The sequence below is a fragment of the Canis aureus genome, chromosome 2, assembly GCF_053574225.1.
Source record: "Canis aureus isolate CA01 chromosome 2, VMU_Caureus_v.1.0, whole genome shotgun sequence".
Lineage (NCBI taxonomy): Eukaryota > Metazoa > Chordata > Mammalia > Carnivora > Canidae > Canis > Canis aureus.
Window position 1 is genome coordinate 69,543,435 of NC_135612.1, and position 144,179 is coordinate 69,687,613.

A 144,179-nucleotide genomic window follows, 5' to 3' on the forward strand; every position below is an offset into this window, starting at 1 on the left:
GCCACATGCCCTGTAGTAATGGGGAAGGGAATATAATACAGCCATGGAGTGCAGGGCAGAGAATAGCTATTTGCTGACCATGGTCAAGTCTATCACACCATTTACCCAGGATGTCTACGTTGTGCGACAAATCACTACAAAACCTAATGGCTTAAAATCATAATACATTGTTATGTCCTATGTTTCTGTGGATTGATTGGGCTACTCTATCTACTCTGTGAGGTCTCTCATGCAATCATCTCTGATGGTGGCTGTGCCTAGACATCATCTGAAGGTGTCTTCACTCACAGGTTTGTCCCTGCTCAGGGATGGCTGGACATTTCTCTTCTTCTACAAGTCTATTCATCGGGTAGCTTGAGTTTCCTTACAGCATGGTGTTCTTTCCTTTCTCTTTTTTAATTGAAGTATAGTTGACACACAATGTTACATGAATTTCAGGTGTACAACATAGTGTTCAACAAGCCTATATGTTATGCTACATTCACAATGTGCCGCTGTCCTGTCACCCTAACACTGTTACAATACCATTGGCAATATTCCCTGTGCTTTACCTCTCATCCCCAAGACTTATTTATTTCACCACTGGAAGTCTGTTATTTCTTACTCTGCTTGACCTTTTTCTCCCAACCCCCACCTCTTCCCCTCTGATAACCACCAGTTTGTTTTCTGTAGTAATGAGTCACCTGAGCTGTTCTTTGTTTGTTCTTTGGTTTTTTAGATTCCCCATGTAAGTGAAGTCACATGGTATTTGTCTATTTGTCTTTCTCTGTCTGACTTACTCCACTTAGTATAATTACCTCTAGGTCTACCTGCAGCATGGTGATCTTAAGATAACCAGACCCCTTGGGGCACCCGGTGGTGTAGTTGTTTAAGCATCCTACTCTTGGTTTCAGTTCAAGTAGTGATCTCAGGATTGTGAGATCAAGCCCCATGTCTTTGGACTCTACATTCAGTGTGGAGTCTGCTTGAGAGTCTCTCTCTCTCTCTCTCTCTCTCCCCCTCTGCCCTCCTCCTCATGCTTGCTCCCTCTAAAATTAAATAGAGAAATCTAAAAAAAAAAAAAAAAAAAAGATAACCAGACTCCTTATATGGTGACTAGCTTCCCCTCAAACAAGCCTTCCAACAAATAGGTAGTGGAAGCTTCTATCTTTAGTAGCCAAGGTCTGGAAAGTGGAACAGTGGCATAACCACTGTATTCTGTAAGTTAAACCATATCCTGCTCCAATTCATGGGAAAGAGATTTCTTAGTGAGAGAAGAATCAAAGAATTAGTGGCCATCTTTCCTAGCTTTGCAATGTGACTATAGCTACATGAAGCTGCAATAGACCATTTACCCCTCCTGGAAAGTCTAGCCATGCCTTTGAGTATCAGCTTGTTTCCCTGGTGATCCAAATTCCCAGTAACTAAGAAATAGGTCTTTCATACATTTGTATCTGTTCTATAGAGTCCAGCAGAGGACCTCATCACTCTACACCCCCAGGAAATACAGAATGAGCTCAATCAAATTCCCTAATACAAAGAGAACAAATCCTAGCAGAAGTAGAACTTGAGATTAGTCAGGAACCCTACATCCCCCAATGGAGGCCTCTTTTTCTTCATCTGTCCTGTGAGGTAATCCTGATTTTGCCATAGGTTAGGTTTTAAGGGGGAAAAAAGAAACTTTAGTGCAATATAGAATTGAATCCGTATAGTGGAATGCTGTTCAGCCAATACAAATAATGTTTTGAAATTATTTAATAGCATGCAAAAATGTTTCTGATGCATCTCTGTGTGAAAAAGTACAGACAGCAGAATAGTAGATACTATGCGTTAAAAGCATTTATTTCTTGGTTGTCGAATTGGGCTTAATTCTAAGATGGTTATCTTACCACAGGAGTTATTTATGTAGAGTACCATGGATAATGAAGCTAGGGAAAATAAAAACTCTATGGGAATAGACACTTTCCAATTCTACGATGTAACGCTATTCAGCCATTGAAAGTAGTGCTTTAAAACCACTTGAAGGTATGACAGTATGTTTGCCTTCTATTTGGGAATGATAAAAAAGCAGATTACAAAATAAAACATACTCTAATTAAAAGCGGTTGACTCTGATGGTAAGATTGGAGCTGATGTGTGTGTGCGCGTGCTTTTATATATTTTCCACATTTTGTATAAATAAGATTATTTATTTTTTTGTCAGAAAATAATGCTAAGTATTACTTTAAAGAATGCAAAGGAGGCTGAGGAATCCAAAATTAGATGCTACTTGAAATATCCCAGTATACATAGTGGGCTATACGTAATTCCCTTTTAAATTATCAAACATCACTACTTCATGTTTTCATTTTTAGTGCTATCTTATCATTGTCCTAAGGAATACTGTTCATTAACTGTAACACTGTAATGTCTGGGGGAAAAAAGACGTAATTGGAACATTTCACACGATTCAAATTTTGGCCACTAGTGCAAAAAGCCACACCCAGTGCTGACCCATACACCTCACAGAGAGGAAGAAATGAGCTGGAGAGAAGCTCCTTCTACTTTGTCAAATGTAAGGCAGTAAATTCCCCAGTGGCCACACAGACTTCCAAACCTTCTGCATCAGCAGACCCTGTAGCCTGACAGATGAAGTTCAGTGCAAAATATCCCAGCCTAGGAGCTCCTCTACATGATTTGCGAACATCTGTCTCAACACAACCGAGGCCCCTCAGCTGCATCTGCAGACTCCAGAGCCAACAGTGGGAGGGCTGGCCCTGTCCAGGTTTGCAGAGCTTCGCTTGTTACATTCTGAGGAGTCCCAGAATCGGGCAGGTAATTTTAGTTCTTGGCTAGTTTGTAGCTCTTGGAATTCTTCTCAGGCTCTGACCAGCAGGGAGAAGTCATGTGATGACTCCACTTGCAAGCCTAAGGTGGCAGTGAGGCAGCCAGCGCTTCTCATTGAAGGGAGCCCCAGACAAGCCAGGGAATGTCTGCTTTTCTGATCTGAGGACCCAACAAACAGCATTTCCTTATCTAGCTTGAGTTCTAAACCCATTGCGAGAGAAACAAGCCTTAAGTCAGAGAACAAAAAATGGCCTTTATTACAGGTAAGGATCCTCTTGGGGAATGCGATTGTATCTGACCCAGAATGAGCTAGCCTCACCCAGAAGTCACAGGTCATTCTGAGCCAGGACACCTTCCCCAGAGCAGGGCAGAAGCTGCTGCAGCCCTGGGAGGACACTGAGGAACCCATTCTCCCTGCAGGTACTCACTCCGAGAGGGAATGGGGAGGAAGGGTGGAAACTCACAGGCTGCCTCAGGAAAGGGAGGACCAGGCCCTACCTTCTAGGCTTCCCCACTGGAGGAAAAGCAGGTGCTCAGCAGGTGGCCTCTGACCAGGGGAAAACAAGAGTTGTGCTGGGCTGGATGCACTTCGCTGCTCCCTCAGCAGTGAAATTATGCCATTCTTCTTGATTAGGAGGGGCCAGAGAGGTCAGAGAGGGGCCAGAGCATAGACTCATGGCCCTTTCTGTCTATGGATTAGGCTATAGGTAGGGGCAGAGGAAGTACTCTTGTGCCCCAAAACTCAGGATGACTTGAGTGAGAATCAGGAAGGCACAGTTCTTTTTTTTTTTTTTTTAATATTTTATTTACCTATTGATGAGAGACACAGAAAGAGGCAGAGACACAGGCAGAGGGAGGAGAAGCAGGCTCCAAGCAGGAGCCCAATGCGGAACTAGATTCTGAAATTCTGGGATTATGTCCTGAGCCAAAGGCAGACACTCAACCGCGGAGCCACTCAGGTGGCCCAGGAAGGCACAGTTCTAATACGTGGACAGGCCTCAGCTTCCTCATCTGTCATTGGCTTCTACACTGATGGAGCTAGACACTGCATTAAACCTAACTGGAGTCAAAGTCAATGGGAGAAAGACAATTATCACATGGTTTCACCCATATGCGGAGTACAAGAAATAGTGCAAGGGATCATAAGGGAAGGAGGGAAAACTGAATGGGGAAAAAATCAGAGATGGGGACAAACCATGAGAGACTCTTAACTCTGGGAAACAAACTGAGGGCTGCTGAAGGGTAGGTAGGTGAGAGGATGGGGTAACTGGGTGATGGGCATGAAGTAGAGCATGTGATGGGATGAGCACTGAGTGTTATACATAACTGCTGAATTATTGAAAACAACACCTGAAACTAATGCTGCATATATCTTGGCAAATTGAATTTAAATTAAAAAAAAAAGGCTGAAGTGAAAAGATGAGTCAAGTCCAGTCTTTCACCTTGAAGCACCAGGGCAGAGATGGCCAGGTAAACACTACAGTCTCTAAAATCTCTTTAATCTTCTACAATTCTAAATTTTATAAGACAGCCATCAGAGGGTGGAAGAGCAGTTCCAAGTCAAGGAAAAGGTGAAGATGCTCCTAAAATCTCTGGCCAAAGAGACAGGTTTTTAGCCTTTGGATAGAAGCTTCAGACTTGGATGTAGAACTCTCAAATACTGCCTTTTGAAGGCAGCAGCAACGTCAAGGGCGTGCAGAGACTGCACCTGTTCACAAAACTGAAAACCTGGGCAAAGAGAAAAGGTGTGGGAGTTGAGGGAAGGAGAGGGGGCAGGGAGCAGGAGCAGAAGCTACTGTTTCTGAGAAGCATGTTGTTCCTGACACAGGGAACTCTTTCCATTCAAGTTGCCAAATGGATTGATGTATAATTCATGACACCACTCATAATAAGACTTTGTACAAAATCCCGTAAAGTCCTCCTCTGATTGCAAAGTCTCAACTAGAGGTGGGTTGCAAGCACCCGTACACCCTGACCGACCTTGCTTTCAGAGCTTCTTCCCTTGCAATCTGTGAGCCAGTTGAACCACATTTCTTTCCCTCTCCAGGACAAGCAACCTGCTATCTTTCTTCTGTATGTGCCAAAACTTGTCTCTGCCAAGAACCCTTCCCTCTGCCGCTCCCCTGCTCCCTACACTGTTTTTCAGTTGGTTTATTCCATCTTGCTTTACAGATAAGCTTAGATGTCACTTCTTCTGAGAAGCATCCTTGCAAATGAACGAGCCTGATGACCTCCTCTGCGCTCCCTCACATCCTGTCCAGGTGCTCACATGCTCCCTGTGTGTGTGTCTTTCACCAGCTTATAAGCTCTGGGAGGATGGGGCATGTCTGCTCCATCCATCGCCACACCTCAGATCCTGAACAAAAGGATGTATCAACGCTTATTTAGTGCTTCACATCTGTGTTAGGCATTTTACTTAGCCATTAAAATCAGGCTGGAATTGAGGAGAGTTGGAAGAGACATAATTAGCCCCATTTCACCAATGAGCAAACTGAGAGTCAGAGAGTGTAAGTGGCAGGTGTGAGTTCACTGTTGGAGAAACGGAGCAAGAACTATAATGGAATCTTCTGGGCTTTCCAGTTTTTCATGGTATCCACTTTTGGGGAGAGAAAGAAAAAGATTACATCCAATGGTCCCATGATCACCTTACCTGATAAAAAATACATTCACTCAGGTTCAAACTCCCTTTGCAATCGTTGGTTTTAAAGGGAATAAATTCATATAAAATAAAACTAATTATATATGTATGTGTGTACATATGTATGTATATATGTATGTAAACATAAAATGTACAAGTGACTTTGAGCTTTTCCAACCGATAAAGTCCTGTAACTATATCAGGAAATAATACTCCGTTTCACCATGATCTCCTGCTGAGATTTCACCCTGGTGTTCTGCACATACTAACCCATTGGCCAGATTCACCTTTAAGTGCTTCCTATGAAATAAAAAATTGAAAAAAAAATATTTAAAAAAAAAGGGATCCCTGGGTGGCGCAGCGGTTTGGCGCCTGCCTTTGACCCAGGGCGCGATCCTGGAGACCCGGGATCGAGTCCCACGTCGGGCTCCCGGTGCATGGAGCCTGCTTCTCCCTCGGCCTGTGTCTCTGCCTCTCTCTTTCTCTCTCTGTGACTATCATAAATAAATAAAAAAATGAAAAAAAATATTTAAGTGCTTCCTATGGATTTTTTTATGTGTTGTTTATTGTTGGTATAGATTTAAATCCATTTTAAATTACAACTTCCTATCACTTGATGATGTAAAAGTAGTGTCCAAAGGTATATTTCAAAATATTGAATTATCCTAAATTCCATTGTCCTCATTTGCTAGAAGGAATGATGGCATACACGTGTGCCAAGTTCTGTGCCAGGTTCTTAAGAAACACAATTTTATTTAGACCCTACAACTGCCCTTCCTTGTAAAGGTTATTACCACTATGGCACAGAAAAAGAAATTAAGAATGTGGGAGATTAAACTTGCCCCAGGTCCTGCAGACTGAAATTCAGTACCAACTTGTCTGACATTCAAATCCATGCCCTTTCTATGTCTTTTCTGGAATCGAGCATGCAGGCTTGACTGTACTTCTTCTGTGATCCAGAAGAGCACGTAGATTCCCAGGAAGTAAGATAATAGGGAAAGAAAATTGCTCAGAGACTAAGAAGAGGTGGAGTTTAATTCCCAGAGCTGAACTGTCCCAGTGAAGTGACCTTGAGAGAGTTAACTACTCTTCCTGTGCAATGAGGCTGTTAGAGGAGAATTGCCTCCAAATCAAAATTGATTGGGTGTCACCTGGGTTCTAAGCCACACAACCTTAGATGACTCTTTCCTCATGTCTGGGTTTCCATGTCCACATGTGCACCATGGGAATGTGGAGCCCGGTGATCTCCAAACTATCTTGCCACCACAAATTCCATCAGTTCGAGCCCATAGCAACATACCTTTTTATAATAATTATTATTAATTATTAATTTGCTTCTCTCCACTGAGTTTAAATTTGACCTTCCTTATATATCCCTTCTATACATCCACCAGGCCACCAATTAATGAAGCAGTGAATCTTTTTCCATCCTTCAAAATAAACACAAGCATGTGACAAACCTGTTTACAGGCATTCAATCTGTTTGCTGGGCCACATTTTGAAAAATGTACTCTTCTTAAATTCCTGTTTATGAACACAGACACATACAGATGTGTCTTTCTCAAGCAGCAGGAGGTGTTGTTCATGGCCAACCTTTTTTGTAGCTGTCACCATGATGGCCTGTAAGAAACAGATGGGCTGATGGAGGGTACAAAATTGAACATTTTGTTTTCACTTTTTCAGTTAAAGGGGAAAAGCATCATTTAGGCCATCCTGTTGAGCTATATAGATCTTTTCCTGGTTGGTTTTCTGGTTGTAACAAGTATTGATGTTAAGGAAAGGAAGAGAGAGAGAAATGAGCAAGAGGAGGCTGAGAGCCAATGAGGAACATTTCCACTGAGCACTTGTGCCTTAGAGAGATCATAAAGTTTTAGTGTCTAATTCTCAACATTTTAAGTTTGGAAACTAGGTTTCCCCAGGTGATCAAATTCAAGAAGATAGGCTATTTCTAACCAAATACATAAGACCTTAGTAAAAATAGTGTTTTTGTCTACATATTTATTAATGCCTAGATGTGCTATGGATTCTAACAGGAAGTGGATATACAATGCTTAACAGGATGTACTCTTTGAACCCAAAAAGTTTGTAGGTTCATGAGGGGCACAGACAAGTAAATAGAAATACACAATGTAATGTGATGCATGCACATGCCTAGAAACAAGCAAGAAAGAGCCATGAGGAGTTCATTATGGCTAGAGTCTAGCATACACACTTAAATAATAAAATTATGTACAATAGTAGCCATTTAGGAAGGCAACAGATAGGATCCTGCTCACCTCTGTGTCCCTAACCCCTAGCAAGTGGCTGAAAATGGTGGAATCAGTGAGTTGGCTTGATGAAGGAGTTATATCTAAATTCTGCCTTCCTAAGATCATCTCCTACTCTCCCTGTGGACTTGCCCATTTTTCTCCTTTTCTCAGTAAATCTTTGGAGGATATCCATGGTTAGTTAACGTCCTTCTCCATTAGAGTGGATTTTCACATGAGAATTCTCGCTCAGAGCATGACTTTACTTCTAAACCCAGGAAACACGGACAGCCACCTGGTGTAGGGCTTTCTAGAATCTTACTGTAACTCCAATCTAAGATGTATAGAAACTAAAATTAATGTGTATATCTATCTATGTGCCAGAAGCCCTCATAGTGCATGTTTTATTCTTTCTTCTTTCATTTTTTCCTCCTTTGAGTACATATGTTTGAGGCTTGATCTAGCCCTTTATGTTAAAAAATATACCAGCTTTTATCCTATGTTGTTTTTCTGATTGATAAACTGTATTTGAAGATGAAGCCTCCCCCTCTGCTCCAAAGAACAAACATGGTGACTTTTTTGTGTTGTTGTTGGCTTCGGAGTGTGGCCCTCTCTTTCATCTCTTGACAAATCTCCACCATCTTTTTCTCTTCTCAATAGGTGAGAGGAGAGATTCTTACAGAGGGTCCCCATGGGGATCTGGAGGAGGCCAAACTTCACAAAGAGATCCAGAGCTCTGTGGGTTTAAAAGGGGAAGGACAGGAAGGCAAGCTCACATTTTTTTCCAGCCCTATTTTGTGTGCTAGAAATCATGCTAAGTTAAGCATTACCTGATCAATCCACCCAACAACCCCACAAAGTCAGTACTTTTGTTCCAGGCTTACCCCTGCAATAACTGAATCTGAACAGGTTTGGGTAACAGTCGAATGCCATGGCGAGGGCAGGGGGGCAGAGGGGGATTTGCACCAGGTAGCTCTCAAGCACCATTTCTGATCCCCTCTTGTTTCCACCACGGCCTCAGCGACCAGTCATACAGCAAGACAAACCAGCTTTCACATGGTGCAGATGGATAGTATCTCTATTGGGCCTAGAGCTGGGCATTTTGGTCTAGCCCAGACTTCTCTATGGTCTTGGGTGTCCTGCCTATGCAGCCTGGGTATGAGGCTATATAGCTAATCTTCAATGAGAGGCATGTCACCAGTGTATAAATGGGTTTTCCTTCTCCTTCTCCAAGTGGACAGTGTCAAGGATTATTTATTGTGCCTTCCTGGGAATCATGGTAGCACAATGATTTCCATGTTGGGAAAAGGTGGATCTGTAATCTGTAGGATGTCTTTCTACAGACAATAGTGTACATCCATCGTCTACAGTTGGCCTCACAACTGTAAGTCAATAGGTTGTTTTTCTTCCTGTCTTAGATACACAAATGCTAACAACTTTACCATTTTGATTCAGGAAAATACTTTTTCTTTGATTGATAAAAACATAAAATTTAAACAAGAGAGTTTGATTAATGTATTTCAATCCAATAAGCATTTGCTTTCATATGCAAAGTTCTGGGGCATAATAGCTGGAAGAATCACTACCATAACCCCACATGCAAAAACGACTTAAAATCTAGTTGCCTGCAAACATGTCACCTAATTTAACCCTGACACCTGCCTCAAGAGTTAGCCAATCAAAGTGTCATGTACATTGTGAAAAGAGAAAAATTGATGTGTACGGCAGGTGGAATTCAAATGGATAGATCCAGTCTGATATTTCCAGTGCTGCTCCAGACATCTAAAATGTTTAATTCTCCTGACAAACCGACTCTATAGTTGTTTTTACTATGCCCATTTTGTGGAAGAGAGAACTGAGTCTTGGTGAGATTCAAGGATTTGTCCAAGGTCACAGAACTAGAATAATCCCAGACTATCAGACTCTAATTGTAAGTGACTTTTTATGACAGTGGATGTCATCAAAATGATGAATCAAAATGGAAACAAAGAAAGCTGCCAGAGTCATCCACATGTTACTCAAAAGCCTAGCCTCTTTGTAAACAAAGGCCATCAGCCTCCTGCCCCACACCGGTCCTTCCCACTGTGGACAGACTGTCAGCCCTCTCCTTGCGGTACCCAGTATATTAAAACCTAGCTTATTGACATCACTGGAATCTGGCAGGCATTTATTCATCACTCAGTATCAATTCTGTTCTCTTTCTAAACAGCACAGAATCATTTTTAATATGAAAATATTGTATAATTCATAACAATTGGAAGGAGATGTCATCCTTTGCAGAACACTTTGCCTCTGCCTACTCTGGAAGGCAGAGAGATTATGGCAAGGTCAAAAGACCTCTTGTCTCGTGTCCATGGCCATCACTTAACCTCTGTGAGCTCCGGTTTCCTCCACAGGACAATGGAGATCCAGGACATTACACTGATACCTGGGGAAAGTGGCTTTGCCTCCCAGATGATCCTGAAAGTTCCCCCCAAGGTAAGATTTCTGTAGAGAAAGAGGAGGGAGATGGGGACTCTCACAGATATGTTCAACTCACTTAATAATGTGACCCAGCAACTCCTCTTCATGCCCAGCTGTTTGGGTAAGTTAAGGATCCAGGGCTGAGACCATGCATGTTTCCAGCAACTGCACAGAGCTCCCAGTGGCAGGAAAGTGCAAAGCTCCAGCTCAGTAACAATACTGTATTAGTCTTCTTAGCTGCCATAACAAAGCCCCTCAGACCAGATGGTTTAAACAACAGAAATGTGTTTCCTCACAGTTCTGGAGGCTGGGAATCTGAGATCAGGGTGTGAGCAGGGTTGGTTCCTTCTGAGGTCTCTCTCATTGGCACTAGATTGCCATCTCCCTGTGTCCTCACGTGATCATCCCTCTGTGCATTTCTGCGTCTTAACCCCCTTCTCTTATGAGGACAGGAGTCAGATGGAATCAGGGCCCGCCTGAATGACCTCATTTTACCTTAAGTACCTCTTGAAAGTCCCCATCTCCAAATACAGTCACATTCTGGGGTACTTCAGTATATGAATTTTTCAGGAGACGCAATTCAGTCCATAACAGATAGCGGACTACGTGACCTTGGAGGATTAACTTCCTGAGTCTTCATTTCTTCATCTGTAAAATGGCAATGAGATACTCATGAAGATTAGAAATAATATATTTGAGTAGACTTCTTTCTGTATAACTCAGGGTAGGCTAACTGATGGAACAATGCTGAGGTTCAGTGGATTAACACATTAAAAGTTTATTTCTCACTCATTTTCGAGGAGGAGAGGCTCTCCTGCAAGCAGTAACTCTGGAATTCAGGCTTTTATCCACGTCTTGTGACAGCTCTACCTTCAGGCAGTGGCCTCCAAGATGGCCCCAGAAGTGGATCAGAGCATGGGAATGTACCATGGAGCATTCCTCAAGGAAGCATTGGAAGCATTGACCCAAACTGGTTCATTCTCCTTGAGTCAAGGAGGCTGGAAAGAAAGTCCTTGAGAGTCCTCTTTCCAGCAACAAGTCTGCATTGTATAAAGGAGAACAGATATTTGGTAGCCAATAGATATCTGCATCAGCTGAGGCCTTCACAGGAAACAACGGATGGCCCATTCAGAATGGGTAATGCACAGAGCAGTTAGAAAAGAAACACTGTATAAAGAGGTAGGCAGGTTTTAAGAAAAGGACAAGGTCATGGACAATAGAGGGGGGAGAAATTGCCACCACTCTTATGCTTGAAGGACCAGAGAACAAGCGGATCTCAGGATTTCGAGGGAAGGGCAACAGGGTGGAGCTACTGTCTGACAAAAATAGGAGTTTCTGATCAAGGCAGCACAAGGTGGGGAAGCCAAGTGAAAGATACTGAAGCTAGGCCTCACTCCATGCAGACTCACACGACGCTTCATGCTGACCGAGCTGCCAAGAGGGCTCTATGTGCAGGGTGGCCTCAGGGCCCTGGGCAGATGGACACAAACGTGAAGCAGAGAGAAAGGGGGTAATAGGAGAAATGCATCACAGCATAAATGCTATCTTCTTAAAACAGAAAATAAAGTTAGACTGGAGGATTTTGAAGGCCTTCTGAGGCAGCTCGGTTAGTTTTAATTTTTTTTAATTTTTGTTTTTTTAATTTTTTTTTATACTCCTGCTACACTCTCCCTTATGGAAAGGCCAGGAGGCAGGCAGGTGAACAAAAGTATTGTCCTTCGTGGCACTGGTACCAAGTACCTGCTGGCTGGCACATGTTATTAGAGGACTCCAGGAGGCAAGGAGCTTCCCCATGGTTCATGAAATACTTCAGGTGAAGCATTATTATGGCCAATGCACAGAGGCTTCCATGGGCCCCAGATGGTCCCAACTGCACCCAGCACCAAAGTGCTTCCCAAGCAATTGAAAACTTCAACCCTGATGAGAGCAAGGAAGAGAACTCTTACAAAGCCACAGAATCCCCAAATGTTCCCAACACCTGTAGCCAGAAGGACTCAACAAAATTCCTAGCATATAGATAACTTGCTTTCAACTAGAATGCATTAGACACACATCCTTCAAACATTTGATACGTAAATATCTTTTCACCTCATAGTTTTTTCAAATAAGGAAGTAGAGGAGGTAAGAAGTTAAATCATCCCTTCTTAAGTTTCTGAGGTAGTTAGTGACAGAGCCAGGGTCCTCGTGTCCTAATGCAAGGACTTTGGTTTACTCTGTACATGCCCAACCCAACACACACACACACACCCACACACACATCCATATATACCCTCTATTACTCACACACGCCCACGTGGATGCTTACACACAGTGACCTCCAGCTGTCCAAAAGGTCACTTCCACCTAGTAACAGAGCAGTATCTAGTGCAGTTCCTGGTATACAGGGAGTGCTTAAAAATGCATTCTTTCCTTCATTACCTCCATGTACACATCTAGAGCTGAGCCCTCACAAATATATGCACATTCATGCACATGTGTACTTGGAGGCATGTGTGCTTGCATGTTCACATGCACAGGGACCTCCATCTGTGGAGGAATTACAGTCCCTTCCTGCTTCCTATCAAAGCCACATCCACCTGACAGCAGAGCAGGAGAGCAGAATGGAGGGTTATTGGCCTCTTCTTGCTTTAGGGTAAGGAGCAGGGAGGTGGGCCACGTATGCAGAGCCTCTATCTCTCTGTCTTTCTCTCTCTCTCTCTCTCTCTCTCTCTTTCTCTCTCCATTTTCCAGCAGGGAAACCTTACTTACCTCACTAGATTTTCTTGATGTTGTCAAAGCCTTCCCACCAGGTGAGGTGTCCAAGTCTGGAATCTAGAAGTCCATGCTCCCCAATTCTGAGGCCTAATCATGTGTTCTTACTGGGTGAACCCCATATATTAATATCCCTAGATCAGCCTCTGAACCAAGACTAACTAGTAAATAGATTTGGATATACCCGCCAACTCTGTGAAACTGGGGAGAAGCCAGGCTGGGAGGAGAACCCAAAGGCCCAGCTTCCTTGGAGGGTAACAGAGGGATGTGCCCTTTCTCTCTCTCTGCTTTTCTCACAACCCTCTCACCAGGTGGAATCAAGAAGACAGAAGGAGATTTAGGAAAAGAAGGAAACAATGCAAAGTCAGCAGCTGTCATCTTGGGGAATGCTGCAGTCCACGCAGAATATTGACGTGCATCTAGAGACCCTGGTTGGACTACAGTCAGATGTGTGATGTCTCTGTGTCCATCTTCAAGATGAGGAAGCCCCAGGTCAGAAAACCAGAACATCTTGCTTAAGGTTCCATAACAGGATCACACTCTGAACCTCAAGATTGAACTGAGCTTTCAGTGATTAGTTCTGCTCCTCCTTTTACTGCACAGTGACCGCATTCTCAATGTACCAGCCCCCTGTAGAAAGGAATGAGGGCCCTCAGCTATTGACAGAGCGTGGATAAGGACCACTGCTAGGGATTCGCTTCTTTAAAATCCAAATTGTCATTTCTTTGATGAGGAATTGGCCTGACAAAAATATATGTGCACCCTTTTGCTACTGTTGAGGGGAAAAGAAATTACAACAATTAAAGTGTCATGGATCAAATCTGACAGGAATGGTGACAAGAGTTACTTTTAGCTGCAAATGAAGAACACATGTAATTAAAAGTAAAGTAAGATCGATAAAGGTTACACAAACCCCAGCTGTAAGAGAGGCTCTGGTATTAAAAAAAGCAATTAGTAAATGAGCAAGCATGTTAATAAGGCAAATATTTATTTTTAGAAGATCCTGGACTTGATACACCTCAAGGTCAAAAGGATCCACGGTTGATTATGGAATAGAACCATGGACAAATGCATCCAGGGAGACAGCAGCATTTCTTCAACTAGTATCTAAAATCTGGATATAATAAGGTACAAATGGGCTCAAGCACAAAGAAAAATACAACAATTATGATGATAATATTAGTAATGATACTTGCATCCTTCTTTGTAATATGTAAAGCACCTTCACAGAAGAAGCCAGACCCAGCTCCCCCTTTGGGCTCCTCCCTCTTCCCACCTGGTCAGTAAATAATTATTTACTCTTCATGCCCTGCACTCTTTTTTTTTTTTTTTTCTTTTTTTTTTTTTTATTGGTGTTCAATTTACTAACATACGGAATAACACCCAGTGCCCGTCACCCATTCACTCCCACCCCCCGCCCTCCTCCCCTTCCACCACCCCCAGTTCGTTTCCCGGAGTTAGCAGTCTTTACATTCTGTCTCCCTTTCTGATATTTCCCACACATTTCTTCTCCCTTCCCTTATTTTCCCTTTCACTATTATTTATATTCCCCAAATGAATGAGAACATATAATGTTTGTCCTTCTCCGACTGACTTACTTCACTCAGCATAATACCCTCCAGTTCCATCCACGTTGAAGCAAATGGTGGGTATTTGTCATTTCTAATAGCTGAGTAATATTCCATTGTATACATAAACCACATCTTCTTTATCCATTCATCTTTCGTTGGACACCGAGGCTCCTTCCACAGTTTGGCTATCGTGGCCATTGCTGCTAGAAACATCGGGGTGCAGGTGTCCCGGCGTTTCATTGCATTTGTATCTTTGGGGTAAATCCCCAACAGTGCAATTGCTGGGTCGTAGGGCAGGTATATTTTTAACTGTTTGAGGAACCTCCACACAGTTTTCCAGAGTGGCTGCACCAGTTCACATTCCCACCAACAGTGTAGGAGGGTTCCCTTTTCTCCGCATCCTCTCCAACATTTGTTGTTTCCTGCCTTGTTAATTTTCCCCATTCTCACTGGTGTGAGGTGGTATCTCATTGTAGTTTTGATTTGTATTTCCCTGATGGCAAGTGATGCAGAGCATTTTCTCATATGCATGTTGGCCATGTCTATGTCTTCCTCTGTGAGATTTCTGTTCATGTCTTTTGCCCATTTCATGATTGGATTGTTTGTTTCTTTGGTGTTGAGTTTAATAAGTTCTTTATAGATCTTGGAAACTAGCCCTTTATCTGATATGTCATTTGCAAATATCTTCTCCCATTCTGTAGGTTGTCTTTGAGTTTTGTTGACTGTATCCTTTGCTGTGCAAAAGCTTCTTATCTTGATGAAGTCCCAATAGTTCATTTTTGCTTTTGTTTCTTTTGCCTTTGTGGATGTATCTTGCAAGAAGTTACTATGGCCGAGTTCAAAAAGGGTGTTGCCTGTGTTCTTCTCTAGGATTTTGATGGAATCTTGTCTCACATTTAGATCTTTCATCCATTTTGAGTTTATCTTTGTGTATGGTGAAAGAGAGTGGTCTAGTTTCATTCTTCTGCATGTGGATGTCCAATTTTCCCAGCACCATTTATTGAAGAGACTGTCTTTCTTCCAATGGATAGTCTTTCCTCCTTTATCGAATATTAGTTGCCCATAAAGTTCAGGGTCCACTTCTGGATTCTCTATTCTGTTCCACTGATCTATGTGTCTGTTTTTGTGCCAGTACCACACTGTCTTGATGACCACAGCTTTGTAGTACAACCTGAAATCTGGCATTGTGATGCCCCCAGATATGGTTTTCTTTTTTAAAATTCCCCTGGCTATTCGGGGTCTTTTCTGATTCCACACAAATCTTAAAATAATTTGTTCTAACTCTCTGAAGAAAGTCCATGGTATTTTGATAGGGATTGCATTAAACGTGTATATTGCCCTGGCTAACATTGACATTTTCACAATATTAATTCTGCCAATCCATGAGCATGGAATATTTTTCCATCTCTTTGTGTCTTCCTCAATTTCTTTCAGAAGTGTTCTATAGTTTTGAGGGTATAGATCCTTTACATCTTTGGTGAGGTTTATTCCTAGGTATCTTATGCTTTTGGGTGCAATTGTAAATGGGATTGACTCCTTAATTTCTCTTTCTTCAGTCTCATTGTTAGTGTATAGAAATGCCACTGACTTCTGGGCATTGATTTTGTATCCTGCCACGCTACCGAATTGCTGTATGAGTTCTAGCAATCTTGGGGTGGAGACTTTTGGGTTTTCTATGTAGAGTATCATGTCATCGGCGAAGAGAGAGAGTTTGACTTCTTCTTTGCCAATTTGAATGCCTTTAATGTCTTTTTGTTGTCTGATTGCTGAGGCTAGGACTTCCAGTACTATGTTGAATAGCAGTGGTGAGAGTGGACATCCCTGTCTTGTTCCTGATCTTAGGGGAAAGGCTCCCAGTGCTTCCCCATTGAGAATGATATTTGCTGTGGGCTTTTCATAGATGGCTTTTAAGATGTCGAGGAATGTTCCCTCTATCCCTACACTCTGAAGAGTTTTAATCAGGAATGGATGCTGTATTTTGTCAAATGCTTTCTCTGCATCCAATGAGAGGATCATATGGTTCTTGTTTTTTCTCTTGCTGATATGATGAATCACATTGATTGTTTTACGGGTGTTGAACCAGCCTTGTGTCCCAGGGATAAATCCTACTTGGTCATGGTGAATAATTTTCTTAATGTACTGTTGGATCCTATTGGCCAGTATCTTGTTGAGAATTTTTGCATCCATGTTCATCAGGGATATTGGTCTGTAATTCTCCTTTTTGGCGGGGTCTTTGTCTGGCTTTGGAATTAAGGTGATGCTGGCTTCATAGAACGAATTTGGAAGTACTCCATCTCTTTCTATCTTTCCAAACAGCTTTAGGAGAATAGGTATGATTTCTTCTTTAAACGTTTGATAAAATTCTCCTGGGAAGCCATCTGGCCCTGGACTCTTGTGTCTTGGGAGGTTTTTGATGACTGCTTCAATTTCCTCCCTGGTTATTGGCCTGTTCAGGTTTTCTATTTCTTCCTGTTCCAGTTTTGGTAGTTTGTGGCTTTCCAGGAATGCATCCATTTCTTCTAGATTGCCTAATTTATTGGCGTATAGCTGTTCATAATATGTTTTTAAAATCGTTTGTATTTCCTTGGTGTTGGTAGTGATCTCTCCTTTCTCATTCATGATTTTATTAATTTGAGTCTTCTCTCTCTTCTTTTTAATAAGGCTGGCTAATGGTTTATCTATCTTATTAATTCTTTCAAAGAACCAACTCCTGGTTCTGTTGATCTGTTCCACAGTTCTTCTGGTCTCGATTTCGTTGAGTTCTGCTCGAATCTTTATTAACTCCCTTCTTCTCTTGGGTGTAGGATCTATTTGCTGTTTTTTCTCTAGCTCCTTTATGTGTAAGGTTAGCTTTTGTATTTGAGTTCTTTCCAGTTTTTGAATGGATGCTTGTATTGCGATGTATTTCCCCCTTAGGACTGCTTTTGCTGCATCCCAAAGATTTTGAACGGTTGTATCTTCATTCTCATTAGTTTCCATGAATCTTTTTAATTCTTCCTTAATTTCCTGGTTGACCCTTTTATCTTTTAGCAGGATGGTCCTTAACCTCCATGTGTTTGAGGTCCTTCCAAACTTCTTGTTGTGATTTAGTTCTAATTTCAGGGCATTATGGTCCGAGAATATGCAGGGGACAATCCCAGTCTTTTGGTATCGGTTCAGACCCGATTTGTGACCCAATATGTGGTCTATTCTGGAGAAAGTTCCATGTGCGCTTGAGAAGAATGTGTATTCAGTTGAGTTTGGATGTAAAGTTCTGTAGATATCTGTGAAATCCATCTGGTCCAGTGTATCATTTAAAGCTCTCGTTTCTTTGGAGATGTTTTGCTTAGAAGACCTATCGAGTATAGAAAGAGCTAGATTGAAGTCACCAAGTATAAGTGTATTATTATCTAAGTATTTCTTCACTTTGGTTAATAATTGATTTATATATTTGGCAGCTCCCACATTCGGAGCATATATATTGAGGATTGTTAAGTCCTCTTGTTGAATAGATCCTTTAAGTATGATATAGTGTCCCTCTTCATCTCTCACTACAGTCTTTGGGGTAAATTTTAGTTTATCTGATATAAGGATGGCTACCCCTGCTTTCTTTTGAGGACCATTCGAATGGTAAATGGTTCTCCAACCTTTTATTTTCAGGCTGTAGGTGTCCTTCTGTCTAAAATGAGTCTCTTGTAGACAGCAAATAGATGGGTCCTGCTTTTTTATCCAGTCTGAAACCCTGCGCCTTTTGATGGGGTCATTAAGCCCGTTCACATTCAGAGTTACTATTGAGAGATATGAGTTTAGTGTCATCATTGTATCTATTCAGTCTTTGTTTTTGTGGACTGTTCCACTGAACTTCTTCTTAAAGGGGAATTTTAAGAGGCCCCCTTAAAATTTCTTGCAGAGCTGGTTTGGAGGTCACATATTCTTTTAGTTGCTGCCTGTCTTGGAAGCTCTTTATCTCTCCTTCCATTTTGAATGAGAGCCTTGCTGGATAAAGTATTCTTGGTTGCATGTTCTTCTCATTTAGGACCCTGAATATATCCTGCCAGCCCTTTCTGGCCTGCCAGGTCTCTGTGGAGAGGTCTGCTGTTACCCTAATACTCCTCCCCATAAAAGTCAGGGATTTCTTGTCTCTTGCTGCTTTAAGGATCTTCTCCTTATCTTTGGAATTTGCAAGCTTCACAATTAAATGTCGAGGTGTTGAACGGTTTTTATTGATTTTAGGGGGGGATCTCTCTATTTCCTGGATCTGAATGCCTGTTTCCCTTCCCAGATTAGGAAAGTTTTCAGCTAGAATTTGTTCAAATACATATTCTGGCCCTCTGTCCCTTTCGGCGCCCTCGGGAACCCCAATTAAACGTAGGTTTTTCTTCCTCAGGCTGTCGTTTATTTCCCTTAATCTATCTTCATGGTCTTTTAATTGTTTGTCTCTTTTTTCCTCAGTTTCCCTCTTTGCTATCAACTTGTCTTCTAGGTCACTCACTCGTTCTTCCACCTCGTTAACCCTCGTCGTTAGGACTTCTAGTTTGGATTGCATCTCATTCAATTGATTTTTAATTTCTGCCTGATTAGCTCTAAATTCTGCAGTCATGAAGTCTCTTGAGTCCTTTATACTTTTTTCTAGAGCCACCAGTAGCTGTATAATAGTGCTTCTGAATTGGCTTTCTGACATTGAATTGTAATCCAGATTTTGTAACTCTGTGGGAGAGAGGACTGTTTCTGATTCTTTCTTTTGAGGTGAGGTTTTCCTTCTAGTCATTTTGCTCAGTGCAGAGTGGCCAAAAGCAAGTTGTATTGGGAAAAAGAGAAAAAGAGAGGAGAGAAAGAAGGAAAGAAAAGAGAAAGAGAAAAAAAAAGGGAAGAAAAAGAAAAAAAAAACGAAAAAAAAAAAAAAAGAAGAAGAAAAGAGAAAGAAAAAGAAAGGAGAAAAAAAGGGGGTGGGGGAAGGAAACAAATCAAAAAGCAAAACAAAACAAAAACAAAAACAAACAAACAAAAAAAGAACCACCGGGGAGTATCTTCTGATTCTGTGTTTTTAAGTCCCTTGGCTTCTCCTGGAAGTTGTCCGTCTAGCTGGTGTTCTGGGGGAGGGGCCTGCTGTGCTGATTTTCAGGTGTTAGCAGTTGGGGGAGCTGCTGTGCCCCTGCCTGGTGCAGGGCTCAGTGGGGGTTGTTTGCCCCGTGAGGCCGCAGGAGGAACAGCCCCAGTGGCGGGGCAGCTCTGGAAACCTGGATTCAGCTCCGGCAGGAACTCCGTCTGTAGGGCCTGGAGGCTCCGGGGCGGGGCCGCTGATCTGCTCAACTGGGTATGCCCTGCACTCTTGATGAATGGGGGAGTTGGGGTACCTCATGGGGGAAGGTGGACTTTATATAAACAATATGTTAAACAAGATGTTTCTCAGATTCTGATAAGAAAATAATCAAATGAATTAATAGCAGTGAGTTAGGGGCAGCTGTGGGGATGTTCAGGAGAGCTTCTCTGAGGGGCCACACTTAAACTCACAGAGTCACTTGTGGGAAGATCGTGGGTGTGTTGGTTTCCTTGGATTGCTGTTATGAAGTACCACAAATGAGGTGGTTTAAGCCATAGACACTTAGAGCCTCATAGTTCTTGAGGCTAGAAGGCTGAATCAAGGTGTTGGCAGCGGTTATGGTCTGAATGCTTGTGTCCCCTTAGATCCATAGGTTGCAACCTAACCCCCAGTGTGTTGGCATTAGGAGGTGAGTCTTTCGAGAAGTAATTAGATCATGCAAGGGGAGCCTCCATGAATGGGATTAGCGCCCTTGTAGAGACCTTTCTTATTCTTTCAGAAAGCTCTTTAGCTTTTTTTCTGCCATGTTGCAGAGACCAGTAAGCAGTCTACAGCCTGAACAAGGGTCATACCAGTACCCAGCCATGCTGGTACCCTATCACATACTTTCAGAACTGTGAGAAATAAACCTCTATTTTTCATAAACCACTCAGTCACTAGTCCTTTATTACAACATCCCAAACTGACTAAGATAGCAGGATTGGTTCCTTCTGCAAGCTGTGAGAGAGAATCTGTTTCATGCCTTTCTCTTGGCTTCTAGGAGCCCCAAGAGCTCCTTGATTTGCAGATGGTCATCTTTTCCCTGTGTCTTCACATTGTCTTCCTTCTCTACTTGTCTGTCTCCATTGTCCAAATTTCCCTTTTTTGTAATGATACCAGTCATGTTGTACCCATCCTAATGAGCTCATCTTAACCTGATCATCTACAAAGATCCTATTTCCAAATAAGGTGCTTCTTTCACAGGTACTGGGGGTTACAACTTTAACATCCCGAGAGAAGATAATTTAACCATAACAATGGGTAATACTTAGTGTTGAAATAGAGGAGATGCCAAGTGCAAAGGTCCTGAGGCAAGTGCAGAGCCCCTGTTTCCAGACATATATCTCTTTGGAACAACAATCTATACCATATGTTCATCCAAATGATAATGTATTTTATACAGAGGACTAAAAATGCCAAAGAAGATCAGAGATTTGCTTCAAGACCACTTACTCTATGACTGTGGACAAGTCTTTTTGCTACTCTGAAACTTCCTCTCACTTCCTAGAAAAATATTAACACCTCCCTTCTAGTGATGGAAAGAGTAATGCATATGGAAGTGTTTGTTCAATGATAGAAAATGTTAAAGAATATCATTTTTAATAACTCCAAATAGAAATTAATTCCAACCCCATCGAACAATTGGTTCATATTAAAGATTGAGGATAGTAGAGTTTGTTTTGTATGAAACATAGGTTTCAGCTCTGCTGCCTAAGGAGTCATCTCTGGTAGTGCCTGGTAGTGCCTAGAAACACTTGCCTCCTGGGGTGCCTGGTTGGCTCATCCAGTTAAGTGTCTGACTCTTGGTTTCAGCTAAAGTCATGATGTCATTGGTTGTGAGATTAAGCCCATTATCAGGTTCCACACTCAGCAAGGAGTCTGCTTGAGATTCTTTCCTTCTGCCCCTCCAACCCATCACCCCATGGACTCTCTCTCTCTCTCTCTCTCTCTCAAATAAATAAATAAATAAATCTTTTAAAAAAAGGAATGTTTTCTGAGCATGGGCACTTGATTCTTGCTGCTCTTATTTATTGGGACTTTAAAGCCCTGTTAGACAGACAACATGATGGAATAAGAACTTGGACTCTGGTACTGGATGGCCCAGGTTTGAATCTTTTAAGCACCTACTTACTGGTTGACCCTGGTGGAGTCACTTCACCTCTGTCTACATCACAGCATTCCTGTTTCAAAAAGTACAAGGGGATAATCATGAAACCTACCTCATAGAGTTGTCAGGTGAATTATTTCAGTGTTTCAAGGCACACTGAAGAGAAGTTATAGCAAGTTAATAGCTCAATGGGAAAAGAAAAACAGGCAGTTGAAGAGCTGCATGGTTTTATCACCTTCATACAGGTGAAGAACTCAAGACTCAGATGTGCTCACAATCACACACTCAGCTATGCTAAGAGCTAGATTCTAAGTCAACTCTTGCAGGTCTTTAAAGTCAATCTTCTCAAAGGTTGTGCACCCCACTGCAGCTCCCAAGTGGAGGGTCTGGGACGGTCCACATGACCATGGAGTTGTTCAACGTGTCTTTAAGAAGTGCTTCCTCTCATAAATATAAATTCCCTAAAATATTTTATTAGACCATTCCAGATGATATATTATGGAATTGTGCTGGCCAGTAAAGAATCTCTGGACACACGGATTGAGAACTTAAATGTAGCTAGTTTGAATTGAGGTGTGCTCTTAGGTGTAAAATATACATCCAATTTTGAAGATTTAGTAGGAAAAATAATATAAAATATCTCATTCATAATTTTTATATTTATTACATGCTATAATGATAATATTTTGTATATATCTAATAAACCATTATTAAATTATTTTCACCTATTTCTTTATACATTTTATGCAGCTACTAGAAAATTTTAGATCACATATGTGGCTCAAATTTGTAGCTTGCATTGTACTTCTTTTGGATAATACTGTAGAGCAATTGTCTTTACTCTCATTCTTTGGTCTTTGAAAGAGTATGACTTCATACAGCTAATACACAAAGTCTTGCCCCAATTTGGTCTCCATTCCACTCCCTATCTGTGCTATGTAAAAGCTACCTCAGTCCTATGGCACCATTTATTTCCTGATATGAGCCATATCACTGAACATACCTCCCTACTTCACTCACACTTGCTGTAGCTTGACTAACTTTTCTAACCTTCTTCACTCCTGGAAATCTTAAATACCCTCTAAAATCATGTGAAATGCTGTTCCCTTCATGAAGATTTCTGCTGGTTCCTAAACTGTAAGAATCTTCTACAACCAGACCACCTGACTTATTCTTCTCTTATCACAAACCCTCTTTACACCATCCCTCCTGTCCTAGTTATCCATTAGCATATAGGTCTTACAATTGAATTACAGTGGACAACTTAAATATTGGAAGCATTTATCCAACAAATATGTATTGAGCCTTGAGCATGTCCAAGGCATTAAATTGGTTCTAGGATTTCATTAAATAAGTAGAAAAATAATAAACTTCTTTTATTCTCTCTCTCCTTCTCTCTGATGCAAAGATGGAGTTAGAAGTGCAAGAAACTTACTAGGTGAAATGCCTGAGAAAGACAGAGAGAGAGAGATCAGGAGTACATAGGAAGAGCCTATCACGATGCAGATTGGTCTAACACCTAGAAAGGAGACAGACATGGATAGAAAAAGCCTCAAACTACATAGCAGTTTTGTGAAAGTCTCAACCAGGACAGTGAGGCATCTCTGAGCCAAAGTCACCCATTGAAAGAGCCATGCATCATCGAGCAGGAATCCTGCCATGCTCTGTCATTGGCCATGAGCAACTCCGTGGAAGAATGGCCTTACCTGGGGTGGCTCTAAAGATGCAACCCTTAGGATAAAGGTCAGTCACCTTTGCTTCCTTCGGCAGATTCCTTGAAAGAGATTCTGAGCAGGGCACCTCTATGTCCCCCATGGTATCTATCTATCTATCTATCTATCTATCTATCTATCTATCTATCATCTATCTATCACTGTTTTTAATAAAGGTTTCTAGTGGCCTAAAATATGACATATGGAACATAGTACCAAGGTTAAGTCTGGGCTTTGGAGACATACAGACATGGGTTCGAATCTCCAGCATGTCATCTATTAGCTGTATGATCTTGAGAAAATAAACTCATTTCTCTAAACTTCAGTCTTCATCTGTAAAACATCTCGTTGATGGTTGTTTGTTTTCTCAACCATCTCTTTGGGTGTTATATAAAATAATAAAATACATATAAATCATAGAGCCTAAAACATATTGCGTTTAATTAGTATTGGTAATAATAGTTGTGGTGGTTAGTGGTGTCACTGTTGTATGGTTGTTAGTAGTCTGAAGTATCAGAATGTAAATTTTAAAAATCCATCAAAGAGAATGGGAATAAATTTCAAATACACCAATGATATGAGTAAACCTAATGCTTTCTGGCAGCCCTGCTTGAACAGGAAATACTAGCTGTTATTTAGTTCTGAATCTCTAAAAAGGAAACATGTCTTTCCGCATTGCGAACAAAGCTGTTCTTAGTACTAAAATCTACACATTTTCACAGGGGACTTTTTAGGGACAAGGTCTTATTCATCTCGTATTTCCATCAAACCACACTGATGCACCCCCAGAGTCTGCGCTCAGGAAAGCTGGTTAGGTTGATCTGAGAAATATGGATAAAATTCTGGCCAAGTATCAGTACTAATACCTTTCTGAAAGAGAAGAAAATTAGAGCAGTTAGGACTTTTATCTGCCAGATCATGAATTCTCTGGAGACCTCTGGAGCTCACTGAGATCCACAGCTCAGGCAAGAGGAAAGGAAATGAAGATGGGACCCACAGGCATCTGTGTTCCCTCCTAGTTCTCTAACTTTTCTATGGATTCTTGGGAACATGTGCAGTCTCTCTGAGTCTCAATTTCTCTATGTGTTGAATGTAGAAAATTATACCTTAACATAGTGTTGGAGAGATTAGGCATTTACAGGAAAATCATTATTTATATATATAAAATAATTCTATATCAAAATTGTCTTAGTTTAGCATTATTTCAGAAACTATCAACAGGGATTTGAGGGCAATAAGTTAATTTGGAAAATGAAGCAGGAAACAAGAGGGTAAGAGGGTGCTGTGGGGTTGACTTGTGTCCCTCCCCTAATTTTTTGGAGTCTTAACTCCCAGGACCTCAAATGTGACCTTATGTGGAGACAGGGTCTACACAGAGTTGATTGTGTTAATATGAGGTCATTAGGATGAGCTCTAATACAGTATGACTGGTATCCTTAGAAGAAACAAAGATCAGGCCCAGCAGACTGAGGGTAGGCACATGAAGAAGACGGCCTTCTACAAGACAAATAGGCCACAGGAGAAACCAAGCCAGAGAGATTGCTCAGGCCAGAGCAATACAAAATTTTCAGAGCAAAGGGACCTGTGCATGCCTAGGGCACATGATCAGGACAGCAATGGCATCTGCTGTCAAAATGCTTAGCAAACAATAGTTACACAATACATGAAGGCAGCACCAATTAACTCAGCATGCATATACCACCCCCAGGCCATGTTCAAGGCTCTGGGGCTACCCAGGTGAGCCAGGCAGACCAGAGTTGGACACCATTCAGCATGGCATGTGGGTGGGAGTGAGAGAGGGCTGAGAAAGGCAGACAGGGAGCACGTAACAAATGAAAACCTCAGAGCCTGATCCTTGTGATGCAGAAAGGAAGCAGGACTTGTGTGAAAAAGATAGGAGCTTTGGAGCTCTGTCAAAAATAATTCCTTACACAGAAGGAGAGTGTCTTAATTTACCCAAAGACTCAGAATTTGGGGACACCCTGAGCCTGGGGCACACCGAAATTTACTTCTGTGCGAGCAGAATGTGGAAGAACAGCAGCCTGAAGAACTATGGGGAAACATCCAAGTTAACTTTTTAAAGGTCAGGCAAGTATACTTGGAGGGGAGTGGCTTTTAGTGGGCACTAAATCCTCTCCTGCTGTTCTGATGTGTCTCAAACTTCTAGAGGCATAAAGAGTGTGCTAAGAAAGGAATGAATCCCTAGAAGTCATCACTAAAGGAATTAGGTAGTCACCAGGTATGTATTTAAATACTTTCTAAGGATTTCAAGCTAACTATCCAGAGGTGGTTCCCTGACCCCACAGGGCTACAATATAGCAAAATACTTCTCCACCAGGGGAGATTTTTGTCCCTGGGAGACATGTGGCAATATCTAGAAACATTGTCATTTGTCACAAGTAAGGCTTGTGGATAGAGGTCAAGCATGTTGCTGACTATCCTACGGTACACAGGAGCAGCACCCCCACGGTAAAGAATGATGTGACCCAGAACATCAGCAGTCCTCAGGTTGAATCCTTCAGGAAAACCAGCAATACTGGGCTTTAACATGTCAACTGCAATATTTAAGCTCATCTTTTCTGATGTGTGTCCTCTCAGTACCCAACACAAAGCCACAACGTAGTGGATGCTAAGCTGCTAAAGAAACATCAGTTATCACGTGATAAATGCTGACCACTAAGCAGTATCATATAGAAGGAGAAGAGGACTTGGAGGAAGATGCCCTGGTTTTTAATTATTTAACTTACTATCCATGTGACCTAGGCCCATGGCATGGCCACTCTGACCCTCAGTTTTCTTATCTGTCAAAATAGGTTGGGTATAAACGTGTGACAGAGAGACAGCAGCATAGGACATAGAGTAAATACTTAATGAATATTCTTTCTCCCAATCTTTCCCCCATAACCCCCAGGTACTCATAAGCCCCAGCTCTTAGGCCACTATTTGACCACTTCTAATTTTTAATAAATTGACTAGTAGGCTTTTCTGATACCTTAGTACACATCTTGCTAGCAGGGGCACAAAATAAATCAAGATAAAGCAAAGATGCTCAAAGACGGTTCAGAGCTCCGAGGGCTTGATGCCAAGATGCTCAGTGTGGTACCTGGGCAAGGTGCGGGGGGTGCCACTGGCTGCTCTGGTGGGCACTGCCTCTAAACTGGCTCATCTTGAGGCAAAATCAGTGCTGAGCACTATTTTTGCTTTTTGCCGCTTTTCATAGGAGCAAAAATTTTCTCCTGATTTCTTTTGGTTAAGGAAACAGGTATTAAATGTAGGTCTCTCCTAAAAAGGAAATGGCATAGTACAAAATTTCAAGGGAGACTACCTGTGCTTTATTTTTTAGCACTTTTTAAATTCTTATCAATAAGTCTTTCTTTGGAAGGAAGACAGTAAATGGAGGAGATCATGACATGAAAAGTTGTGCTTCACAAATGATAAAAATAAGCCTTCCTAAAAGAGGTCTCTTTTTTCTCATCCCTATAGGTTTATTCTTCCATTTGTCAGATCAGTGGGCTAGCTAATTGGAAACTACAGACAACAGAATTTCAGTGAGTGTACTGAAGTCCCACCACCTCGATTATATACCATTCACAGCGATAACAATGCATTGAGTTGGGGTGTGCTCTGCACCCTGCTCATCGTGCTTTGTTTTTTCCATCCTCAAACCAAATTCACAAAATGATTACTATTATTCTTCCCAGTTTATAGGTGAGAAAATGGTGTTCAGGGATGTTAAGTAACTTGTCTGAGCCCACTCAGAAGGAGCCAGAACAATGTGATCTCAAATTTCACATATTCACACATGTTAACTTATCCAATGTTCATTAAAAATGCATATAAACAACTAGGAAGCATTTGCTTTTTTTTTTTTTTTCCCTCAGTTTTTCAAATAAAGAACTGAAGGCTCATGACATCATCATTCCAAAATGGCAGTCTTGGGATCCCTGGGTGGCTCAGTGGTTTAGCACCTGCCTTTGGCTCAGGGCGCAATCCTGGAGCCTCGGGATCGAGTCCCGTGTCAGGCTCCCGGCATGGAGCCTGCCTCTCCCTCTGCCTGTGTCTGCCTCTCTCTATGTCTATCATAAATAAATAAAATATTTAAAAAAACAAAACAAAACTAAATGGCAGTCTTATAAGGGGGTCAAGATGAGCTAATTGGATGTTCCTATCACCATCTAGAGATAGGAAATTTGGATCTGAGACCCAGTCTTGCTTTGGGAAAGCTGCTTCACATTTTGAGTCTTAAATTCTTCTTTTATAAAAAGCACACTAATTGATGTGAGGGGACATATTTCAACAGTTTACATCAGTGTTCTCTTTTGAACTTCAGAACTTGCTAACGTAGCTGTAGAATGGACTATTAGCTAAAACAGTTTCCTGTTCCTTCTTCAGATTTTAAATTCCTTAAGTCTGGGGACTGCCTGGTATTTTTCATTATGTAATCTGGATACAGTCAGTGGTTGACACATAATGGGATTTCTATAAATGTCTGTTGGCTAAAAGAGTATCCAATAAACATTTAGAAAAGAATGCCCTCATCCTGCATAGCACATGAGCTATTATAGAAATTTAGTATCATTTTCTGTTCCATTTTAATCAATCAAATAAATGGCCACTATTGCATAAGATGTCAATACAATTATTTAAATCAAAATCATTCTTGAACATGACTTCACACTTAATGCAGAAGGAAGAATTAGCAATATACCCACAGACAATGATGGTTTACTGGTTGCAAACTATTCCAGGCACTGACTTAATTCAGTGTCCAGGTATAAAATCCTGTGGCTAGAAATTCACTTATTACTTTGAGCTGAACCTCCAGCGAACTTTAAACTTAGATAGCCTACTGCTTATTTGGAATTTCCATCTGATTATCTAATAGACATTTTTAATTTAATATTTCCAAAACTAAGATTCCAATCTTTTCCTTGAAATCTGCTCCTCCCATGAGTGACCCCATCTCAATAAATGACAACTCCATTCATTAAGTTCCTCAGGTCAAGAACCTGGGAATTATCCATAACTGTTCTCTTCCGATTAATATTACCCACATCCAATTTATCGCTATTCCTTTGGACTCTACTTCGAAAATTACCTGTAGCCCCATCATTTCTCTTGTCCTGCATGACTACCATCAGTGCGAGTCATTATCTTGCCTCTCTCACTCTGTAAAAATAGCCCTAACTGTTCTCTCTTCTTTGACCTTTGCTCACCCATAGTTTAAAAATCTGTTTTTGTCTCTCCTCTCTTCCAGTTTCTCATATTTCAAAATCTTACCCTTAATCTTCTCCTGCCTCAGTGGACTTCATGCCATTCTTCATACACACATTCTCAGGGCCTTAATTTTACTCTTTCCCCAGCCTGAGATGTATGTCTTGTCTACTCTGAGATCCTACTGCCTAAAACAGTGTGAGGCACCTTAAAGGAACTTGGTCAATAAATGTTGAGTAAATGAAGTATATACTATGTAGATTCGTTTTGAAAAATATCCTCTATGACCATTCTTCATTCATTCAACAAAGTATCTGGGAGCTGCTATGTGTCTGACATTGGGACGAAATTGTAAAGGTGATGGCAAAGATCCTACACTCTGAGCCTGTGTATTTCTCAGAGCACTAGGCATTATGCACATTTAAATGAACTAATAAATTATTAAATAAGTGAACATCCTGTATAATATTGAGATAGGGAATGGAGGCCCTTCTGATAATGTATTCAGTAAGCAAGCAGAAAACTGAATCATGGGAAATAAGCAGTCATGTGAAGAGTGGCCATCAGTCTGTCATGGAGGAACAACATGCACAAAGCCCTGGAGTAGGAAGAAATTTTATAATATTCTTTATTTTATTTTATTTTTTAGAGTGAGAGGGAGAGAGAAGGAGGGAGGGATAGAGGGAGAGAGAGAGAATCTTAAGCAGACTCCACACATAGTGGAAGCCCAACACAAGCTCAATCTCATGACCCACTGACTGAGCCACCCAGGTGCCCCAATTTTGTAATATCCTTAAAAGTGATAAAAGATTAATATGACTAACTATAGTGAATGAAGGATAGAATTGTGGGAGATGGTATTTAAAAAATAAAGTGGGGATGAAATCATATCCATATGGCACTTGGACTTTATTCTATATCAAATGAGAAGTTATCTACACAGAGAGGGGTGTAATTGGAATAACTTTTTTTAAACTATTACTTTTGCTGCTATGCAAGACAGTAGAGGGGAAACAGACAAATATGGAACCGGGGAGAGGCTATTGCAAAAATGGAAGAAAGATAGTGTATTGGTTTCTGATGGCTGCTATAATAAAGTATCACCAACCCAGTAGTTTAAACAACAAAAATGTGTTGTTTCATGGTTTTGGAGGCTAGAAATCTGAGATCAAAGTGTCAGCAAGATTGGTCACCTCTGTGAGAGAGAATCTATCCCATGTCTCTTCCCTAGCTTTTGATGGTCACTAGCAACCTGTTGCATGCCTCGGCTTGTAGATGTATCACCTGCTTTCTACCTCCCATATGTTTGTCTGTCTCTAAATGTCCTCTTTTTTTTTTTTAAAGACAAAGTCCTATTGGATTAAGGCCCACCCTAATGACTCATTTTAGCTTAATCACCTTTGAAAGACTCTATCTCCAAATAAAGTACATTTGAGGTACTGGAAGTTAGGGCTTCAACATATGAATTTTGGGGAGACCCATGTTAACCCGGAATAGAGGAGATGGTGGAGTTGATGAGGAGATACCAGTGCATTGATTGACCAGTGAGGAATAAGGAGGAGTAGACCTGAATCCAGTATTTAATAACTGGTTTGCAAACTATGCAGTTACTGGAAAAGTAAGAGTAAGGTAGAAGCAGGTGTTCTTTTTTTTTGAGGAAGTGTGGTTTGAAATGACTTTCAGATGTCTAAATAGAGATATCATATAGACAATAGGACATACGAGTCTAGGGATGAGAGAAGTAGTGAGTGGAGATGTAAACTTGCATTCAGCAAATAGAGATAGCTTGTGAAGCCTCAGAATTTTGAGATTACCTGGGGATGGAAGATTGAGAAGGAAAGAGGCCCAAGCTCATGCCTGGAGGCACTACAGACTTTAAGAGGTAGGAAATAAAAGGAGCCTGCATAGGAGAGCCATAAGGAGCAGTCGGTGTTATGGGAAGAAAGCCAATTCTCTTGCTCATATTACAGGAGCAAAGACAGGAAAGAGCTTCTAGAAGGGCAGAGTAGTATGCTGCATCAGTTACCACTGAGAGGGGAACAAGATAAGGAAAGGGTCTGTAAAGCATGGCAATGCAAAGGTTGTAGAGTGACTCCGACGAAAGTGCCTTCAGTCTAGTGATGGGGCAGAGGCCAGCTGGAAGATGCTGGATGGGTGTACATGGAAGAAAGCGATAGTGAAGAGGTCATCGGAAGAGGAAAATTGAGGTCAAGCCTGGATCTTTTTTTAAGGATCTTGTATTCCGATGGGAATAAGCTACTCTAGAAGGAAAATACAAGAAAGCTAGAGCAAAGGTGACTCTGAAGCAATTATGACCACCTTCTAATACAGATGAGAACACAAGGCTCTATGACATCAGGAAAATCCTTACAGGTCACACAACCAGCAAGTGACAGAGGCAGATTTCAAACCAGGACCTGACTGGCTCCAACACCACTACTGTTTCCTTAACAACAGGCAGTCCCTCTGAAGTGAGGTAATGCCCATCTAATATCATGTTATTACTTTATTTTCTGCAGGAAAATTGTCACCCTATTCTTTTTACAGATTTCCTTTTGAGTTTGGGAAATGTCTGAATTCAAAAACTTGAACCACTCTAAACAATTATACTCTTTCATAGATGCTTGCATTGAATGTTGCAAGTAAAAATAAATAATTATGAAGTTTGGACTCTTTAGGAAATAAATGTTAGAATATGGACTGAGCTTACAGAAAGAATTAGAGCTTTCAAATGAAATATGAACTGAGATCTCATACATGCTTCTGTTTGGAAAGAACAGGTGGGGATCTCTTTCTATGAAGAGAAAAGAAAAAGATCTTGACAAAAAAAATGCTTTACAGGAGAGAAATGGAACATAATTAATGGTCACAGATTAAGAATTAGAGTTTAAAAGGAAAACTAATGTTTGCTGTGTTTTCTTCCCTCCAAATAACTTCTAACAATAATATGGCTTTGAGAAACCTCAGATGCAGAAGAAAAACAAAAATAACAGCTTTTCTCTAGTTATAAATAAAAATGAATGCTTGGATGACAATTGCTGATAACAGTTAATTAAGGACAAACAAAATTAATTTGTACTCACATTCAAGAGTATGTACTACTCTAACCTTTGTTTTAACTTGGATATAATCTTTCTCGAGAAGAAAAAGCACAAATTAATTAATATGAACTGTTTTTCCAATAAAGTTTAACATTTCAATTTAAGAGAACTAATAAGTACAATTGTCTTTCTAGTGCAGATTTTCTCATTTTTCTTCTTTTGTAGAAGCTTCCAAATCTTCCCTCAGCTTTTGAAAACTAGAACTACATTTCCCTGGAGGCAGCTAAACAAAATTTTAGACCAGAGTCTAACCTTGACTTTGTAAAATCATTTTAATAACAAAAATTTTACAAGAAGTCAATATAAGTATCTCTCTATTCACATAAACAAGTTCTTTCAAGGAAATACCAATTGTATGTCAATTTAAAAAGTGATTCAAACTGTACCTCTCATCCAAAGGGAATTAACTCCTCTCCTTAGAAATGTTGGCGTTCATTTTTTGGCTCTGTTAGTCCTGAATAGTTCAATAAATGCTGAGCTTCAGTGTAATGTTTGCAAATAGAAGAAAAATTGCCCCAACTCTGTCTACCCTACCAGAATAGTTTGAGAATTTAATCAGATAATAATAGATATAGATAAAGGAACACTTTTAATAGATTGCTAATAGTATCATACCCCTGTGCTTGTCTGTAGAACTGTCCATTAAAAGTCAGAGACAATTGGTTTGTATTGACTGCGTAGAGGTCATATTTTATGGGCTTTTCTCTTGTGAAAGTGTTTACATTAGGAAAGTCATCTTGGGCTTGCTGGTGATTGTAGAGCACTCCAGCTGTTCCACTCATTAGGAAGATGGCTTCATTATGAAAACAATAATTTAGGGATGAATATATTTAAAATACTAAAGTAAATGAGAGTTTTATTCTCAGAAAACTATTTTCAGTAACACTATTTGGGGGTCCTTACTTCTAGAAACCAGGGCAATGGAAAGCACAAGCATCAGAAGGCACTTCCTTGATTTGGCACAAAATGGTACCTTGAAACAATACAAAAACCATTTGTAGCTTTGATCAGTTTGCAGAGGACATAAGTTGATGGTCACTCCTTTCCTGAGGACAAGAAATGAGAGGCCGCTTCACTGAGCCGAGTTTAAATATTCCCTTTCTGACAACAAAGCTGTTGGCCAGCTACAGCGACAAGCATTTGGTATGGTTTTCCATAATTCTGATGAAAGGCCACCATATCCATAAGTTGTGGAAGTGCCAGATTTTGTGAGACTTCTGTCTTAGTTTATTCAGGATACTCTATAACAAAATACCCACTGGGTAGCTTATAAACAACAGAAATTTATTTATCACAGTTCTGGAAGCTGTAAGTCTGAGGTCAGGATGCTGGCATGGTCAGGTGAGGGCCCTCTTCTAGCTTTTAGACTTCTCCTCGTATCCTCGCATGGCAGAAGGGACTAGGAGATTCTCTGGGGAGTCTTTTGAAAGAGCATTATCCCATTCATAACAGCTCCGCCCTCATGATCTAAATGTTTCCCAAACATCCCATCTCCTAATACTATCACACTGGGAGTTAAAATTTCAACATACATAATCTAGGGAGACATATTCAAACCACAACTACTTCCAATGCTTGCACCAAGAGTTCTACAGAACATTCACTCTTACAGTTCCATATGTATTTTTGTTCTTAGTCTGAAGACTTTTGCTTTCCTTTTGCAAATAACTAATCATAATTCTTCTTTTTTATATGCTCTGCAATTATAAGTTAGGGAAATTATCCCCTTTGCTTCAAATTGTAGAAACAAAAATCATACCCAGCATTTGTGACATAGCATTCTTTTTTTTTTAATTTAAATTCAATGAGCCAATTTATAGTACCTCATTAGTTTCAGATGTAGTTTAAATAATTTAAAATTTAAATAATTTAAAAGTTGTGTTTAACACTCAATGCTCATCACATTCCATGCCCTCCTTAATGCCCCATCACCCAATAAACCCAACCCCTTGCCTCCCTCCCTTCCAGCAACCCTCAATTTCCTAGAGTTAGGAGTCTCTCATGGTTTTTTGCCCTCTCTGATGACTTCTCATTCAGTTTTCTCTCCCTTCCCTATGGTCCTCTGCCCTGTTCTTTATATTTCACGTATGAGTGAAACAATATGATAATTATCTTTCTCTGATTGACTTATTTTGCTTAGCATAATATCCTCCAATTCCATCTCATTGATGTAAATAGTACGTAGTCATTGAATGAGCTTGGAATGTAGAGGCTTTTCTGCTTACTATAAAACATTCCTCATTGTAGAGCTCTCTCAACCACACCACCGTGTGGCTAAGCCCCATCTGTCCTCCCAAGACTGTTCCATCTAGATTCCCTGGATTTATTCAGAACTATCTTGCTGCATATGTCAACCATCCAATGACTTACTCACATGCTTTGTTAGAGCCAAATATCCTCAGTTCTGTGTCTTAACTTATTTTGTGTGTTTTAATTTCAGTTTATTGTGGTAAGAAAACTTAGCATAAGATCTTTCTTCTCAAAGGGTTTCCAAGTGTAAGATATAATATAGGGACAAGGTTGGACAAGTAGACCTCCAGATCTTGCCTCACAGAAATGTCATGCCCATTGATTAATAATCTCCAATTTCCCTCCCCCTAGCCCCCAGGGACACCATTCCACTCTTTGATGCTATACATTTGACTACGGTAGATACTTCATATGAGTGTAATCGTACATTATTTGTCTTTCTGAAACCAGCTGTTTTCACATAACATGATGTCATCAAGGTTCATCCACAGTGCTGCAACTGCACCTCACTTTAGAGGGTTCAGAGGACAGGTTTGTCTTCTCCCTACATCTCTGGTTCTGTAACTGAAGATTTGTTTTCCTTCTTATATAAACTATGTCCAACTTGTTTCCCTTCTCAAAGAGCAAATGTGACTCATTAATTTATAATCGACTTTCTTTTGAATTTTATTTTAGATTTATAAAAAAAATTGTGAAGATTGTAGAGAGTTCCCATATACTCCACACCTGATTTCCCCTATGGTTACCATCTTACATTAGTACATTTGTCAAAAGCAATGAACCTGTATCATTATATTATTAACTAAAATTTATACTTTCTTAGTTTTTATCAAATGTCCTTTTTCTATCCCAGGATCCCATCTAGGATACCATATTGTTCCAATTAGTTTAGTTTTTAAATAAACAAACATGGGACGCCTGGGTGGCTCAGCGGTTAAGCATCTGCCTTCACCTCAGGGTGTGATCCCAGGGTTCTGAGATTGAGGCCCACATCGGGCTCCCTGTGTAAAGCCTGCTATGTCTCTGCCTCTGTCTCTGTCTCTGCCTCTCTCTCTCTCTGTAGGTCTCTCATGAATAAATAAATACAATTTTAAAAAAATGCACAAACAACAAAATTATTATATATTTCTTGATATAGTTTCTCAGAAACTCCAAAGTACTCTCAAGAAAAAAAAAGGGGGGGGGGGTAAAAAAAAGCCCACAAAGTTTCAGAAAACCAAAACTGTAACTTTCATGAAATTATAAATCAGAGAGTGGCTTTTAATAGCATTCTCTCTAGTTATCTATTTTACTAGTGATGACACAAGGGCCCAGAAAGCAGGTGAGTTCTTACCCAGGTTTCACTGCATGTTGATGATGGAATTGGGACTGAAGCACTTGATAGATATTTTTGAGCATTCACCATTGGTTCTGGCAAATTTCTGACCTCAGAAGTCTGGCCATACCTAAAGTAGAAGACAGGAAGTTTCCACCTGACCTTCTTGCAGCTAGGATTGGAGCATGTGACCTGGTTTCTTTGGGTTAGACTTGCGTTTGGAAATAAACAACATGAGGAGGTGATATCTGGAGACAGAGCCAGTTATTCCTTCAGACAGGGTGACAGTGGGACCTTTGGCATCTACTCCGCAAGTGCCCTGGGTAAGAGTCAGGTTTGTCTTAGAGAAGCCCTCATGGTGTGATTATATACACTGTGTCTGGTCCTACAGCACCAAGGCCCACTCTCTGACCATCCTTGGGGTACATGGTATTACCTCATATCTCTTAATACATTTCTTCTCTGTATGAGTAATGAAGAGATTATAGTGTTTAAAATAGGAATTCTGACCAATAAAATTGAAATTATCAGACACTTCTTTCATGATCAATTTTGTTTATTTCTACTATGTAATTCATCTCCCAAAGTTTGATTTGTAGCAAAGTGGTGATACTTCTGTGTATTAATGCCTTCCTTTCATTCCTCTTACACTTAAATGAAAAACATAGGAAAAAGGAAAAATGTGTCGGTGCTTATAGTCATTTGTTAAGACTGCCACAACAAAGTAGCACAAACTGAGTGGCTTAAAAACAGAAACTTATTACCTCAGAGTTCTGGAATCTAGATGTCCCAGATCAAAGTCTTGGAGAGCTTGATTCCTTTTGAGGGTTGTGAGAGAGAATTTTTCGAAGCCCCTCATCATTTCTAGCACTTTTCTGGCAATCCTTGTTATTTCTTGGCTTGTAGAAGCATTACTCTGACTTCTGCTTTCTTCATCACATGACATTCTCCCTGTGTGCCTATCTGTGTCAGATTTGCCCTTTTATTTAAGATACCAGCCATATTGGATTAAAGCCTACTCTAATGACCTCACTTCACCCTGATTACCCCATAAAGACCCTCTCTCCAAATAAGGTTACAATCTAAAGTACTGGAGGTTAGACTTCGACAAAGGAATTTAGGGGACACACAGTCCAGCCCTCCTGACTAGATGATCAGCTTACTGAAGCTAACTCACACAGGGTCATAAGCACTACTGGGGCACTAGGACTAGGACTCTGAGGGCACTGGTAACTAGGTAACTAGGTGGTGGTATAGTCTGTAGCTCAATCTATGAATTTCCTGTCAAGAAACCAGGGTCTAGATCAGGCTTTAGGCAGGGGGATCTCTACAGGTGATAATAACGTCATAGGCTTTCATATCTTCCCAGAGAGAAACTGATTACATTTCCTCCTTCCTTCCTTGGTCCTCCTGCTCTGCACAAAATCAATCACCAAGCCTGTCAACACCACCTCTTCACTATCACCTGGCCATTCTCTTCTTTCAAATCCCTACTGCATGGCCATATTGCACACCCTCATTTGTTATTTAAACGGTGACAATAACTTTATTTTATTCAAGTATCTGTAAGGCTGCATTTTTGTTTAACCTGCTTTTGCATTTAAATCTTTGCTTATTTGAAATTTATTTTGAGTAAGAAATAAAGATGTGATCCCAATTAATTTTTCCCCTCTAATGTCTTGCCAATTGTCCCAATACAATTTATTGAATAATCCATATTTCAATACTGATTTCAGTGCTGTCTTGGCCAAAGATTAACTTTCTAGTGTTTTTGGCTCTAATTTGGATTCTCTTTCATTCATCATTTTGCCATTTTCTATATTGATTCCTGTTTTAGAGAAGATTTATGATATATATTTATGACATTAAAGCTATTTTTTATTACTCCCCATTTCAGAGTTATCTTTCCTATTGAATATTTATAAGATAAACTTTAGAATAATTATGTCAATTCAAAAAAATCACTGGGATTTTTAGATTGAGGATGGGCTAAACTTTATGATACTGAGTGCCCCTCATTGCAACTCAGGTAAGCTTCTTCACTTACTCATCCTCTCATTTTCCACTAAGTAGGTTCTTTTGGGTATCATCAGAAAAAAATACTATGTATTTTTATTAAGTGTACTTATATTTGTTTGATGCTATTGCAGTTATGAATGGAATTTTTTTATTCTATTTTCATTTTGTTTTTCTTAAGAGAAAACTATTTAGTTTTGTATTTTTATTTATATCTGTCAAGATTACTGAACTTATTGTATGCACTGGTGACTCAAGAGGTCTTGTAAGGTTTTCCAGAAATGCCATCATATCATCTTCATGACATTATTGTTTTCTACTTCTGTCAAAGTTTGACCTCAAAAAACAGAAAACATAAAAGATCAGAGAGGGTGATCACATAAAAACAAAAGTTAAAATCTGAAATTTAATAAATAATTTCATCAGCTTTATACTAAGAGCTAACACAACAAAAAAGACAGCTATGTCAATAGAGAAATAAGCAAAAAATATATAAATATTAATTTATAATTATTTATTTTATTATAACTTATAGATTATAAATTTATAAATTATATTTATACATTATAAATTAGTTATAAATTTGTTAATTTATTATTATTAATATATAAATATATAAGAATATATAAATATCTAATTCCCCAAACATGAATGACAAATAGGAAACCTATAAAAAAACATTAAGCCCTAATTAAAGGAAAAATTCAGCAATAAAATGAGATATTTTGCAGCTTATAATGTTGATGAAGATTAGAAGTATCAGCATCAGTGACTATGGTGTTAAGGGAAAGAGGCACTTTCATTCAATGCTATAGGAAATAGAAACTGGTATAGCAAATTTGGAAAAGAATTTAACAATAAGACTCAAAATTTATATCCTATATCTCTTTAACTCAGATTGCCTTTGCAGTTAATTTTTCCCTACATGTTCTCAGGAAAGTCTAGAGGGATGCTGGGTGGCTCAATCCATTGAGCATCCAGCTTTTGATTTCAGCTCAGGTCATGATCTCAGGGTCATGAGATCAAGACCTGAGTCGGGCTCTGTGCTGAGTGTGGAGCCTACTTAAGATTTTCTCTTTCCCTCTCCCTCTCCTCTTCTACCTCTCCTTGTACTCTCTTTCTCTCTAAAAAAATAATAAAAATTAATGAAAGTATACAATAACACATGCTCTATGGATATTCAACACAGCATTTTTTATAACAGCAAAAAGCTAATGTCCATCCATAAGGGATTGGTTAAATGAATGATAGTACATGTGTGTAACGGAATACTCTATAGCCACTTAAATAATAGCAAAGAGCTATATTTATGCACATATAAAAACATTCAGAACATTTTACATGGCAATAAAGTAGCATGTGTATTATAATCCCATTTCTTTAAAGTTATTTTTATATTTATATACTGTCTTAATCTGTTTGGGCTGTAGAATAGAAAACCATAAACCAAGTGGCTTATTAAACTACCAACATTATTTCTTACAGTTCTGGAGGCTGGAAAGCCCAAAATTATGGTGCTGGCAGATTTGGCATCTGCCGAGAACCCTCTACCTAGCTGGCCAACTTTTCCTATAACTTCCCATTGTGGAAGGGGTAAGAGCCCTTTTTCAGACTACCTTGATAAGGGCACTAATCACATCTTAATATCATCACCTTGAGGGATGGGTTCCAACATATGAATTTAGGGGACAGAGGACAAAAATATTCAGACCATAGCATATACTTGCATACGTTTCCAAAACTGTCACCTATTTAAAATCAATGTAATGCCTTTTCACTAGGACACTATTCAAACTCTGATAGTGTCCCATGACCTACTTATCTGCTGCCCTGATCTAATCTGGTTTTTCTTTTCCTCTACAATCTTAAATCATAGCATGGTCCTTTCCTCATTTTGCCCAGACACACTGGTGCCTCTGGATCCCCCAAGTTCTGTCTCACTCAATGTCTATGTCTGCTTCTTCCTCTATGCAGCCTTCATGTCTCAGTTGAAATATTCTTTATCGAAGCCTCCTTTTCCTGCTCTCTGGAAACCTCCCCAGTCCATATCAGCACACACTGTTTCCTCTTCTCATGGCATTTGTTACAGCCTTCAATTGTTTATGCGTTGAGCTGTTTTCCTGTTTATTATCCACCTCAGTCACTATACTGGAAACACAATGAAACCAACGACCATAAAATTTCTCATTCATCACTGCCTGACACTGTTAAATGATCAATAAATATTTTAAAATGAATGAATACACATGAAGAGATTTCTATATTAGTCTCTGAAATGTTAACGATGTTTATCTCTGGTTATTGGGATTTAGATTATTTTAAAACTTCTTCATATACTTCTTATGCATTTCTGCACTGATAATACAATAATTGTATTTCTAATTATAAAAATCTCTTTTCATTTATTTACTCATCTATACATATCAATGTGCGTATATGAATGTATATATATAGAGTGTATGTTTATGTGCATGTGTCTAGTTATTAAGCTTGCATCTTGGGGTGCCTGGTAGCTCAGTCCATTAAGCATCTGCCCTCGGCTCAGGTCATGATCCTGGGGTCCTGAGATTGAGTCCCACATCAGGCTCCCTGATCAGTGGGAAGTCTGCTTCTCCCTCTCCCTACTTCTGCTCTCTCTCTCTCAAATAAATAAAATATTTTTTTAAAGCATGCATCTGATCAATACTTCTCTATAGCCTGATTCACTATCACTTAACAGAATACATTTTAAACACTTTAGTGTGATATCCAACTCTTTTACAAAACTGCTTCAAGGTCCCATTTAAATCTATTTTTTTCTAGATTAATTCATCCTGACAGCTCACTCTGGGCTTCAACCACAATGCAAAGCATCCCTGCCTTGGATGACACATGGCACTCATATCTCTCTGAGCTTGTACATGATCTGTCTTCCTAAAGAACACTCATCTCTATGCTCTCTGCTTGATAAACTCTCAGATTAGTCCTAGCAGTAGGGTGGCAGTGGCCTCTGTAAAAATGTAGTTCCTAGGTTTCTGGAGACTGGATTCTACCTCCAGAATGTGAACTCTCTAAGGCCGGGAACTTTGTCTTATTCAACTTTGATTCTGTAGCCCAGGTGATGTCTATCGTAGGAATTGTTTTTGAATTATGTTGCAAGCAAATTTTACAAAGAGAATATTCTAGGTACTATTTTTTATAATAATTAGTTCCCAAAGTATCAAAATAACAACAATCATTTTATCATCTGTCACTGCTTCTCTGAGTTGGAAATAAGAAGGGCTCAGCTGGGCAATATTTGGCTCAGGGATGCTCATGCGTTTGTGCAGTCAGATAGCAGGTGGAAGTAGAATGGGGGGACTGGACCTAGCAGCTGAATGGTCATCTTTATCTCCCCATGTAATCTGCAGGTCTCTCTGTATCCTTTCTCCACGTAGATAATGGTAGTCATATGCCATTATACCACTATCTGGTATATTTGCTGATAGTTTGGGTTTCCTTATAGCATGGTGACTCCAAAGTAGAATGACTGTTCACACATCAGCTTCAGGTTCCAAGAGCAAATGTCCCAGCTAACAACAGTGCATGCTTCCTTGCATTCAACAATCTAGCCCCAGAAGTCATCCCTGCTGCTGCTTCTTGATCAAGAGTGAAGAGTGAGCCGCAAAGGCCAGCCAAGACTCTGGAGGAGGGGACATGGATCTCACTTGCCAGTGAGATGACTATCAAAAAATTAGAGAAGATGTTTTCAAGTCACTGCACAGATTTTTATAACTGGTACCTGCATCCCCTGCAAAGACCTTTACTTACAGTCCCAATAAAGGATCAAAGGATCTGGGTATTTCACAGGCTGAAATTATTAACACTTAATGCAAGAACTACATTCTCAGCTTAAAGAGAATGCATTCTTATTGTTTTTTTTTCCAGCCTGTTTAGACTGAAACAAACACAAGTTAAAAAAAAAAAAAAAAAAAAAAAAAAAAAAAAAAAAAAAACACCTGGAAGTGACAAAAAGTGCAGCTTTGATGTTTATAATTTACAACCGATGTAGAAGTTGCCAATTTCTGCTTTTATCTGTAGTTGTGCTCCTTCCTTGGATGCACTGAAATCAAAGAGTTCTGTTGGTTAAAGAGTCTCTCTTTGAATCTGGAAGATGCTACTCAGGTAGATGTATTGAGGCTTAGCTCCAAATTCACATCATAGATCTTACAAAAGGAAGGAATTTTAGAGCTCTCAGAAGCCAAGTGTGTTCACAGGCTCATTTCTCCATTCCTTATACTGGAGACAGGGTTCAAGCAGCCTGGTGGAGAGCAAGTCTGGAGAGGTAGCCAAATTTGAAGGTTCAGAATGGCAAAGGGGACCTGAACATCAGAGAAATGATTAGGAGCATTAAATTCTGCTAAGGGATGAAACAAATCACATCACTGCATTAAAAAAAATACATGTATAGATTTATAGATTTGCTTTTTGGAGGGTCATCATATGGAAGTGGGATTCAACAACCAAATATTTTCTAGCCTCTTATTTGTGTGAGGCCCTCAACCTGGCTCAGGTTGCCTACAAAGAGCATACTCTGGCTGGTTGGAGAGCTACTGCCTTTTCTGGGAGTGAGGTTGAGCATTAGGAATGGGAGTTCAGCTGAAACCTTAGGAGTGTTGAGTCTATCAGGAGGAGGGCTGGTGAGGGCTATGGAGCGTGCAGCCCATGCCCCATGCATGAATCCATGCATGTATGCAAACTGACTTTGCACTAAGAGGGGCCATGGGAGATAGGGCTGCACAACAGTAGAGATCTCGTCTATGCCAAATCAAACTGTGCTGTCTGAAATTGGAATAATCATCTCCCAATACCTTCAGTTCTACCATTCAGATGCTGTACCATAAGTATTAAATGAAGTATTTCCTATTATTTTATTTTCTTCAAGTAAAAGCATTTACTAAACTTATAACTCAGTGAGGTATATTTTTTCATCTTTACAAAGCCCCTCCCCCAAATATCAATAAATCAAAAACTGATAAAATAAGCATTTATTATATCTAAGGTCGGCTTCACATGGGGGAGTTAGAGTAACAAAAATCAGTACTGTGTTTGGAAGACCTACTGTGTGCCAGGAATGATGCACAATATCAATTAATCTTCAGAAATGTTTGCATTATGCATTATTTTTCAAATTTTATGTTGAAAAAACTGACCTTGAGAGGTTAGTCCATTTCTCTGAGGTTATCACATTATGGATAGTGCTCCTGGGATTTAAACATAGGCCTATTGTGACTTCCATGTGCTTGTTCTATGATAACACACCATTTATAGTTTTTGAAAACTGACCAAATAAGTGGGTTTAAATCATATGCAAAGAAGGATATAAGTAAATGGATGATGTTTTCTTTCTTCTAACTTTTTTTTTTTCATTTAAACAATGGCATCCTGGTTGACCCTTTTATCTTTTAGCAGGGTGGTCCTTAACCTCCACGTGTTTGAGGTCCTTCCAAACTTCTTGTTGATACGGAAAGAGTATCCAGGTTTGAGTTCTGTCTATTCACTGACACTGTGTCCTTTGTCAAGTCACTCATTTTGCCTTGTTGAGCTTATTTCTTCATCCTAATTATGGAAGTTAATAACTTCCTCTCTGCTCATACCTTGAGATTATTATGAAATTAAGATAAAACACTGTATAGGAAAGTATGTGGAAAACTGATGACTCTAGATATCTCTCAATTGAAATACTGCCCTTGTTAGTCATTTAAACATCTGCTGGATCTATTTCTGGCCCATAGACCCCTTTAGGGGTTTGGTTTTCAAGAGATGCATTGTTCATTGTAGATGGAAAGGTGTGTGGAGAGATACTATGTGTTGCCATTCCCACAAACATGAGCCATTACGAGAGCTGGTTTTCCTTTGGGTCTTTTCCAACCTTGATATTCTTTGAGATCCCTGGAGGGTGCCCTGCCATATGTCCTGGGTGCTGTAGTGACTCACCATGGATCCAGGCCTCCATGCACAGATTTAAATGTGGTGAACCTGCCAAGAGACGGAGAAGATCACATAGCCATTTTTAGTTCTCGTGACTTGAAAAGCATATTTATTCATTTATCATTCATGTATTTGTTCATTGATATGGTAAACGTTTATTGAGTACTTGAGAACTGGGTACACAAATGAAAGAAAAAAAATTCAAGAAAGAAGGTAAACGAGGTCCAATTCCCAGCTGGGATACAGTCTCCAGTATACTACAGGAGACAGATATGTGAACAAAAACATGTGTAAAACAACACCATGACATTGATAGGCACTCTTGAAACTACTACACTACTTCATGAAGGTTGAAGTAACCAGGCTGAGTTTGGGTCTTACTTGCTGAAGAGAATCCAGCCTAGAAGTAAGTACCTTGAGTTTCATATAAAATAAAAGTCAGGAGCCCAGTTTTGGACATTAGGGGTGAATGAAACAAATAATCCACAAATATGGGAACACAAGGACAAGCAATACAAACCAAGGGATCTGACCATTGCTGTGAATGGCCCTGAAGCCCTGGTAACCAATAACCAGTGACCAATGAGTTGAGAGTGATCTGTGCTAATCTAAAGGTTTGGAGCCAGATATATACAAAATGGAAACTAAACAAGAAGCAGCATTTGTGCTGGACCTTTACAGCTCTTATAACTGCTCATGACTGCAGTTGTATGATGGAGATCGCACACAGGAGATTCTTACACTCCAAGCAAGCAACCAACGTATCACAGAAAGTAATTAAAGTTGGAGACGTGTCCTCCAGTATTCATTGGCCCTTGTCTATTTCTGAGCCAATCTGGCTTTTTGATCACATCAAAGAGAAGAAAACTTTTTTTAATTTTTTTTTTTTTTTTTTACTTTTTGTTTGCTGGGAAGCCTAGGGTCATAAAGACAAGAAGACTGGGTTCACTAGGATATTAACTTTAAAAGCTGCACTCAGGGGTGCCTGGGTGGCTCAGTGGTTAAGTGTCTTGCTCTTGATTTTGGCTCAGGTCATGAGCTTAGGGTAATGAGATCAAGTCCAGCATCAGACTCTATACTGGGCATTGAGCCTGCTTGAGATTCTCTTTCCCCCATCCCTCTCCTTTCACCCCTCCTGCTTCTCATGCTGTCTCTCAAATCAATAAATAAGCAAATAAATACAAAAGATGCATCCAGGTACCTAGTCAGAGATAGGAGATAAGGCAGATTGATCCATAGTGTTGGCCTAGATCTGGGACACCAAGCCAGACTAACCAAAACAGGAAAATACAGGAGAATATAAAGGTATAGTTTCAGTTCTTAGAACAAATGGCAATAATTTTAATAATAATTTTAAAGACAGAAGTTGGAATTATCAACTAATTCTTTTCAAATAGATAATATTAAAAGTACAGAGAGTGAAGGAGCTTGAGTTCATCCTGGCTGGTTGGGGTGATATCATGAAGAAGTCCCAAAATGTACCTGAATGCCATTCGAAGACACAGGGCCTCTATGTGGTTCCTCCCATTTTAAACGCACCTGAGAGCAGGTGTCTGGAGGGTGAGGTCTAGGAAAAGGTGGCCACTATGTGTAAGCCCTAGAAGGGCATGAGAAGAAAAAGAAAAAAAAAAGTCTGCCAGAGATCAAAGAACCACCAGAGACTTCACAGAGAATGTTGCAGAATCTCTGGGACCATCTGGAAAAGGAAACACCTGCTTCTGAGTAGTACCTGGAAGACGCCTGTGATTCCACCCATGTAGCAGAGTCAAGCAGTCTGCTTCTAGCATTTCTGAGATAGGCACCCTGGCCCTACTCTCTCACCTGCAGCTTTAAGCAAGCCATTTAGGGACACCCCCAGTCTTGGGTTTTAATCTATAAAATAAGAACAATGGACTCTTTCCTGCAAGAATGTGAAGATGATTAAAGACAGTATGTGGAAAGACTTATCTAGTAAGTTCTGGGTTCCTGAAAATCACTGATTTTCTCTTCCCTGTGACTTTTTTTTTTTTTTTCAGTATCATGAGTAATAAAAGTTGCGGGCAGTGGAGAACACATTGCTGAGAATCTTCACTGTTTTCCCAGGAACAGGGGGTGCAGCTTCAAGCCCAGAAAGTGTGATGCCTTCACTCCAGGTCTGCCTGGATGCATCAACTCTGACCTGGCCTCTAGGGGCCCCTGGAATTCTCGGTGGCCCTGAGGGTGATTCACGCCGGCACCAGACAGGGGCAGATCCTGGCTGCTCCTCATATAAATATAATGATTTGTATAAATATCTTTTCTATCAAAGTATTACAAGAATGTGGGATTTCATTTGCATACCCCTGATGATCTCATTATACACTATTTTATCTCCCCTTTTCTATCTGTCCCTAGTTAATTGGGTCCTATGGTATTAAGTTGCCTGAAAAGGCAGTTTCTACTCCTGAATTTCAGATTTTGGCTTACAAGAAAGTTGGTGCAGATAAAGTGATGTTATATGTAGATAGTAAGTAGGAGCCTTCCTAGAGGCCTTATCTCCTTCCTAAATATCTTTTAAGTCAACCTTTTTTAGTTTTATCTGCCTATGCATGGCGCTCCAATCCGGGCAGTGCACCTAATGCCACCGCCTCTCCTCATTAAGTTGATTGAATTTCAACCTCCCCATCAAGATGCTCTGTCCCAGTGAACATTTGGCCTCGTTGCCTTTTTATTTCCGGCTGTCACTTGGAAAAACAGTAACCTCCTATCTGCCTTTCTCATTTTGCACAATCAGCAGAATGAGCCAGGTACTTCCTGTGTGCAGAAGACTCACCACCAACCTTCCGCCTGGGCTGCCTGCACAGCTGGCCAACTTCAGTGGGTGGCCGGCAGGGGATCCAGCCTGGGAGCGTGCGGGCCGAGAAGTCTCAGTCATGGAAAGGAACGTCATCCCCAGTGAATGAGCTCCTGCTCAGACAAGAAGCTCAGCAGAAGAGGCCATGTGGGAGATGAGAGATGAGAGCAGAATGTGGAGAAATAAAAGGGAAAGAAAGCGAAGAGCATGTAGTTTCTCCTGGGCCTACGTACCTGTCTGACTCCTGAAAGATAGGCTTATTCTCAATTCTAGAAATATTTACCATCTTTTTTTTTATCTCTCTCTCATAAACTGCTATGTCAAAAATCTTGCAAGAATTCAGGCACACCTGTCCCTTCCCTCAAGGACCTTCTCTTGAGATAGAATAGGTCCCCCCTTTTCTCTGTCCTGTCACCATTATCACTCACACTTACCTATCAGTGGTCAGCTTGGGGGACCCTCTCTTCATCTGTAGCCATACACACACACTTATACTTAGCTTGCTCCTAACAAATGCCACATTGTCCACATACCTGTCTTTTCTACCTAAAGTCAGATTCTCTAGTTTATTCATCTCTGCTTATTTGATGCAAGACTTTGGTGGAAAGAGGACAGACCCACCAGTGCAGTGGACAGTCCAACAAAGACCATGGTGTTTGTAGATTTTCTTACAAAGGGTTCCAACCAGGTTATTCTAGTGACATCAATGCTACCAGTCATCCCTCAGGGTCCTTGGAGAGCCTGACACGATTCCTAACAGGTTGTCGATTTTAAACACAGTTTTGTTGACAACATGTCATATTTAAACAAACAAGTGAGTAAATGAACAGGTGAACAAAGAATGAATGAGCACTTTTCACCAACTTTCCTGCTTTGCCATTTAACTTGTCAAAAGAGGACATAGGACAATACTTTTGATAAAGCACCAGTTGGAAAACATTGGCATAAATTAGTAAAAGTCTGCAAATGTGAGTTTCTCCAAGTAACATAAATAAGATGAAAAAAGAAAAATCTCAGATATTGGATTATGGTATATGCTTAGGTTAAGTCATTTCTATGTCATACCAAATGTGTGCTTGAAAATCCTTTCTATATCCTAATGAAGATTTTTTTGATATTTGAACTTGACAGATCAATTTGTGACCCTTCCCCCATCAATGCATGGCTCGATCATTGCATTTATTATCTTGAGTTTGTAATTAGCAAGGATGATGCTTCAGAACAACATGTGCATGTGGGGAGCGGGAACCTTGGTTCATGTTATGTAAAAAAAAAAAGTAGTAATAAAGAAAACAGGGATGACTTTGCTCAAAAAGTTTGCTGGTACATTTACAGTCATTGGTATCCATAGGGCACTGATGGGTACATCACTCCAATTATTAGATAAAGGTCTCTATCTCAGAGCAATTAACAACAACAACAACAAAAAAAAATACTGCAGCAAACAAGTGCTTCAGTGGGATAAACTCCCTACAGTTGAATTACTTTTTTTTTTCCTGTAAGTATTCATGCATTACCTTTGGGTAAAAAAAGTCTATAAAATTGGTAAATATTTTTGAAAATGCACCTCCTTTTTGAAACCTGTTTACCGAAAGAAGAACAAAGAAACATAATCGTCTGGCTAAATGGATACCCATAAGAAAGATAATTAGAGAGTTCTTGTGTATTTCCTAAGCCATTTCTCCTTCAGCTGTTTTTTTGGCCAACCTTGGACTCCATAAAAGCCAACTATTGGCTTTTCAATCTTTTTATGACAGAGGATCACTGTAAACGCAGTTGTTATGCACAGTCTTTTATATTTGCTCATTTATTCATGCACTTAGCAAATATTTTTTGAGATCTTCTATGTTCCAGACACTCTTCTGGACACTTAAAATGCTATGATGAGCAAAAATGATGCATTTCTAGACCTAATGAAGCTTATAGTGGGGAAAGAAGCTAGTTATAGAAAATATAATCACACAATTGACTAATGAATAACCGTTATAATGTGGTACAGAGGTCAACATCAAAGTATAATGAGAGAACTTGGCTAGTTGGACAGCCTGGGCCTGCTCTTCTGAGATGGTACATAGTTTCTGGAATTTAAAGAGTTAATAATTTTAATAGGCAACCAAGTGTTGAAAAACTGTTCCACTTTTGGGGCTGAGGAACAGCATATGTGAATTCCTCTGGGTAAGGGTTGTTTGTTTTCTTCATATCCACTTGTTGGTGTGTATATGCAACAAATGCTTTTTGAACACCAAATACTTTCCCAATGCAGTTCTGTCTCAGTCTTCAGAGGTCATAAATTAGTGGGGCAAACAGAGGGACCAGGATCTGTCTCAGCCTTGAAAAGCATCACAGTCTACTACAGACCACAGAACCAGGCAAGGTTCCAGACTCAGAGATATTCTTTCTGTCCTTATCAATCTTAAGGGGGCAATGCAGGAACAGAGACTAAATTCTAGTAGCCTGGGTGGCTCAGTGATTGGGCGTCTACTTTCAGCTCAGGGTGTAATTCCAGGATCCCGGAATCAAGTCCTGGATTGGACTCCCTGCAGGGAGCCTGCTTCTCTCTCTGCCTGTGTCTCTGCCTCTCTCTCTCTCTCTCTGCATCTCATAAATAAATAAATAAATAAATAAATAAATAAATAAATAAATAAATAAATAAATTCTAGTACCTAATACCTAATAGGATGCTGTCCCTGGACATGGTGACACAATACCAGCCCATTCCCACTTGTTAGAGTTGTCAGCCCCAACACTATCTCTGCTTTATGGAGCTGCTGTTAGGGGTCCTCACTAAGCAGACTCTTAGAGCTACCACTACTCCTGTCCCACAAAGAGGCTTAATTAAGCTCCCAGCTGGGCATAAGCAAGATATCCTGAAGCAGAGAATGGGTATATTCCAGGCTGACTGGTCCAAGTTTATGTGCTTAGAAACCCTGAGGCTCTGGAAATAATACAAGTCTGTTAGAAGACTCTAAGAGTACCAAAATCATGCCCCTGCCAAGGTGGAACTGTTACTTCCTTGATTCATCCCTAGATTGTATTTCAGATGTCAAATCTTGGAAGAACCCTGGCTTTCAAGACCAGCCCATTAGTCTTCAACTTCTTCCTCCAATCTATTGAGGTATGATAAAAATTAGAGTAACAATCTCAGCCCCTTTTTTTCAGCAAGGATTTGAAAACAAAATCACTGTATTCTTGACATTGGGTATGGAGCAGGGATTAATGTTGGCCCTGCAAGCCGGGTTCTGCTGGTGCAGGGCTCCATCACCAGCTGACCCTGCCAATTTGTGTTCTGAGCACATCTTGTATTAGCTCATTAGCTTTTCATACCTACCATAAGGTAGGTTTCATTATTCCCATTTAAGAGATAAGAAAATGGAAGCACAGCAGGGTTAAGTAATCTGCCAAGATCACACAGCAAAAAGCAGGTGAGTTACGAACCAAACCTAGGGATCAGATTCTGGATCTGAATTCTTAGCACCTCTAAGAATAGCATCCCTTACTGCATAGACACAGACTCTGGCCAGCATTAATGATGAAGCCCAGGACTCTAGTTTAGCTGGGGTTGGGTTACTGTGGGCTTACTGAATGTTTTAGCTGGGGCTTCACCTGGGGCAAGGAACAGAGACTCACACTAGTTTAGGGAGGAAGAGGATGGATAGTTTAGGATGAATGTAAGTTGGAAGAAAAGATGGAACCTCACAGACATCACGAACACAAGTTATTTTGGCCTCACTGTCCATGCAGACAGAGCATGTGTGCAGGTTAATGGGGATTGCAGGCCCCTTGGCAGGGAAATTCACAGATCTGTGCTTACCACATGGGCTGCTCTATCTACGTCACATTTTACCTTTGTCTGCTACCCTCTCTCCTCCTACCTTCATGCTAGTGCCCTCTGCTCTGGGCTCATTGTTTCTGCTTATTCATACCTGATCCTGCCCAACCTGGGGTGTGCACTGCAGTAGACAATGCTGTCAATGCCCCATCTGTTCTCTGGCCCAAGCTCAGACACCTGCAGTCCAGACGGACAGGCTGTCTTGGAGGCTGACAGCATCCTCACTCAGCACCAGCATCTCTCTGCTCATCTGCCCACAGGGGTACCCTAGGAGGACCATAGAATCTTCAGAGGCACCTCATCCAATAAGAGTCAGGAGTTAAGAGATAAGTACTCCAGCTGTTCATGGGCAGGTCCATTACAGCCTCCTCAGAGGGCGCCCAGGAGCAGGTGGACAAGTAGGAGTGCTTCAGGAAGGGGCAGCAGTCATCAGGCTCATTCATGCAGATTAGGAAGCAGAAGTGCAGGGCTGGTGCCTAAGGGCCCCTGAGCCAATGTGTAAGGGGACTTAGATATATTTCACTACAGTCATTTTCCCCCCATAATATCAGGCACTGAGGGACAGAAAAGGTCCAAAGGTCAAGGACTCAATAGTTGCAGGCGTTGAGTAGATTGAAATTAATACCTAGTATTACTTTCAGCTGAAAATGAGCAGGTAAGTGAGCCGACGTGCAAAAGCCTGTCTGCAGCCCGATGAATAGCACATGCCACCTTTGCTATATTCTCTTAGAAAATACAGCCCAAATCTCTGCTGTGGAATCAGCAAAGCCCTACCCTAGATCTGTCATTAAACTGCAATTTGGTGCCAAGAAAATAGTGTAAAACTAATAATTTTTGCTTGAAGAGCATTCATGACTTTGAGGAAAGAACAAAAAAAAAAAAAAAGAAAAAGAAAAGTGCTTCCTCTTCACCTAAAGTCTGAAGATTTAAGCTCCAAATAAAATAGCTGCAAAAAATGAGGCAAAAAGCTGGGCTGGGGAGAACAGTCTCTGCGACTTCCTTGCCTGCACATCACAGCACACTCAGACCTGAGTTTGGAGACCAAATCTACTTCTTGGAACATTGCCCCCCACATCTTCACAAATCTAAAATTATTATTTAAAATACCCATGTCACACTTCCCCCATCTTGCTTGATAATCAGAACTTCGTGTAGAGGATCAGCTGTCAGGACTCTGTTTGGGGTTCTCCTTTCTCTGTGAAAAGGTGTGTGGGCTGCAGGCACCACTCACACTTATATTAACATTCTGCACATCATATTCTAAGACCATTTGTTCTCACTGGATCCGTGTCCAAACTGGTGAAACAGGGAAGCAGGTCTCCTCTCTGTTTTATGGAAGAATCAAGAGGCTTGGAGGTATCAGGCAACCCACCCAGTGGAAAATAATAGAAACAGAAGAGAAAGCAGAAATCCTCTCTCTTTTAGGTAATCTACTTTAATTGTCAAAAAGAACCAATGAATTCATCTCAGGTAGACGTTACCATCCTATTTTTTATCTGAGGTAATGGAGGTCTAAAGAAATTCAGAGAAAAACAAGTATCTCTGTTTTCTGTAGGTATCAACATGATTAAGTCAACTAAGTTGGAATTCTTTTTATTATTATTAATTTTACCCCATGTTGGTGACAATGTCTGGAGTGGCTCTGATCAAACCTGGGGAAGGAAGACCTGGGCCACAAAGGACCTGTTAGCAGTGAGGCTGAGCTGAGAGGAGTAACATTGGAACAGTCCAGATTTATATTTGAAGTCTCCTAACTCCTTTGCACCACATTCAATTACCTGTATATTCCAGCCTCTCTGCTGGTAGGTGCTCATACACACACGTGTAGACACACGCTGGTTTTCATGTCGGTCAGTATGGCAGGGCATTTAGAAGGTGCAATTAGGTTGGAACTTTGAAGTGACTCACTATCATGGGCAAAACACCTACTCTGTGTGGGGGTGTTTGGGTTTATTTTTTGTTTGCTTCTTATTTCATTTATTCTGACAGCAATCCTGTGAGGGAGGGATTTTTGGTCCCATTTTATAGATGAGAAAACTATGAGAAGTAACTTGCCTTTGGTGACCCAGATTAGAGGTATTCGGTTCATGCCTGCCAGAAATCATGGGCCAGGAAACAGGCCTTCTCTGTATAAACTTGGATTACCTCCTTTCAATCCAGAAATCACAAAAAAGTAACTGTATATTTTGGGATTTACAACTGCGAAGTGATAGAAAGTGTGATGTGTGATGTGTAGAACAAGCACCCTGGCCCCGTGACCTGTGCAATCCTGGGGAGGGTCTGTGGAGGGGTCTCAAACTTGTGGTCTCTTTCAGAGAGGTTACACTGAGTGAGTTCTAGAGCCCCAGGCAGAGGGAGAAGTGATTCAAAGGCCTAGGATGGGACTGTGGAGAGCTTTAAAGGCCATGTAAAGGAAGAAGTTTGGAGACATTATAGAAACCATTAATATTAATGGCAAGGATAGAAAATCAAGCATCATCATCAAAGTAGATATTTTTAGAACTCTCACTGCAGCCTGGGGTGAGCCATTTGCTAAGAACTTTCCAGAAATAAACTCCTTGAAATTATGACTCAGACTACGTCGGGGTCCTGCCAACCTCTAGAAGCCCCGATGCAAATCACGCAGTCGACTATTTTGAGAAGTACCAAGGGGGGCAGTGAAGTTTTGTTTGGAAAGTGATGGAGTTTTGAAAAGAAGGAAGCTAGATTTCACAGAATCTGTGATTCCAGCGCAGATGCCGAGACTAACTCAAGTCATTCAGTGTCATGAGAAAGTCTGTCTCAGTAACACCTGCTGCCTTTGGGCAAAGGAGCCTGTGTGTGTTAGAGACCACATTCCAAATACTGCCTACGATAGACACTGCGCATGCTGTCCTCTTTCCTGTCTACTACTCAGCACAACAGCTCTCTTGGGAAGGTACAATTATTCATTTTTTATAGATGATGATAATACTGAGGTTTAGAAAATTTAAGTAACTTTTTCAAGGTCACACAGGTGGAGTTTGAGATAAAAATTAAATTCCCATCTGTCTGACTCCAAATGCCACACTTCCGCTGGTGGAAAAAGGATGTCATTAATTAATGACATTTTCCTTTACTGTCTTCCAAGCAAGCTGCCACGGCTCTTAGTTCACTGTCCCAAGGAGACTCTCCAACCTGGCTGCTGAAAATATTGGCCACACGCTTTCTCCAAACAAATGAATACTTTAATATGTTGGTTTCCTCCTCTGCTGTTTGAGTGTGACCCAATTCCCAGAGCTTGGTCTCTCTTGTGAAGATAACAGAAGCCAACGTCCACCCTTGAAAGTGAGTAGCAAGCTCTGCACCGTCACCAGAGTCTGGGCAAAATCTGGGACTTGATTGAAATCAGACAGCCAGAGAAACTTCCAGTAGAAAAGCTCGGCACCATAGAGATTCCATTGGGACCAATCCCACGCCGGGCCGTATGCTGGACTCCAGGCTCCCGAAAGTGAACACGCCACAGACACTGCTCTGGAAGGTCTTCAATAATCCAGTCGCATAGATAAACATGGTAATGTATATCGACAAAATCAAGTGCTGGCTCTGGATTCTATCTAAGGTGCCCTGGGAGCAGAGCAGGACCCCAGGATTCATTTTGGAATGGGTAGAGGAGATGGCGTCTGAGCTGAGAATCTTGGCACACAGGGTGAACTTCTCACCTGGCGAAGAGGAATGGGAAGGAGTTCCCGGGAATTGGAATGGTGTGAACAAAGTCAGGATGCAACAGTGTCAACTGTGGAAAGGAGGGCTTAGGATATTGTAAGAGACTGGCAAGAAGGCTAGCAGGGGGAAGGGGGGCAGATACACAGGCCAAGATCAAAAGCTTGATTTGTATTTTATTTTTTAAAGATTTTATTTATTCATTTGACAGAGAGAGAGAGAGAGAGAGAGAGAGAGGAGAGAGAACGCATAAGTGGGCAGAGCAGCAGGGAGAGGGAGAAGCAGATTCCCCGCTGAGCAGGGAGCCCAATGCTGAGCTCGATCCCAGGACACCAGCATCATGACCTGAGCCAAAGGCAGACACTTACCAACTGAACCACCCAGGCACCTGGATTTGTAGTTTAAACATGAGGAAGGGAAGTAAAAAGCTTGCAAAAGGAGTATAAATCAAGTTCTCAGTTTAGCCTAAGAAAAGTTCCATGCTACTCTTCCTCAAGTTTATTTTATGTGTTTGTGTTGTATGTCCCTCTTGTCTCCCTTCCTTCCTTCCTTCCTTCCTTCCTTCCTTCCTTCCTTCCTTCCTTCCTTCCTCCCTTCCTTCCTTCTTTCCTTCCTTCCTTCTTTCCTTCCTCCCTCCTTCCTCCCCTCTCTCCCTCTTTCCTCCCTTCTCTTCCTCCCACCTTTGTTCTCTCCCTTCTTCCTTCCTCCTTCCTTCCTCACTTCATTCCCTTCTTCCTCTCCTTTCCCTCCTTCCTTCTTTCCTTCCTCTATCCCTCCTCCCTCCCTTCACATACATTTTATTCTCCACAAAGCTGAAAGTTCTTTAAGAGAATGCAGTATCTTGTTCACCCTTGTTTCCTTACAACACTTGGCAGGGTGTTTGGCATATGACAAAGTACCAATAAATGCTGAAAAAATTGAAATAAAAGGTGACTTTCATGAAACATCGGGTAGGAGTTTTAGGAATGTTGTTTTCTAATTTTCACTACGACTTAGGTATGATTATTTTCCTTTCTTTACACATAAATAAATTGGAGTTCAGGGATGACAAGTAACAATCCCAGGGGCGCAAAAGCTGTGTGCATTTACTCATGTATAGAAATGTCAGGACTCACCCCTGGATCTGTGTGGTGACAATGGCTGTGTTTTTTCAGCATTTCGCTATATGTGTGACCTCAGATTGGAAATCCTGGGCTTAGTGTTATCCTGTACGCATTCATCAGCAACCTCAGTGAAGTGAGAAATAAGCCACAAATGGGTCTTTGAAGCCAAAATAAATCATAATAAAGTATGTGCTATAGCCCATGCACTTCAATAAGGAGAATCTCCCAGAACTGTACTCTTTGCCTAAGGAGATAGAGACAGTTCTAGGTAAGTAAACAAGATGTCCAAAGTTTGGCTGTGGATACATTGATTGCATTATTGCATGCCAAATAAAAAAAAATATAATTAGATTGGCACCAGTAAATGGTGAGGACTTTTTGGTCCAGAGAAATCTGTGCTCAAGATATTTGGCACATTGAACACTTAAGACATGTCAGTACTCTGGTGGGTATCATGCTTCATTCAGTTCACTCATTAAACATGAGCGTGTAAACGTGAGCGTGCAGACTTCATTCAGGTCCAGCCCTAGGCGAGTGTGATGATTTGGGAATCAGTAGATGAAGAGCAGGGATGGTGTATGTATGGAATATTGGCTAAGAGTTTGTTGAGTTTGTTTATCTTTTCAGGAATCCAAATCTTAGTTTTGCTGATTTTTTTCTATTGTTTTTCTATTCTTTATTTCATTTATTTATGCTCTGACATTTGTTATTTCCTTTCTTCTGTTCATCTTGGTCCTTTTTTTCTGGTTCACTGATGTGTAAAGTTGGGTTGTTTATGTAAGATTTCTCATTTTTAAATATACATGTTTATTACCATAAACTTCCCTCTTAATACTATTTTCCCTGAATCCTATAAGTTTTGGTATGTTGTGCTTTTTATTTGTTTTGAGATATTTTTAAAATTCCTTTTTAAATATTGTCCTCTTTGACCCACTGGCTGTTCAAGAATGTGAATTTTACCATATTCTTACTGTTAGTGATTTTCAATTTTATTACACTGTGATTGAAGAAGGTACTTGGTATGATTTTGATCTTCTTAAATTTGTTAAGACTTGTTTTGTGGCCTAACACGTGATCTATCCTAAAGAATGTTCCATGTGCCCTTGGGAACAATGTGTGTTCTGCTGTGGGTTAGAACATTCTGTATATGCCTATTAGGTCCATCTATCTACAGTGTTGTTCAAGGTCACCCTTTCTTTATTAATTTTCTGTACAGGTGTTCCATCCATTATTGAAAGCGGAGTATTTGAAGTCTCCTATTATTATTGTATTGCTATCAATTTCTTTCTTCAAATCTGTCAATATTCGCTTTCTATATTTAGGTGCTCTAATGTTGGGTGTGTATATATTTACAATTGTTATATCTTCCTGTTGACACTTTTATTGTTAGGTAATGACCCTCTTTATGGTGCAATAAATGACCACTATACTTATGAAAGGAAAGGACCTTGACTGGAGAGTGAGGAGACACTTCACAGAGGAGGGAACAAATAAGCTGGGGTTGAGAAGGAGTAAGAGTTTGTCAGATCAGCATAAAAAACAATCTAGATTTGCCTTGTTTGTTTGAACTCTTGGCTTTTTAAATTCCATCTGTGAAATCGGTCAGCCCGTTAATTATTTTTAATATCTGAAGATAGCTAAAGTCCAACAAATTTCTGAACATATTTGTATCCTAGAACATTAGCATCAGTTGTTTTCTTCATCAGGATAATGTAGGGTGTGTAGGGGTGTTTGTCCTGTGTGTGTGTGTGTGTGTGTGTGCACATGCACGTGTATTCAGGTCACCCAGAGTTAACTTTCTCTTGTGATAAAAGGACCTTGATTTTGTTAGGGGTTCCAATCCCCTATCAGGCTCCATTGCAGTGCTTCAGGTAAAGCGAACATTATACACAAACCAGGAATCAAGCTCAGCCAATCAGGAAACCCCGTTTCTTTAGCCATAGTGATTGGTTCAAAGATGATCAAGTCATCACGTCAGAGTGAATGGGATCCCCTGAGATTTGTGCTGAGTATCCCAGGAAATAGACTTTTGTTCTGATCCTGTGGATATGAAAAGTGGGTGGGTACAGTCTGAAATGTCTATTTCACTCTGGCAGAGACTAAAATTTTACCAATCAAAGGCAGAGAGAAGGGATAGAAGAACTGAGTCTTGATGATGCTTTTTGATTCTGACTCTAGAGAGCTCTGAAGTTTCATCTACCCACCCTGGGGTCTGTTATTACACCGAGGCCATGCAATCCTTTTCCACTTGAAACAAGAATATACTGCCAGGTACTGTGTGCATTTTTGAAGTGTCATTGCTTCACATAGCAAAAAAAAAAAGTATATTTGGTCAACAGTGAGCTTCATAGGCATAATTTTTCTTATGAGCTTCCTTACTGATGTAGTGAGATGGTGAGATGTCCCTTCTGAGTAAGAGAGGCCTTAGATTTACAGGCTCTTTCAACTATAATGTCTGCTGTTAAGGTCCCAATTATGCTACTGATTACCTGTGAGATTTTGACCTTAAGCTAAACCATCCCTGTCCCACCACTTAAAACCCAAGCTTGCTAGTTCCACTGCAAAGGTATAATTTATTGCTTGCCTCTTTTGACTTTTCTCTTATGGATATGCCCACAAAATGAAAAAGGTAAAAGATAGGCATAAGCCCATTTCAGGAAATAGTTTTCTATTTTATATATTGTTATTAAATAAAAAGGGCAAAAAATAAATAAATAAATAAATAAATAAATAAATAAATAAATAAATAATAAATAAATAAATAATAAATAAATAAATAAAAAGGGCATATTGGTTCTATACGTAACCTACTGACTCCCTACTGTTCATGTTGAAAATGCATTATAGTGTAATGAAAAGAATGCTAGCATTAGAAAGTTCTGGATATAAGCCCATACATCACCTTAATGTGGGTGAAATCTTACCTGGTCACTTAATGTCTCTAAATCTCAGTTTTCCCATCTGATAGTGGGAACGATAGCACCTCCTATGCAGCACCATTGAGACAATTCAATTCATGCATTTTCCGAGCGTCTTCCAGACTCTGAAGCCATTGCTTTGCCAGTAGAGCCCACCAAGGGTGACCTTCTGTGCCCTACACAGCCAGCCACAGTGTATTGTACTGAGATGGGCACATGTACCTCACCCCAAGCAGCCAATTTGTAGGCTTCCAGTTATTGAAAGAGGTCTGGTCTAGGAAAGAGAATCAGGGAAAATAAGATTCTTCCTGAGGAATTTAATTTGAAAAACTTGATGAAAATGATGTAGTTATCAGTAGGCTATGAAACTAAAAATTGAAGTATGGAGAAAGATGGAGGAAGACTGGTATGATGTCCCTGTTTGGCTTCCTTTGAAAGCAGAGTCAGAGGCAAGGGGTTGGTACAGGTTGATTCTTCGGGAGATGATTCCAGGAAGTGTGAGGGAGACAATGAGATAGAGAAGGGAGGTAGGTAGCAAAAGGAGTGTGTACGTGTGAAAAATTGCTGTGGGTCACTTTTACATTTTTTTTTGGTGGGGGCCTTCTCTCAATTTCTCAAGTCTTGGTTATGTATGACCCCCCCACCCTTATTACCCTCTAATTCTCCTATCATAACACTTAGGAAATTGTATTTTAAATAGATATTCAAAGAGATCAAGCACATGATGAGCCTCTAATAAGTCTGAGTTGGAGAAATGGATAAAAAAAAGAAGGATTAGAATGGAAAGAGGGATAGGAAAAGAAAGGAAGGGGCACCTACCTTGGGAAAAGCTTTCGAGGCTATAACAAGGAATAGCACAGAGGATCTTCAGGAAGCTTACCCTTTGTTGAGGACAGAGACAAGTATTAGGAAACCCAGTTATGAAAGGGAGAGTACACAGAACTATGAGAGCATAAACCAAGGTGGCAAGACCCAGTCAGGGGCTTCAGAGAGTCATGCTGGACAAAGGGAAGAAACAAAACAAAATAAAATTAAACAAAACCACATTCTTTGGAAGGCATCAATGTTTAGGGGGCTGGCTGAGTAGATACCCTGAACAATTCTTCAAATGCAAACAGTTTAAAAGCCAACTAAGACAGAAAATATTTTGAAGATCATTTTAATCACTCTCTCAGTTGGCTAGAAAGTAAAGAATTTGCAGAGGTCAGAAGCATAGAGTAAAAGCAAAAAATCTGAGGGTGAAGAGTACAAAAGCAACCTTTCCCTGTGGGAATCCGCGGAGCCCCAGGGCTGCACTGAGGACATGAAAGCCTTCCATTGAAGCCTGTGGAGGTGCAAGGTCCTTGTGGTTATGTCTTTAAAACAACAACAAAACAAAACAACACAACGCAAAACCAAAAACCAAAAACAAAAAACAAAAAACAAACCACTTTCTTCTTTCCTTGCTACTCATATTCTGAATGATAAAATGGTTTATCATGGATGTTATATTTGATTTTGGACTTTTTCTTCCTTTTGGAATTTTGAGGTGGCAAAGTTGACATTCTGCTTTTAGTTCAGCCTCACTAGAAGTGAAGAATTGCACAAAACAGAACTTCAATTGAAAGATTCATGACCTACCTTGAATTCAGCATATAAATACCAGCTAAAAATTCAGTATATAGTTAACTATATCTCTCAAAGTTATTTTGTTTTATTTTATATAGACTGGTGAACCAAGAGTGGGCAGTAGGACTGGTCCATCAAGGGACAAAAAATAAAGCAATGTATTGTGTATACGGAACTTATACTAATAAAAGCAACTGAAGGTCCATATGATTCTTTGTATCACCAAATGCCAGCAACTCTACAAGTTCTATGATGAAATACTCCTCCTTGAAAAAATCTTCTGTTTTTCTCAATTCTAAATAAATACTTTGTTTACTGCTGGTTTTTAACAATGTATATGTAAATTTCAAATTAGGATATTTTTATTAGTGATACTTTGATAAATTTAAAATAAATTTATATGGGGGTTATGGAGAACTCCCATTAGCACAGTGAGCCACTCAAAACACAAACTCAGCTATATGCATTTGTTTAGAGAATAAGTTCTTAATGTTCTGAAATGCTTTAAGCTTGTGTTGGGTCAGACTTGTTCCTCTAAATCCTGTGGCTTAATAAACATTCCTGTATTTTAACAGTAGATTTGCAATAGTCAAATCACAGCTATATAAGATTTTTCTTTTCTGAGTTATTTTGTCCTATAGGTGTGAAGTTTTAGATGAAGTTAATCAGAGTAGAAAACAATCGTAAGTTATGGACATTCACATAGAAAAAAGAGTTGAATTTCAAAGAAAAATGTGAAGAGAAATAACAAGATGCTGGTCTTATATTACCAAAAGAAATCTAAACAGTGTTTGAGTGCCTGCATCATTTTCATTAAGACCTGACATTCTTAATAAGCAGTGGATGAAGTTATCGCAATGTCTTGTAACATTCAGTCATTTCTCTGATATTTTCAGAAGAACATCTTTGAAAGTCTTTACTAAATGTACCAAAATTTATAATAAATTGTCAGGTGACATTATTTCAGAGGAAAATTTTGACTGCAGAAACATTTGAAAGTCGTTACAGGCAATCCCTAGAGAGATAGTATTGCAATTTTGAGAATTTATTACTTAACAAATTTCTTCCAAATTTAACCTCACCTTTAAGACTTTTTTGTGTATGTCTATTATTGTCTGTGCAAGAAAGTTTTCAAAATTAAGATTAATAGAAAATGTAATGTCAAGTAATGAGCAAAGATCAACAAATCTGGCTGTTGTGGGTACTGAACATAAATATGGAAAGATCACTGTTGATGGAATAATTGGCAAATTTAACATATATCCGAGATGGGTCAGTGGTGTGAGGGCTACTGCAGTAGTTTATAAAAAAATCAGAGTTAATTTTGTTATTATTTGTAGGCTCAGACATAATGTTCTTTCTAATCTTACATAACTGAAACACACTCTTTTAATGTCTGTGCAAACCATTAAACGATTTCTGCATGTAATCATTTATAAGTGTTGATTAATTGCTTTATAACACAAACTTAATAGCTTTCATGATCACCCTGTATGGGATTCCACTTATATGCCTCCCAAAGACCATTTTCCTCAGACTGTCTCCTGGGCACCACAGACTTGCCTGGGGAGTGATGTAGTCCATGGAGTCCCCAGGTGGCCCTCTGTCACTGTCATTGCCTTTATGTTTGCACATTTGGTGCCTTGTTTGGGAAGTCCTTCCCTGCCTGAGAAGCTTGAAGATTTGCTCCTATGATAAAAGTTTTATAGTTTTGTCTTTCATAGTCAAGTCTTTAATCCATTTGGAATTGATTTTGGTATATAAGTGATTTAGGAGTTCAATTTAATCCTCACCCCCACCACTACCCATTGATAACCCAGACTCCCAGCACCATTTTTTGAAAAGTCTCCTTTCCCCACTGATTTGCAACATGAGTTTTCCCATAAATCAGGTGCCATATTTGCCCGGGTAGTTTGTGGGCACTCTAATCTCATCATTGTCAACTTGCCTATGCCTAGTAGAGCTGTGATTTAATTACTTGGACTTGACAATAATTCATGATTTTTGCAAAGGAAAGACCATGCAACCCGTTTTTCTTCTTCTTCTTGACTATTATTGACTTTAGCACTTCCAATTATATTTTAGGTTTTGACCTGTCAAGTCCTATGAAATACCCTATTGACATTTTCATTGGAATTGCATTACATCAGTAATTCAATTTGGGGAGATGTTCGACATCTTTATAATATTGAGTTTCTCTTCCATTGTGTTGGGTCTTCAATATCTCCTGAAATATTTTTGTAATTTTCATCATAATGGGCTTGCATAAAGTTCATTGGACTTTTTCCTAGGTGTTTTATGGTGTGTGTGTGTGTGTGTGTGTGTGTATGTGTTTGATTATTTTAAAATTTAGGTTTTAGGTTTACATCTTCAAACTCTGTATATGGAATACAATTCACTTTGGCCTATTGATTTTTTTAAGATTTTACTTATTTATTCATGTGAGACACACAGAGAGAGGCAGAAACATAAGCAGAAGAAGAAGCAGGCTCCCTGCAGAGAGCTTGATGCAGGACTCAATCCAAGGATCCCAGGATCACAATCTGAGCCAAAGGCACACTCTCAACCACTGAGCCACCCAGGCATCCTGAAAGCAAGGGTTTAGAGAACTAGCATGAAAGCTATTTGAGGGACACTGGCTATAGACATAGAAGGGGAGGAGGGTCTTTCTGAATGAAGGAGCTCCATTGGGCAGGGGGCAGGGGCTGACCAGTTAACAATGTAACCAATAGAAGTGCAAGTGGGGAGTTTTAGAGCCACATGGATTGTAAAGGTTGGAATGTTGGAGATCATAACTAGGCTCTGATTCTTGCTGGCATTATATCCTGCCCATTTCCCTCTGGCATGATACCATTGATGTCCCCAAAGGGACCAGATCATTTCAAACTTCTAGTCTTTGAATGGGCCCTTTCTTCTCTCTGGAGTGCCCAAGCCTTCACTGCTAAGCCCTTATTGATTTTTCTGTAGTTAAGCGTATACCCCTGAGAAACCCTCCCTTACATCTCTCCCACTTCCCCAAAGAAAGATCAAATCTTTCCTTACATTGCTTCCTTTGTGCCTTGTATGTATATCTCTGGCCATATTTGTTCTTGTTTATATATTCAATGACCCTTTTTCCTTGAAGACTGTGACCCCTCAGTAACTTAGAACAGTACTGTGTACACAATCACAAGAGCCAACATTTATTGAATTTTTTGCTATGTGCCCAGAAATATACTAAGCTCTTTTCAAGAATTACTAAATAAGAAAATTTCTTTTTAGAATGGAGGCTGGCAGTAATTTGCTCAAACCCACAGAGCTAGTTAAAGACAGACCCCCAAGTCTCCCGATACCAATTCCATCAGCCCTGCCCTCCTCCAGATGCAGACTCCATATATAGTATGATCTATGTGGACTCTTGGCACCTCCTGATCTGAGCCCCTTTCTTAGCTACCCTGAGTTTGCAGACATTTGGGCCAGTACTTTCAGAAAGTGTAACAAGATCCCTTCAGCCAATATAACCAGTATGTTTCAGAACAACTACAGAGAGTGGTCTTTGCCATCCCAGGGGGGGCAAAAATTGCCTGTAAGCCAGCATTCCTATTATTAGCCAAGAAATGAAATGGTTGAGGAGAGACTTCCTACAAGCTCATGTGCTTTCTGCCTACTTTCTTCTCATCTCATCCTCTGAGTCTGTTTGCCAAATTGACAAGGGGGCCAGCCCTTCCACTATTGTTCTTCTACCGTATGTGTACATGTGTACTATGTGTGTATGTGAGAGCATATGAATTTATGTGTGTTATTCACATGTGTGCATATGTATACGCGCTTTCCCTTTGATGGGTTAGACAGGAATAAAACCTATTTTCAAAAAAGAAAAAAAAAAGCAAATCCATTTCCTTCCTTTCCTCCAAGGTCCACTGCAGTTTAAACCTGAAGTGACTTAGCCACTGGAATCCTGAAAATTGTGAATACTCTAGCCAGATTTTAGCAAAGAACACATCTGACAAATACATTTGAAGTTGGAATAATTTCAGAAAATCCAGGATACACCATAAGGGGTAGAGCATTGGATTTGAGATTGGAAGCATCGATCGCTGCTAGCAAGGTTGGGTTTGATTATTTGTTTGCTTTCAAAAATACTATGTACCTAATGAAGGGCTAAGCATGTGATGAGGATTTCCTCAGTTCTTCTGAAACCCAGTGTTTTATTCTGGGAAACAGAAACCTCACTATATTACTCTGAGTGAGACATAAAAGGGAATTGGTCTTTGTGGACTCCTCTAGTGTTAGCCATTGTACTATTGATGATGACCATGACCATGATTGATGATGATGATGATGATATGATGATGATTTCATCCATTCTTGCAGAGAACTTAATAAGTGTCAAGTGCAATGTCAAGTGCTTGGCATGAAATACCTAACCTTAAAGCACCTTCTGGGGCAGGCACTTTCTACACATGAGGACAGTAAAGTGTGAAGAGAGAAAGTAAAGAACTTGTCCAGGGTCAAAAATAAGAGAGATGGGGTTAAAGACACTTAATAAGATCCCTGGAGAAGCTATTAGTACCCATTTAGTGCTCACAAGAAAACTGTGGGCTGAGTGCTATAGCTTCCACCTTATGGATAGGAAAGGAGGGAACTCACTTCCTGATAACCTGTTTTCTCCTACTTAGAGTTTGTTGCTGGAAATGTTCTGAACCACCCAAAGACATCCATGGCTTTCCTTTCCAGCTTTTATTCCCTTCTGCATACTTAAAAATGGTCCCTTTCCATGTATTCATTCAATAGAAAGCTTTTGAGTACTAGCTTTGGACCAGGCGTGGTACTAGTCCTTGTGATCAGAAATAACCAAATTGGATGAGGAGTCTACCCTAATAGATATTAGGGTCCTACCTGTCCTACCCAAGATCTTTGGGTGTCAACATTAGAATGGCTGCCATTTGCTGTCACTCAACTTGACTCCCATTTGTCACATTCTGGAAACAGCTCCTATGTAGACTCTGGATGGCCAATCACCTCTTGGCTTCACCCAGAGTGCCCAGCCAGCCAAACTTGCTCTCAGCCTTTTTAGCTGACTTTAGCCATGCACTGTATTTGGCCCTGAACTGACAGCTTTTTTGTTAGTTTTTCTTAACTTTTTAAATCATAGAACTTTAAAACATATACAAAAGCAAAGAGGAAAATACAATGAATTGCCGTGTACCCATATCACCCAGCTATTTCAATTATCAACACTTTATCAAGCTCATTTCATCTCTCTGCCCCTACACTTCTTCCTTAAGTCCTTTAAGTCAAATTCCAGATATAATGTCTTTTTAATCTATAAATAATTTGATATGCATATCTACCAGATAAGGGCTTTTAAGAAAACATTACCACTATGTCATTATTAGCTCTCACAAAATAAACAATATTCCTGATAGCAGATGTCCCAGTCTCTGTTTTCCTCGTTGATTCAAATATATCCTTCTACAGTTTGTGTTTGAATCAAGATCCAAAGTCCTCACATTGTATCTGGTTAATATGTCCTCCTAAGTTACTTTTTTTTAAAACTAAATTTCTTATCTTGAGATAATCACTGCATCACATGCAGTGGTGAGATTATCACAGAGATCCTGGGAACCCTTCAGCCAGTCATCCATAATGGTGGCATCTTGTAGCATTACAGAACAGTTTCAAGTTTCACATCAGGATATCGACAATGGATATTGTCACTGAGTTGGCTTTTGAAAAAATGTATTTCTAAAAATTCATAAAACAATAGTGGTTAATTAAGAAAAGGTAGCGTTCTGGGATCCCTGGGTGGCGCAGCGGTTTAGCACCTGCCTTTGGCCCAGGGCGCAATCCTGGAGACCCGGGATCGAATCCCACGTCGGGCTCCCGGTGCATGGAGCCTGCTTCTCCCTCTGCCTGTGTCTCTGCCTCTCTCTCTCTCTCTCTCTGTGACTATCATAAATAAATAAAAATTAAAAAAAAAGAGAAAAGAAAAGGTAGCATTCTTGTCAAATTCATTCACTCTCATCTATCTTTACTTCCTTTGTAGGAAGAAAAACACAATCTTAAGGATGCTTCGATAGCGGCATCCTAATGCATACCTATTTCATTATGGGCGCATCCCTCATTTTCCAAAGGAGTCAATCCTCACCTCTCAGAAACACACAGGCCAGCATGAGTGTAGGCAGACTGGTCGGGTTTCCTTGAGATTCTATCAGTTCTCCACCAGTTCACTGCCAGGAGCCCTACACTCAGAAACATGCCTGTGTAACTTTAGAGAACACTGTTCATTACACTCCATGATAAATGAATCTTTGGGGATCACCCTTAAGGTGAGTGAGGCTGTGAGTCACTGTCTTCATTGCCACTCTCCTGGTGGGATCGATGGCCTCTCCAGACCCAGGGCAGCAGATGTCACACATTCATACAATTGCTAGTTTGCAGAATGAATTGCCTGGGGATGCCACTGTGGTATATATAACTAGGCAAATGATCTCACATGCAGTTAGTTACTTTTTGGAGCAGCCAAACAGAAATTAGTGGGCTTTCCTGTATGTTCCTAATATTTGCAGCTGTCTTCTAAAAGATATTAGACCTGATCTCAGTTGTATGCACACGTTGCGGGGTGGTGGGGGGTGAGGGGGGGACTTGATTTTAGATGGGTATGTGGAGGAGATAAAAGAAAGGAAGCTATTTTTAAGCACCCTCTATGTACCAGGAACTGTGGTAGAAACTACACATGTATCCTGCCTTTATATTCAGACAATTGAATTTATGAAACAAGATAGATCTCTCCACTTTTTCCATAAGGAAACAGAGTCTTCTCAAATCGTCTCTCAGCTGATGAGTTCAAGTCAGGTCAAACTAGAGCCCAGAGTGCACGCTCTTTAATCCTTGGAGTAGTCTCTTTTAGAGTAACTGCTGTGCTTTGCTCTGTGAGGGTCATGGGAACTCGGATTTTGGCCTTAAGAAGAGTACATTAAGAAACAGCATAAAGTTTGCTTTAGGTACTGAAAACCTCTCCATCATCACACTACTTATTCATTCATAGCACTTCCCACTAGTGGAAAACATATGCTTATTTGCTTATTCAATTTTTAAATTAATGAGTTAATGAATTTTTGCTTATTTGATTTTAGTTTTATCTTCCTCTCTAAAATTGAAGGAGGGAGCATGTCTGTTTGGTTCTCCAGAGCTAATTCTGGAACATAATAGGCACTAAATATATATTGATTGCTTGGACAAATGAATACTTTGAGAGAATAAACAATCTAAAGTGAAAGGTCTGTGCCTGGGATTTAGCTGGTGTTTTAAAAAAATGGGGTCCTTTGTATGACATGAGGAAGGGAACATGTTTGCCTGCATTAAGGACTGCATAAAACTTGACCCTAAGCTCCCTTTCCAGTCTCATCTCCTACTGCTGCCCTACAAGTGTTCTTTCCTCCATACACACTGGTATTCTTCACCTCTCTGCACCTGCTGACACCAGTTCTCACAAACTCCCCCCCACTACTTTCCTCCTATCTCAGCTATTCTTTCTGCTGGTCTCACGTGAGAATCCTTTGGTCTTCTAAAACCCCATGAAGGCTCCTAATGCATAACCACAGTTGAGAACCACTCACGTATGTGGTGTCTATGAAGTTCAAGGAGCATCTAGCTGGAGGGATTTGAGATGTAGGCAGCTATTGTAAGGGCAATTTGCAGTCCTGACCAAGTGATGCTGTATCTCAAGATTTGGATTACCTCCTATCTTCCTCCCTGTCAGTCCTGCTGGATACCTCCCTGCTCTGAAATCCTATGTCCCCTCAATTTCTGCATACTTCACTTGGCACCTACTATATTTCACCCTGATTTAATAAGTTATTTTTTTATGTCAGCTCTTTTGCTTACTTATTTAGATCCCCAGAGAGCAGGGCATTTGCAAAAATACAAGTCTTCATGGACAGTTAAGAGTTTCTTTTGACATGTTCACTAAGGTTGGCTCTAAGTCTGAGGCTCCTTCTTGCTGATTGATGAAGAAAATTGTCTTGTAATGACATGACCTCAAGTTCTCCCTGCACTAACACCCCACGCAGTCTCACTAAAAAGCAGGAGGACGTGGGAGGGAAGTAATAAAGTGAGCTCAACTAACAGAACTTTCCTCCTTCCCAGGGAGCTGGCTCTGTCTCCCTTCTTCCTGTTGCTCTTCACACCTAGTTCATTCATCCAACAAATGTTTCTTAAACATCTACTTATGTGAGCCAAAGGAATGAACAAACTCCTCTATAGCAGTCTTGACCTCAGAAATGTTCTAGGATATTCTCTACCACACATTAGTGAGTCAGGAGCAAATCGAGATGTATTCCTGACTCTTCCCCATTCCTATCCCATTTCCTTTTTGTGCAAAAACAGTATGAGACTAGTGGAGGTGAGAAGGGGGTTATATGGGAGCTGTCTATGTCCTTTGCTCAGTTTTTTGATAAACTGGAAACTGCTAAAAATAAAAAATAAAATTTAACAATTCAACAGATCTATTTTGGTTATTTAATACGTCCCAAGTGCAGTGATAATATGCATTTTTAGATACCAGATGCATTTTTATTAAAATGAGCAAACACTTGTTGAAGATTTCCAATGTGTCAGGAATCATACTTAATGCTAGGTATATACAGGTAATGGGAAAGAGCCAGCTCAAGGTCCAGGGAGAGAAACAGTATATTCAAAGATCAAGCTTATGAATATCAACAAGCTAAAAATGAGCTGCAAGAAAGAATTGACAGGAAAATAAACAGTATGGTCAGAGAAAAGTCCCAGCTAAAATAAGTAGCATGGCATAAAATCTTGTGCTGGCTGGACTAACTAGATTCAAATCCTGGCACTATCACTTATATGCCAAATAAATGTTGAAATATTATGTGATGTTTCTGTTCTTATTTTCCTCTTCTATAAAATGGGATAATAATGCCTACCCCATAATGTTGCTAGAGATTTAAATAAATTGTTTTAAAGAAAAAAATATTTTGACACTGCTGAAATGTTAAAGAAGATTTTATTTAGGACTGTTTCAATGGATGTCACGACTACTAGAGTAGAGGAGCGAGATGGGGCTCAACTCTGAACACAGCAAAGACAGTGGAGGTTTATAATCCCTGAGAGGAGTGAGGGGGTTAGTGTATAGGCTATTTTTAGTAAAAAAGAGATAGAGAAGGTAGGAGGATTCTGGCTACACCAACTTAACAGAGCTCCTGCTGAAGGCAAGCCAACATGATCAGATACCAGGTGTAGGGGATGGGAAATTTTATCAGACATCAAGGGTGATCATATAGTAATCATTGGAAGGAATTCTCACCAAGCTGACTTAGCAGGAATCTTGCTAAGACTGGGCTGTGCGGGCCTCACAAGGACAGGGGCTAGGGTCGGGACCTCATCAAGAAGAAGGCTCAGAGAAGCCCAACTAAAGCCGGACAAGGAGAGAATCTTTGTCAATTGATGCGTATGAAGTACTTAGATGGATACCTCGCTGTCTTGGTCTGCTCAGGCTGCTCTAACAAAACACGAAAGCCTGACAAGCTTAAGCAACAGGCATTTATTTCTCACAATTCTGGGAGATGAGCAGTCCAAGATCAAAGTGCCAGAAGATTCCATTTCTGGTAAGGGCCTGCTTACTGGCTTGCAAACATGTCTTGCCACTGGGTACTCCCATGGCTGTCCCCTGTGTGCACCACATGGAGACAGACATCTCCCTGTCTTCCTCTTCTAAGGAAAGCACTAATCCCATTGTGGGAACTTCACTCTCAAGACCTCATCTCAACCCAATTATTTCTTAAAGGCCTCCACATAGAGGGTTAGGGCCTCAGTATATGAATTTGGGGACACACACTGAACCCATAACACTGGCACATACTAGATACCCAGTACTGGTGCCATCAAACCCCCATGCATTCCATTTTTTCCATTATATTTTCAAGGTGTTGGAAGATAATAAAAACTAACATATAAATACTTTAAATACAGGCATTTAGATGGCTTAGTTGGTTAAGCATCTGGCTCTTGATTCAGTTCACCTGGTGATCTCAGAGTCATGAGATCAAACCCCAAGTTGGGGGTCCATGCAGGGTGGGGGTCTGCTTGAGATTTTGTGATTTTTCCTTTCCATCTCCCTCCACCACTAACCCTACCCCTTGCTCATGCTCTCTCTCTCTCTTTCTCTCAAGTAAATAAATAGATCTTTAAATAGAATAATACCTTAAATGTGTTGTTAAATGCTTTAAATATGTTGTTACTTTTTCTTTTTTATTTAAAGATTTATTTATTTATTTATTTATTTATTTATTTATTTGAGGAGGGGAGAGACATACAGAGAAAGAGAGACAGAGACAGAGAATCTCAAGTGGACTCCACAATAAGCATGGAACCCAACACAGCACTCAATCTCATGACCCTGAGATCTTGACCTGAGCCAAAACCAAGAGTCAGACACTTAACCAACTTAGCCACCCAGGCACCCCTCCTATTATTTTTGCTAGCTTAGGAAAGTTTAATTATTTTTTGACATAGGTGAGTTTAATAGAGAAAATTCTATAGCTGCTGTTTTTGCTTATAAATGAAGAATTTTCCTGTATTACACTAAATGGTTTATAAATGTTTATGCAGAGTATGGAGTAAATCTACTTAATAAACAATATTAAAGTCATTTCCTACTTTTCCCTAAAGTCATTATTATCTCAGATGATAATGCCTGCTCTTTAATTGGGATTGTTTCCTTATAAAAGATTATGAGAACAAGAGATCAGAATCAAATCATTGCCTGTCGGAAATGGTGGAGCCTTTACTGCAAACAATTGTTAAACCAAGGGGACACTTTCCTCGTCTCTCCACTGGGTCCAGGGAAAGTAACTACCTTCTCTGAGTCTCATTTTGCTCACCTGTAAATGGACAGAAACTGCCATCTGCACCAAGTTGGTGCAAAGACTAAATGATATATCACATGAAAAAGAAATCTAGAAATATATGTGAGGCAAGCAAATGACATAATATCCAATTTCACTGCAATAGTCTACATAAAACCTGTACAACATTCCTTCACAAGTTTTTCTAGGACTTCTTCTTCAGCCAGAAGTTCTTGGAGGGATGTAGGCTGTGTTCAGAGCCCTTGGCAGGCGGGCTGCTTGTATCTCTTCTAGCTCACCAGCATTCACAGCTGAGAAGTAGGAGTTGTTTCTTTTTCTCTGATGAGCAGGAGTGGTCTGGCAGTTGGAGTTCCTGTGGGGAGGAGGGGCTTATCTTCCATTACATTCTCCCCATTCCAGAGCAGGGGAGCTAAACACAAATGTAACAGAGGGACTAAATTCTTTGGGGACCTAGGACTGTCCCCTCTCCAGCACTGGTACTGTCTAAAGCAAGGAGAGCCATCATGTGCTCAGACTTACTCTGTCCCACCTCAGAAGGCCACATGGGTTAATACCCAGCATGTATTAGAGAACAATGTCCAGCAATTCAACAGAAACTAGCTATTATGCAGAAGTCTTTCTTGAGTACACATATTACCAATATTTGTACATAGTACAAAATATCTTGCATATAATTTAAGGGATTCAAAATCTTCCAGAAGCTAATATGGATGAACACCAAGTTTAAAAATCTTAGTATTGATTTATTGAAATCACTTTTCAAGGTTTACCTTATTCAGGATAAACACTAGTTGCATTGCTTTATAATTCAAATAATGTATCCATGATATATATAGTTTATATGTGCATATATACGTTCACACACAGTTGTTTTGGTTTGGAGTTAGCTTTGGTTTGGTTTCATTTTTAAAAAGAAAAAGAGAGATACAGGAAAGCAACTACTCACTTGACAGACCTTTAGCAGAATCTACCTCCAAGCCCCAATTTTGCTAAGTCATTTTATCAATTTGGTTCATCCTCTTCTAAGGAGGAAAAGCATTCAGGCCAGTACTGCAGCCCCACTTCCCTCCCCCACTGTGGTTAGGACCGACTGTAAAAGTGCTTCAGAAAGATTAGAGTACCATTAAAATATAAGAAACATCTGTTGTGATAATTTCATTATTCTTGTTTCTGGGAAAATTATCTCTTAAGTCCAGAAAAACTAATGTCAAATATTCAAAACAGAGGAGGTAAACCAATAGTAAAAGCATGAGCTCTTCATAGTACCCTTGAGAATGTATAAGTGTGTGTTGCTTTGTTGCAAATTCAGAGAAGGACCATGCTTAGCCATCACCTTTCACAGATTTCTGTTGTAGCTTCCTCTGTAGTCTCAATCCAGTGACTAGATTTTCTAACTTCTAAGATGACCTTGCAAACTTTCACTGGCTCATTCATGTCAGGTCTGGCCAGTGTAGATCATTGTCTAAAGTCTAGTTTTTATAAAACTCTGATTCATAATACTCATTGAGGTTCTGCCTTCCTGATTGAACTCTTACTGATGTCTGTGTGTGTGTGTGTGTGTGCACAGCATTTGCCGCTTGCATAGCCTAATTCTGACTCAAAGACCAGCCCTTCTATGTCTGACACAGTTAATGCAAACCCACTCCCACAGTCAATGCCCACCCACCACCATCTCCCTGACCTTTCCTCAGTGACCAAGCTATGAGAACATAATTGTGGTTGACCACAATGAACACATGCCTTAGAGCTTACAAGAAGTGCTCAGCTGTGGTTTTCCTGATCTGAATCAGAGGGTCAACTTTCAGGATCAACTTTTTCCCTTTTTTTTAAGTCATTTATGAAATGACTTAAATCAAATCCCCCAGGGCCTATGAGAACAAGAGAGGCCTAGTGGAAAATGGGGAAGAACCTATAGCTGTAGCTCATATAGCTATAGCGACAATTCCTTCCTCCAGTGGGTTGTGTTTGGAAAAAAATCAGTAGTCAGGAGTTCTGAGACCAAGTGTTTACTTGCGATTACCCGAGACACTTGCTTACTTCACCTTTTTGAGTCTTAAGCTTTCTGTCTTTGAAATGTAGCTAAACATATCAGTCCATAAGGCTGTGGAAATGATCTTTTATGAATAGTAAAATTCAGTATAATACATAAGGTGTATTATAAATACAAGATGATATACGTGCATATCTAGGTTCAATGAGAGAAGCAGAACTTCTATGAGCATTCTGGAATCATAGTTTTATAAGAATTAGACTTTAGACAAATGATCTACACTAACCAGCCTTGGCATGAGTGAGTGAGTCTGAGCTTGCTTGGGAATCTCATAGCTAGGATGTCCAGATGCTGGACTGGGCTATGAAGGAGGCTGGCATAGATGTCTGCACAGGATCTGCTTCATAGATCCACCTCTGTGAACATGTAGCAGAATATCTAGTGGTAGACAGAGGTCACAGTGGTCAGCAGAATAGGACATCAGCAAACAGAACTGGTGATCAGTAGAACAGGCTTTGACTCCAACTTCTTATGTGCTAAGAATGCCTGTGTGATGCTCTCAGTGGGCTTCATTGCTGTGTGCTATAGATAATTAAAATTAATCTATAAGTAATCTCCAGTGGTGGCCCCTCTAGCCACAGGATAAACTCTCAGTTCCCTAACACACCATTCCCAGTCTTTCTGGGTTCTATAGAATTCAGTACTTTTTCAGCCTTATCTGCTAATAACCCCCTAATCACCTTACTTTCTGCACACAATGAAATAGTCGCTGCCTTCCAAGTACACTGTGAGTTTCCATCCCTATACCTTCCATCATCTGTCCACAATCATTCCAGCCTATATTTGCTTAGTGGCTTCCATTCATTCAAACAACAGTCTTAAAAGTTAAGAAGAATTGAGATCAAGAAAACTTTGCTACTCCAGAGCAGGCAAAAGAGAGATGTGCTCACCCAACATCTAATGTATTCACTAATATGTGGGTCTTAGAGCCTCTCTCTGAAGAATATACAAGAATCCAAAGCACATATCTCGTGCATTCAGCATATTTACAGAGATGGAGGAGCCTGGTAGGAGGAAAATTATCAGAAGTCTGTCCACTTCCTTTTGAAGTTCAAAGTAATAAAAGGTGTGATAGACTAGAGTGTCCCTGAAACAGGGCACAGAAAGAACAAGGAGGCCCTACGAAGAGCCCTACCACCATCATCAGTGAGAAGAGGCAGAGGGCAGACTATGGGGTTGGGTCAGCTGTGAGAGCTGGCTCTCTGTCCAATGGGCCTCTGGTACCAAAACCTGTCCAGATCAGAACTCTGGCATTGAGAGTACATATCTTTGGAGGAAACAGGTAAATTGTGTAAATCTAAAATTTTATCTTATTACAGGTGTACCTAGGGCACCTAAGCAGAATGATTAAACTGGACCCAGAGAGAAGAGGTGTTTCCCTCATAACTCAAGGACCTGTCACGGTCTGGAAGAGACAGGAGCATAAAGGAAGGCATCCGGAGTATCAGGTTGTCAAAACCAGCTGCAAGATGGAGGCCCTGGCACCAAAAGGCAAAAGGAGCAATTGTCCACAGGGCTAATGGCTGAAAATATGAATATTAGATGGTACAAGTTAATTCATGTTCTTAACAGCAGCTTTCAGGAAGGACACAAAACCCTAACCAATTCCAAAACAATTTTAAGAGGCATGCTGGGAAATTGAAGAAATGAAAGGTTGAATTTCTGTTGCTTGGGCAAACAGAAGGGTAAGCCACTCTAATTTGCATAGTTAATGGAAACGTAACTTTATTGAGCTATCCTATGCTGATGGGGCTTTGGTGATTGGGTTATACAACAGGTGAAGAACAAAACCATGAAGGAACTATAAAGGAACAGAAAGTAGGAGGGAAAAAGGAAAGTAACATCTTCTGAGTGCTGTGCACTGGATGGCACCTGTCTTTGCCCTCAGGTCACCCCATTCTAGTGCTCACTGGATCTTCATAACACCCATGCAAGGAAGGCATCTGATCCATGTCTTACTAAAGAGCATGCAGTTCAGAGAGGCCAGTCCACTTATTCAAGTTCTCAGAAAATGCAAGTAGCAATGCTAATTCTCCAGAAACTCAAACCATTATGCTTGTAAGAGAGATCTTCCTGGTCACTTAGATTTTTGCCCAAATTAAAGACAGATGGGATGGCTGGCTGGTTCAATTGGATAGAACGTATGACTCTTGATCTCAGGGTTGTTGAGTTCAGGCCCCATGTTGGGTACAGAGCTTGCTTCAAAAAAAAAAAAAAAAAAAAAAAGCAGATGACCACAGAATGTTCATTTAGTTTGGGACACTGACAAACACTGTATTTATTTCTTCTAGGAGCATCATATTATCATCCAGCATCATCCTGTTTAGATGTTGTCAAATCTTGCTTCCTTTCTTCCAGACCTTTCCAACCATAGCAGATTGACAGAATTAGGAGAGAATATGCTCTTAATTTATCTGTAATTACAGTCTAGATGCTTCCTTTTTGATGTGAAGAAGTATTTTCTCAGCTAGAAAATTCTTTTTTGTGACAATTACATCAAACTGGATTTCTAGAGAAAATGCTAGTTGTATATGTATATATGTGTGTGTATATATATATGTGTGTGTGTGTGTATGTAAATCCATCTGCAGTTATATATATTATATATAATATATAATCCCTTCAAATTCAGTTATATACATATATACATACAGATATTAATTTATCCATCTATCATCTATCTATATATCTATGTATACACACACATATAAAATTATGTATTTCCAATTACATATAATTGACCCATCTGCAATTTTATATATATTTATACTATTGTATATATATATTTATATAACATATAATTATACAATATATAATTTACATAGATCTAATTGGCAAATTAGATGGTGAAGGATGGAAGCTAAAATAAGAATTTAGGAAAAAGCATGTTTTGTACATTCCAGATATTTTATCATGCACCTTATGTAGTGTTGCCTCATCTTGTGTTCACCACATTCTTGAAAATAGATATTTCAATCCACATTTTAAAGATGAATAAGGAAGCTCAAACAAATTAATTTACTTTCTAAGAATGCAGCACAGTAAGTAACAGAATCAGTTATTAACTCTAAATCTGAACACCTTTGTTAACTAAAGGAAACCATGCACTTAATTTTAAAACTGGCTTAATATGCTCCCCATCTCCCGAAGGTAAGGGATGCTGTCTATTCGATAACATGTTCATAACCAATACCCAGAAAAATGCCTAGTGCATAGGAGGTGACCAATATATTTGTTGACGAAGTGATTCCTGAGTGGAAACTCCATGTGACCTACTGGCATTGTTCTAGAAACATCACTAATGCTCTGAACTTTGTTTACAGAGATAAAACCTGGAATGGAATGCATATAACTAGTTCCTAAACCCAAATCAGGCCTGAATGACCTAATATGTGGGCAGTCCTCCCTCTGAAAGCTAAAACCAAAATATAAGGCTCTGATAATATGGTGTGTTTGCATGAACTCTTGCACTTAAAAATACATTACTCTTAGGTAGCTAATGTCAATATTTAGTCTATAAAGTTTGTCTATATAACAGGTCTTGGGAATCCTCTCTTAAAAGGAAGATATTACTCAAATTTTTCTTTAAAAAAATCCAGAATTGCCCATCTGCAAATCTGTGTGCAGACTGTTTTCTGGTATCATGAGGATGACCTTACCTCCTCTATTTAGTCTTATCCCTCCAATTTAGATACACACACACACACACACACACACACACACACACTGCTTACAGCCTAGTTAGAAAAGCAAGAGAAGCAAGCATAAATGATTAACAGCATATATAAGACAATCAGTCACTGACTGCAAGATTGGGTATAGGTCATGTCAGATTTAAGACGAGTGAAGGGCAAATGAATGTTACAGGATCTCAGAAATGTAATGAGGGCACAGAAATATAATATACACCCAAGTCAAACCTCTTTGCCTTGCAAATAGTAGACAGTAACTTGAGCTGACTTACACAAAAATGGGTAGTGTATGATAAGGATGGAAGGATAGGTGTCTCCTGGATGCTCCAGGAGGCAGATGCTGGGACAGATTTAGGAATACAGTGATTTATTAGGGGATAAGGTCTATGAAAGGAAAAAGGACTGGGAGAAAAACTGAGCAAGGAAAACTTTCAGACTGAGGATGACCAATCACTATGACAGTGAAGGGGGGAATGAGTAAGAAGAGTCTCAGAGTGATACAGATCTAAAAGTTTCAGCCAACTCAATAGAGAATCTGGAGTCAAGATTACCCCTTAGAGAAGTCCTGGGTTGTATAGAAATGACTAGGCTCTAGTACATCCATTACACTCAATCACTGACTAAGGGATGCCAGAAGAGCACAGCAAGAGCATGGCAAGACCAAGCCCCTGATATTGTGATTGGTCTTGGGCTACACCTGATCCTCATAACTCCCACCTCCACTCCCCATTCTAAACTCTCCACAGCCCTTCAGGTAACACATCAACTGTTCTCAGTGGCTGCACTAGGCAGGACTCTCCAGAGAATCAGAATCAATAGGATCTATCTATCTATCTATCTATCTATCTATCTATCTATCTATCTATCATCTATCTATCATCACATATCAAAAGAGATTTCTTTGAAGGAATTGGTTGACACAACTGTAATTGACTTATATGTTTGCAGGATTGGCTATGCAAGCCTGGAATCTTTAGGTCATGCTGACAAATTGGAAACTTAGGCAGGAGTTGATGTTGCAACCTTGAGGTGAATTTCTTCTTACTCAGAGGAACCTCAGTGTTTGCTCTTAAACCCTCCAACTGATTGAATGAGGCCCATCCCATTATCAACAGTAGTCTTGTTGGCTTTAAGGGAGCTAGGTGCAGATGTTAACCACATCTATACCATGCCTTTAATGCAGCACCTGATCAATGTTTAAGTAACTGAGTATAAAAGCTTAGCTGAGTTGTCACATAACCATAAGAGTGGCTTACCTTCAAATGTGACCCAGAATCCAATTTCTAAGTGGCCTGAGCCCTGGAAACCATTCTTTTCTCTGACCAGGTTTGCTGGACCTGCACAATCACAGCTGGTAGGGACTACTGAAAGACTACACGTGAATCACCTGAGATCTACACACATCCCCCCACTCCACTATGCAAAGGTAGCCATATGAAGCACAACTGATTAGGATCAATTACTCTTGCCTAGATGGTGACTCTTCTTCTATCATGCTGAATCCTGGACACAAGGGACCCAAAGTGCCTGGGCAGCAGCCATAGCATGTAGTTCAATGGAACCTGTGTTGTGTTACCTAGAAGGAATGCCCCCCTTCTAAGGTCAGAACTTTTCACCTACTAAGCCCAGAGTTGCAGGAATAAGAAATATAAATTTTCCCCTTGGCTTACGGAGAATAAAGGAAAGCGAGGCCATTCTTGTTTCCACCCTTTGAATCTCCAACCTGGGTATTCTTTCTATCCCCTGTGGGGATACAGGGCTACCAAGAGTTCTCTGAGCCAGCATATGTACTACATCCTGAGGATGTTCTTTCATAATCAGAGTGCTTCCTCTGAGCTAGCCTCAGCTGAACCTGCAGCAAACCATCTCTATCTGCAATTGGACTGCAGATTTTAGATGGCACAATGGAGTCCCTAGCCATGGGCCCACTCCCACAGATTCTCTGCTATGAAATGGAAACCCTGAACCCTGATCAGATCCTGCATTATTGAGGCCATGACTCTAGATCTTAAACTCTAAAAGTCACCTGAGAGTGGGGCTGGCTGAAGTTCTGTGGGTAAGAAAGGCAAACCCATAACATGAATAAGTGTCCATTACTGACAGTACAAACCACTGCTAGTTCAGAGTGAAAAGAGACTAATATAGCTACCTTGCCATCAAGTGGTCAGTTGAAACAGTGCCAAGTCATAGGCTCAATAGTGGTCTCTGTTAATAGTGGGCTGGATGTTTGGAGGAACATAAGTTACGTCAGCATTAGTGCTGGACAGTGGCTGGAGCAGGATTTGCTCTCATTGTCTTGTTCCAGAGTTTGTGCCTTTAACCACTGTGCTTCAATGCTTCTAAATAGACACATTAAAGCATGTATTGAATTATTTTATTGGATTTCTGTTTTCAAATTTTCAAATAGAGAAAGTTTGACACAAATGGTCCAGAGGTTCCATTTCAAGTCCTACGTTAGAGGGGAAATATCACATGGGAAGAATGTCATGTAATGTTCCAGTTTATCTATCTCCAACATAAGAGGGGGCGATTCTCAGAAGAGATGATAGTGGATTATGGGCCAGGGAGCTTGCCCAAAGCACACTGGCACACCATTACATATTAAGGTCAGGTGCTGTGTTAGCCATTCTTTTCTTTTCCTTCTAGCAGCCATAGAGATGTGCCACCTAGACCTCCCTTCAAGAGGGGACCTGCTCCAAGGAGGGAAGTTAGCTGCAGCCTCCATTGCTGCACATTTGGGATAGGCTACAGTGTTCATGTTGTGATCATATCCCCTTGGGGCATGTTAAGTCAATGGCTACACCCACCAGGGGTAAATGGCCATTCTGCCCAATGCAGAATCCTTGCTTTGGGGTTCCAGTCCTTGATTGAGATTTTCTGAGAGCTGATATCTGAGGCTTTGCAGGAGCCAGACCTACACTGAGGTTGGCAGACTTTTCCTACCTGCTCAGGTGTGTTCTTCCCTTTATCCTTCATAGAAGTCCTCCCCAACACATTTCTTCTAACTCCTTCATGGTCATGAGCTTCTCAGAGGACTTCTCAGAGGACAGTCTAAATAGTTTTGGGTGTGGAAAAGTGAAGTAGTAGTAACTCCTTGATTTCAGAGATGGAGGACAATCTTAACAAGAATGAGGACACTGAGAGCCCCCCTGGCCCCAATCCACCTTTAAAGGAGCCTTCATGGCTCCATCTTCTAAGTTATCAACACACAGGCTCCAGTTCTCAGTAACTTGATTACATATAGTGGTCATGGGAAAACCTCTGAATTCTCTGGGCCTTAGCATCACTATCTATAAAATAAGGGTCTTAGAAACCATTCCATTCAAATTGTCAAAGAAGAAGTCAAGCTCTCCCTCTTTGCAGATGACATGACACTATACATAGAAAACCCAAAAGACTCCACCTCAAGATTGCTAGAACTCATACAGAAATTCGGCAGTGTGGCAGGATACAAAATCAATGCCCAGAAATCAGTGGCATTTCTATACACTCACAATGAGACTGAAGAAAGAGAAATTAAGGAGTCAATCCCATTTACAATTGCACCCAAAAGCACAAGATACTAGGAATAAACCTAACCAAAGAGGTAAAGGATCTATATCCTAAAAACTACAGAACACTTCTGAAAGAAATTGCGGAAGACGCAAAGAGATGGAAAAACATTCCTTGCTTATGGATCGGAAGAATTAACATTGTGAAAATGTCAATGTTACCCAGGGCAATTTACACATTTAATGCAATCCCTCTCAAAATACCATGGACTTTCTTCAGAGAGTTGGAACAAATCATCTTAAGATTTTTGTGGAATCAGAAAAGGCCCCAAATAGCCAGGGGAATATTAAAAAAGAAAACCAGAGCTGGGGGCATCACAATGCCAGATTTCAGGTGGTACTACAAAGCTGTGGTCATCAAGACAGTTGTGGTGCTGGCACAAAAACAGAGTCATAGATTGATGGAACAGAATAGAGAATCCAGAAATGTGCCCTCAACTCTATGGTCAACTAATATTCGACAAAGCAGGAAAGACTATCCACTGGAAAAAGGACAGTCTCTTCAATAAATGGTGCTGGGAAAATTGGACAGCCACGTACAGAAGAATGAAACTAGACCATTCTCTTACACCATACACAAAGATAAACTCAAAATGGATGAAAGATCTAAATGTGAGACAAGATTCCATCAGAATCCTAGAGGAAAACACAGGAAACACCCTTACTGAAGTTGGCCACAGCAACTTCTTGCAAGATACATCTATGAAGGCAAGGGAAACAAAAACAAAAATGAATTATTGGGACTTCATCCAGATAAAAAGCTTCTGCACAGCAAAAGAAACAGTCAACAAAACTAAAAGACAAGCTACAGAATGGGAGAAGATATTTGTAAATGACATATCAGATAAAGGGCTAGTACCCAAGATCCATAAAGAACTTATTAAACTCAACAGCAAAGAAACAAACAATCTAATCATGAAATGGGCAAAAGACATGAACAGAAATCTCACAGAGGAAGACATAGACATGGCCAACAAGCACATGAGAAAATGCTCTGCGCCCCATGCCATCAGTTAAATACAAATCAAAACCACAATGAGATACCACCTCACACCAGTGAGAATGGGGAAAATTAACAAGACAGGAAACAACAAATGTTGGAGAGGATGCGGAGAAAAGGGAACCCTCTTACACTGTTGGTGGGAATGTAAACTGGTGCAGCCACTCTGGAAAACTGTGTGGAGGTTCCTCAAACAGTTAAAAATATACCTGCCCTATGACCCAGCAATTGCACTGCTGGAGATTTACCCCAAAGATACAGATTCAGTGAAATGCTGGAACACCTGCACCCCGATGTTTATAGCAGCAATGTCCACAATAGCCAAACTATAGAAGGAGCCTCAGTGCCCATCGAAAGATGAATGGATAAAGAAGATGTGATATATATATATATGCACACAATGGAATATTACTCAGCCATTAGAAATGACAAAAACCCACCATTTGCTTCGATGTGGATGGAACTGGAGGGTATTATGCTAAGTGAAATAAGTCAATCAGAGAAGGACAAACATTATATGGTCTCATTCATTTGGGGAGTATAAAAAATAGTGAAAGGGAATAAAGGGAGAGAGAAAATGAGTGTGAAATATCAGAGAGGGTGACAGACTCCTAACTCTAGGAAATGAACAAGGGGTAGCGGTAGGGGAGGTGGGCAGGGGATGGGGTGACTGGGTGACCGGCACAGAGGAGAGTGCTTGGCGGGATGAGCACTGGGTGTTATGCTATCTGTTGGCAAATTGAACTCCAATAAAAAATATTAAAAAAAAAAGAAAAGAAAATCAACAACAACAAAAAGAAACCATTCCGATGTCAAATCTTCTTTTTTTTTTTAAATTTTTATTTATTTATGATAGTCACAGAGAGAGAGAGAGAGGCAGAGACACAGGCAGAGGGAGAAGCAGGCTCCATGCACCAGGAGCCTGATGTGGGATTCGATCCCAGGTCTCCAGGATCGCGCCCTGGGCCAAAGGCAGGCGCCAAACCGCTGCGCCACCCAGGGATCCCCGATGTCAAATCTTCTTATTCCATCATTCACTCCTCTATCAAATTTATTAACCATTGATGAATTGATATTGAGCAAAACATCTATCAGATAGAGTGACAAACAGAAAAAAACAAAGTCCCTGATACCAGGTCTCTAGCACACATATCCTAAGTTTGTGAGATGTTCCCAATTCAGGGATGAGCCCAGAGACTAATTTTCCACATTTCTTTCATTAGCATCTGCAGCCCAGTTATTACTGGTGTAATGTTTAGTCACTCTGGTGCCCTATGAATGTCTTGGCCTGCCACAAAGCCCCCCTGGTTAGGGTCACTGGGATCTTCTTCCCAAATCCAGGAAGAATATGATGCATCACAGAAATATTTGTAACCACAAAAGGAGAGACAGAGGAAAAATTTTAGCAGCACACTCATTCCTTGTGGCATGATAATCTTTTCATTGGTATAGGATTTATTCACCCTAGATAAATAATTTTCTAATTGTGAGGTGGCTGGAAAGGTGTGGAATGAATGTGGAGTGGAGATGAGTACAATCAAAGCATAAAACTCTCACTCACCCCTGGCTCAAGTCCATAAACTCAGTTCTTTTGTTATTTATTTTCTTTGCTTATTCTTTGGGTTCTTTGTAAAGAAAAGTCCTTTGGGAAAAAAAAAAACTTTTAGGGGTTAAAAATTTGAAAACCCTTGCCCTGGAGAATGTTGCCACAGATACAACCCTCAGGACAGACTCATACAGTAGTTATTAATATTATCCATTGTTACTAACAAAGGTATGCAAACCTCAGAGTGATGAGAAAACTTGCTCACTAATAAGTCACTGAGCAGGGACTCAAAGGCAGGATGTCTGATCATAAATACATTTATTCTTTCTACTACATCTCAGAGACTTCTTTGAAATTTTAATTTTAGCAGAAAATTCAAGACTTGTAGGATTTCATATCTCCCAACTTTATTCAAGATTAATTCAGCATATTTTAAATAAATCCCTTCTCTGATAGCATAACTATCATTTTAATGCAATTGTTATATGTCAGACACTATGCTATGCTCATTTAGAAACATAAATGTAACATAAATGAACTCAATGAGTTTTATTTAATCTATCAACAAAATGCATATATTAAATGCCATCACTAATCCTTTTTTCCAGATAAATAAACGGAGAAGTGAGAGGTTAAGAAACAGGTCTAAGTTCACTTAACTAGTTAGAGGCTGGTCCAGAAGCTGCTCTTAAGCAATCTAACTAATTAGTCAGTCCATTACTACATGGGGGTATGGTTGAGTTTAGGTGCTGTGGATTCTGAGTTGAATAAGATATTGTCCCCATACTTAGCTCACTTACAGATACATGGCCTCTAAAATAAGGTTTAGGATGGAAGTAACTGCACTCTCACAATAAATGTTAGTCTTCAAATCAGTGAGTTTAGAAGTAAAAGTTTATTTAGGATTAGTTTTACCTAAAGCCAAAGTTCTTAATGATCTACACAATATGATAGTATTTCTTAAATTTTTAAGAAGATAATCCATACCAGCTTCAGGGAACTTTATTAAGAAAATCTCAGAGAAATTACCCCATGGTAGAGGCCATGCATAAATCACGGTGGACATAAGGCAAAAGAATATTATACTGGAAAACTAGCTCTCACATGTGATGGGGGACTACACATTAAAACCCCTCTGGGAACTTCAGTGAAGATATCTAAATATTGAAAGAAGAGATGAATTATCCTGCTAGGTCCATGGTTTATGAATGCATGCACATTGTCTACCAAATGTTCACAGTTGCTCAAATCATAAAATCCAACTTTTAACTCTATTCCTCTACCGTTAATGATGCACAAGACCAGAATCTGTGCAAAACTTTGGAGGATGACATATTTTCTGCATTTCAACTTCCATGCTTGTTTTAAATAGTTCCCTGGTAGGACAGCAGTATGTGGGTTTTGCTTTAAAGCAAGCTCAATATAAAATTAAAATCACGATTTAAAAAAGAAAAACAAATTGGACAGATGTTGCAGATGGAGACTATTGGAGGTGAGTCATGGCCAAGCCGTTAGTGGTGGAATGCTTCTTATAGTTGGAACTGTCAAAACAGGCTTCCAGTGCACACGAGGTGAAATGCAACTCTCCAGAGAGAAATTTTCATCATCATAAAATCTAATCTCTCTAATTTCAGCCTTGGAAACCTGTGCTGCCTGATATAACATCAAGGTGGAGGCAAGAAACAAGTAACAGGTTAAATGTTCACCCTATTTCGTCTGGCTGGTGTCTTCTCTTTTGCCTAATCAGCTTCTGAATATTGGTGAGACTATGGAGTCAAGATGAATTACTGGTTATGTGGGCAGAGGAAGATGGCAACGAGAAGAGAAGTAAAGATAGGGACCAGCACTGAGAGTATGTAAACCATTGTGCTGGAACTTTTCTGAGCCTTCATTTTTGTTTGTCTGTTTGGGTCTGCAAATCTTGAGTATAATGATAATTGTCTCCTGGAGTTACTACAAGGAAAAAGAAAACATGAAAAGTTTTTACCAAAATTGATTTATAAACTATAAACACCATGCAATTATTGATCATGCTATATTCTTTATTTTTAAAATATTTTATTTATTTATTTATTTATTTATTTATTTATTTATTGAGAAAGAGAGAGCAGAGGAGTAGGGGGAGAGGGAGAAAGAAAATCTCAAGCAGACTCCCTGCTGAGTGCAGAGCCCAATGTGGTGTTCCATCTCATGACTTTAACCAACTGATCCACCCATGTGCCCCTATTTTGTGTTTGATTATAAGGCAAAATAACCCACAAACTAAACACAATGGGAAAAATGGAAGGAAAATTATGGACTTTGGTTTGGGGAGCCTGGATTCTAGTCTGAGTCTACCCCTCACTGAAATACAATGAACTGATACATGGAAACTATCTGGAAAGTGCCTGGTCATAATAACATCAGCAAAGGTTGGTTAGTGTTGGCAAGACTTAACATTTCTGAGCTTCTAATTCCTTGTCTATAAAATATGAATCAGTGCATCTACTTCACAGACTACTGAAGGAGGATTAAACATAGTGATACATAAGAACAGAGATTATGAAATATTTACAAAATGGCTGTTATTATTATTACTTTTTCTTGCAGTCTGTTTTTATACCAAAGTTGAGAGGAACATGCTACCCTCTATGTATCAGCAGAAAACTTTATGTTATAAAAATATATTATCTTCAGGAACATGAAACAAAAGCTTAAGTATTTAGCTTTTGCCTAAATTAGTGATGACATTTACATATTAAGTATTTAGCTTTTGCCTAATTTGGGAGTGACATGATTAACTTTAATAAATATAAAGACTGGGGACACCTGGGTGGCTCAGCGACTGAGCATCTGCCTTTGGCTCAGGTAGTGATCCCAGGGTCCAGGGATTAGGTCCCACATCAGGCTCCCTACAGGAAGCCTGCTTCTCACTCTGCCTGTGTTTCTGCCTCTCTCTCTCTCTGTCTCTCATGAATAAATAAATAAAAACTTAAAAAATAAACAAAGAAATAAATAGTTTATTCATATATTATTATATATTATATATTATTATATATTGTATATTATATATTATATTAAATAAATAGAAGTGTTGGAAAAGTTTAAAGTTGTTTTTTAAAGGAATAAGCAGAGGCTCTATCAGCCTACCATAATTATCAGATTAGAACTAGGAAAGCCTACACTCAGATGCTACTGTTGATGATAAAAACAAATGTATTGTGTTTAAGAGACTTGATAAGATTTATCACTTAACACAACAGACTTCAGTAGCAGGCAGCTTGTGATTCAGAAGATCAGAAATATGAAGTCTCTTGCCAATACTACTTAATGGTTTTGCTGTATTTTTCACTTTGCTTATACTTTCAGATCAATCTACTTGATCTAAAAGCAAAGGAATGAAGGACAGCCTTTGGTTGGCATTTGGTGTGAAATGGTATGTTAATGTGCAGTGTGGAATGAATGGTGTGATGGTGTACAATGGCATGTTAGCGTCCTGTGTGAAATGGTATGTTAGCATGTGGTATGGAATGGCACATTAGTGTTTGGTGTGGGATGGCATGATGTAACAAGTCTTGATGTGGTGGGAACAGTATATTATTTGTCATAAATCTAACCTAGATTCAAATTCCTGCTGAGGATCTTTATACTTGATCTAAGGAAACTTTTTTAATCCCCGTGAAACTCCTTTTAAATTATTATGATAACTATTGCACCCTCCTCCCAAGATTACTCTGGGTATTCAGTGAGACAATTCATGAAATACACCCAGACCTGCACCTGCACAACTTGTAAAAGTTACTTTCTTCCTGTCACCCACTCTGTCTTAGACTTTATGGTTTTATGATAAATATAACAAAAGTAGTATTATAGTCACAAAATCTTAGATTTGAATAGGTTTTGTAATAAAACCTTGGAGGTCAACAAATCAAATTCTCATCATATATGTATTAATAAATAAGCTTAGAAAGATATGTGACTTGCCTAAGACAGTTCTTAATTTGCAACTGAAACAGGACTAGTAGACTTAGTCTCCAGGATTCTAGGTCATAGGCATTCCGCAAGCCCAGATGTGACCTATGTCTTGATTGCTTCAATGAAGGCATGCATCTGTGCCTTCAAGGATCTTAGAATCCAAGAAGACAACACCAAGAACTACCCCTGGCCACATGCAGAGTACAAAGAGATGGCTACATGCTCTCCAGCTACTTTTTCTTCTGCATATGTGAATGCTGCGATGCTTTTACCTAGTAACTGAACAGGCTACTGCATACCACATGCAAAATACTCCATTTAGTACTGTACAAAAAGGAAATTAAATTTCAGCCCAAGACAGAAGAGACATGAAACCAGCTGTAAAGTAGGACAGATCTCAGATTTTAGCATCAGGAAAAAACTGAGTTCAAATCCTGATTCTGTTGCTTTGCATACACTCTTTTGGTCCAATTCCTAAACTACTCTAGGCCTTTGTTTGCTCTCCTTTATTATGTGAAGAATTACACTTAGTCCTCAGATGGGTCATGAACACTGCTCTAGTGTAAAATGAAGAACTCAAACTTTACCTAAGTTCTCAATCAATCCCTCATTCAGTGGTGACTATTGTTAATAGCAATTATTAATTATCAAGAGATGTAAAGTACTATGTGGCTAACCTTCTAAATTAGTTGTCATCAGACTTTTTCCTGTAGATGTTCCTGTAAACATTTTCAGCTCTGTGGGCTGTAGGGTCCACCATGACGACTCATTTCTGTTGTTGCAGAGTGAAAGCAGACACAGACCATGTGTAAATGAATAGGTGTGGCTATGCTATAATAAATGTAAACACAGGAGGCCAGTGTGGACCATAGTTTTTCAACTCCTGTTCTGAATGGACAATTATGGAAAGGGTAACTATAAAGAATGATTACTGGTTTAGTAAAACTTTAGGATTTGGGAGTGAGATGACAACAGCAGCAGAAGGAACAGCATAAACAGAGGCAAGAATTGGGAGCAGTTTGGAGCAAGTCTGGTGCTTATTTGAGCCTAACACCCCATCAGGGATCCTCCAAGCACCCAGTCCAAGCCAGGTCATAAAGGATGCTCATTGAAAGGGAGCATGAAATACTGGAGCAAAAGACATTCTGGAACTCTCCTATCTCAATACCCTCACATCCTTGTTGAATGACAACTTTTGAGCAGAAAAGTGACATGATTGATAACATGCTTTACTATAATAGAAGTGCAAGGGCAACTCTCTTAGGGCAGAATAAACAAGTAACAAGGTAACTAATCTAATCAGAGGAAAGAAGAAAGAGATAGAGTGGAGGATAACATCTATAAGTCAGGCTTATAAGACAGAGATGTGGAATATTGAATGTGGGAAGCAAAGCTGGCTGGAGAGCTGAAAAAGACACTGAAAAGTGAACTGTGGGACTTTGGGCAAATCACTGAACTTGTATGAGAAATGGATTGGATCATCTCTGAGCTCTTTTAGATCCAGAGATCAATGACTTCATATTGAATTTGGCATTGTGAGCACACTGATATTTTGGTCTCTGTAACTTAGCAGCTAGACTAAGCCCAATATATTAATTGGTAAGAATAGATAGTGAAATCATCTGTACTCTTTGAAAACTCTCTGTCTCCTTTTCACTATTCTCTTTTTCTTGCTTGTTTTGTTTCATTTGTCATGTGTGTATAAGTGTGCATGTCTTGTGGAACACATATATTTTAATCTATAAGGTGATGCATATGATTTGGCTCCATTGCATTGTGTTTGAAGTCCTAGCAGAACATTCTCAACCATTGTGCCTGAGTGGATTTTTCAAAACGCTGGTATTTTCATTTCCTTCCTCTCCATTAAACATCAATGACAGACAAAGGCTGTCACATAATGCCATCTGTATAAAGCCCACAGTGTTCTTTCTATAAGGCATGCAACTCTTTTTTTGTCTGATTCTCACATGTCTTTCTTTCTTTAGGACCCACCTCACACCTCTACCTAGCCCAGATATATGAACCACAAAGTTTTCAAAATGTTCCAAATTGTTTCATGTTAATGATCATTTGCTTACACTGTTTTTTCTATTAAGGTTTCCAAGGGAGCCCATAAAAAAAATCCCCCTTTCCCAGCTAGATTGTGAACATGTACAGAAATGAAGCAAAGAAAAAATATGGAAGCCAAACATATTTGTTACAGATGGAGGCCAAGATGGAAGACACATCCTTAGGTGGATTAGTCAAGTGGACTTGAGAATATCAAACTTTGGCTATACAAGACCTACTCTGTCAAATTCAGGCATTGCAGGACTGGGGCAGGCCTCCCCTGCCTAGAACTCCTGCAACATAGATGGCCTAGCTGAGCTGAGTACCCCCACTTATTCCTTTTGAATATCCCAGCCAACTAGGTCATTCTACCAACTCTTAAGCTAAAGAAGCAAAATAAGGACCCCGTGTTATGCTAATTGAGCTACTTTCACAGGATGGAAATGTCAGAAGTAAGGAGGAAGTGTTCCTCACCAACATTACTCCTAATACTTTCTTATCTTTATAGTAAAGAATTGTTATTTATCAAATTTTCACCCAGTCATCACCAACAAAGTGTTCGCCAAGTAGACGTTCTTTGAATTTGTGTATCAAGACCTAAACAAGCATAGCATGATAACATCTATTGCTCAATGCTGTACACCTCTACCTCCCCCAAAGACTCAGGTCCCTGAGAGCCATTTGTTGATATTATTTTTCTGCTGTGTACCCTTTTTCATTCTTAGGTCACAATGAAAGCTCAGGGTTTTTGTTTTTTTTTTTTCTTTAGGGCTCTCCTTTCCCAATTTACATGAATTCTGAAGATGCCACTAATCCAGGGATGGTAAGTGTTGATTCTTCAGTGGAATGACAGAAAGACAGAAATGAGTGGAATTGTTTCACCTCAGTGTGATGCCAGAAGTAAAGTGTCCATTCTTCGTTACCCAGATCCTTTGAGGGTTGTGGTTCCTGTCTTTTGTAGATTGTTTGCAAACATGGCTCTTGCAATATGACTTTGCTGAAGGTGGCATCTTTCTCTCCACTTCCTGCCTTGAACTTGAGCTGACTTAGGCACTTACTTTGGTCAATAGATGTGGTGAAGCTGGTGTCCCACCAGGTCTGAGCCTAGGTTGTAAGTGACTGTCCACCTTCTGTTTGTTTCCTTGGACCCCAACCACCTGCATTGATCAAACCCCAGTAATCACCCTTTGGATGAGAGATTAAGTGGGACAGAGTCTGCCTGTTTCTCCCTAGATGCATAGACAATACCTCTGTCTACTCACAACAGCTAAACCTGTCCTGGACCAGATGACCTCTCCAGCCAAACTGCAAGTGGGAGCTAATAAATATCTACTGCTTTAAGCAACTAAGATTTGGAGTGGTTATTATACAACAATGGATAATTTCCCCCCATTTTTACCAAGATATAACTGATGTATAACATTGTATATGTTCAAAGTATAAAGCATAACGACTTGATATTGGTACTTAGAAATGGCTTTGGGGTTGGGTGTCAACAGAGATTGGAAAAATGATGATCAGCCTGTTGGTGGAAGATGGAAAAAGATGTAGTTTGTCTTTGATTTGTCTTTTGATGTAGAGAGTGACTCCAAATCCACCCACATACCTGTTCTTACGGTTTTTTTTATACTTAAATTAATCTGAGTTACTGTATGTTGCTTGAGATCAAAGAAACTTAGCTGAAATAGGCCAGAAAGTGGGAAGGAAGGTCAAAATAGAGGAAAGGAAAAAAAAATAAGGAAGTATATAGAACTCTTAACTGTCATCTAAAAAAAAGATTCAGATCACTGCATTTAAAAGAAAATGCATTTTCCAAACACCAGAGTGTATATGAATCAACTAAAATGCCAGTGATCACTAGGCTTAAAAAACCCTGTTCTGATGTTATGATTATTCAGTTTATTGTTACACACACACGCATACACACACAGGGAATTGCAGATGGCTCACCCATCTGGTCAGAGGGCACCAGAGAAGTCACGAGCAAATGCATATCGGAAGTTTTTGATTTATGTACGAGGTTTTCTGCAAACAGTTCACTGCTGCTGATTAAATCATTGCAAGCAGATTAGGTTCTGTTGGTGAAAGGAGTAATAAAGTGAAATCTATTTCTGCTTCCCAAAGCATTTATGCTATACAGATCTTAAACCAAGGCATTCTCCAGATAAACAAACTCCAAATGCAGTGATCAAGAACAAACTCTAAATCTCTGCAAAATCACAGAATATTTGGAATTGTTTTCCTCTTTTGTACCAAAAACTAAAAATTTCATAAATTACATAAATTATTTCTATTCACTAAATAATTTTCAATTGTTATGTAATAAATCAGATAATAGACAACTCAGCTGGCCTTCTCTTAATTATGAGTTCACTTAACAAATATTTATTCCACAACTATACTCCAATGACATTGCTATACCCAAAATTCTTGTACTTCGATTGGCTTCCTATTGCCTAAAGAATTGTGTAAAAATAATTATAGTGATACCATTACTATTTATTATGAAGAAAATCATGAACTTCCCTAAGGTGTGCCAGATATTGCTATGACAGTGATGGTCAACATGGGCACCACTTGTAGGCTGTGTCTGCTCGTGTTCCAGCTTGCCACTCACTAGCTGTGTTAACATTAGGAAAATTACTCATCTGTAATTCTGATTCTGAATTCATTCTCCCATGGAAGGAGATAGGAATAATGTCTCATCATACCTTGTAAAGATTAAATAAGCACATGTAAAGTGCTTAGACCATTCCTTGGCATATAATAACTATTTAATAAATGTTAGCTATTGTCATTAACTATCCTCCTCCTCCTTCCCCTCCGACTTCCCCTCCTCCTCCTCACCATCACAGCCCTAGATTAACATTTCACCTATTTTATGAGCACTTACAACATCTCATTTATTTCTCTGATCAGTCCTATGATAAATGTCATTATCCTTACTTTATAAAATTGAAACCAAGACTCAGATTGGTAAAATAATTTGCCCAAGGTCATTCTAGCAAAGATAAGCTCAGAGTCAAGCCCAAGCCTGTTGGACATGAAGTCCATACCCATTTTCTACACCTTGCCCCATTTATTGGTTTCTAAGGGTATCTATCCACTCATTTCCTCTTACCTTCTTTCCTCTAGCTGTTTTATGCTCCAAAGCTTGTACCACACTAACTTAGATTATTATGTTGAAATGTCCTCATCAGTAAAACAATGCCTACCTGACTGTTGTGGGATTAAATGAAATAAGCAGAGATCAGCACAGTGCTTGGCATGTAGTAAGACTAGAATAAGTTTTAACGTAAGAGTCTGATAAGCAGAACTCCCTCTGTCTCTTCACCAGCACAATTCTCCAAGACAACCGCAATAGGAGCCAGATTAAAAATAAAGGCTGGCCTTATCTGCTACAAAATTGTTCAAATAAGAATGTCCATTACCCATCTCAAAGAAGTAAAGGATATGAGTAGAAAAATAGGTGAAAAAGGCTTCCTTTTAGGGGAATATCTGTGGGCTATAGGTCTCTTCCCAAAACCCACAAGGAAGAGGAAGCTACTTGCTCCTACCTCAAACCAAGTGAAAGGAGCTTTGGAGGAATGACAGGTTTGATTGTGTGTATGGGAAACTTGTGAGCTTCACCTGGGAGAGTTGTGGCCAGGGCTATCTATTTCAGATATCCAGGCATAGGAAGGACATGGACAAGCAGTGTTTTTCAGGGAACCAGATGTGACCTTAGAGTTGGAATCTAGCCTGGAGTCTATGTGGAGAGGATTGTGGGAATTCTAGGGGTCAGGATAGTTGGAAGTGGCCAGCTAGAGGTGTAGCAGCATCTGTGTTAAGGGAGCTATGGATACCTCTGAAATATGTCCTCAAAAGGGGGTCCCTTGAGAGATGAACAGGGAGTACCTCTATATGTGTGCAACAGGAACCAACTCCCAATCACATGTCTGCCCATCATTGTGGCCATGTTACCTTAGTCCTTCCTTCCCTAATGCCCTCTATGCCTATGCCTCATGTGGAGAGGTCAAGTATTTAGACTGTAAGGAGTGGAATAGGGATAGGTGGAAGAGTAGGATGAGAAAACAGAAAAAAACACTCACTGTCCATGCACTACCCTAGGCTTTCAGGCCTGGCATTGTCCAGATTCAGTGCAGAGGAGGAGTTATATATTTGAATAAGAGTTTTGATGATTGCACCTTTCTGGACATTTAAATTATTTCAAAAGATCTCCATTTTGATTTAATAGTAGCCCAGGTATTTGAGGACTGTGTATTGGCAGTGCTGCGCAGAAGGACCGCAAAGCTTTTGGGTTCATATAAATCTTGCTTAAACTCTGAACTTTTCTGGGGCTCCTGGATGGAGCAGTCAGTAGGGCATCTGATTTTTGGTTTTAGTTCAAGTTGTGATCTCAGGATCATGAAATCAAGTCCCAGGGGTTGGGCTCCATGCTCAGCGTGGAGTCTGCTTGGGTTTCCCTTTCCTTTCCCTATGTCTCTCCTTCCCTAAAATAAATAAATAAACCCTTAAAAAAGAGACAAAGAAAAAAGAAAACACCTCTGGCCTTTTCTCTGCTTCCTTATTTTTCTTGTGTGGCACTATGAAGTTTCTGGGTTTCATTTTACACCACAGTTATAGAGCACATTAAGTGCCTTGTGTTAAATATCTAGGGCTGTACCTGGCCTTAGCACTTAATAATAGCAATTTCCATTTCCATTTTGATTGGGAAAAAAATAACAGAAAAGGCATTGCCATTATCTTACCAATTCTTTGATGAAGATATGACCCCAAAGGGCATTTAAATCTATTGCCCTTTGAATCTTCAACTTCCAAAGAAATATTTTAAAGAAGATGAGGGCATGAATAGCTCTGTAATCCCCTTTCTTTCTACAGTAAGCTAACGCACCACCAAAGGGAGAAACTATGCAGAAAGCTCTGTAGCACTTGGACCTATTTAGCCAGCCCAGTCTCAACTGTCCAACAGACCCTTTGGAATCCCAGATCAGCTTCACTGTTGTCTTTGTGAAATTAGAGCAATGATTATCATAATATCAACCTACTTCATAGGATTTTAGGAGCATGCCAGGATATAATATATAAAACATGTTTAGACCCTCCAAACTTGTCTGTCATTGCTTAGATAATCAGTTTTGTAACACGAATGCCTTGGTTCAACCTTATGAGTTAGGCCAATGGCTCTTCTGATTATCTTGTCTTTGTCTTTACTTGTTATGCTTCTTTAACACTTTCATGATTTTTTATCATGCTTTTATCTCCTATCTGTTAAACATAAATGGCCATTTAAATGTGGAAATTAAATGAAATGTCTCATCAACAGATAACTTGGATCCTTTTGCTCTCCCAATTAAATAAAAAGACAGACACATTAGGAACTCCCAATTTGATATGGGGAAGATCAGGTTGACTCTGTGTCCCTATCTTCCTCATGCATGACTGATACTGCTTAGGAAACTGAAATAATGCATGGAATAATAAATATCAACATAAAATATATAGCTGAACACTACTGTTAGATGTACTTAGTTGGGGACAGCAGAATCCTGTGATTTTAGAGTTTGGGTTCCCCAATCAAATCCTGAATGTATCTGTGGTCTCAGAATCTTTTGACTTACCTGCACACTGGGCAGAAAAATAGTAGTTACTTCACAGAGTGCTGAGGAATTCTGAAAGAAATAATGTACAAGAAAGTACTGGTTAAATGCAGAGATGCTATAAAATTAACATGTTACAATCACCTAACCCTATCTTCGACAAGAAAATCAGATAAGGCATAGGGGTGGTAGAAAGGAAATTTGGGTATGAAGGCTGGACTTATTATAATCCCAACTCCACCACGAAGTAACTTAGTTCACCTTGTGGGTGAAATAAACACTCACCTAACAAGCAAAAAAGAATAACACCCAACTACGAGAATACACTATCAGTATAGTACCTTGAAATTCTAAAGCTGCATGATCTCTATGTAGCTGCTACCCACTTAGAAGTAAAATAGAATTGCATACTTTTCTGGCCATCAACTGCACTATCAGTAATGATGGAGCAGGGCAGTATGGTGGCAAAAATTAAAACAACCAAAGCCAGAGAACTCTGGTTTGAATCCTGGTTCTTCAGGATGTTAATGGGAGAAGTTATTAAATTGCCATGGCCTGAACTGTCTTATTTGCAAAATGAAACTCTTGTGAGGGAAGAAAAGTACATGAGATCGTATGTTTCAATTCATTTTTGCTGCCTTTCTACAAACATCCAGTGAGCATATAGCAAATGAAATCCTGAACCCCCTTAGTTCTGCCTGGTTGGGGACATTAGGAGTTAGGGAGCTAATAAAGATCTCTTGGCCTCAAGATTTAAGTCAAGCCCTTTGTGTTTATCATGTGGGATGGATACAGAGCTAATGGCTAAGTTGGAAAAGATCCTTGTTTTAACAGTGTAGAACTGCAGACTCATTTTGCCATCTGTATTGCCAGGAACCGAGCAAGGAGAAAGCCCCGGAAAGAATAAGATTAATTCTCACCAGAGGTTATTTTCCTTTCATCCCACAAGAAGCCTGCTTTGTAGGGATTGTCCTGGGAGGAGGAGAAACAGGATGCATTTCTGGAGGGGACTCACACCTTGTCCCTCTTTGCAGCCTCAGAGCATGAAGATCGAGAAGGAAGCCATCTGAATGACTCATTGCAAGCTCTTCCCACCATTCTTGGAGCCTCAGGCTCAGAGCATTGGTGTTCATTTTCCATTTCTTCTCTTCCATACTGAACAAGCCTCATGTGGAACTCCCATCCTCTCTGTCTCCCATGAATCTCAGAGACAATGGGCAGAGGTCTTCAAAGTGGGAGTAAGGATTCAGGGCACACACAGGTAATCCACCAGATGCAAGGATAAATTAGTAGGTCTTTGATTTACACTTAATTCTAGTCCATCTTATGTTTACTTTAAATTCTGTAATGTAAATAATATATTAACACTGAGGTACATCTATATAATTAATAAGTGAGGTTATGTATTGCAGTTGTGTTTTAACTATTATCATATGCAGAAACAGATAATACAGAAACTACTAAAAATGTATAATCAAAAAAACATGTTGTGTCCATAGACAGTAGGCTTTTTAAAAGTCAAGACAAGGTCATTCATCCTTGAATCCCAAATTTCTGGTGCAATGTCTTACAGTCTAGAAAGAATGGAGGGATAAACAAAATAATATGCATATATTTATTGGAACATACAACTAGGCAAGGTTCTATCCTACACCCTCAAGATTCAGAGACATATAATCTTGTGAAGAAGACAATCATGGAACCAACCAACCAGAAGACAATGGGGTGAGTGTTTCATGTGCATTGTAACTATAATTATAACTATGTGGATACAAACAGAAAACTATCAATTTTATTAAGCTCAGGAGCAAGACTGGGCTAGCTTCATACAGAAGTGAGGATTTAACAGAGCCATAAATATTAAGTAGAATTTTTTTTTTTTTTTTTTTTTATGTTTGGAAGAAACACAGGAGAGTGGATCAGGAGAATTTATTTCCTGTAAGTTCTTTTAATTTGCATAGGGCAGGACACATTGGAAAGTCTGCATAAATTGAGTTACCGTGTCTAAACATGTATTAGTTAGAACCACTTTAATTATAACTAATAAAGACTGCAGAAATAAAAATAATTGACTCAGAAATAAAAATAATTTTTAATTTACAGTACTTAGAACCCTAAAAATTGGGAGGGTTTCAGGCACAGTTTGATTCAGAGGTTTATAAGGTTATCAAGATTACAGCTTCATTTCTTTTAGCTATTCTGAATTTCTGACTTTTCTTATGGTTTCCTCTTCAGGCTGGATTCCTACTCAAACTGGCTATGGCAATTTCAGGTTGCATATTCACAACCTACAACCCTCAGAGGCAGAACTGGCTCCTGAGTTCCAGAAGCCTAAGCAAGAGTTCCAACACTAACACTAATCACACTAGCCTAGGTCACAGCTCCAGCCCTGAATCAAATGTCAGCCAAATATAATACCAGACTCCTGGAGACAGGAGGAGAGTCAGCTTTTCCCAAACTACATGGATCCCCTCATGGAAATCAAGATATTTCAAAGGAAAATGAGAAAATTGATACTCCAGAGCAACCAATAGATGGGTACTATATGTAGTATAACCCCATTCAGTGTTTAATGAAGAGTGCATACATCGATTTTGCACGTTGTAAAAGCGAATTAACCTGATTTTTAAAAAATATCTTCTGAAAATCCTCACATGGTTTTCTCTGTTTCATTCTGTTTTGCCTCAACCTCTGAGATGAAATATGGCCAGTAGGGATATACTGGATATCATTTACCAGTTTGGTGAGGAAGAACTGAACTTCCTTTGTGTTTGCTTGTTTTCTTTCCATTCTTTTTTTTTTTAACTTCTTAGAAACTTAAAACTTAAGTAATGAAATCACAGTGAAAGTCATTGCTTTATTCTCTACCTTTTGTGTCTGATTACAATACTGTTATCTTTCCCTCTGAGAAATAGATATTTGCTTTATCTTGTATAAAACTAGCCTGACTTCCTAGACAAAGTGCAAACGTATAATAACCATTTTGTTAGAGACTGGCTTACAAGACACTAGTACTTTATGAAGAAATGAAAATTGGCCCCAGAAAGAAATCCAACTAGAGCATCACTGTCCACAGTAGAAGCTAAGCCCATTCTGTGGTCTGTTCTTGCTCTGAAGCCACTTCTCAGCCTTGCACATGAGTACAGGCATTACAGGAGAATCTCATAGCTTCTATTTTGGAGACTCATTTTATATGTCAAACCACTAGCTGTCTCTTTTACTTAACCCAAGGTTGCTTGACATTCAATAAATATTAAATGTGGCAATAATAATGATGATAATGACCGTGTAAATAAATAAAAAGAAATAATCCTTTTTAAGCCTTTCCAGATTGTCAGCACTTATGATTTTAGAATAAGAGAAAATTCATCTCTTGGGGTCAAGTGGAATGTCTTTTGGCCTCCCTATATGTGATTAAGTCATACTCAATTTCCTAAAGTCAAAGGATAAAGCTCTAAGAGAGTATGATCGTGCTAATAATTTTCAAGAATAGTATCCTTGGAGGTGAAAATAGCATATTTGGCATCTGTAGCTTCCAGGTAGAACTGAGTCTTCTTCCTTATACAAACCTTTGTTAAAGTAGCCTTAAACTTGTGGACATGACTGGCTTGCGTGTGAATCACTGGTATACCTTTCATTGCTTGTACACAGCTCATCACTTGTACACCCCTCACCACAGAGCCAGACACACAGTAGGTGTTCACTAAATGTTCATTTAGTACATAAATGAGTTTTTAAATTTATCTTCTTGAGTACGGACCATCTGCACATACACTCCCTGTCAGAGAGAGTAGGCTAAATGTATGCTACCATTTAAGCACAATTTAAGGCAGAAATTACAAATTACTTTCATCTTGCTTGCAAGCCCTGGGTTTAAGAGTAGTATGGGCATGCTGAAATGATTAGTCATGTCTGCCGTGGACACAGGATAGAGGTCTGGCAGCAGTGTGCCACAGAGCTATATGCCATCCAGATTTACAGGCATTCCCACCCACAGCAGAGGGACAGGTTTTGCAGAGAAGAGGGCAAAATATCCCACTGGTGTGTCTGAGAACACCATAAAAGCTTAGCAGTGACTCAATTAACAGTAACTATGGAAATTGCATCTGTTGAGAATTTGCTTACAATTACTTTTAAATGAATTGGCAATGTCTTTCTGCAAATGGTCAAGGCACACATAAAAACACATGGCCCAGGGTTATTTGAGGATTTTCAGAATCTGTCCACAAATACAGCCCTAATCAGCCAGTATTTGGGAGTTCCATCATTATATGGGTGCATTTATTTTTATAAATTAGAGGACAGACCTCAGTTGAAATAAAATGGACCAGGTTTCTGTCCTCTCCTGACATTTTGCATTTGGCAAAGCAAGCACTGTAAGTCTTGCTTGGCACATAAGATAAATTCCAAATAACCCCAAATAACCCCAATTTCACTCCATTACTTACTGGAAAATCTCCTCTTCTAGGCACATCTTCAGACCTGGAGACTCTGTAGATACTTCCATTTGCCCATCAGACCCTACCCTCTCCATCTAGGAGGCTGGCCTGTGGGTTAATACCGACTGCCTCCCGTGTACTCTGGCCTCTGATTGAGTTCAGCCAATATGGAGGCCCAGCAGGAGATGGACGGGAAGCATTTCTTCCACTGACTTGTTTTCCCAGTGACATCCCTTCAGGATAGCCATGTCCTCTCCCAGGCCCCCTTGAGTCAGCCTACACTATACACGGGATTTCTCTGGCCTTCCAAAATCCAGTGAGCTCTCCGTGTCCTTGCCTTATTGGACCCGGGAAGGTAACAGGATCCCTGATGATGCTAGCTTAAGTCTTTGCACTATTCTTTGTGGGTCCCTATGCCGCGAATCCACCTTAAATTAATAAGTAAGCACCACTTGAATTAGCCTAATTTTGATGTGTCACCTTGTCCCTTTGGGCTCTGACAGCTTTGGTGCTTCCCCGGGAAGCCCTTGCCTCACCTGGCACCATGACGATAGTGAAGGTCAGCTCCTCATCAGGGCCTCAGCATCCTCTGGCTTTCTCCTACCCCACTGACTTTAGTGAAGAGCCTGCTTCTGTCCACTGCAGAACCCCACTGTACACACCAGCTGCTTATTTGTGCATGGTCACAGCTACCCTTATGTCCTCGTGAAGTGAAGCCTGCCCTGATGAGAGGACAATATTTCAGCAAAACCGTCAAAAATGAAAAAAAAAAAAACACACACACACACACATGAAAACCTGTTTTTTTTTAATTGGCATAATACTGGCATTTTTCTATTTCAGAAGAAAGATTTTAAAAAATATATTAAAAATGAGTGGGAAATATCAAAAAGGGAGACAGAACATGAAAGACTCCTAACTCTGGGAAACGATCTAGGGGTGGTGGAAGGGGAGGTGGGTGGGGGATAGGGGTGACTGGGTGACGGGCACTGAGGTGGGCACTTGACAAGATGAGCACTGGGTGTTATTCTATATGTTGGCAAATTGAACACCAATAAAAAATAAATTCATAAAAAATAAAAATAAAATAAAAAATTAAAAATATATTAATTATCAATTAGAAAACTAACTGTTCTAAGGCTGGCACGAAATAAGCTCTTATTTATACTTTACAGCATTTATTTTTTTAACATTTTTAAACATTATTTCACATTCACTTATTCTTTTAACATTTTAACATTTATCTTAACACTTAACATCATTTCACATCTTTTGTAATGTTTAGCGTTTATTTATTTTAACATTTTCACAATTTTATCAGGTATTATCTTTTTTAAACATTTATTATTAACATTTTTTAACACTTAACATATGTACAAAGCACAGGATGTGGGGGAGACCAAGTTATAAGGATGATACGGACCTTATTCCTATACAACGTATCCTATAATTGAATAAATAAGCAAACACACACACATAAGCCTATCAGATGCCAGCATGCTTATATACATCTATTTTTTAAAGCTTTCAACCACTGTGAAAGTGCAAATTCCTATTCCAACTTTACATATGAAGAAGTGGAAAATCGTAGGGTATGTGGCCTGACCAGTGCCACACACGTTGTGAGATCCTGGTAGACAGACAAATGCATCATAGCAGACAAGAGGATAAAGGCCCACATCAACCCTGAGCCAATTTCCAAAGCGAACCTAGTGACTTGGTGCAACAGATTCTTGCATATGAAGACTCCTTCCTGCAGCCAATTTTCTCCCTCCTTAAAGCCACGTGGTCCCCCATCATGGCCTGTTTCTGTCCCTTTAACCTTTTGACACTGTGCATGAGAGCATCTCTACTGTCCAGCTCTGTGGTTTCCAACTGGAGGTGATTTTGCTTCTCTACCAAGGACAGCTGGGAATGTCTTAGAGACATTTTTGGTTGCCACTACTGAGATATAGTTATGCCAACCATGTCATAAATGCTTCTAAATATCTTGCAATGCAGAGGAAAGTCCCCACGACAAGGAATGATCTGGCTTGGAGGATACTGGTTCTGAGGCTGCGTGTCCTACCCTCCAGATCCATCACCTTGCCCAAGGAGCTCACCCTTTCCCAGATGCTGGACTGACATGGCTCCAGGGTGTCTTTCTCATTCTTGCTGCATGATTTGTTATGTTAGGGGTTTCTGCTGGGCCAGTTACTTCACCAAGTTATTTTAATGTTCAGAGCCTCGGTTACTTTAGAAACATACTCAACCTCTCTGAGCTTTATTTCCCCATCTTTGAAAGTTTCTTATGAAAATTAAATGAGATAATGTGGAGGCAGCTTTATCACTTTCACTTCCAAGTTCTTTTTGAAAAGAAGACGAAGAAGAAGAAAAGAAAAGAAAAAGAAGAAGAAAGAAGAAGAAGAAGAAGAAGAAGAAGAAGAAGAAGAAGAAGAAGCAGCAGAAGAAGGAAAGAAACTTGCCTCAGTCCTGTCAAGCAGGAGAGAGAAGACTTCTCTTCCTACTTATGGTTAATGAGACTAAACATGTTTAAACAGCCGGTTCTCATTACGCAAATCAAAATGCTAGCTCAACCTCTTCCATAAATGCTCTCTGCAAAGGGTCTGATTCTCGGCCTCCAGTGTTTGTGTTTTACATGTTAAAATAAGGTCCCAGCCTACCAGAAAAAAAAAATTCCGTTTTTTTTTTCCCCCTCTTCTTTTTTAGTAGCTGTGTTTCCAGCTGGTTTTATTTAAGGCTATGCTTTTGATCTCTTTTCAATTCTGGGCCTTGATCCAACTTGGCTGTCAATAATTCAAAGGCTCCCTTGGAGACAGCCTTACTTAAGAAGATGGCCCAGTGCCAACCAGGAGAACTTGTCTACCCAGTGTGGTAGTTCAGTGAGTGTGCTGGGGTTCCAGGCCTGTCCCCATCATGTGTCTGCTAGGGAAACCATCAGTCTATGGTGATGCTGCCTGGGGCACTGGAGACTCGTAGGCTATTAGAGCCAGACGTGACTGCATAATTCACTTAGTCCAGCAGATAATTTTACAAATGAAAATACAGAGGCTCAAGGAAAGGAAGGGTCTTACACAGAGATCAATTTTCTGACTTGCCATCCAGTCCTTGATCCACAGCACTGTGCCACTACACCATAATGGGATTAAAACGGGAAAATGAAATAAAATTCTATTCTCTTGCCTCTTATTAATTTTTCCTTGCAATTGAGCATTTACTAAATACCTTTAGGTTGCTTTCAACAATGTCTCCGTGACTATTCCCTCAAACCTTTCCACCCATCCACCTGTCCCTTCAGTGTCCCCAGGGGAAGCTTTCCTAACACCTAGTTTTCTCCATTCTTCCCCCTGGGCATCTCCAATCATCTAGTTCTAGCAGCTACCACTCCCACGGTCATGCTCTGACCTTGTCATCACCAGTACCCCTCTGACAGCTGGAGTAGGACATCATCCAGCTCTCTGTCCACCTCTATCTATCAGCTCATTCAACCTTGTGATTCCCCATCCAGTAATTCATCCTTGCAGTATCTCTGATCATTAATCCGTTAATGAACTACTTTTCACTATAGACCCCTGGCATCTTCCCTTGTCCTGTATTCATGACTTACTCAAGATAAAGTTCTGATTACATAAAAATATATTTACAATTCATCCTGGAAAAAAAAATCTACAAACAGAGGTCAGGAGGAAATTGATAAATTGGGGAAAACATCGGCAGAGTGTGTTATAGATGTCTGAAGTAGGAGATGATCTCCTAAAACTCAGTAAGAAATAACAAATTACCAGGAACCTAGTAGAAAAATGAATAAGGGATATGCACAGGCAGTTTTTAAGAAAGGAAGATCAAAAATCTCCTAACAGTATGAAACCACCACAATAAATACACTTTAGTTGAAACAAAGAATATCATTTCTAAACCTAATTTGGAAGCAAAGATCTAAAAGTTTGATGAGACCTGTGTGTGGAGACAAACTTTCATACATTGTTGATAAAAGCTCACGTTGGCAGCACTCCAAGGAAAAATAGAGGGCAATTCCTATTAAGTGAGACCCCACACAAATTTTGAGTCAGTGATTTCAGTTTTAGGAAGCTATTCTACAGATAAACATTCATGTAGTATGAAATGGCCTTATGTTCAACAATATCTTATGCTGCTTTGTTTTGTAACAGCAAAAAGTTGGATATGACCTCAAACTCCATTACTAAAAAGCAAATCAAGAGGTGCCTAAGTGGCACAGTCAGTTGAGCGTTCGACAATTTATTTTGGCTCAGAATCTCAGGGGTCATGAGATCGAGTCCTGAGTCGGCTTGGAGCTGAGCAGGGAGTCAGCTTAAGATTCTTTCTCTCCCTCTGCTCCTTCCCCTGCTCTCTCTCTCTCTCTCTCTCTCACTCTCCCCCTTAAATAATCAATCAATCAATCAATCAAATCTTGAAAATAAATAAATAAAAGAGAATCAACTCCAGAACCTTTTCTTCAGTGTGATATTAAGCAGACATTGAAAAGAATGAGGTAGCTGTTATGGTACACCTGAAACTAATGTAACACTGTATGTTAACTAACTGGGATTAAAATAAGAACTTTAAAAATAGAAGAATAAGACAAGAATAAGAATAAGTTCTCTCTATGCTGATGCTGATTTGAAATGACTGACAATATAGGACTTTAAGTGGGAAAATTTGGATGCAGACCGTGTATTGTATTGTAGAAAAGTTTTAAAACATCCACATGTGTGGTTTTATATGCATGGGCTATCCATAGAAGATTGCATAAGAAATTGGTAACTCTAATTATCACTAGAAGGGAGAAGTGGTGAGTTAAGAGCTTTCATGGGAAAAGAGGATAAAAGATGGCCTTTTCCTATATCGTTTTGACTTCTGTAACATATGTGCTATCTTAACAACCACAAAGAATTAAAAGTAATGAGATGAAGAAATTAGTAAACAAATAAATCAGGTAGCCCTTAGTGACTTTCTTTCTCACTGCCCTGTTATAATTATTTGCATATAACTGTCCTCTTTATGCGTTTATTATATGCCTCTGCCTCTAACATGCAAGCTAAATAAGAATAGAAACCATATCTGTAAGATCCTACTACAAGTTGTTTGGCAGTAGAAGTAGGGGTCACTCTGAATGGATGCAGCCCCCACAGCCAAGAACACATTTTGGAGTATGAGGGCTGATGAAATTTCTGCCCATACTTGAACCTTTGCCTGGTCATTCTTATGCAAGGACCGACACACAAAAGCATATGCAGCCATACTACCTTTCTGGCTTGTACACATTTTTCCCCAAAAACATTTAGAGCAGTGTCCTTTATGTAGTAGAAGCTCAGTGTGTGTTTGTAAAATGGATGAATATACAGGACCCAGTGTTGAACACACTGGGAACATGAATTACTAAGTGGAAAACTTTCTTCCCTGTAGTAAGCCGAAGCAAGGTAATGAGATTAGTACCACTTAACCTCATTCATTCCCTGTCTCTCAGTGAGTACTTTGCCTGATATTTAGTGTCTTGAAAACCATTATGTCATTTTTAAAAATTGTTGGCTGTTCTGGGGAAGAGGTAGGTCTGTCTTTAGTACTCCACCTAGATCAGATGTAGAAGTGTCTCCAATGTGATTTTGAGATGCTGTTAAATTATGTTATTTTTAGCCACAAACTAGAGACTTGATTTCTGTTCAGATCAAACTGAGAGTTAGCAATAGAAGAGCATGTTACCTGTCAAAGGATAATAAGATGGGATTGTTTTGAAAAATTGTATTATACTTACCTCTGCCCCATTAGCCAGAATATTTTAAGCCAGTTATTATGTGGTATTGTAGTGCAAAACTGCCCTCTGACATTCGATAAATATGTAAGACTTCGTTTCTTTTCTTGAACACCCTTTATATTATTATTGTCTTAATGTTGATCTTTCTTTTACTCCTCATTATTTTTATTTCTGCTGTTGTTGTTGTTTGTTTTGTTTTATTTCCATTTCTTGGTGCTTTGATATCTGGCAGTACCCATCTTCCTTCTTTACCACAATCGCTGCTTCTAATTTTATGTCTTCTCATAAGTATAAAAGATTACCATGCCAAACTGGTAAGCAATATAAGGTTCTGATTTAGCAACACAAAATTCATATCCTTTTGTTCCCAAGTCATAATATAGCTCAATATTTCTCCTGTAGAATAAAGCACAGTGGTATAACAGTCCATGCAGAGAATTTTTTCATGTACATCTAGGTGAGGCACTATGACCCATATGGTTGAAGGAGTGTGCAGAATTGAAGAAGGCACTAGAATTAGGGTCAAAGACCTTGATTTTCATTCTAAGTCTCATTTACTAGCTATAAGCTTCTTCTACAAGATGCTTAATGATATTGAAACTTTCTTCATTACATTAGGAATGATTATTTTTATATTACAAGGCTTTAGTGAGAATGTATTTATTCTTTGCAAAAAATTTATTGAAAGTTCATAAGCATTGGACTACTGGTTGGAATAAGTTATAAATGAAAGAACATACGTGTGTTTAATGCATGGAAGGCATTCAATAAAATTTAAAGCAAGGTTTATTGGAAGGCCAGAGGAAGGAGTGGTTAATTCTAGTTGAAGAAACTTGGAAAGTCTTTAGGAAAAAGGTAATCATATAAGCGTGACCTTAAAGGATAGGGAAGAACTTTATTATTTAGTTATTGTATTTATTCAAGATATATTGATTGAGCCATTACTATATTCCAGTATTCTACATCCAACAGATATAGTCATTAATGAAAAAATGTAACCCCAATGAAACTTATGTTCTAATGGTAGAAATATAGATAAACAAGTTTATGCATTGTCTTAGTCCATTTGAGCTGCTACAACAAAACACCATAGACTAGGTAAATTATAAAGAACAGACATTTATCTGTAACAGTTCTAGAGGCTGAAAAGTACAGGATCAAGACACTGGCAGATCTGGTGTCTCATGAGAGCCTGCTTCCTAAAGGAGGCCTTATAGCCTCAGCTTCATATAGCATAAGAGATGAGCTAGTCCTCTTGTGCGTCTTTTTTATGGACACCAATATCCATCACAAGGGCTCTGCTCTCATGACCCAATCACCTCACAAAGGCCCCACATCCTAATGCCACCACCTTGGAGGTTAATATTTCAGTATATTAATCTTGAAAGCACACAAACATTCAAACCACAGATCACACACAGAGAGACATGTGTATATTATATGTAATATGCATATAATATGCTAGTTAGTGGTGGGTGGAATAGGGAAAAATATGGTAAGGCAAGGGATAGGAATTTTCATCACTTGGTTTTCAGGGAGTAAAACATTGAGATTGTAAATACAGTGGCAGAGACGCCTCACTGAAAATGTAATAGTTGACTAAAAATCTAGAAAAGAAGGATGAGTCAGGCTGTAAACAATGGAAGTGGTGAGAAGTGTTCAGATCTTGGATACATTCTGAAGTTAGAGTAGATAGGATTTGCTGATGGACCCACAGTGGGACATTAATAGAAGAATCTTTGGGAAAAGATAGCTCATTTTTAGGTACATTTAATTTGAGATCAATTAAATACTAAGTGAAGAGATCTTGAATTCAAGAAAGAAGTGATGTCACCAAATTTGGAGTCATCAACATATGGATAGGATTTAAAACCACTGCAGTGCATGAGATCTCCTTAGGAATGAGAGATAGAAGATGAAGAGACCAAGGACTGAGCCCTTGGTCACTCTAAACTAAGAGGCCAGGAAATGGATAGGAATCAACAAAGAAGATTGAGAAAGAGTACCAGCAGTTTGGACAGAAAGCCAAGACAGACTTGGAAGCCAAGAGGAGACAAATCAAATGGGTCAAATGCTAGTGATGAATCAAGAAAGAGTTATTTATTAATTCAACAAATACTAATTGAAGACCTACTGCATGCTAATCACTGTCCTGAGATGAAAATAGAACAACAAACAAAACAGATAAGCATCCTTGTTTTAATGGAATTTATCTCCTAGTCAACAAAGATTTGACCACAGGATTCAGTATGTGTAGTCTTGATCATCCCCTGAGTAAGAGAATTCTTCCTGTCTGCAAGCCTTTGAGCTGGATATTGGCTTTCTCCTTCCTTGGAACCTGAACTGAAACCTTGTCTTTTCCTGGGCCTGGAACCTGCTGGTCTTTGGAATGGAATCTGTAGTGTTGGTTCTCCTGGGTCTCCAGCTTGCCAACACATTCTGCAAATCTTGAAATTGTCAGCCTCCATAATCATGTGAGCCAGCTCCTTATAATAAATCCCATGCTTCCTCTCTCTATAGATAGACAGATGATAGAGATATATAGATGGTAGATAGATAGATAGATAGATAGATAGATAGATAGATAGATAGAGATATATACATCCTATTGGTTCTGTTTCCCTGGAGAATCCTGATCAATGCAGATGTCAAGAGAGATTTGTGTGTTGGTTTGTTTATTAAAATCTGTAAAAAATAAGAACACATTGAATTCTGGTAAAGAAGATCCTGTGAGAGGAGAGAGAATAGATGATGTAGGATTAAGGGGAGAATAGTTGCAGTGGTATTCTTGGAAAGGAGGGAGGGGATTTGATCTCACATAAAATAGAGATACCAGCTGTATTGAGTTGAATCGTGTCCCTCAAGAATACATGTTCAAGTCCTAACTCACAGTACTTGTGAATAACCTAACTTGGAAATAGGGTCCATGCAAGATGAAATCAAGTTAAGATACGGTCCTACTAGATTACTGTGGACACTAAAAATCCAGTGACTGGTGCCTTCTAAGAAGCTCGTGTGAAGACATAGAGACACATGGGGGAAATGCCACATGTCAATGAAGGCAAATATTGGAATGATACATCTATAAGCCAAGGAAAACCAAAACCATGGACTCTTGGCAACCACCAGAAGCTAACAAGAGGCAAAGGGGGATTCTCCTTAGAGCCTTCAGAGGGAACACAGCCCTGCCACCATTTTGATCTCAGTCTTGAGGTCTCCAGCCTGTGAAAGAATAAGTTTCAATTTCTGTTTTTTAAGACACCCAGTTTGTGGTATTGTGTTTTGGCATAGCTAGGAAACTAATCAATTTGCCTTAGTGACATCTGTAGCCATTTTGGGAATGGGAGCAGCAAAGTTATGGGAACATAAAATCCACATTGTGCTTAAGAATGGCAAGTTATTTTATGGTCTGGATGACAAAATACAGTGATGGATATCTTAGAGGAGCTATCTGAGCTTCAAGATATCAATCCCTTTATCATTCCTTCTCTCAAAGTTTCTAACTTACAAAGCCAATGTACATAGAAAGGTAGCAAGAGGGGAATAAGTATCCATTCTATACATTTTTGCAAGTTCTCTGCAACTTGAAATGAATTCAGTGGTCTCTGGTGAATGTTGCAATGAAGGCCAAAGTAAAGATTTCTTCACCTTAATGCCTGGATGAAGCTTTTGAGGCTGGATGTGGCTTCACTATCATGCCTGTAGGGCCCATAAGAGTGTCAGGATAGGCAGTCTGCTCAGGAACACACACCTGCTTCTGGAAGGCAGGCTGTGACTCTCTCCAAGTGGTGTAAGGAAGAAAGTGGAAAGAGAGAGGCCAGAAATGCCTCTCCCCTCCCCGTGCACGCACGCGCGTGCACACACACACACACACACACACACACTATCCCTCTGGGTGTTCTCTTCTCTTTAAAAGCCTGGAGAGAGGAGTCAAGGAGTTCTGATCTAATAATAACAGGCCTTAAGTATCAGACTAAGAAATTTTACTTCAACTCAGTAGCAAAGATTACTTCTAGCTATGGAAATTTGCATATCTATAATGCTGTACAGCTCTTAATAGTACCCCAGTGGGCAAAGATAGTTATGGTGCTTCTTCAGTCTAATTACATGAAGCTTAAGCCAAAAAGCTATATATGAAAAAGTGTTTGAGTTCTAGCCAATGCAATATTTAATACAGCAAAATTCCAACAAAACAAAGAACGCAGAATTCCCATAACCCTTTTTAAAATAAATTTTATTCTCCTAGAGAAATCACAGGTTTCAGCTTCAGAACATCTGCATTTACCTTCTGACTCTGCACTTACTAATCAGATGATCTTGAGGAAGACATGTCACCTTCCTGACCCTCAGTTTCATCATCTGATAAGGAGAATTGATACTTGAACTAAATAGATCTCAGCCCATCTGCAGACTGATCCTAAGTCTCAGGTGTCCTGGTCAATCTCGGATTGCTGTTTCGCCTCAAACATTATGCTCTTTTACTCTCAGAAATGTCCTGATTTATTTGTTCCATAGAGACATACGATTACTCAATTCATATGTGACCCTATGAAAGCAACCTGAGAGTTTTAAAACGAAACACTTGTACATTGCAATAATGAGAACGAGGGTACCTAAGCAGTCTCCATAATGAAAGATGCTTTTTGTTGTTGACTTCCATACAGTAGCCTGCCTGGGAATGTGAGGTATGAATTAATTAAGGGCTCCAATGTATCAGTGAATACATGAACTTGTGATTTGGAGGGGTGAGGAGGCATTCTTGAAATCAAGTAAATCATTCCAGTTATTCAGCATATCACCAATGGATTTTTCTGCAGAAAAAAAGAAAAACAGGAGGCACATATGTGCTAAGGTGGATGAAACAACAATATGCCAAGTACCATCATTTCAGCCAATATGCTATTTATATCCACATATAGATTTAAATATAATTAAATTGTACAACAACCTCATGCTGTAAGCATTAGGATGCCTATTGGACAACTGAGGGAGCAGGTGTTGGTAACATTCATGGACAGTTATGAAGAGAGCTGAACAATTGATTAAATAACTTTTCCAATCCAGCAATGGAACCAGATTTTGGATCCATTTCTTCCCAAAGCTTTGCCTATTCTCATACCCATTGATCCTTAATATGATCCATCATTTCACAGTGGAAGAAATGTCTGAGAAAATAGAATGGGAGCCAGAGATAAAACTCAAATCCAAGTCTTTGCCCCATGGAGGCGATCTGAGATCTATACAGAGGATAAGGTAAGAGCTCCTGACAATGTTATCAGACAAAACCAAGACCAAAAAGACTGCAGAAGAGTTGGCTTGGGAAAATGAGCAACTGAAGCACAGCAAAACTGGAATCCAGTAAAGATGCAGCCTCCCAACAGGCACCAAGTATATAAAAGATAGCATTTCAGAGCTGTCCATGGCCTCCCCTGGAGCATATGGGGCCCATGTTCAGCAGTGATGAGGATATAGGAATACATATCTGCCCCCACTTAAATAGCAAGTCCAGAACTAGCAAAAGACTTTTGCTCATGACAAGTGAAGACTTCAGGCTGTTTCCTTATAATTCCACTCCCTCTCTCACTCAGCCCCCCGCTGAGCTAAGGGTCTCTGCATTTTTACTAAGGCCTCTCAAGATAGAAAAAGTAATGAGGAATACTGCATTTCAACTTTTGATCGTCTCTGCCTTCTCCTCCCAGGTGCCTCTTATTGTGGATTTTTATAGGAAAAGCAACAGGAAGGCAAAACTCCAGTGACTGTCGCACTACATGACTGGGAATTTGTTCTTTTGTTTCTTTTCCCAGTATCTATCCTGTTTTTAATTTTTTAAGTAAACTCTACACCCGACATGGGGCTCAAACTCATGACCCCAAGCGCAAGAGTCACATGCTCTACCAAGTGGGCCAGCCAAACACCCCTAATATCTTCTGAGAGGCATTTTGTATAGTTCTACCAAGTGGGCCAGCCAAGCACCCCTAATATCTTCTGAGAGGCATTTTGTATAGTTCTGGTTACCAGATAGCATATGTCAGGTGTTCTGGTTGAAAATTCACCTCTGCTTTATTTAATTGAGAAGCTTGTATAAATCATTCTGGAAAGTTAGCCATAATCATGGCCTATTGGTTCTCCACAGATGGGGAAAGGGAATGAAATTTTCTAAACATAAATTTAACATAAACATAAATTTAAGGCATTTTGATAATGCATATACTCCTATAAACTATGATCACAATCCAGATACACAACAATTGTATATTCCAACATTTCCACTGTCCCAGAAAGTCATGACTCTTTCCATTCAAACCCACTAGCCACTCAGCAGGACATCCTTGGCCCAGCTCCAGAGCAATCACTTTCTTGATTTTTATCACTGCAGATAATGTTTACCTATTCTTAAACTTCATGTAAAATGAGCCATATAGTGTAACTTTTTTGTGTTAGCCCTTCTTGTCATTTATCCACCTTGTATGCATTCATATGTTAGGTTTGTCCGTTCTTCTTGATGGACATTTGGGTTGTTTCCAGTTTGTTTGCTTTGGCTTTTGTTTTTGTTTTGTTGTTATGAATAAAGTTGTAATCAATATTCTTATACATATCTCTCTTATAGACTCTCTTATATGTTTTCATTTTTTGGAGTGAATAGGGGAGAAACTGACGTTTACAAAGTTGGTGTATATTAAGCATTATAGGAAATTGCTATATAGTTTTCCAAAGTGTGCCATTTTACACTCCCCCTGGCAGCGGGGTCAGAGTTGCAATTGCTCTGCATTCTGTCCAAAATTTGGAAATTATTATTATTATTGATGTTTCTCTGTCTTTGATGTATCATTTTTCCTCCTATGGCTAATTTTAGGAATTTCTCTCTATCTTGGCTTTTAGCCATTTAACAATGATACATGTTGGCATTGTTTCATTTGTATTGATTTTCTTGGGACTCACTGAGATTCTAGAGAATTTGTACCACTTCTAATACTTACCCTCTGGACCAAGACTGTAAATTGGAGTTAGAAGAGATGGATATAATCAGATAGAAGAGGGAATGGTTTACCTAGTTGTATTCATTGCTGAGCACCTGAGCAAGGCTCCAGACATCCTACTACTGGGGTCTCTATAATGAGTCTCTGATCTAGAGAGCCATGTTATGGTTCTAGGTTCAAAGGCCCTTCCTACCACCACTACTGTCCTTGGGTTTCCATAAGAATCCCCTTTTTGTGAGCTATATTAAATAGTCTTAAACCTTGCAACACAGAGAGTTAACATTTATCTACAACATTTATTATTAGAGGCATGAAGCATAAAGTGAGTTAGCCCATCTCTCTTCCCTTCAGAGCATTCCAATTGTTGTTCTACCCTGGGATCATGGAAATATCCCCACAGTACTTTCTTCCCCTTAGCAATATTCACCTATTCTACCTATTATTTTCTCATATTCCTGAGAGGTAAAAATATCTGTTTTAAAATTTTGTTAGTTAATTCCAAAGAAGCTATTGGTTACTGGTGCTGGTTTAGGACATTTGATCCCCAAGCCAGATGGAGCAGAGACTAGTGCGCTGCCCATATACCCTTGATCCTTACCACTCCAGTCAATTCTATACCACTTCCAACTGTCAGCATATCCATTCATTTACCTGAAGCTCCCTTTGGCTTCCAGAACCCACTCTACCCATGCATGTAGTGGTCTTAAAGTGCCAGAAATGTATGTACCAGTCTTCCTCTGGGAGCAAAACTCAGCAAAATGACTTAAGGGAATTGGTGTATGAACACAGCACCTCCTAAGACAACTCTCAGACATGCATTCTGTTCTGACTCCCAGAATTTTCCAGAGGGATTAAGCTCCAGCTGCCCTAGTGGTCATTTATTTAGTAATACACTCCTTGATGGCACATTGGAATTCTTTCTGCCTTACTTCCCAGGGATCAACCCCAAATAACAATTTGCACTTGAGTCCTTGTCTCACACTGTACTTCTAAGGGAAACCAGATCACATGGTCACATGTTAAGAAAAGGCTTCGATGCCTCAATCCCAAAGAAAGTCTTGCAAATGTTTATGTTCTTTCCTGGCCATCAGAATACATGTGCATGTTTATGCCTTGGAACAAGAAGAATTCATTCCTAGCCATCAGTTTAGGTCTAAGTAACAATAACCTTGGATTCCTTGGAGATGACTCACTACTGTCTCTTGATTTGCAGCTAACTGTGTAATGGCTCCTTATGCTCTTCACCATCTGAGTATGAAATTTTCACGTGTGCAAGAAACGCTCTTTGTGCCTTAGTCCTACTACCATGCCTGCCTGCAGAGCACACCTGCAGAGGTAAAATGCTTCATTCCTATATTACCCATGGATGTGGATCCTCCACCATGCTGCTCATGGCATGCCATCCAATTTAACTGCCTTAAATATGGAAACAGAAGTGAACTACTGGGATGGTTCTTCCTACCTGCCAGGCTAAATGTCCTAATTCTTTCCTTTTGCAACACCATACTAGAAATCCTCTACTCAGAGTTAGCTGAGCCAGATGAGCCTAGATCAGACCATATGCTGGTTAGTCTTAAAAGGTGTTTGATGAATCTTTTGTGTTACTCTCTTGTACTTACCTCCCAGAGGAAAAATGTTTTTCTTCTTTCTCCTTTAAAGAAGCAAATATGGCCTCCCCTATGAAACATACCCTGTAAGCCCTGCTTCCTCCAAGAATCTTCTTTTTCTCCTTCCTTCTCCCACCACAGCCATCTCTTTTGTGAATTAGGTCAATTGATTTAAGTTCTTGATCCTTCTGTATTGATTTTACTGTACAAAAATCAAAGAATTATGGATACTTAGAATAAGAGGAGGCTACAGAAGTCACCACCTCTGTTTCAGGAATGAGATAGACAAGACTTCTGAGCAATTTGTCTGAAGTCAAACAGGAAGTTAGAAACAGGACAGGGAATAAACTCTAGGTTTCAACATCTGTCCAGTATTCTTGATGCACAGCAAACAGAATATTGGTATGAAAGTAGTTTGTAGTCTATGAAATACAATAAAAATATGATTAAAGAAATTGGAGACAAATTTCACATTCACATAATAAATATTTTGATGGTTTTTCATGTGCTAGGTACTGTTCTAGATGCAATGAAATGAAATAGAAAAAATATCTCTACTTTTGTGGAACTTACAATTTAATAGGTGAGACAGATAATTAATAAGCCCATAAATAAATAAATTACATAGCATGTTAGATATTTTAAGCACCAGAGTGAAAAATTATTCACAAAAAGGGAGTAGAGAAACCAAGAAGAGGTAATATTAATTATATTTTAAGATGGTTGTTGGGGAAAATCCTTGTTCATACAGTAATACCCGAGCAAAGGTTGATTTGTTTCAGTCTGCTTCCCCTGCATGGAAGGTTTTCCCCTTACTCCTCTCCTGACCAACTTGTACTCATTCTTGAAGACCCTCTCTCCAAGAGAACTTTTGTGACCTATCATCATTCCAAGTAAGATCTGCCAGGCCTATATATGTTTTGATCAATTATATATATCATGCTTTGAAATAGCACATTTATTTGATTGTTAGTGTCTTTTTCTCCACCACTAATCTATCATGAGTTCCAGGGACAGTAGAGTCTGTCTTTTTAGCATTATATCACCAGAACCCCACGATAGTGATGGGATAATAATAGGCACACATACATATTAGCTGCAGCTGATGTAAAGGTAGAGTAAAATTTCCATCCTCTCTATTCTGGATGGGACAATATGACTTACTTAATCAAAGTACCACAGCCGAAGTGATATTTAGGGATTTCTGAGGCTATGACTTAAGAAGATTTGCAACATCTTCCTGCATCTCTTAAAACACTCACTCTGGAATCTGGCTGCCATGTTGGAAGTCTGACTATGATGAGACTTCCATGCTGTGAGGAAGCCTGAGGTAGGCACATGGAGAAGGCATGTGACAGGAGAGAAACTGACCAGCTGTCAGGTGTTTCAGACCAAATGTCAACCTCCAGCCCCACTTGCCAAATGTTTGTGATCCCATAAGAGAATTCAAGCAAAATAACTCAGCTGATCTCAGTGGTCTACAGAAACATGGGGTATCATAATAAATTGTTGTTTTAAACCACTGAATTTTGGAACATTTTGTTACACAGCAGTGGATAAATGGAGCACCTAGAAAAATAGCATATTGAGACACTTAGAAAGTCATTTGAAAATACAACAGCCATTAAAAAATAGAAAAGTAAGTATGAATGGACCCATTTTATAGATAACAAAATATGAAGGCTATAGATGTTAATTGACAGCTAGCAAGTGGCATACTCAGAATTCAGCTCTAGAATAAAAAGGGAGTCAATAGATAGAAAAGAGGATGAGATGAAAACCAAAAACTTCATGCCTTCAGAATATGGTTCATCTTTTCTCAAATTCTTAACTGACTTTAGCTGAAGTCAAAAATATATAATCCACGTTGTCTTTGATGAACTGAGTGGGCCCACCCATCATGAGAGGGCCTTACACATTAGCTATAATTGAAAAAAAATCAAAATCTTTCTTTCCTGGAATAGCAATAGCCTCTGCCCTCCCATTTTCCAGAGCACATGCTCACCTGGGAAATATGTCCTCATACTCTTGGGTTCTTCTAGCTGCTCCTGGACTTGATCCAATCATTTAGTGACTACCAAGAAGCCCAACAGAGCAAAAGTTCAAAGTTACTTCCTGTTAATTAGCCCAGGCAGTTTTGAGGTTCCCAGCTGTGCAATTCATTTTCATGTGTGGTGTCCCCAATTAAACTAACTCTATCTGAAATTTCTGAAACCATAACTTGGTAATCAGTGGAGAGATTCACCAAGTTAATATAAGGTCAAGGTAGATTTTCTTTAGGGGTTCCTCCAACACAACACTTCAAAATCATTTATCAGAGTAAAAACTGAATTTCATATACATATGAAAATAAATGTTTAGTTGTTAAAAGGGATGTATCAATGTCAAAAACCTGGCCTTTCCCTTAATGCTATCAACTAAAGGAAAGACCACTAGGTTCTTTCCTTGACTTATCCAATTCTGTTCTTGTGTTTTGAAATACACGGTCCACTGATGACAAGCTATCCTTTCCATTCCTTTTGGCCAAAAGACCCACATGTTGGATGACTGACCAAGGATTTAACTATAAGCACCTACCATTGTAAATGCTATTTCTTAAGAAAAACGATCTTTTTTCCTGCATATACTATATAAAAACATATTGATCGCAGTGCCTTCCAGGTCAACAACTCCTTTGAAAGGAAATTGCCCATCCACAGGACCCACAGAAGTGGGCAATGCCAAGAGATATGGCTAACTGACCAGCCAGCCAACCAATGGCCCAGACGGTGCCCTGTCGCCCTACATTTAAGTGAAAATTCAGGCTGAGCCAATCAAATCTTTCCACTCACTGCAGTTCAAACAGAAAATCTGAGCAAAAGTAGCATCAGCAACAGAAGCAGCTGCTCACAGCCATAGCAGAGTGAGAGAACACACAGAGTCTCTAGTGAGCCAGAGTGATGAGTAGTCTATGAAATCAGAAATGAATCAAGGATGCAAACAGCCAGCTGGCAGTAAAAGGAAATTGGAGCAGATGTGAAATGGGGGGTCAGCCTGAGAAGGTGAAAGAAACGATGAAGTTCCTTTGCACAGCCTTGGCTCCTGAAGGTTCTTTGGCCTTTAAATTCTGAATAGGTCCTGGTTTGCATTCCTCTTCACAACCTCTTTTTTATGTAAGCTGGAGTGAGCTCAGGTCCTTCATCAGTATGTTGGCAATGTGCTTTGGAGTGGAAGTCGCCCTGCACCCTGCCTCAAGTATTGGTAGGGAAGCTGCTGCATGGTCTTGAGTGATCTGAGGGCTGGATGAGGAACCATATCCCTCCGAGGGAGGTTGGCTTAAATTCTCCCCAGTAAGCTGGTGTTGCTGGAGAGATGGGCCCCTGGCCCATCCAATGTTCCCACTAGGAACAGATAAAATCTTTGTGAGCAAAATTAAGCTTAGACTATTGGCCCACAAAACACTGAGCCATCTTCCTGGCTTTTCTGAAACCCACTTCACATTTCAGAAAACACTGACATAGGGGCTCAGAGTGAGCTCTGCAACCAGCCTATCTGCATTTAACCCTACTGAACTCTTTGCTTGTACCTGAACTCAAGCAAGTTGTTTAAGATCTTGCACCTCAGTCTCCTCATCTCTGAAATGGGATAATGAAAGTCCTTTCCACTTAGGTGGTTGGGAGGATTAAATGAGTTAACATCTGCAAACAGTTTATGATTAAGCTGCGGTGAGGACAGGAAGGAGCTTATCCCTGCTCCTGATGTTGGCTTTGCAGTGAATTCATATTTGTGATTAAAACATGGCCTCCTTCACATTGTCTCCCTCTCCCCACTATTTTCAGAGGAAGAGGATGGGCCTTCCTTGGTGGGAGTTTGGAAGAAGAAATTGATATGTGTGGTATCATGGGCACTTCAAAAAGATACATCCAAATCCTAATCCCAGAAACCTATGGATGTAATCTTATTTAGCAAAAGGGCTTTTACCGGTGTAATCAAGTCAAGACTCTTGAGATGAGATCATCCTGGGTTGTGTGTCCCCAAAACCAAGAATAGGTGTCATTTAAGAGAAAAACACAGAGATATTTGATGAAGACCTAGAGTAGTGGTGGTGGGAAGCCCCATGTGAAGACAGAAGCAGAGATTGGAGTGATGTGACCACAAGTCAAAGAATATTAGCAGCCACCTGAGGCTGGAAGGACCCTCCCCTAGAGACATCCATTATACCTTAATTTTGGATTTATGACCTACAAAATTGTGAGAATAGACTTCTGTTGTTTTAAGCCCCTCAGATTGTTTCAGCAGCCATGGGAGAACTGGTATGTGTGGCCCAGTCCCTTTGGCTGGGTGGGGGAGTCCATCGAGACCAACTGAATGCTCCTCCATGTCAGGTGCTCACACAGGCAGTGCCCCGCAGGCAGGGCTGGAGCATCCGGCCCTGCCTGCTCCATGGTGGACCAATCTATCTAACAAAGAGAAAGAATATCAGGAAGCCTGCCTGCCCACAGATATGTGTCATTTTCTTCCATTTCAGTTTAATCAGCATTAAAATAAATCCTTTCATCTCTGGGTCTTTCTCCTTCTTGTCCCATTCACAGTAATAGGAACTCAGGAGGGTAGCTACAATCCAGCAGCTACAATGAACTTTGTTAGTTTTATCTTTGAATTAATCTCTATCTGCTCAAAGGGTAAGAGTGAAATTCTTTTATACAAGAACAGCTTTCATACCTACTTTCATTTTGAGCCACTTTGCATTTTTTCACCTTGTTTGTGGTTGATTTCTGAAGGTTTCTGCCCTGTACCAGGGTCCTATGATCTCAGTGCTGAGCATTGGAGGCTCGCTCACCTGTGGCTTGTTTTTTTTAATTCATTCTTTCTTAACCTCTCTGTGCTAACCTGATACTATGTTAGATTTGTTCACAACTTTTTGGACTTGATCCATCTAGTATCATCTCTTTCTTGGGCCCCTGCATCATGCCATTTACATACCAGGTTCCTCTTCCCCATCTGTGGCTGAGGGCCTCACAATCATGCAATAATAACCCTGTAATGGCCAGCAATGTTGCAATCCTGCTGTGGATGCTCATCTCATGGAACCACAAACACATGAAAACATGGCATGATGTTTTCACTGGAATTTTATACACAGTCATTTTTATGCTCTGTTTCTCTAATTCAATCCAATTGTTTTTCCATATACAAAATTTGGTCTTTCCTAAGTGACCCATGCCTGAAACTCCACACTCTTAAAAAAGCTATTATGCTTGTTAACCAAGTTATGTGATGCTTTGTGTTACTTCATTATGACCCCATACTTCTAGTTATTATTTGTTTAACTGAATTATAAAAACTTGGTATGGTATGGTCCCCAAACCTTGGTAGTGGTTTGGGAGTAGTGTCACCTGAATCTCTAAGCTTTAGTGGGTCCCTTAAATAATACACACATACACCCACACACATACACACACACACACCATATTCAAGGAAGCAGGGATACCTCTTTTACTTGCAATCAGATACTTCATGCTAATGTAGTACAAGCCTTAACGATAAACATCCTCTCTTGTGATTCACACTACTCAGGCCCCAGGGAATGCTTCCCATATTTCGTGCTCTATGTCCTTGAAGAAGAGATGACTGCATCCTAATGACTTGAAGGTTTGTAGGTTATACCATCTGCTGACTTTGAACATGGATGCTGCTTTAGAATCCAAGGAGAATTTGAGCGGAGGAAGTAGTAAGAAAAGACAGATTAATTAGTTTACCACATCCTCTCTTTCAGATGGCATGAATGCATTAAATTATTGCATAATAAGAGAAGTGTTGTAGTAATGACAAGAGTCCATATTCTAGTTTGTGGTACTAGTATGCAAGAAATAAGCAGAAAATGTGATATATTTAAATAGTGTATTTAAATAGTGTATTTTCTTATTTATAACTTTTAAACATTTAAACTTAATATAAGATATGTGAACTTGCATTTATTCTCCCTCTCTGGGCCCTGCAAATGTGAAGGGAGGGATTTCCTGGAAGGAGGTAACCATGGCTACTGCCCCTACACCTGCCCTCTATTTAGCTCAGGACTCCTCCACATTTGGGAAATATCAATGCATATTTGTCAGACACATTGAAGCTAAATATTAGGGGTTGAATCTTCTTGAGGGTATGAGAAAGCAACCTATTTTGAGATCCATATCTAAGGAACCTGAATAAGTTTATTAGGGGAGCCCCAGGCAGAAACCAAAGTAACTCAGCTCCAGGGTAGGATTTGAAGAGCACCTCTGCAGGCAGAAACAGGAAAGTGGAACAGGAAAAGTACTTTTGAGAACTAAACAAAGTTTTGAAGATAGGACTTATCCTAAAAAGTACCATTTTCTTCTCCCATAAATGAGGAGGCAAAGTATTTCCTCTCACAGAAGAAGGAAAGAGATCAAGGAAGTAATCACAGAAGAAAGACAGTGCAGGGGAAATGAGGCCCCTTCTGCAAGTTCTACATGTATGGATTTTCACAAGCCACATACAAATACCACCACACAAAGGCTATGAGGCCTGAATTTTGGGCACCTGCAACATGTAGAGAATCCTACAATCATCAGGTCTGTGAAGATATGAGGAATGAGGTAGCCAGTATTCCCAAGATGACTGTGTGGTCGGGATGACACAGAAGCAGAGCTTTGAGGCCTGAGAAAGGAGAAGTGGGTGGTTGCATACATTAGCTACATCATAATTGCAGCAGAAATTACAAACTTGTTGAATTCATCATCTAGGTATGATTTTTCTCAACTTTTTTCACCTTTATGAAATGAAATCCTATACTAAGAATTTCCTCAGGCATAGCTGAGAAAAGGGTCATACTATTGAGAATGTAGCAAAAATTCTGGTGCCTAGAGAGAATCATCCAGAAAAACATACTTCTTGCTGAATGACAGAGGAAAAGAAGGTGAAATGAGAATAAAGCAAACACATAATCAAGGCAAACGCTGTGCCTTCAGAACCTTTAATATTCTCTATTATGCAATCACAATCACACTAGGTGAAATCTGTTAAGAACCCTGAGATACAAATGGGTAATCTAGGATGCATAGAATGTAATTAATATGCCTGAGACCGTGGAGCTAGTGAATGGCCCTGCCAGGATTCAAATTCAAGACATGCCCCCTTAAAGCCCTGATTCATGGCACTTAGCACTCTGCTTTTGGCCCCAGTACTAATACATATAACTGACTTAACACTGCAGGCAGATGACATTTGTCACTAGTGCATGCATTTCCTATTGCTGCTATCCAGATTACCATGCTCTAGGTGGATGACACCAACACACACTTGTTCTGTTCAAGTCCAAAATGGGACCGCAGGGCTGTACTCGTTTTGGAGCTGTAAAGGAAAAATCTGTTTCATTGACTAATCCAGCTTCTAGAAGCCACTTTCACCTCTTTGCTTGTCTTCTTCCATTTTCAAATCCTATCATTTTGCTGCTATTATATCTCTTTTTTCCTGACTTTGGCCCTCCTGACCCCCTTCTAAGGACCTTGTGACAACGTTGAGTCAACCTGGATAATCTTTCCATCTCAAAATCCTTAACATGATTACATTTACAAAGTCCCTTTCACTGTATAAGGTAATCACAAATCCTAGGGATTAGAACATGGACATGTTGGTGGGGGGCATTATTCAACCTACTAATAGTCCCTTGTAGATTGATCGTGTCAAGGCATGTTGTAGATATTTGCCTTTACAGAGTGCTGGTAGAGTTCAGAGCCTCCCACAGACAGTAAGAGTCAGAGTCTCTCCCTGGCCTACTGCCTGCCTGCATTAGACAGAACCTGGAGTTTTATGACTGCAGAACAAAATGCTCAGAGAGATAACAGGGGAGTCAATGTAAGTGACAACAGGATAAATGGTCTTTGACTAATAGACTCCTACTTTAGATAGAGGCCCTGCCCCAAAGGCCCTGCCTTGGTAGAATCTATACAGCGAAGTGTCCACAGGTTTCCTGGGATGGGGTTAGTCTGGAGAAAGTACTTGTTCAAGGAGAAGGAACCTTCACCCCGGAAGAAGAGGTGAAATAATTTGCTTCAAAATTATGCACATAATCACATGATCCATAAAAATGAAATAGTCAAGGAAGTTAAACTGAACAAGTTCTCATGCACCATACCTCAACTCTGGAAGCTTCCCCATCATGGGCTTTGGTTTCCTCATCTGCAAAATGGCAATGATAATGCCATGGTAATGTAATGTTGGGAGGATATAATGGATTACAGTTTACACTGTAGATGGCTCACCCCAACACTTGACCTGTAACCCAAAATAACAGCTTTTCTTCACTGTGGTTCAATGTCATACCCAGTTTGCTTCTCAGACTGGTTGTGTAACCTCTGGCTCTGTTTCTACAATCTTTGCTTTTCCTCACTGATGGATGGAATAATAAATATTTACCTAAGAGGTTACTAAAATAAAAAAATTTTATCGGAGGTCACAGTTCACATGCTATGCACCATATTGCTGGCTTGTGACTCATGGTTTATGTGACATTTTCAGAGTTCTGAGGAAAACACATAAGAGGTATATTCAACAAGCTTGATGCATTTGAGAGCTAAGAACCGAATGTATTCTAGCAAATGCATTCATAGTGAGTAGCTATGATAATCATGTGCATCTCTGTTCTGTTCTCTGCTTGTGCCCAGAAGGTCTCCTCATTCTGTAATGTCTTCTTTCTCTTCTTCACAATATACTTCAAATCCCTCCTCCTCATGGGATATATCCCTGACCTTTCTACTGCTCTTTCATTTTCTGTCCCTGTATCCTCAATGCTGGGATTTTAGCTCTCAGTTCATAAGCAGATTGTGTTTTGCCTGTGAAAAAGTCATCTACTGTGTTATACACATGCAAACATGACTGTGTTCTCCTCAGAGTTCCCCCAAACAGAATCACTTACTTCTCTCTGTGGACTTAACATGGCCTTTCTAAAAGTGAACACTGGACTTCCAATAGAGGGTAGCACAGCAATCATCTTAGTTTGGGTTCACTATCAGAGAATTCTAGAACATGCAGAACATGATCCTCAGAGTTAGCCCACCTGAAGGACTACTGAGCTGGGGTATTTCTACACAAACTTTTGTAATCTTTGTTTGAAGATTGCTGGGGGAGTAGGCATGGATTCCCCACTATTTCTAGTTGGTCACATCATGGGCAGAATGAACTTAAGCCTGTGAGAAGAGAAATCAGGTGTGGGTGTTAGAAATCCATCAGGGTGAGGGGATGTGGGACGGGCACTGATAGCCTCCACTATAGGAGCCAAAAACATAACATTGGAGTCAATTAAAACTGGAATTTCAGGCAAATTTTCTATTTAGTTCTCTGCCTATTTTTTATTCAGGTTGGTTTTATCATTATTGAGTCATATGAGCTCTTTATATATTTTGGATATTAACCTCTTATCAGATTTATGGTTTACAAATATTTTGTCTCATTCTACAAGTTGACTTTTCATTTTGTTGATTGTTCCTTTTGCTGCACAGAAACTGAAGTTTGATATAGTCTCATTAATTTTTGCTTTTGTGATTTGTGTTATTGGTGTCATACAAAAAAAAATAATTTCCAAAACCAATGTCAAGGAGCTTTTCCCATATGTTCTCTTCCAGGAATTTTACAGTTTCAGTTGTTATGTTGAAGTCTTTAATTCATTCAAGTTAATTTTTGTATAAGATAGGGTTCCAGCACATTTTTCTATATGTGGATATCCAATATTGGATTGCCACTACCAGTATTGCCAATACCAGTTATTGAAGAAACCATCCTTTCCCCACTGCACATTCTTGGCTCCCTTGTCAGATACTAGTTTATTGTATATGTGTGAGTTTATTTCTGGGTCGTCCACTGCATTCCACTGATTTATGTCTTTATTTTTATGCCAGTACCACTCTGTTTCAAATACTTTTTGAAGTATAGTTTGCAATCAGAAAGTGTGACACTTCCAGCTTTGTTCTTCTTTCTCAGAATTGCTTTGGTTAATTAGGGTGTTTTGTGATTCCATACAAATTTTAAGATTTTTTAATTTCTGTGAAAAATAGCATTGGGATTTTGTTGAGGATTGCACTGGATGGCTTTGTGTAGTATGAACATTTTAACAATATTAATTCTTCCAATCCATGAACATGGAATATCTTTCCATGTGTTTGTGTCTTTTACAATTCCTTTCATCAATATTTTATGGTTTTCAGTGTACAGAAATGTCATCTCCTTGATTAAGTATATTTGTAAATATTTTATTGGTTTTGGTGTTCTTGTGAATGAGATTATTTTACAAATGGCCAATAGGTAGGGGCACTTGGCTGACTCAGTCAGTAAATCATGCAACTCTTCATCTCAGAGTCATGAGTTCAGACACCATGTTGGGGGTAGAGAGCTACTTTAAAAAATGGCCAATGGGTACATTAAAAGGTGCTGTACAGCACTAATCATCAGGAAAATGCAAATCAAAGCCACAATGAGATATCACTTCACATCTATTAGAATGACTACCATCAAAAGATAAAAAGTGTTGGGGAGGATACAGAGAAAAGATAACTCTTTGCACTGCTGGCAGTGGTGTAAAATAATGCAGCCACTCTGGAAAACAGTATAGAGGTTCCTCTAGATATTAAAAATAGCATTACCATATGATGCTGCAAACCCACTTCTAGGTATATACTTAAAGAAAATGAAAACAGAATACTAAGAGATATCTGCATTTCTATGTTTATATGTTTACTACAGCATTATTAATAACAATAGCCAAGAAATGAAAACAACTTGTCTGTCAATGAATGAATGGCTAAAGAAGATGGGAGACAGATAGATAGATCACATGGATATATCTTGAGGGCATTATGCTAAATGAAAGAAGCCAAGCAAAGAAAGACAAATAGTGTATGATATCATTTATATGTGAAATCTAAAAAAGCTAAACTCATAAAAAGGGACAGTAGCTGGTGGTTACAAGGGAACTGGGGAGTGGGGGAAATGGGGAGATGCTGGTCAAAGGATGCATGCTTCCAGTTAGAAGATGAATACATTCTGAGGATCTAATACACAGTACTGAATAATTAATAACGCTATATTACATACTCGAAAGTAGCAGAGAATAGATCTTAAATGTTCTTACCACAAAAAAAAGAAATGATAATTATGTGACATGACGGAGTTATTAGCTACCTCTATGGCAGTAATTACATTGTAATATATGTATATAAAATCCAAATCAATGCACTGTACACCTTAAGCTCAATGTTATATGTCAATTAAATTACAACAAAATTGGAAAAAACTGGATTCAAAACCCTGTTTCTACTAAGTACTATATAGTCTTAAATTACTCTAGTTCTTTTCTCTAAACCTAATTCCCATTTAAAAAATAGATATTATAATAATACCTACTTTGGCATTATAATAAGAATTAAATAAAATAATAGAATTAGTATGCTGCCTAGTACATTTAAATGATAGCAGTTATTATTATTGTCATGCCAGTATTAGCATAACACAATAGTCTGCACACAAAAGTGCCTAATAAATATTTATTGAATCTAAATTTATTTATATCAAAAGTCTATAAAAAAAAACTCCAAAAGACATTAACTTGAATTTTCCTTATTTATATTTTTCCACCACACTAGCCAGAATGACAGAAAATTACAGATGTTATTGAAAATAGTTCTTCAAACGTCAGGAACACATTTTAATATATGTTAACAGAATGACTTTGCTTTCCAGCACTCTACAAAAAATAAACTAATTAGAAGGAAGGAAAGAACATAAAAAGAAAAATATTCTTCAAACAGGACATGAAAAGAGAGCTATTCTTCAAATATTTATAGGGTTTTGGCCCCAGAGTCTCCCATGTTTTCATTCTAATTCAATAGCCTCGGGAAGATGGGGGAAGGTGAATGTATAATGTGGGGATGGGGAGAACCTCCAGAGAATCACAAGGTTGAGAGACTTTGCATCAGGCTAGGAAGGTCTGAAAGGTGTTCTCTGCCTCCTTTCTCTGGTATTAGACAGTGGGTGGGAACAGACTGGAGGAAAGAGGATTTTGAATATGGAAGATTTAGAAGGAACAAAGATTCTGAGAAATGAAGAAGAGACTTTGGTTGTTGCAATAGTTCTGGTTTTCAGGTTGCAAGCTACAGAACTCTTATGTCGGGGGGTCGGGGGGTGGTACTAGCAGGAATCAGGGGACAAATTTTAGGTCCAAGATTTGGGAAGGGTTTTTTAGACCTCAGTACAGTGCTGGATGGTCTTTTCTCCCAGGAGGCTGGTGTCATTAATATGACTCAGCTCCACTAGCTCCAGGTCCTCATGTGACATTCTCAGGAGACAGAGCAACTCAGCCAGGGACAGCTGGCTCTGCTCTGGTGGGTCAGCAGTGCTGACAAGGAGAGCCCCATGACACAGAAGCAGCCAGCCCCTGACACTTAGTGCTGGTCTATGCTCTGTCTCTCATGCTTGGTTCTTCTCCTTGGATGCTCCTGGAGAGTTAGAGTAGAGTGGGGTAAGGGTTTCTTTCATTGCAGAAGTGTCTTTGACTCAAGAATTTTAAAATACAGGATAGGGCCCAGGAAACAGGTGCTGGTGACTTTAAGGCAGCCAAATGAAGGGCTGAAATGCTGAATGTGTTTTCCAAATTGTTCAAACTAATTCACTTAAGATAGTGAGCTTGAGATTCAGGATAGAAGAGAAGAAAGAAGGTGAAATAAATCAAAGAATGAAAATACATTTGAAACACAGGAGGAAACTTTCACCAGTGTTGTGTCATTTAATCCTAATCATACCCTGATGAGGAGTCAAAACTCCCATCCCATAAAAAAGGACAGCGATGTAACTGGACATGATCTTTATACTAGCTCTCATCTCACACCACAGGCCCTGCCCATGTGCTCTGCTTTCTGGTGGAAGTGGCCTCAGTGAGGGCTCATACCCCTCCCACATTTATTTATTAATAATTTTAATTGAATTATAACTGACATACAATAAAGTACACAGATTTTAATTGTTAAGTTCAGTAAGTTGGTTCCCAGATCATCATTACCTCTCACCACACCACAGATTGATTCTATTGCCCTGGATATGTGCTTTCTGCTCCTTCCCAGCCATTTGTTCAGCAAACACAGTTTCGATTTCTATGGCTTCATGTGGACAGATACATTACTACTTACTCTAGGGCTGACTTATTTTACTCGATGTAATTTTTTTTTTTTAATCTATCAACCTATGTTACTATACAGATCAACTATCCCTTTTTATGGTTGAGTAGTATTCCATTGTAAGAATATACCATCTTTTTTCTTTTTTTTCTCCTCCTCTTTCTCCCCCTCCTCCTCCTCCTGCTTCTTCTTCTTCTTCTTCTTCTTCTTCTTCTTCTTCTTCTTCTTTCTTCTTCTTCTTCTTCTTCTTCTTCTTCTTCTTCTTCTTCCATCTAATAATGGACATTTGAGTTTTTCCAGTTTGGAGCTGTTAAGAATAAAGTTGCTATGAACATTTATATATGAATCTTTCTATGCACGTATGTAGCCATTACTCTTGGGTGAATATCTAGGAGTGAATTTACTGGATCACAGGGTACATATGTATTTAACATTAGAAAACATTGCCAAACCATTTTTCTAAAAGTGCTTATATTTTACGTTCCCGTTAACAATGCAAGAAAATTCATACAGCAGTTTGGCAGTGTGGCAGGATACAAAATAAATGCCCAGAAATCAGTGGCATTTCTACACACTCACAATGAGACTGAAGAAAGAGGAATTAAGGAGTCAATCCCATTTACAACTGTACCCAAAAGAATGAAACTGGAGCATTATCTTACACCATACACAAAGATAAACTCAAAATGGATGAAAGATCTAAATGTGAGACAAGATTCCATCAAAATACTAGAGGAGAACACAGGCAACACCCTTTTTGAACTCGGCCACAGTAACTTCCTGCAAGATACATCCATGAAGGCAAGAGAAACAAAAGCAAAAATGAACTATTGGGACTTCATCAAGATAAAAAGCTTCTTCACAGCAAAAGAAACAGTCAACAAAACTAAAAGACAACCTACAGAATGGGAGAAGATATTTGCCAATGATGTATCAGATAAAGGGCTGTATCCAAGATCTATAAAAAACTTATTAAACTCAACAGCAAAGAAACAAACAATCCAATCATGAAATGGGCAAAAGACATGAACAGAAATCTCACAGAGGAAGACATAGACATGGCCAACATGCACATGAGAAAATGCTCCGCATCACTGGCCATCAGGGAAATACAAATCAAAACCACAATGAAATACCACCTCACACCAGTGAGAATGGGGAAAATTAACAAGGCAGGAAACCACAAATGTTGGAGAGGATGTGCAGAAAAGGGAACCCTCTTGCACTGTTGGTGGGAATGTGAACTGGTGCAGCCACTCTGGAAAACTGTGTGGAGGTTCCTCAAAGAGTGAAAAATAGATCTGCCCTACGACCCAGCAATTGCACTGTTGGGGATTTACCCCAAAGATACTGATGCAGTGAAACGCCGGGATACCTGCACCCCGATGTTTATAGCAGCAATGTCCACAATAGCCAAACTGTGGAAGGAGCCTTGGTGTCCATCAAACGATGAATGGATAAAGAAGCTGTGGTCTATGTATGCAATGGAATATTACTCAGACATTAGAAACCACAAATACCCACCATTTGCTTCAACGTGGATGGAACTGGAGGGTATTATGCTGAGTGAAATAAGTCAATTGGAGAAGGACAAATATCATATGGTCTCATTCATTTGGGGAATATAAAAAATAGTGAAAGGGAATAAAGGGGAAAGGAGAAAAAATGAGTGTGAAATATCAGAGACGGAGACAGAACATGAGAGACTCCTAATTCTGGGAAACGAACAAGGAGTGGTAGAAAGGGAGGTGGCGGGGGGTGCGGGTGACTGGGTGACGGGCCCTGAGGAGGGCACTTGATGGGATGAGCACTGGGTGTTACTCTCTATGTTGGCAAATTGAACTCCAGTAAGGAAAAAAAAAAAAATGCAAGAAAATTCAAGTGACTTCACAATCTCACCAATATTAGTATTGTCTATTTTTAAAATTTTAGCCATTTAGGGGAATGTATAAATGGTATTTCACAGTGGAGACAAATGTGGGGAATAGGTTAGCAATGATTGCCTATATAATAAAATAAAATATTGCACAAAGAGAATAAAAATATCAATATCTTACTAAATGGCTCAGCCATCAATATACTTACATGGTAAGTTTAAATTCTAAAGAATGTTGTAAGCAAAATTATGATGTATTTGTAACAGGTAGGAGGAAAACTGGAACATGAGTTGGTGGTAAATACAAAGGAAGGAAATGTGAAAGAAAGAAAAATTCTCATTTTCCAGGCCTCATTACTTAAATCTTAAAACTGTAGAGGAAATAAATGAACATTTAATTTGTTCTATAAACATGGAGATAAATGGCACTAGAAATGGTTGTCCATGGTGAGAAGAAATTAATTTGGAGAGTGGTCAGGAATAGTCTTTTCCAGAACAACACTGTGGAATGACTTTACTTTTTGTACTAAATGCATGCATAACTGATAAAAGTTTTTAGAAAATAAAACTTAAAAATAGTGAATTTAAGAATCTGAGTTTAAAGAGAGACAACTTCATGAACTAGCAGTGTCTCTAGGTCCTGTAGATCTCAGTTCCCTTTTCTGTAAAATGAGGATAATTAAACCTATTTTACAGTTTTATAAAGATGAACTATGAACATCTCACTACTACTAAGATGAAGGCCGTAGGGTCTTTAATTCAGCAGTTGTCTGGATTGAAATCATTCAAGGCAGTCCCATCCATAATCTGTAAATCCTAATATCTGGCTTTGAGACACAAAGATTTGTATTTGGTAAAATATTTGGTGAAGCTTTAGTTAATCCTGATGCCCAATGTAGCTTGCTGAGCACGGGCTGGGACACCAGACCCACTTGATTTCAATCCCTGTCTTGCATAGACTAGTAACCTGGAAATTTCCTCAAACTGCTTTAGCCTCTGTTTTCAAACTGTTTGGATAGAGTATGATGATTTCTCCTGCATACAAAACCTTCGGCACTGGGCCGGCCATTGGCAGGCATTCAATAAATGTGAATTCCCTCACCCTCCATGAATCAGCTTTGTCTCTGATATAAAATTATCTTGGCACATTACAGAATCAGACAGTTATAATAAAAAAACTCCAGACATTGAATTGAATCCAGCTTCAATTGTACAAACTACCAACAGCTGGTTATTGAGTGACTGCTATGTGCCCAGCATTCTGTTAGATGCTGTGAGGACAATTAGCATTTTAGGAACAGAAGTTTATGTTGTAAGAGGTCATCTTGACAGACGGCATCAATGCAAAGACATTTCAGAGGCAGAGAATTGTTAAAGATGGAAGACACCTTAAAAGATTTCTGGTTAAACACCTCCATTACATAGAGAAAGGGACAGGGGATCTGTAAAAAAAAATTATTGTCATTTGAAATATTTCTTCTAAGCAAATAGGTCATGGGAATTTAATATATGAGAGCAAGCCTTCTTTGTTGGACATAAGATTCAGATATCCAGAGTAAACATCCACTTGGAGTCTTCATGGGAACTGTCAAAAACTGGCTATCCAAATATCTCCATCATAACCTGTCAATAAGACAAAGGTGAATTTATTCTTTACTGAGATAAAGGAAACACCATCTTTGCAAAGCTCCTGTACGTGCATATAAATACTTCCAAAGATAGTCATTGCGGTTATTAGTATAAAAATTCTATCAGTGTATATCACATATGCAAAAGATGAAGAAAAGAAGAGAGGGAAGGCAAAAGGAAAAGGGATGAGAAAAGGAGGAAAAAGAACTCATGTTTAGTGAAGTTTTACCACTTACCAAGTACCGCAATAAGATGGCAGCACATCTTGACTTACTTGTCAGATCCCATTGTTATTGATGTTATCTGGTTTGCAGATGAGGAAAGTGAAGCCCAGAGACCAAGAAGTCATGTATCCAATGTGTTGTAAAAGGGGCTGGATTTACACATATTCTAACAACTCTCCATGATCGGGGGTTGTTTTCCCCCACATTAATCCTGAGGAAATAAGGGCAGAAACTGACACAGATAGCTCAAGCTCACAGAGATATTCTGATGTATCCCAGGCACAACTCTAGATCTATCTACTCCTATTATTCTCACAATTTTTGTGGCTCAAAGGCTTAATACTAGGAAGATGTCCACTTATTGAACTTCATTTTCAATTTTGCAATATTTTGATGTTTTTTGTTGCATGAAGTAAGAGTAAAATTCATTTTGAGAAAAATACCTTCAGTGATCTCAAAAGCAATGATAATATTTTATTTTAACAGTTTGTGTTCCTAAGAAACAAAATACAGTTACATTAAGGAAGTCCACCCAGAGGCAGACATTTGTGCTTCTATTCATTTAACCAACAGGTATTTCAAGTACCTTATGGACCAAGAATCATGTTAGGTATTCGATCATGGCTTTTAATAGCAATGACACTTCTTAATCCTGATTAGATGCTGCTTTTGTTGAGAAGAAAGAGAACAAGTGGCCTAAGGACAAGGTAGCCTGAGTAGTTAACACTGATAATACTGGTTACCACCTTATTGCATATGTCCAGCACTCATGTCACCTTCACAGGTATCAAGTAAGCACTGCCACTATTCTCATAGATAATGGAGCCATTGCTGAAAGTGGATATGTAATTTGCCCAAAGTCATACAGCTTTTAAGTGGTAGAGATGATGGTCAAAACCAAATGTCTTAACCATTAAGTCTTCTGATGGAAGCACATGGTGTGATAGAGTAAATAGAAATATTGCCCATGTGTAGAAGCTGAAAGCTAACACACCTTTGCCAGAAAATCCAAGCCCATGGAATGAGCTAGGAAGTAGTACCAAGATATAAAAGCTAAATAATGAAAAATTAGTCCAAGTAAAGGCAGTGTGGAGGCAAGATCAAGTTAGATGCATGAGACCACTATCCATAGCAATGAAACCAGAAAGCTAGTGTTTTCATCATATTTACACTTATACCTTATTTAAAAGGTCATGTGAGTTCTCTAAGCCATTCTCTGTGATAACATAGCCATGAACACATTCTCTGTGATAACATAGCCATGAACACCTGAGTCCATATATAATAGACTCTTTGAAACTTGAACAAATAGGATTTATTTCTCATGCCAGGAATCTTGTAAAATAGTTTATAGATGAGCCAGTCATAAATTCTCATTGCATAAGGGAGTACTGAGATTAATAAAATTTTGAAGAAGAAAATGTATCCTCCCAATAGCAGCAAAGTCCCCATCTATAAGGATAAAAATTAAACTAAAGTAAGGGTTCATGCAGTCAGTCAGTAAGTCATTCTCAATAAATGTTTTGTGAGCATCTTACTTGCATCAAGCTCTGTTTAAGATATTGGAAGTAGACTAAAATATAGAGATAACAAAATACCTGGACTTATGCAGTGATATTTCAGTGAAAAGAAGAGAGACACAAAGCAAGCTAAAATTAAAGTAATTCTGACAATGTCAAGTACTGTGAAGAAAATTTAAGAAGAGCAATATGAGGGTGTTATTCTGTATGTTGGCAAATTGAACACCAATAAAAAATAAATTTATTATTAAAAAAAAAGAAGAGCAATATGATAAGAAGTGGCTAGAAGAGAAAAACTGCTTCCCATGAGCTTCTCAGAACAGGCATCACCATGAGCACTGAGAGATGAATGACTAGAAGAAGCCAGTATGTAATCTGCCAGGTGAAGGGTGTACTAGGGAAAGGGAATAGCAAATCCAAAGCCTAGGACATGAACTGAATTGGGCACACAGAGTTAATGAAAGGAGATAACTGCTGGGTGGTAATCAAGGGGAGTTTGAGATGGGTTTTTAGAAAAAGTAATGGGGAGAAAAGAGAGGAAGAAAGAAAGAAAGAGAGAGAGAAAGAAAGAAGAAAGAAAAGAAAGAAAGAAAGAAAGAAAGAAAGAAAGAAAGAAAGAAAGAAAGAAGAAGGAAGGAAGGAAGGAAGGAAGGAAGGAAGGAAGGAAGGAAGGAAGGAAGGAGAAAGAGAAAGAAGAAAGAAGGAAGAAGAAGAAGAAGAAGAAGAAGAAGAAGAAGAAGAAGAAAGAAAAAAGAAAGAAAGAAAGAAAGAAAGAAGAAAGAGAAAGAAAGAAAGAAAGAAAGAAAGAAAGAAAGAAAGAAAGAAAAAAAAAGAAAAAAAAAAAGAAAGAAAGAAAGAAAGAAAGAAAGAAAGAAAGAAAGAAGAAAAAGAAAGAAAAAAGAAAAAGAAAGAAAGAAAGAAAGAAAGAAAAAGAAAAGAAAGAAAAAGAAAAAAAGAAAGATGAAGAAAGAAAGAAAGAAAGAAAGAAAGAAAGAAAGAAAGAAAGAAAGAAAAGAAGGAAAGAAGGAACGCCTGAGTGGCTCAGCGCTTGGGCCTTCGGCTCAGGTCATAATTCCGGGATTTGGGATCCAGTCCCACATCCGGCTCCCTGAGGGGAGCCTGCTTCTCCCTCTGCCTGTGTCTCTGCCTCTCTCTCTCTTTCACTCTGTGTCTCTTGTGAATAAATAAATAAATCTTTAAAAGAAAAAAAGAGAAGGGAGAGAGGAGGAGGGAGGACAAGAAAGAAGAAAGAAAGTCATGAGCTAGATTTTGTTACATTTCAAGGGCCATGTTATATAGTTCATATTTCACTCTGGGTGCAAAGGGAAACCATGGGAGGATTGTATAGTAGAAAGATAAAGTCTATTTAACAAATCAATAAATGTATTAATAGATTTATTTATATAAATGTATATTTATAAGCACATTTTATAAATATAAATTTTATATTGGATTTTATATTAGAATTTGGAGGATCTTTAATTGGAGTAGGAAAGGGTTGATATAATCTGGTTGATAGTTTTAAAACACCACTGTAGCTACAAATCGTAGGGGGAAAAAATTGAAGCTATTTTATTACTCCAAGCAAGAGATAGTGGAGGTGTGCGGTAGTCTAGGTCAGTGGAGATGGAGAAACACAAGTATATTCAGGGTGAGTCATGGAGGGAAGAACACCTGCCACCTGCCACCTCTCAGTGGCTGAGAGGCTGGAGAGAAATGTAATCAAGAACAACTTCACATGTCCCCCTTGAGCCATCAGGTAGGGTAGTGTTATATACTCAGAGATTAGCAAGGGACAGATCTGGGGATGCAAACTAGAAGGACTTCTTTTTTGATGTTGTTGAATTTGAAATTCCTTTAGATATACAAGAGGAACACTCAAATAAGCCATTTAAAAAATTCTCCAGCTCAAGGGAGTTTTGAAGACAAAACATATAAACTGGGGAGTCATTGGCTTATTGGTGTTATTTAAAGCTATGGACACAGATGAAGTCACCTAGGCAAGAGTGGGTAAGAGAGGAAATGGGAACATTCCCCAGAGCTGAGAGCTGCAGAGCAGAGCAGAATACTTCCCATTGGTGCTGCACTAACAATATATCAAACTTCACTGAAGTTGAGGGGGAAATTTTGCTCTTGAAAAGTAACACTGTCTTACCGTCCAGGGAAGTTGTCAGGGCTAAGTCCAAGATGAAGGAGAGATCTACAGCTGGAGGGACCACACAGAGTATAAAGGAAGTTCAGTCCCTTAGGGGAGATGTTTCATTGCTGCCCTCACCCAGACCCTTTATTTTCACTTCTTTTTAAAAAATGTATCTTATTTCATTTGATTTTTTCTTTTTCTTTATATAAATTAGCCAATGTATTTTGCATCATTAGTTTCAGATTAGTTTCCAGTAACTCATCGGTTGTGTATAACCTTTATATAGCATCATAGGAAATTAAGAGGAAGGAGAGGTACTCTCTATCTCTGTCTCTAGCTGTCTCTGTCTCTCTCTCACACACACACATATACACACACAGACACACACACCTGAAACCAAAAGTGAAAACCCCAAAGAGCATTATGTCTGGGCTCTATCAAAGATCTCACAGAAGCTTTAGAGTGTCCATTTAAGAGTACTGAAATCAAAGGGAGTAACAGTTATGGCCAAGAGAGATATTCAATTCCAGGTCCAAGATTTCTCTGTATTCTGACTCATTATGAGAAAAATATGGGTTGAGGGCAAAGAAAGAAACAAATAATACACAAAACAGCTTGAAGAAGATCAGAGTAGATGGAGGATTTTAAGTCCTGAGGACAAAGGACAAAGTACTCTACTCATGTATGTAGAGCATACATGGTCATGGGAAACAAATGATGCCATCCGCTGCCATAACTGCCAGGGTAGAGTGATTGCAGATGTGGGACACTACAGGATGTGCAATGAATGAGATCTGAAGGTTATTAGTTGTAAAGGTCACTTTATACTCAAAGAAGTAGGTATTGATACGTTATAATACTATAAAATATTTCTCCCATATTTCCCTTCTTCCTCCATTAATTCCCTCTCTCTCTCTTTTTTATGTACATAGATTCAAAATATCTTCATAATTTCTGGACCATGCACATTTGAAGGAATGCCAGGTTTCTCTGTGGATCTGTGAAATAGGAAGAATGTAACAAAAGAGGAAAGCTGATCTTTTCTCCATATTCATTATAAAAGGAATATATATATATATATATATATATATATATATATATACTTAATTTTGATGGAAGTGTCATCTAATATTCTCAGTTTCATCTTCAGTTTATGAACTTCTTTCCACCAAATGAATTTACTTCCATGAGAAAAGTCAAATGATTTCGTGGAGGTTTTCAAAGCTTCTTTGACATGAAGAAGCTTGTTCAGCATACAGGTGCACACTACAATGAAGAAAAACTATGACTGTATGCTTGCAGCTTTTCACCAAAGAATAAGACGTGTCCTTGCTCTGGATTTGTTATGTTTATGCAAACATTCTATCATTTGGTTCATTCTTTCTGTTGAGAGTGAAACACAAGGCCAGACCATCTGAATTTGAAACCCATCTCTGAGGCTTACTTATTATGTGGCTTTGGACAATTTACTCTTCGTATATTAATAGTTCCCCAATTTGTCTAATGAGAATGATGATGACATGGTAATGATAATGTTAGTTTCTTATTCATCCAATTGAGATGATGATGATGTTAAAGAAGAGGAGGAAGAGAAGGAAAAGGACAAAGAAAGGAACTTTGATGGATTATAGTGAGGATTAGGTTAGTTAATATAGGTAAAATACAAAAAACATAGATATTCCTCAAGAGATGCCATTAATATGATTCATCCATGCAACTAGGATTAATTGAGAGCTCTTTGGGCACAAGCTATTCTATCACTCTAAAAGATACAGGAATGAGTGAGATTGTCACCTTCTAATGAAAAAACAGTCTAATAAGCATATACAAAACCCTTTGCTCTTTACTACTCTTATCACCCAAACCCTGGCCCCTTCCATGAAATACTGATCTTGTCTCACACAGCACCGCTCTTCCCAAGTCTTATACACTTCCTAAAGGCCATCAATGTCTGAGCAAATAATTCATTCAAACCCTAACCCAGGGGGATCCCTGGGTGGCTCAGTGATTTGGCGCCTGCCTTTGGCCCAGGGCATGATCCTGGAGTCCCGGGATTGAGTCCCGCATCGGGCTCCCTGCATAGAGCCTGCTTCTCCCTCTGCCTGTGCCTCTGCCTCTCTCTCTCTCTCTGTCTATCATCAATCAATCAATCAATCAATAAATAAATAAATAAATCTTTAAAGGAAAAAAACAAAAAACAAAAAAACCCTAACCCAGGATTCTTTATTTCCTCACATTCAGTGACATTTCCTTTATCAGCCACCCACTGCTACTTACAACTATTTCCCCTACAGAGCAGTATATATAATATTCTACTCTTCTACCTCAACATCCTATTCTTCTACTCTGCACATCTTTTTTTATTCTTTATATCCCACTATAGAAGCTCAGCCAGACAAATATTTGGTTGTGTTTGGGACATGGCAGGCCATCTTTATGTTCTGGTAGAGTGCTTTTCCCAGGCTCATGTGTATATGAATCACCTAAGGATCATAATAAAATACAGATTTTGATTCAGTCCGTTTGGAGCGATGCCTACAATTCTGCAACTCTAATAAGCTCCCAAGTTATGTTGATGCTGTTGGTCTAAGAACACACTTTGAAGAGTGGGTTCCAGTGGTCTTCACATTGCATGTTTCAGAGTCGAGTTCTGAGCCCTGGAGATTCAAAAAATATGATTTATGTTAGCATCTTGAATAAAAATTTTCCTTTCAGTGGGTGACTCACATTAACCAAATTCATGAGTGCTGTACATAAAAGCAGAGAGGTAAGAAAATGGGCTATCATGAGAAGCAAGAATCACAAGGAGCAAGATGCTTAAATCCATATAGCTAGCCATTATCACTTTTGGGCCGACTTATAGACAAAGTAAAATGATAATTAGGGTATAGATCGGAAGACACAGAATCAGAACAAAGATACTTGAATGAATTGAATATGGATACATCTCACATATTTCTTATGTGTCCTCAAAATCTAATTTGCTAGTCAGCCTCCACCTCTCTAAATCCCTTTCCCTGTGACTTCATATCTAATGAACTCCAAGCCAAGACATAGATTCTTCCTTCACATTTGTTAGAACAGTAGAAATTCTTCATCTAAACCATAGGCTTACAGACAGGCATATTATTGATTGATATTTATGAACTTTAGCTATTTGAACTGCAAAATAATAATAGCAATAACCACTAATATTTGGTGAATGCTTGTTATAAGCTAAGCTTGGGTTCTACCATTTAAAGTCACAATATCATTACAAGGTTGATACTAGTATTATTCTATTCTATGGAGGAGGAAAGAAAGGCAGTGAAAGATTTTAATAGGTGCGGAGCCAGGATTTACACCCAACCAGGCTGGCTTCTGAGACGGAGCTATTAACCAAGAGTTGACAAAGATTTCATTACCACACTACACAACAATTTTTGTAAGTATGGTATGTGCAGAGAACATAGAATACTGGAAGAAGTAGTTTCACTTAAAATATATTTATTTATGTAAAGTAAATAAATTGTGGGTTTTCATCCACTTAAAATGTATGAGCTATAGCCATCTATATCAACATGAACTAACTCAGAAACATAAGAAGAGTAGATATAACATTAGAATATGTATATTATGATTCTACACATATAAAGCTAAGATGAAAATATCAAAAACTTGGAAACAAGACAAATATAAGCCCTTTCAACATTGTTCTAGAGCCTTATCTACCAACCCCACCAAAACATAATACGACTTCTTTTTAACTTACTATTTACTACTGATCAGTGTCCCAGCTCTGGAAGGTAGAAGCTAATTTTTGAAGGTTGATAAATTGCAAATAATTTATATCCAATAGAAAAGATAGTCCCAAAGTTTATGAACTTATTGAACTGTAAGACATTAGAATTTTTATCTAACTTAGCAATCATATTTCACCATGTTTTAATTCATTAGCTTTAAACTCTGGTCTCTCTTACCCTCCTTTGAATCACTTTTACCAGCACATGACTTTCCATCCCTGAGTTAAATGTGTTATTAACATGAGCTCACTACATAAAGAAGGCCATGTTTTTTAACTTTTTGAAATGTACACTTTAACAAAGTATAGAAACAGGTAAATTAAATAATATAGTTTTTAGAGATGTTTACATGTTTAGGAAAATTGCAATGAAAAGCAAAGATTGATGAACACATTCTGGAAAGTGATTACTTCTTGCAAACATGGAGGAAGATGCAATTAAGAAGGGGAACAGAGAATACTTAGAAATGTCACTCAACCTGGGTTTGGGGCACATAACTATTTTCTATATTATTAGTATGATAAATAAAGTGTATTCATATATGATGTTTTCTTTTATAGATATGTTTATATGTGTGCTTAAAATATATATCAAAATATTATATTTGCCATGACTATATTCTGGAAACTAATTAAAGAACTTAAATGCATATCATGTTGTGTTTATTGAGATACCTGATTTTTTTCTGACCATATATTGTCATAAATGTAACTGTACATTTTAAAATAATTCCTATCCATAAAACTATAAAATATAGAGAACTTTTTGATGATCCAAGTTCTCACCTTCAGTACTTTGCTGTTGTCATCCATCCATTCACCCTTCCATCCATCTGTCCATCCACATATTCATTGATCCACTCATTTATCTATCAATCCATTCATCCATCTTCCGATCTATCCATCTACCGTACATTCATCCATTAATCCTTTCAGCACTTACAGAGTCCCTGCCTTTTTAAAATATAATTTTACAAGAAATATATGTATTTACTGTTGTGCCCAAGATTGCAAATCCGAGAAACCACCAAGGAGCCGACACCGATGCAAGCGCACGAGGGTTTATTAGCAAGCTCGAGCTTGGGTCCAAGTATATCCGACACAGCAGAACAGGGACTTGGACCCGGAAGTGGGTTACAGCTGGGTTTTTTATAGGCTGGTCTAGGGGATTTTCAGAAGGGGTGGAGGAATTTCTCAAGTTCTGTTTACATTTTGATATGGGGCTTTCAAGGGCATTGAGCTCTGTTCTCATTTTAATATGGGACTTTCTACCACGGGTGTGGGCTCTGTTGTCTTTCTGATATGGGATTCCCTGTGAGGACATTGAAGACATTATGCAGTTTTTCCTATAAAGTTCAGCTCTTATTCACAGGGGCCTAAGATGGCTGTACTTGTGCTAATGCTAAACTTGAGGTGGAATGGCCTTGATTTTTCTCGGCCTCCATATTTACAAATTATTAAATTGTGATATATGTTAAGAAAAGGAAATAGAGTAGAAAACCATAGAATATAAAACAAAAGACATTACATGGCTTGGGAAATCAGAGAAAGCAGGTAACATCCAATTCTTAAATCCTTAGGTTACTATTTTATTTGATTAATTGACTTCACTTGCTTTAAGAAGATTTTTCCTATTCCCATGCCTTAAAAGATGCAACATTCCTAAAAATCACACAGTCAGAATGCAACAGAGTTTTGCTCAGCAGTTCTGGGTCTGGAACTCACCTTCCTCCACATGCCATTTTATAAGTTTTGTATTTGAGCTACAAAGGCCCTTGAGTGACTGGAGGACTAGAAATGCTCAGCAGAATTTTATGGAGATCATCAAACCACAATTTGTAGAAATAAATATTAAAACATCAATATCATGTAATAGGTCAATCAAAAATATGTATTGTGACCCTATTGTGCATAGAAATAATTAGGTGCTACAGAGTATTTAAAATAAATTTTTAAGAAAAATGACATGATACTTGAAGGACTCCTTTGTTTAAGCCACTTTGAATTAGATTTCTGTGTCTTCTGATCAGAAAAAGGAAATTCATATGTAACAGAACATTTCAAGAGGATAAAAACCCAGTAGGAGTCAGGCCCTCAGGTAATATCATGGTGGCATCAGGTCACCATGGAAACTCTCACCTTGGAAAGTTAGGCGTCACAGACACACATAATGAACTGTTTGTCAACATTTTAAAATCATATTTAAGAGTAGGTTTGTTAATCACTGAGTGAATAACAGAAATTTGGAACTTAGCATGTCTCTCAACTGGTTACAGCAAGAGATGCTAAAGACTTTGGAAGTAAAAATCTTATTACTTTTCAGGCATGAGGTGGGGACTCTGATAAGATGTCTCCCAGTGTCCTCAAAAGGAATGTTAATCACTGGGGAGGCAGATAAGAGAAAAACTCTGTAAAGGAGCTAAAGAAGTGAGAAAGATTGTTTTAAAAGAATCTCTTGTCTTGCATAAAAGGTGACAGACTATACCAGAAGGAGTCATTTGCATCATAAAACACAAGCAGAAATGAACTAGATCAAGTAAAGGTGTTGTGGGGCTCACAGTCAGCAGAGGGGCTCACACATTTTAATAAGTTCCAGGTTTGAGCCTGTGTCTGGATGCATTGGAATCAGCATGAATGTGGAAGTCAGAGAAAACTTATTCTGCTACAAAATCTTTGGCAGTGGGATTCTTGAGGGTCTGTAGCCTCAGACGCTTGTATGGTGGGAGTAACTAGGAGTTAGGTGACCAAACAAGGCAGTCTGCCTCTGTTTTTCCAACTCCCTTTGGTGAAATTGGGTGTTGATATCATCTCTGAGTTCTTGTGCCAATTAAACACAATGAAGAATGCAAAAGGTCAGCTAGATGGTAGGTTCTTCAGGTGAGCCTCCCTGTCCCTTCTCAGTATGAAAAATTAAAAAGTCATTTTAACATTGGAACATTCAGATTGGACTCCTCAAGGATTATGAATTCTATTAATATTTGTCTCTCAAATAAAAGAACAATTGGGGGGAAAATTGCATCCAGCCGAAGCCATTTGAAATGGATGGAAGTTGAGCAGTAAATAATGAAGAAGAATGTAGACAGATACAGCAAGGGACTCGGACCATTTTGCCACTAATAGGTGCCACAGACAGTTCATTACTGATAAATGTAGAATAATGATGTCCTTAATGAGTCTTTTCACGCACAAATTCATCATAAAACAAGAGAATGAAGTAAAACGAAAATTCTTTGAATAGCATTCATGCAGCATGGAAAGCGAGGATAATTTCATGTCCCAAAAAGAGCTACAGATTTTATAAAGCTTTCTGAGGTTTTCTTCACTGTGTTTGTAGGCAGCTTCCCAACTTAATAGCTTTGCTTTTAATATCTCAGGGGTAAATTTTAACCTACCAGAGAGTGTAGGGCACCTGAAAGGGCCCAAAAGAGGTGACTCTATAGTCCTGTGCTTAAATGCCTCTGTGGCTCCTTATTTATTTGAATTTGAGCCATTTCTATCTTTCTCCCTGGTAGTAGGAAGATAATATAACATCTTTTCTCTGTGTCTCATGCTTGGTTGGTGTTATGGGTGGAATTGTGTCTTCTCCAAAATTCACCTGAAGTCTTAACTCAAAGCATCACTGTATTTAAAGATGAGGTCTTTAAAGTTGAGTTACCATGATGTCATCTGGGTGGGCCCTGATCTAATCTGGCTAGTGTCCTTACAAGAAGAGGAGGTCAGGACAGACACAGTCAGAAGAACAAGCATGTGAAGACACAGAGGGAAGATGCATATGCGCACCAAGGAGAGAGGCCCCAGAGGAAATAAACCTTGCCCACACCTGGATCTGTGACTTCTAGCCACCAGGACTGTGAGAAAATACATTTCTCTTGTTTAAGCCACCTAGTCTGTGCTGGCTTGTTATGGTGACCCTAGGAAACTGTGGAGGCCGATAAAAATTAAGGCCGTCCCATCTAAAGTTTAGCATTAGCACAAGTACAGCCATCTTAGGCCCCTGTGAATAAGAGCTGAACTTTATGGGAAAAACTGCAGAATGTCCTAAATGTCCTCGGCAGGTAATCCCATATCAGAAAGACAACAGAGCCCACGCCCAGGGTAGAAAATCCCATCTTAGAATTCTTCCATCCCAGAAATGTGTGGGAAATACCAGAAAGGGAGACAGAACGTAAAGACTGCTAACTCTGGGAAATGAACTAGGGGTGTTGGAAGGGGAGGAGGGCGGGGGGTGGGAGTGAATGGGTGACGGGCACTGGGGGTTATTCTGTATGTTAGTAAATTGAACACCAATAAAAAATAAAGAAAGAAAGAAAAAAAATAAAAAAAATAAAAAAAAAAGAATTCTTCCATCCCTTCTGGAAATCCCCTAGACCAGCCTATAAAAAACCCAGCTGTAACCCACTTGGGGGTCCAAGTCGCTGCTCCGCTGTGTCGGGTATACTTGGACCCAAGCTCGAGCTTGCTAATAAACCCTCGTGTGCTTGCATCGGTGTCGGCTCCTTGGTGGTTTCTCGGATTCCCAATCTCGGGCACAACAGAAACAAGTACAATCAGAATACTCAAAAAATTAGGTGTGGGGATCCCTGAATGGCTCAGCGGTTTAGTGCCTGCCTTCGGCCCAGGGTGTCACCCTGGAGTCTCGGGATCAAGTCCCACGTCAGGCTCCCTGCATGGAGCCTGCTTGTCCCTCTGCCTGTCTCTCTCTCTCTCTCTCTCTCTCTCATGAATAAAAAATAAAATCTTTTTAAAAAATTAGGTGATAATTTTGGGGTATCTATTCCTCAAGTGGCACTTCACTGAGTCTTTTTGGTAGCTTCAGATGAAGGTGTCAGGTCCAGATGTTACATCGAAGTGCTCTTGAATTCATAGTGCAAAACATGACAGACACTGGAGAGGTCACAAACACCACTTTCTCCTGCCCGCCATGGGCATTTCACATAGGTCTTTCTGTCCAATGTTCCAAATAGTATATACTCTAAAAGCAGTGGAATCAAATCAAGCTCACCTAATTGCAATCAACACCACTTAATGCCTGTGGTCAGCAGAATCCTAAGAAGGCCCCCCGCCCAAACTCTCAGCCCCTGGTGCATATGCCCTGTATAATCTCATCCCCTGGAGACTGTATAGGACTGTTGTGTCAGGATTTCTTTTCCTTTCATAGCCCTGGTTCTTGGTCATGCCACTTCAAAGAATGAAGATGAAGAGTGGTGGGCAGCAAAGCAAAGTTTATTGAGTGAGATAGTACAAAGCTCCCGAAGAGGGAGTTTCTATGTCTGAGGGTTGTTATGAGATTGTTGGTGGGTGTTTTAATCTGATTAAACCTCCACATACCCATCACCCAATCAGGTTTTGTCCACTTGCTTAGCTACTTCTCAGGTAGTTGTTTACATGGGAAAGGGTGGAGGGCTCCTTTCAGGGTGGTATAAATTAATAGGATGGGGATAGTTTCATTTTAGGACTGGGCCTTTGCCCCTGCCTGCCTTTTTTCCAACTACTTAACCATTACTGTGATTATGATGTTGTAAGTTACATGGGTTGATTTGGCTATGTTATGAGGAATATTATCATTCCCTTGATAATATTACATACTATGTAAGATTCCCTGACAGACTGACGAGGTGAGCATCTTCCACTGGTCATGAAGAAGAAAGCTGCCATGTATAGGAGAAAGGGCCATATAACCAGGACCAGAGGTTGGCTTCCAGCAGTTGAGAGCCAGCCCTGGCCCTTAGAAGAAAAACTAGAGACTTGGTAAATTCACAACAGTGGCAACACCCTAATTTCAGCCTGATGGAGCCTGAGGCTCTGAGATGAGGATTCTGCTCTCCAGACCCAGACTCCTGGCCCCAGGCAATCTTGGGATAACAAATCCTTGTTCAAAACTCCTAATCTGTGGAAATCTGTTAGGCAGAAACAAGAGACTAATACAAAACCCAAATGCTAATCCAGCTTTAACCCACGCACATTCACAGACACTGTTTTTTAGGAAATTGTGTCTTAATTAATATCTAGCTATCTCTTACCACAAGTTTTTCCTCCTTCTTTGATAGATAATCAGAAAACTTGATGAAAGAAAATTATCTCTGCCTGCTTCTGACCATGAAGAAAAGAAAAATGTCATACCCATATTTTCAGCCTGGGGATGGATTAAATAACTGGACAGGCTGGATTATAGAATGTCCTCAAGGAGAGAGACATTTATCACCAGGAGTTGTTTCATATCGAGTGATCAGAGGCCAGCCAGGCAGTCCATAGGAAACTTGTTTTTGTAAATAGAAAAGAATAAAGATAAATATGAATCCTAGCTCTGCCATTTGCCCTTGGAGCATGGTGAAAATCTGACTTCTCCAAGTCCAATCTTTTTTCTGTAAAATGGAAAGAATAAGCTCACCTCATAAGATTTTCTCTTTTTGTTGAGACATAATATTTGCCTTTTAAAAGTTCACAATTCAGTGATTTTACATATAGTCATAAAATTGTACAATCATCACTATTTCATTCCAGAACATTTTTATAATCCCAAAAGTTTCTCTGTACCTGTTAGCAATCATTTTCTGTCCCTCTCTCCCCAGCCTCTCGCAACCACTAATCTACCTCAGTCTCTATGGATTTGCCTATTCCTGACATTTTATATAAATAGGATCATATAATATACGGACTTTTGTGCCTGGTTTCTTTCACTTAGTATAATGTTTTCAAGGTTCATCCATGTTGTAACCTCATGAGATTTTTGTGATTAAAAAAAAAAAATGATGCTTCAATCTAGAGCCTGGTCCACTGTGAGGCATCAGTAAATGCCAGTTATTATTAATAAGATAAACATTATAGAATTATGGACAACTACCTTATGAAGATTACAGATGTCATTTTTTTAAAGTTTTTTCTTTTTTTTTAAGATTTTATTTATTTATTCGTGAGAGAAGAGAAAGAGAGGCAGAGACATAGGCAGGGGGAGAAGCAGGCTCTCTGTGGGGAATCCAATGCAGGACTCAATCCCAGGACCCTGGGATCATGACCTGAGCCAAAGGCAGATGCTCAACCACTGAGCTACCCAGGTACCCTGTAGATGTCATTTTAATTGATCATTTCATGAAGTGTAGATACCTCTTCTTACATCATTGGCCAGATAACCCTCAGGTTTTTTTTTTTTTTTTTTTTTTTTTTAATCTCCAGACACAAGGAACTCAAGATTGAAAAAAGCAGACCTTCACTGTGGCTATAAGATTCTGACCATTGAAAAATTGATCCTTATATTGAAACAAAATCTGCCTCCTATCAACTCCTACCAATGAGTCCTTGTTATGGGTTGAATTGTGTCCCCCTTAGAAAAGATATGTTGAATGCCTAAGCCCCAGTATTCAAAATGTGAGCTTCTCTGGAAATAGCTTTTGCAACTGTAGTCATTAAGATGAAGTCATTAGGGTGGGCCATAATCCAATATGGCTGATGTCCTTTAAAAAAAAAGGAAATTCTGGAGACCAATACCACAAATAGTCACCTGAAGATGAAGGTCAGTATGTGGTTTCTATAAGCCAAGAACACCAAAGATTGCCAACAAACCACCAGAAGATAGAAGAAAAGTGTGGAACAGCTCTGCCTTACAG

At 39.4% G+C, this 144,179-nt stretch overlaps 1 long non-coding RNA gene across 3 annotated transcripts; it reads left to right on the forward strand.

The window, feature by feature from the left end:
* Window positions 1-30,932: 30,932 nt before the first annotated feature.
* LOC144301342 (uncharacterized) lies at window positions 30,933-96,271 on the forward strand. Of its 3 annotated transcripts, XR_013368162.1 has the most exons (7): window positions 30,933-31,042; window positions 83,490-83,707; window positions 88,628-88,681; window positions 94,493-94,719; window positions 95,032-95,183; window positions 95,361-95,396; window positions 95,694-96,271. It is a non-coding gene; the product is annotated as an uncharacterized LOC144301342 (long non-coding RNA). The 3 variants fall into 3 exon arrangements; XR_013368158.1 differs by lacking the exon at window positions 95,361-95,396 and having other exon boundaries at window positions 95,094-95,183; window positions 95,694-96,265; XR_013368156.1 differs by lacking the exon at window positions 95,361-95,396 and having other exon boundaries at window positions 95,694-96,263.
* The last annotated feature ends 47,908 nt before the right edge of the window (window positions 96,272-144,179 follow it).